The sequence below is a fragment of the Eptesicus fuscus genome, chromosome 19 (genome assembly GCF_027574615.1).
Source record: "Eptesicus fuscus isolate TK198812 chromosome 19, DD_ASM_mEF_20220401, whole genome shotgun sequence".
Classification (NCBI taxonomy): Eukaryota; Metazoa; Chordata; class Mammalia; order Chiroptera; family Vespertilionidae; genus Eptesicus; species Eptesicus fuscus.
This window is the reverse complement of record NC_072491.1, coordinates 2,225,879-2,369,069: the sequence shown is the minus strand read 5'-3', so window position 1 is coordinate 2,369,069 and position 143,191 is coordinate 2,225,879. Positions and strand designations below refer to the sequence as shown.

At 53.5% G+C, this 143,191-nt stretch overlaps 1 protein-coding gene across 1 annotated transcript; it reads right to left on the bottom strand.

Annotated features, from left to right (window-relative positions):
- Positions 1-88,990: 88,990 nt before the first annotated feature.
- FAM135B (family with sequence similarity 135 member B) lies at positions 88,991-139,829 on the bottom strand. Its single transcript, XM_054708470.1, has 19 exons — positions 139,753-139,829; positions 130,544-130,623; positions 123,261-123,400; positions 118,042-118,112; positions 116,781-116,954; positions 113,646-113,772; positions 106,590-106,743; positions 105,375-105,424; positions 104,805-104,960; positions 104,053-104,126; positions 103,168-103,322; positions 98,827-100,843; positions 96,761-96,927; positions 95,631-95,722; positions 94,927-95,024; positions 93,141-93,292; positions 91,389-91,499; positions 90,526-90,639; positions 88,991-89,584 (listed from the first exon to the last, which is right to left on the bottom strand). Exons 1-19 carry the CDS (start codon positions 139,827-139,829, stop codon positions 89,379-89,381), a joined length of 4,215 nt encoding a protein of 1,404 aa, XP_054564445.1. The 3' UTR covers positions 88,991-89,378.
- Between the last annotated feature and the right edge of the window lie 3,362 nt (positions 139,830-143,191).

The window sequence follows — 143,191 nt, the reverse complement described above, 5'->3', positions numbered from 1 at the left end:
TTATAGTCACAGCACATCTATAATTTTTAAAAGATTATTTTTTTACTGATTTCAGAGAGGGAGGGAGAGGGAGAGAGAGAGAGAAACATCAATGATGAGAGAGAATCATGGATCAGCTGCCTCCTGCACAGCTCACACTGGGGATCGAGCCAGCAACCTGGGCATGTACCCTGAGCAGAAATCAAACCGTGAGTGACCTCCTGGTTCATAGCTCAACACTCAAACACTCAGCCATGCCAGCTGGACACACATCTATAAATTTATTGTTAACACTATTATGTGCACTTCATCAAGGAGAAATCAGATGCAAAAGACGAAGACTTTCCCATTATCATGTTGTTGATTTCATGCCAGAGCTGGGACTTGAACTCAAGTCTCATGAAGCACAAGCAACTCTTGATTTTTCTGGGTGCTTTTGTGGTCTCTTTCCAAAATCTCTTCTTCATAACTCATGTTATCCAACCACTGATTTTATCATTTTAATCCTCTTCCCCTCCTTTTTCCCCCCTTCCTCCTTCTCTTCCTTTCTCCCTCCCTCTTATCCTTCCTTCCTTCCTTCCTTCCTTCCTTCCTTCCTTCCTTCCTTCCTTCCTGCCTCTCTCCCTCCTTCCCTTCTAACCTTCTTTCCTTCATTCCCCCCTTCTAGAATATTAACTGAGCACCTACTTTGTTGCAGGACCTCTGTTAGATATTCCAAAACCATTCAACGGTTCAATGGTTGTTGAGAGTTAATAGGAATACCGCTGGCCACCAATCATATACACACAAAATATAATATAAATTCAGAGGAAGTTAGAAAGCTATTTATTTCCCAGAATATTAAAGTATAGAGAATATAAAGCAGCAGATTGGGGGCAAAAAAAAATTATGATTAAAAAATGCTTTTCATTCAAAACGTTAGCGCCCAAAGAAGATGCTCCTGGGAAAGGAGCCTGCTCCGGTGCGTCTCATTTTGAAAATAATAAGCGATGATATGGAAGTTCCGATGTTTTCACTTTGTTGTCTGAGAAAAATAATGAGCTGGTATGAAAAGGCAATATCAGTTCTCTGCTAGCTTTGTGGGACTTTTATACAAAAAAATTATTAGTTTTTTGTTTTCCTACTCACAAATAATGCTACATGTAATTTTTAGAAATTTAGGGAAAAATGGAAAAAGTATAAAGAAGGGAACAAAGCTTTCTCTTTCCAGAGAACAACAATAACTCCTGATCATGCCCTGGCCTCCACCCTCGGGCCATTTATCTGTGCACTGCAGGGCGTTATGTCTATTATTATAGTCTACAAGGTTAGTGTCATGTTCTACAGCATCTGCAAATCACTAAATACTACGTTTCCTTCTAAATGCTGTATTTTTAAATTTATTAAATATTGTGTTTTAAAACTGTACACACACACACACACACATAGTATTTAGTATACAATGAGTGGCCAGATTATTATGATCTCTGAATGCATAATAATCTGGCCACTCAGTGTATATCATATATAATAAAAGGCTAATATGCAAATTGTCCCCTCGACCAGGAGTTCGACCAGCAGGCAGGCCGGCCAACCGTCCATGTCCCCTCCCTCTGGCCAGGCTGGCCGGACCCCACTCATGCACAAATTCATGCACTGGGCCTCTAATACACACACACACACACACACACACACACACACACACACACACTGAGTGGCCAGATTATTATGCATTCAGAGATCATAATAATCTGGCTACTCAATGTATATATCCTGTATATTTAAGAAAATGAAGCTTTGGAATATTGTCCACTTTGCTGCAAGGAGCCGGCTCTAGAGGGCTCTGGTCTTCAGTTCTAGAAACCCATGATGGGGTCCCCCAAGATCGGGGGTGCTCTGGACTAAGGAGGGAAATGCAGGCAGCAAAGAAGGCAGCCATCCCAAGGTCCTATGCAGCCATTCTCCCCCTGGCTCCCCGCTGGGATCAGGGGGCCAGTGTCTGCTTAACCGGGGGACTCACCACAACATCCTTCAATCCATGCACATTTTTACTCTCACCCCAACACAGCTCTTTATTATGCAAATGGGCATTTCAGACTTCCACTTGTTTGTGTTTGGACTAATGAAAGACTCCTTTGGCAGGCGATGCATCCTTCCAGCAGTCACAAGCTGCTGATTAATCGCACATCATGGATGAGTGGGAGGGGAGGGGGGGGGGGCACACAGCAATTTTGTAGCTATCACGACCCATTATTTAAGATCATCTTGACACATGGCCTCATTCTGTTATTATGCCTTAGGGATGGGAGGGGAAGCTAGAGAAAAAGATGGAAGGGAAAGAGAGAGGGGCAGAGGAGGAAGAGGGAGGAGGAAGAGGGGGGAGGAGGAGGAGGGAGACAGAAAACAATCCGAAGTTATAAGAACAGGGAGAAATGAGAAGCAAGGTTACATGAATCTGGAGAATTTGGTAACCCAATGGAGCCTTCATGCATTCAGTTCACTAGCGCCCCCCTGTGGAGGTGCGTGTAGTTCTGTAAAGCCCCCAACAAAACGCATCATAGACCCAATGGAGGAGACAAGTGAGAATGATGCACTGGGGAAAGGAATGAGACCCTTGGGAGCGGAGAAGGGAGGGAGTGCCTTTCTCTGAGGACACAGCGTGCGGGGACATTTGAAACACGTATTTGCACAAAGAACCCCCCCCCCTTGGCTGACGAAGGACACTAGCACTCTACACCGACTGCACCGGGCGCTTGGCTCGCTCGAGGACACACCGCGAGTCTAAGGAACTTCTCCAGAGTCACACAGCTTCTGTCCCCGAGTGACAGGGGCCATCCAGGCTGGATGACTGCCCAAAGCAGGATTTGGTCCAAGTCCTTCCTAGGTCTTCTCCGGTTTAGAACTTTCCTGAGAAGCCAGCTGAGGGGCCGGTGCTTCTTAACTTCAAGCCCCAGACGCTGGGCGAGCCGGGCCGTGTGGGCCAGTGCAACAGGCAATGACAGCGCGTGACCTCTGCCCTCCCCATTATGCCCCCCGGGCTTGGCTCCCCACCATCCACGCTTCACAGCATCGCTGCCACCGCCCCAGACGCTCCTTCAAACCCTGTCCCTCACCTCAGAAGCACCCGAGCCTTGGAAGGGGTTGGGGGGTTGGTGATGGCTGGTGAGGGAGGGTTCCTGGGTGACAGCTGAGACCCTGGGAACCCGCTTTCACAGTGTGTCTCCCTCTCTTTGCTCCCCGTCCCTGCACCCCCTCTTCACTCCAGCCACTTGAAAGTCCCTGGAGGTCCCCATCGCTGAGCGCACAGGCCCGGCTGTTCCCCTTCCCTCTCTCTCGCCAGTGACGGTTGCCTCCTCTTTCAGCCTCAATGCTTCTTCCTCCTGGAGGCTTTTCACAAACTCTTGAGTTAGGGTGGTGCCTGGCCAGAGCAGAGGTGGACATGGAGGGAGGGGAGGGGAGGGGAGGGGAGGGGAGTGGAGGAGGGGGGGGCGGCGGAGGGGGTATGGGAATCAGTTCCCCGCATTAGGAAAGGCATTGCTCTCCATGAGCTCTGGGCTCCGCGGGCCATGCACCCCGAGCTCCGCGGCAGGGAGGCCTCCGCCTCTCCCAGTTCCTCAGCGTCCGGACCGCCGCCTCCTGGTCCCGCTGAGGAACAGTATGGCTCGCTGTTTATCTGCCTTTGCTTTTCTGTTCTGGCGATCCTATGGTGCTTTGTTTTCCACAAACACATCAGGGTGTCTGTCCAGCCACAAAACCCGCATTAACGCCAGTCTATCTTGAAGATCTCTGGCGAACCATGTAAGAACAGGAATAAATATGTTTTCTTTCAACTTAGTGCACAAAAGCCTTGTACTTTCTATATGCGAAAAAATCACACATTTTCTATGAAATTAAGTACCAGACTTTCTGTTCTTCGGATGGGAGATGTCTCGCTCATTTAAATAAGAATTGGATTGTGTTTCTCGCAAACTTCCTCACATTTTGGAAGGACGTGAAGGTCATTGTCTGTCATCCACTAAAATAGCTAAGTTCAAGGTGCTCCGAATTTCTTGCCCAATTTGAGTATAATTTTCTTCATCTGATGGAAAGCCAGGCTTACGATATGAATAATTCTCTTTTACAGCCCCACGGTTTTAATCAGTAATTAAACCTTCATTAAGAATCTGTAACACCCTGACGGTGGATTTTACGTGGCTTCTGCTTAATGGAGGTCTACTCATTTTCACTGTCCTCAATTTCTTAAAAATGTAATGGGAGTGCTCTGAGGACCTTATTTTTCTTTTAACCATTAATTTTTCTTTTCTTTGGCATATCTATTTTTATCTCGAACAAAACTGTCCTCATTATTAATTATCTAGGGATCAAAAAAATAAAATGTAGTTCTATTGAAAGGGTATAGATTTGAACATATTTGCATTAAAAATTAAATAGAATTCAAAATGTAAATTTAAATGTATATTTCCAAAATGAGAGAAGCATAGATGTGAGAGAAATACGGATCAGTTGCCTCAAGTCAGCGCCCCAACTGGGATGAAACCTGCGACCTCCTGGTGTGGGGGTGATGCTCCGGCCCAGGGAGCCCAGTGGCCGGGAGGGCCAGAGACTTACAAAGCGGGGGGTGGGGGGGGTGGGGGGGTGCGGGGAGGGGGCACTGGAGCCTTCCTTCACAGAGACAGGGAGCAGGCTGCGGGAGAGGCGGGCAGCCACGTGGGGACGTGAGTCAGTCCACGGGGAAGGGCTGGCCAGTTGCCACATTGAGTCACAGCAACTCCAGGCTGAAGGCTGCCCCTCGCCACACGCTCTCCACGCCGTCCTTCCTGTGCGCTCTCCTCCTTCCCAGGTTGGTGTATAAACGGCGGGGGATTAAAAGGAGAATCCTGGACCCGCCATCCCAGCTCAGCTCTTTCTCTTTTTCTCCTCTCTCACCTTCCCCCCCTCCTACTCCCCCTAAATCAGAACCCTTTCCTTCAATCTACGGGATTGGGAATCACTCTATCCACTGAGCCACACCGGCCAGGGCTCGCTGATTACTCCATTCACTTCCTCATTTAGTAAGTTGTTAGTGAGATAGAATTTGAAGCTTAGAAATGCAGTCAATTACCACGCTCACACCCAGAAGGAATTCTTTCAAGAAAAGGGGGCGAATGGGCCCGTGCCTCTAGGTCCTGCCCAGTGCTCTGTGAGGCTGAGGACGTCGGGACCACATTCGGGCCACCGTCCCGTCCCAGCTTCTCCGGGAGGAACGCGTGCGCAGCAAGAAGGAAGTGCAGGAGCCTCGAGAAACTCCTGCTCCGTAGGCTCTCCCGGACCCGGACGGACAGCTCTGGTGACGAACACACGGAGGCCGTTCACCTCGACCAGCCGCCTGTCTTCTCCTGGCGCCCCCGGGACCCTGGGCCCGAGAGGTACCCCAATACCTGACACAGAGAGGACACATGTGGGTCCAGAACGAAAGGCAATCATTGGCTTGGCGGGGGATGCGCTCCACCTGGATTCACTCAGTTTAACTTTTCCTTTTACTTATTGTCAAACCGAGACCCACAGTGAGCGTGTGACTGCGCTACAGGCTTGTCACTCCAGATTCTGGAAGCGGCGCCTCTTCTTCCTGCTCCCGGAGGCCACGCCCCCTTTCAGATCCACCTGCTCAGACTGCTGTCCTTCCTGCTCCCCTTTACCACCTATCCGTTCAGAACCTTGGCTCATCTACACTGCACCCCCCTCGCTTACATATGCTTCCACAGCCTTACATACATGTTTGCTGACTTCAGTATCCTACTGTGAACATATCCGCGGCGGAGTCAGCTCGTGCACTATTAGCAAATTCCTCCTCCTCTCTCACAGCATTCCCACTGTCTCTGCAGGTGAGAATCCCTTTTCTTTTTCATCTTCGATTTTTTTGGATGTCTGCCTTCTTACACTCCCTAAAAATTTATAAAACATCTCTCCAATCCATGTTTTATCCACTCTACACTGTCATAGGATTTAAAGTCCCATTTCTCCCCCATGTACGTCATTTCCAGAACCTTCCAGCCTGTCTAGACTGGTTGGTCTCAGGATCTGTTTTGCTCGACTGGAAAATGGAAGGGACCTGGGTGCCCGCTTGGCCCTAACGTTCTGGAACGTAAATCCCTTTCCCAGGACCAGGTCAACGCAGGGGTCTCTGTCTTTAGAAACCTGAACACGACTCCTAGGTCTGCGCTTGGGACCTCTTTGAAATGCAGCCAGCGGGGACAGCACTCCAACCTTCTGGCACCTCGGGGCTCCATCTTGGGGCCTCCTCAGGCTGAAACGGCAGCGGCAGTTAGAGGGACACGAGCAGAGCAAGGACGGTGGGCCAGGCACAGAAGGTCACCAGGGCGGAGAGCTCCAGGTGCCTAGCAACGCCCCTCATCCCACATCCTCTTGTTAACGGGTTCTCGCACCCCCCTCCAGGCTACACTAATTAATATCTTTGTTACAGTCACTTTCCCTCACCCTTTGCAGGTCTTCCCTCCTGTATGACGTTTATCCTGACACGTTTCCCAGATCCTCTCGCGACCTTCTCACTGTCCTCAGGATGCACTTCTCTGGGTCCAAGTCCTTTCTGAAGTGAAACCCTCTGAATCGGATCCAAGGGCTTTTGTGTTCAGATAAGGAGCTGGCTTTTCCGCTCAGCAGCGATGGAGACGTGGCCTGGGAGTACGATAGGCGGGTCTGCATCGGATAGGTCACTTTCACAGCACAGTGGAGAGCGAGCTGGCGGGGCCCAGCCAGTGCCCGAAAGGGAAGGCTTGATGTCCCTGCATCGACGAGGAGGAGGGATGGCGGGAACTCAACTGAAGGCCTAGGCACTGGAGACGTCTCCTCTGTTCAATGGACCCGCATCTACTCACTCTGAGGATCTTAGACTACTTTCCACTTTTTGATAACGAAGGCCTAATTCATTCTTGGTATTTTTCCGATACATGCCTGGGTCTTTTCTTTAATCTGAACAAAGGGGTTTACAACCCGACACGAGAAAGGGAGTCATGGAATGAAATTGCCCAAGGCCGTGGGCGATGCCATTGGGGAGCGATGGGTCTAATGTCTCTGATAAGATGCCTCCATCCTGCTGCTATTCAACCCAGATGACGGCCATGTTGTTTCCGGAAGGAAAAGAAACCTCAGACTGTAACAATGCTACTCTGGGAGGAAGGGGTTCTTCCAGTCTACGTAAATCCTGGTCGCAGATTCTCAGCTTTGAGATATGTTCTGGGTCCTGCTCTGCCTGTTACAACAGGGGTCCCAAGGATAAAGAGGAAGCTTTAATTCTGCCTTTGTAGAGGGCAACACAAATTTGACTCACACTCTCATGCTGGTATATGTTTTAATTAATCTACTTTTCCCCCCTCTCTTTGAGAAATAGTCACTGTAGTACACGTGTGCAAAGGATCCTGGGTAATCTGGATTCTTTTGGAGTCCCATTGAGGGTGGGTTGCTTACTTTCCCTCTCCCCGTCTTTCCCCAGGTCTTAGTAAGAGGCGATTTGGTATTCAGGGTAGGAAATTCCAAGGGACATACATTTTAAACCACTAATTTCATTTCCTTAGACCCCGACCCCTTAGTTGAAGTAAGATTCACGCATGTATCCTCCTTGCTCTTTTAATAAACGCCCGTATTTTTAAAGGTAGACATACGAGAGCGTAAGAGAGTAATCGCCCCTCTTTGCGGTGAAGTAGACTCACAGGATGGTAAATGCCGCCTGGGCGCTGAGCCCATCTGTTCCGCGTGTCTCTCTGCAGCAGCTGAGGAATCTATCACAACAGCCTCTTCCTTCGTGGGTGTCGAAGAACGGAGACCATTTACTAAACCCAACCACTGCCGCAGACCAGCGACACTTCTGAGATGGTAACTGACTCCCGTCCACCGAAGACCAAAGTAAGGGAACACTGAGGTTTCCAGACGGCTGTCCTTCGAGGAGTATCTATATCAGGCGTCCTCAAACTACGGCCCGCGGGCCACATGCGGGTGTTTTTGCCATTTTGTTTTTTTACTTCAAAATAAGATATGTGCAGTGTGCATAGGAATTTGTTCATAGTTTTTTTTTAAACTATAGTCCAGCCCTCCAACGGTCTGAGGGACAGTGAACTGGCCCCCTGTTTAAAAAGTTTGAGGACCCCTGGTCTATATCATAAAAGGCCTGTGGTTGTGAAGCCGTCACGGCGTCACGACCAACAATAGACTCACCAGGAGGTACACTGATGGGTCCCGCGGCCGGTGGGACTTCGGGGACCCGCAGCGGTCGCGGCAGTGGGGGGCTTCTGGAGCATCGCAGGCCGCTGGCAGTGTCCGCAGAGCGTGCGAGGCTTCACGGGGTGGCGGACATGGCCCTGAGGGCAGGTTAGGCCTAGGGGACCCTACATGTGCACGATTTAATCGTGCAATGGGCCTCTAGCACCTTTTATAACAGTGATAAAAAGTAATCAAATTTCGTGGTTTGCCTGAATTCATTAGATACCACCGAGTTATAAACCTGTGACGTGACAGGGGATTTTTATCTCTGACTAAAGCACTGGCAACATGAAACATGAAGCAGGTTTAAAATGCAAGAACCTGAAAGAAAAAGGAGGGAAGGTTTACCGGTCCCTGAAGATATAAAACCTCCCAAAGAGGCAACTAACTGAGCTCTCTGTCATCTAAGACAGGCAACCGGGTGACGTCGATGCCACGTAACCAGCTGGCATTCTTCCAGAACCTGCAAGGCTCTTGGTCAGTGGACAGTGATCTCATTCTCTCACTCACTGACCGTCCCCGTGCGACCTCCCGGTCCATCCTCTAAAAGTCGCCTCTTTGGCTTCAAACGGCATCATCGCTGCCTTCATCAGGAGGAGGACAGCGATTGTAAGAAAATGGAAAACCCTTCAAGTCTGACCTCATGCCCTTGTGAATTTCTTAGAACAATTGTCCCCATATTTTTATTGATTTCAGAGAGGAAGAGAGAGAGAGAGAGAGAAACATCAATGATGAGAGAGAATCACTGATTGGCTGCCTCCTACACGCCCCACACTGGGGATCCAGCCCATAACCCAGGCATGTGCCCTTGACCGGAATCGAACCTGGGACCATTCAGTCCGCAGGCTGACGCTCTATCCGCTGAGCCAAACTGGCTAGGGCTCTTAGGACACTTTTACTGGAGAAAGCCATTTGGCTGAAAGAGAAAAATGGAGTCACAAAATGATGAGGTGTTGGGAAAAGGAAATGGAAGCGATTATATTTTCTATGCCCTTAGCGTCATCCCAGCATTTACAGCCCCCCTGGCTTCAAAAACGGGGTCCTGCCCTGACCAGTTTGGCTCAGTGGATAGAGCGTCGGCCTGCGGACTGAAGGGTCCCAGGTTCGACTCCAGTCAAGGGCATGTACCTTGGTTGCAGGCACATCCCCAGTAGGAGATGTGCAGGAGGCAGCTGATCGATGTTTCTCTCTCATCGATGTTTCTATCTCGCTATCCCTCTCCCTTCCTCTCTGTAAAAAATCAATAAAACATATTCAAAAACGGGGTCCTGTTAATTTCTCACGCTCATTGCTATGCCAGCCCTTCCCTGTCAATCATGGGTACTGGAGAAGGAACCTTGAGAGCTCTTTCTAATCAGCCTTCACAGCAATGTTTTTGTAGACACTGATTTAATTCACCCCCCCTGTCCTCGGTCGCTGCGGGGTTTGCATTTTGGGCGGAAAGCGGGAAATCAGCACACATTGCCCGCTCCTCCTCAGTGCCGCGCCACCTGTGGTCTCAGCATTGCTTGGATTTGCCAGTCTGTTTCATCCCCATTTCCCGGGGCTCTGGATTTATGGGTTCCCTCACCAGCACGCCTGCCTTAAAATGCATTGCGTATCTCATCTGTGGACTACCGCATAGTATTTCAACATTTGTTCTGCTATATTCTGACCATAAATGTAAGAAAAATAAGTTTTGGAGATTCAGAAAATGAGGATTTAATGAAGGGAGAAAAATAAGGCAGGGAAAGAACGAGAAAGAATTAACCTTAAAGAATTAACCTTGAGATGAAATGACCGGTAAGATCAGAGCGATGTGCTCAGACTTGTATAAAAAGGCGGCCCATTTACACATCTCTACGTCTCTAACGTCACGGACCACGCTAACAAACGGACGATGCAGTGCGTTTCCCGCCTCTCGGACAGATCTAGCTAAATAAGGACCCGGAAGTTCAGATCAAACAGTAAAATCCCGGGGTCCTGGGCGTTTCTCACCTTCGCAAGCAGCACAGTGCCCCCTTTCTCTGACCCCCACTACGGCCCGTCCCTCAGGGGGTCACACACGCGTGTCCCCATTTAACACAGTCCAGCCAGCACATCTCAGTCGTGTTCAGACTCCAAAGCAGCGGCCCCGGCCCACACTGTGTGGTGCGCGTTATCCTGTCAGGACGGATGCGAGGAGGAGGCTAGAGCCACTGAGGCGGGGCCGTCACGGGTGTCTGGTAACATTGTCGGGGGGCAGGGGGTCTCCAGGTGGCCACACCCCTTTGCTTCACAGACACCTTTGTGGACGAGGTGACGTCTGCGGAAGCCCAGGGCAGGGTCCCTCGTTCGGAGGACCGACGCTGTCACGATGGCGGCGGGAGCGCTGTCTTCCAGGTTCCCAGGCCCACATCACCCTAAGCGGTGATAACACGACGGCAGGTGAGAAAAACGCAAAACGCAACGGAGCTAGACACTTAGAGTCTTAAGAGTCTGTCCAAGGGACGGTGCAGGAATGGGCCGTGGCGGCTAAGCTGGGCGCAAAAGAAGACAGCGTGTTAGTAAAAAGAAAGCAAAGATTAGAAATGGAGCGAATGACTAAGGGATTTCAACATTTTTAAAAAGTTTTTTATTGATTTTGAGAGAGAGAGAGAGAGAGAGGAACGTCGATGTGAGAGAGAGACACTGAGACATCGATTGGCTGCCTCCCACATGCTCCCCACCCCAACCTCTGGGCACATGCCCCGACCCGGAGGCGAATCGGCGACCTTTGCATGCACAGGACGCCGCCACACCAGCTGAGCCACCCCGGCCAAGGCACCACTTTCAGACTGCGGTCTGAAGCAATCCTGCCACACCTGTTTCTTTCTCCCGCCGAGGGTCTGTCTCCCACAGCATCCTTTCCCACCTCCCCTGGCATCCCCTGCCCTCTTCAGAGCTCCGTGACGCTCTCCATCATTTTATAAAATCCCCTATGCCCTCAGCCCGGAGGTGAGTTCTCTCCGGAGGACCACGACCCAGCGCCGCCCCACAGAGCGGACGCGAGTCCCCCTCTGCTCCGGGTAAGTCACCCGCGGGAGCCCTTGGTCTCCGACAACAGCAGACAATGGCCCAGGTGCCGCTTTACTGCCATCCCCGCAGACAAAGGCTCTGTTTAGAGAAGAGGAAGAATGTTGTGCAGTTAAACGGCTGTCCCACAAAGGAGCTGACTGGTCTCTATTAGCTCCCAGCCCCTGGGAACCGAGCCACCGCCGCCGTCATTGAGCCGCGCGTGTGGATTTGGTTCACGCCCTCATCCTCCCCGCCGCGGCTCGTCCCCCCGCATGCCTAGTCCTTGAGCGTGGATTTCAAGCCGGCTCCCAACCCTGCCGTGCGGGGCCGGCCCACAGCGCAGTAAATCACAGGGGTGTTTCCATGCAGTATTGATTTCCTATTGCCGGTGCTACTTCATTATGTGTAGGGAGCTTATTATTTATAATCGCGGCCAAGCCGCTCAACGCGGTGGCCGCAAATCAGCCCACTGCCTCTCCAACCGGCGGCCGCTTCTTTACGGCCCGTTGGGAGTTCACCAGACCCCACGGCGTTCCCAACGTCATTCCCAAGAGCACCACAGACAGGCTCCCGCAACGTCACGCTGAACACAAGGCCTCCCGGCGCCCGGTAATGCGCTATGAAATGACAGGCACCAGGACTCTGTTCTCCAGGTGATGCTCCGAGAAGGCCTGAGATTATTTCACGCTCCGTGTTCTAGAAGCGGGGACACAGCCTGTCTTGTTGAGAATAAAGTCTTGGGAATTCTCTCAAGCAACCACTACGGGGTCAGGAAAGAGACCGCCCGATGACTTCTGTATGGTGGCCTTCCAAAAACACCGCTCTCCCTGTCATTCCCGTAACAGGCGAGCGCCCCCGACGGGGATTGCCTTCCTCGTGCCTGGAGACACGCCCACCCAGTAGCAGTGACAATGTGTAGCAGACCCTCCACAGCGTTTCTTGAGTAAATAAATCCCCTTCAAAAGACCTTTAAGCCCGGCCGGCGTGCCTCAGGGGTTGAGTGTCTACCTATGAACCAGGAGGTCACAATTCGATTCCTGGTCAGGGCACATGCCCGGGTTGTGGGCTCCATCCCCAGTGTGGGGCGTGCAGGAGGCAACCGATCGATGATTCTCTCTCAGCATTGATGTTTCTCTCTCTCTCCCCCTCTCCTTTCCTCTCTGAAATCAGTAAAAATATATTTTTCAAAACCCCTTTTTAAGTGGGACAAAGCCAAGGCCAAGTAGCCTAGCACGTGAGGTGCTTTGGAGTCAGCCTCCAACTAACTGGACAGCAATGGGCTGGCTTTCGCAGCCTGGGACAGAGGGCCCAGGGCCGGTTTGCAAATGGCTGGCTCTGTGACTTGACTTCGGTCAGAGAAATCCTCGAGCTCAGCCCCCTATTTACACCCCATCAGCGGCAACCCTCCTGGCCCCGCGCTGACTGTGTGGAATGGGCCTGGCCGGGAGGTTTTAGGGGCTGCCAGACGAGGAGAAGGCGCTACTTGGAAAGACCGCGTGTTGGTTGAAGAAAGGAGAAGGAAGGCGCGGCCCATAAATACCGCCGCACAGTCCCCTGGGAGCCCAGGGGAGCTTAGCGCCGAGCAAGAAAAAGTGTGTTCTGCCCTCACTCCTTTTCCCTTTCCCTTCGATTCTTTCTTTTCCGTTTTCTTCATTCACGTTAATAGACATCCCGCACGCGTGTGGCAAGACGCGATGCTCACCGCTGGGAAAATCGACCCGGGACGCCACGCAGGCAGCTCTTCCCTGCTCTTCCTCACTGATGTCAGTTCCTACTCAGGCCTCGTGGAATATGCCGCGGCAGGTTCTGCTGACCGTGGGCTTTCCGCGTGGCCGTGCGCAGGCACAGGTCCCCACGGCCACCCAGAGGCCCCGCTGCCAGCGATGACAGATGTCCCTCCCTGGTCCTTCCGAAGAGCCCAGCGCCTCTGCGTCTCTTTTCTTGCCCAAGGTCTGTTCCTGGCGAGGAGGCGTGGGGGTCGGAGATTTCTTGATTTATCGTGTGCTTCCTCTTACCATTCTTTTATTTCTGACACTCGCTGGCGGTGCAGAAATATGCTGTGTCATTCTGACATCAACATCTGAGATTGTGAAAATCAACCATCTGCCGGCAGCGAGAGAGAACAAGCAATTAGGGGGGCAGGGTGCCGCTGCTGCACTTCGATGTTTCCATAACAAGGGAGCGAGGTCACCCGTCCGATCTGTTCCCTCCGTGGTAGACGCCACGTGGTGTTTCGGGGAACACGGGACGGCCACACGCCAGAGCTGCCGGCAATCAGTCTTCTCCCGGCTAGCACGCTCTGCGATGAGCAAAGACTCCTCACGCTCCAGCATGCTGCTTGGACACGCAGCCTGACTTTTGGAAAAGCCGGTCAGTGCGGGAGCTTACGGAGACGGGCCGAGGCGATGCACGCGGCAACCCGGGGGCGCTGACTGGCCCGGGAAGTCCGGGAGCTCTGCGCTCCCTGCGCCCATGCACTGACCACACGCTCTGGGCATCACTCATCTTTGGAAGATACGTCTTTTATCATCCGTGGGCCACCCGTGTCTGCTAGCCGGCCCTCTGCCCTCCCACCTGGGGTGACAGTCATCCGCTGCGGCTCAGCGTTAACTACCACGTCCATCCCGGAGACGCCCCGGCCACGCCTCGCACTCCATCATCTACTGCGGCTCAGCGTTAACTACCACGTCCATCCCGGAGACGCCCCGGCCACGCCTCGCACTCACATCGAGCCGGCCCCTGCGGTCACCGCCTGACCGGCTCTCACCTGCCACTCCTCACCCGGCCGGGGAATGCGGAGCCCGTGTGGACATGAGGGTGTGGTGAGGGGGGGGCAGCGGCCAGAACTGAATCGAGAGCACCTTGCAGCCTAACAGTTTTACACACGTTTGGAAACAACTCAGTCTGACATAAAGGAGCGGTTGGCGTTTATATCGGCTTCAGGGGTGTGTTTTCTGGTGCGTCCAGAGAGAACACTGTGTAAAACGTGAGCCTTCTCAGAGCAGCCAGATGCTGCGTCCGCATGAGATTCTGTGGGTCAGGAAGTACCCCAGACCCCAGACCTGGGGAGTGTCTGGTGGAATGGAAACGCTACCTCTTCTTACCATAGAGCAGAAGGCAGCTGGCTTCTTCTCTTTCCCTATTGTATTAGTCAAATAGCAACATATCAATGTATATGTATGAGCGAGAGAGAGCGAGAGAGAAGAAAAAGGAGGAGGAGAAAGGCAAGAACAGAGAAGGTGGATGTATGGAATGACATGCAGGGGTGGGCAAAAGCAAGCTTACAGTTGTGAGTACGCGGAGCACAGAGTTTATGCTTGTATTATTATTTGTTCACTAGAGGCCCGGTGCATGAAATTCGTGCACTCAGGGCGGGGGGGGGGGGGTCCTTCAGCCCAGCCTGCACCCTCTCACAGTCCGGGAGCCCCGCAATTGATCACCCCAAAAAGGGAGGCCCCGCCCACCACTGCCAGCCAGGTAGCCTGGGCCTCCCTCTGCGGGGCAATCATGGGGCAATGGCAGGGCCCCCTGACCAATCGCATCGCACCCGCCTTGGCAGCGGCCAGGACCCAGGAGGGACCTAGAGGTCAGCAGTTCAGCCCCCTCACCAGTCCCCGCCCACCCGAGCCTGCTGCACGTGCCGCCTGGCGTTTGGTCATCCGTTCGGTCGCTTTGGACGTTACCGACCCTGGCTCTTTATGTATTAGGATCATTGTATTACCTCTTTGCGTTACCACGGTAAGCCCACTTTAACTTCTACGCACCCCTGTGTTTGGGGATGTGCAAATAACGAGTGTACCCTTTCCATTACACCGCTTTCCATTTCAAAAGGCCACAACAAGAGGGCTGACATCTGGACCATTTAGAAAATGTTCCAGCAGCTCCGGACTCTAATTCTGCCTGGTGTCCTTTGGAAATCGTAAAATCAAAAGGCAGACGCAGCATTTACTCATTTAAAAAGCCACCCAAGACATTTTGATATGGATTTAGAAGAGATGCTAGATAAATACTGTGTTCACTAAGAATCATTTTATTTAATTACAGATTTGTATTTTACCATCCACTTTTAATTAACAGCTGCTCCAAAATCAATAGAGAAGGAGGAACGATTATTGAATGGAGGAGGAGAACGGGAGACGCACGGATGCTAATATTGGACAGACCTTCCGAGCCCCCCGCGCTCTCTGTACGTGCACAGGCCCCTTCCATGTGAAGGGGAACGGTGCCCCGCGGGGGCTTCCTGTGTTAGACGCCTGAGAAAGTGGACCGGCCGAGGATGCACGAAGAGGGGTCATCTCTGCACGTGAGGGATGGCCGTTCATTCTGAAGAAAACGTGTGTGATTTGCAGCATGGCCGTGCCTGTATCCCAGGGATGAAACATCCCGTCCGATCACAATGAAAAGCACTCCGGAGACTCATCCTGGGGACGGCCCCAGCCGAGGGGCCAACGGGCAGCCTGCCCGCAGGGCCAGGAGGATGACCCTCGGCCCCTGCGGTGTGGCGACCATCGCAGGACCCAGCTGTCCCAGTCGATCTCGTAAAGGGACCCAGTTCTCTGAGAACGACACCCTCACCCCTACATCGGGACATTCAGGCGGCCTCAATTCAAATCGTTCCTCCTTCTCTATTGATTTTGGAGCAGCTGTTAATTAAAAGTGGATGGTAAAATTCACGTGATCTCAGGACTAACAAAACCCAACGGGACACACGTGCGGGAGGGAGACCGGAAGCGCTGTCTTCCCCGCCGCGTACCACGAATCGTGCGCAACAACGTGTGTTTTCTGTCGAAAGCGGGATGGGAGCTGTTTGTCCAGATCAGCAACACCGGCTCTGCCGAGGGCTTCTTCCCCCTCCGGCCCCGCCCTGCCCGACGCAAACACTGATCATTTCAGAGGAGCAGAGAGGACCCGGCAATTCACACACGCCGTGCAGACCTGGGATTTACTGGAAGCCCCACGTTTTATTCCGGAATTTTTATGTCACTGTCTTTTTTTTTTATTTATTTTTTTTTGCTATACCTTGGAAGTCTCCATTTTAGGAGACACTCAAAACGGCAATGCAGCGGGTGATCTACAGCGGGTCTGGCTCGGGGACAGAAGACGGGGCTGCGGGAGATGCACTTTGAGACGTGTCCATAAAATAAGATCGCCTTCGGCTCCGTCTCTCTCTCTCTGATATCGAGGAAGTCAGTTCTGCCGTATTTTATTATTCCACATTTCCCCGGCCTGACACATTTTACAGTGTTAATTGTAATTCAAGGAGAGGTTCCCACAGAACTCTTGCCGCTCCCCGAAAGGCATGTCCTGTTCTCGCCCACAGAGGCTGCTGGTGAAATTGACATGGTGACCAGCAAATTAAATCTTCACTGTGACAGTTCCGTCTACCCTTCAGGCCTCATTAAAATAGTTCCCAGCTTCGTAAGGAGACCAGAAGTAGCTTGATTCGAACACATTTGTACCCATCGTTTTAAATAACTGTGATTGAAATGCAAAACAAAATTGTTATAATTTGAGCTTGGCAAGTTTTAAACACAAGACGCAGTTTCCACAACAAGAAACAAAGAACTGCTTAGCTGGTGTGGCTCAGTGGTTGAGCGTCGACCCAGGAACCAAGAGGTCACTGGTTCGATTCCTGTCAGGGCACATGCCCAGGTTGTAGGCTCGATCCCCAGTGTGGGGCGTGCCGGAGGCAGCCGATCCATGATTCTCTCTCATCACGGATGTTTCTATCTCTCTCCCTCTTCCTTCCTCTCTCTGAAATCAATAAAAACTTATTTAAAAAAAAGAAATAGAGCTGTTTTCTAGACCCGGAATTAAAATCTTCCTGGTAGTGTAGCTAGAAGGAAGTACAGTTATAATGAATTATAGGGTGGGAGCTGCGTGGGCCAGTGTTCCCACGTTGTCCTGGAACTGCCCACACGGTGACTTGGGTGCAGCCTGAAGGACACGTGACCTCACACGGGAACTTGCACCACCTCAGCTCCTGCGTCTGCATCACTCAAGAGTCTGTTAACCTGGGTCCCAGGCCCACGAACGGGACGCAGACCAGGGCGCTTCTGTCGTGACTGTGATTGCTGGTGTGTGCGTGTGTTTCTAATGTCCATGATGGCTTTCAGAAAGAGAGAAATGGTCTGATGCAATATACACCCTTTCTGCAGCACCAAATAAAAGCTCTGCGTGTGTGTGTGTGTGCGTGTGTGTGTGCGTGTGTGTGTGTGTGTGTGTGTGTGTGTCTTCATGCCTGAAAGAAGCCGTGTACAATTACTGAGCCAGTCTTTCACTAGGAAAAAATGGAAGGACTTTCCCAGGAAACAATAACAATTGATGATGGCTTCATAATGGCTCAGGTATTTTTTGAAGAGGAAAGAGGTTTACATTTTAAAAGAGGGAGAAAGTCGATGTTCCAATTAGAAAAAAAAACACACACGTTCATGAACATCCCTAATGTGTGTCTTTGCTTCAGATGACAGATATGCCAGTAAATGTAGAGAAAAAGCATTGGGAAGACGCTGTCCGGAGACTTTTCATTCTCTAGATGTGGACACCAAGCGTCAGAAAGATGAGGTGACCCACGTCCCGTGATGAGGGTGAGCCGAGGCCAGAATCCCGGGCTCGGGGTGCTGCGCTCCCCACCGACACTGAACGAAGCCGGGAGCTAGGGAGATGTGCCAAAGGATGTTCCGAGACAGAGTGGACCGAGTGCGAGTTGAGTTCGGTGTTGAAGTAAATACATTTCTGTTAATACAGTAACTGTGTCACTTCACGCCCATCCACGCCTGTTCCCGGACGTGCCCCCTAGACTGTGTGGCCCACCCAGCTCGGCGTAGAGAGAAGCCTGACTCGGAAAGAGTGTCCTCCCCGAGACACGGGTGGGCTCCTGGCCGAGTCGCCCCCTCCCCGCCGCGCCCCTGTCCAGTTCATTCCTGTCTGCGAGTCAGGGCTCTCCCCCACGTCGCGTGAGTGAAACATCTCGGCTTAATCACCTCTGGTCAATGTATTTTAAATAACGGATGTGTTCTGGTACATCCTTTATGCCTTCCATTCGAACTTGTGAGTGAAGGAAGTGCTATCCCTGCCGTTAATTTTCGTCGACAAATGTTTGCTGAAGGGACAACCGGAGAGAGAGACTGGCCCCCGCCCCGAAGGCTCACTGTTCTCCCCACGAGCAGAGCCGACAGAACCCGTGCCGCTGCGTAAACAGCGCCCTCGGAGCATGCGCTGCCCCAGAGGGATGGCTGTGCGGAGCCGTTTGTTTTGGAGTTTTAATGGTTCGATTAGAACAGCCGTTTCCAAGATGGATCGCCGTCATTACCGCGAAAGGTACGGCATAAACCGCAGGCTGTGATGGCTCCCAGACCTTCCTGAGACAATGATCCGTCCACGGCGTATCCGAGCGTTCTGCTGACAGAGCAAACGGGAGGAAAGATGGTCACGAACCTAAAAGGAACGATGGAACGAGCGAGAAAGCCTCCTGAAAGAACAGATACTCCCGTTCACGCCGAGTGAAACTTAAACTGAATCAGAATGAAGGATGGAAAACGGAATGCTCACCCTCCACTCACGCTCTCTGCTGTCTCTTGCCCTGGGTCTTGGGGGTGTAGTGCAAGATGATGTTTAACATTGCTTAGGAGAATCCGTTTTAAATGTGATTAGGACTATAGAATGCTCCCCAACGAATTATCTATAGTCTCTGTTTAAAACATATATTAAAAATGAATTTTTGACCAGCCCGTGTGGTTCAGTGGTTGAGCGTCAATCCATGAACCAAGAGGTTACCGGTTCGATTCCGGGTCAAGGCACCTGCCCGGGCTGCACGCTCCATTCCCAGTAGGAGGCATGCAGGAGGCAGGCGATCGAGGATGTTTCTCTCGCATGGATGTTTCTGTCTCTCGCTCCCTTTCACTTCCTCTCTCTCTAAAGATCAATAAAAACATATTTTTTAAAATGGATTTTTATTCGGTTGAATCGACAGTGAAGGTTTCATAATGTTTGTCCAGATATCCAGTCCCTCTCCCCCGTCCCTTCGATTGGCTGTGCCCAAGTCACCCATGAACCGTGAATAAAACCCACAAAACACAGCTCTGTTCTACTCCTTCAGTCACACAACCGAGAATATCAAAGCCAGAGGAAGTCCGTGAACCCCCTACGCCTCAGACCCACTTCGCGCAGCGCGGAGACGGAAGACGGGTGTCCTGAATGTGGAACAGGAAATATTCTGTCACGCTGCCTCCTGTCCCAGATTCCCGAACCCTCCCCCTGGGCTCCTCTCAGAGGCCGCCACCCCCTGCAGGGGTGAAGGTCCCGGGCCCTCAGCCCTCCTTTCCTGGTCCCAGCACAGGTTCTTCTTCTGAAAGGGGACACCCTGTTTAAAATGCAATCACTTCCCACTACAGATTCTCTCGCCCTGCCCCCTCAAGCTCTACTGGTTCTTTATGGCTTCCTCAGTTACCATGGAGATAGATGAATTTTTAGCAATCACCATTCGGGGGGCCAAGGGATAGACAAGAAGAGGTGGGAATTGCCTGGGACACCCTGTGCAATTAGCATCTAATGAATCCGTCCTCGACACAGACCGCCTGCAACCCCGTTGGCCCAGAGAGGCAGCGCTCGCCTCCTGCAATGAGCTGTGGAGGGGGAACCGCAGGACCGGAGGGGCTTCTGGGAGACAAGGTTCACTCGCCCCGCAGTCTGCTCACGAGAGAGAGGGGCCCAACTGCGTTTCCTGTTTCAATGAGGGAGAATGTTTTCCTCCGGAAGGGGCTGCGTTCGGGTCTGCAGGCATGTCCCAGGTCCTCTGTGCAGAGGGGTGGGGTCTGAGTACGGTGGTAAGATTTCACGTGGGGTGCCTGGGTCGGAGTGTGCCTGTCTCTCCACTTCCATGACCACTTACAGGACTTCTTTTAAAATCTGTTTTTTAATATTTGTTTTGGTTTCAGAGAGGAAGGGAGAGAGATAGAAACATCAGTGATGAGAGAGAATCATGGATGGGGATCGAGCCCACAACCCGGGCATGTGCCCTGACCGGGAATCGAACCGTGACCTCCTGGTTCATTGGTCAATGCTCACCCACTGAGCCACCCGGCCGGGCTACAGGACTTCCTCTTCGCTCCAGCTGGGCAGGGTCTATAAAAGTCTCCCACGTGCAGAGGCTCCGAGAGGACAGGGCAGACCAAGGTCACGGTGCTAGCAAGTGGCAGGTTGAACCTAAATCTCCGGTATCCGATTCCTGACACTCCGCAAGGTACACCCGACAGGTGACACACTTGGAGAGAATGACCCGCCATGACGACTAGCCACCTCCACCGAAAAGGAACAAAAACGTCCGGGCCCCTCGCGCAGGAAGCGGAAATTATAGCAGAGCCCGCGGCCAAAGAGGAACATCAAACCTGATCGCCCTCCGTCCTCATCTCAAACAAACAAAAGCATCCTGGTTCCCCATGTTTCCTCTGCTGTTTCCCCAAATGGCGACCCGACCTTAAGACTCACCTCCAAGTGCGGTGATGGCCCACAAGGCACGCTTCTTTGGGCAGAACCGGCATGGCCCTGGCGGGGTGCGGTGCAGATTTCATACCCTGACGTCCCGGGCCCGCCTGTCCCATCTGGCCAGTGTGGTCCCAGCCAGCGCGCACAGGTGTCCTCGGACAGTGCTGGGCCGGACACACCGTGTCTGCCGTGCCAGCCTGTGCCCCCCGGCAGTGGGCAGCACGGGGATATCATCGCTGGGCTGTCACCGACAAGGGCATGGGGTTGGCCCAGCAAATGCCTCCTCCGCCCTCCCTCACTCCCCGGGTCATTCCGAGCCACGTTCTAGAGACTCCCAGTGGCATTCAGCATCGGTGGCCTGACAGTGTGTGGCCTTACACAGTAACAGCTCAACTATCAGCCTTGGCTTGGTGTTTCTGGCAATCTTCTTCCATTCTTCCCAGAGCACCCACGTCTAGCCCACGGATTTACTTTACTTTCCAAAATAAACTACCCGCATGCGTGTGCCTGCATACACTCTGTTCGAGAAGGACCCGCGCTAAGACGTAGGGCTATTGCGTGTATACTTAGTAGGTGTATTAGTCAGGTTATTCGGAGAAACAGAGCTGACAGGGGCGGGCGGGGAGGAGAAGGACGTTCCCAGTGTCAGAACGATTTCCTTAAACCAAAGGTCCTCAAACTTTCTAAACAGGGGCCAGTTCACTGTCCCTCAGACCGTTGGAGGGCCGGACTATAGTTTTAAAAAAAACTATGAACAAATTCCTACGCACACTGCACATATCTTACTTTGAAGTAAAAAAACTAAACGGCAAAAACACCCGCATGTGGCCCGCGGGCCGTAGTTTGAGGACACCTGCCTTAAACACTCAAGCAAAAACCTGAGCTGCCCTGGCCGGGGGCGGGGGGATGGAGGGGGGAGCTCAGTGGGTTGGAGTGCCGTCCCCGGCACCAAGCGTTTGCAGGCTCAGTTCCTGGTCAGGGCGTGTACGGGAGACAACGAATGGGTGCCCCTCTCTCACATTGATGTTTCTCTCTCGCCCCGCCTCTCTCTAAAATCCATAAAAACAAAGCTTTGGGTGAGGATTAAAAAAACAAAGACCCCCGCATTGTCCAGGTGCTTCCCTCACTTCCTTCTCCCTCTGAAAGGTCCTTCTTATTTGCATCCCTACTTTGTAGCTTCTCTCTCTGAGGACAAGGTAGTGACTCCCAGGGGCCTCCCACTTCTGGCAGGAGTCTGGGTGGAGCAGGGGCAGCGGGTGTCTGCCATGTAAAGGAGTCTGCGTTGCGCACACACAGCTTGGCACAGGAAGCACCTGCGGGCTAACCGCGAAGGAAACGTTCATCGGGGCCGCCAAAGGGACAGACCGACAGCGGGACACTCAGGAGGAAGGGCTGAAGCAACCACTCATCCCACCCAGGGGTGACGTTTACGACAGAAATCCTAAAATGGGTCATGTCCCTTCCCTCCTCCCGGGAATGATGTGAGCAGAGCCAAGTGCGAAGAGAGTGTGTTTTCTCCCAAAGGGCTTGAGTGGAGACCTTAATGACTTCTTTAATTCCCGTAATTCCACCTGGAGGCTGATCTTGTCACGTCCCCTTCACAGCACAGTGAGTGCCCGGAAACGCATTCCCTGGTGTCACTAATGCGTTCAACGCACTCAGACTCGAGAACAGAAGTGAGACACCGGGAATGCTCCACTACACCGAAGAACTCCACCATGCGTTACCTTCCAGACGCATGACGATGTGTTTTTATTAACGTTTACAATTACTTTACTGAACAATGACTGACATACAAAAAGCTATATGTAGTGTTAATGTATAATATTGGGTAAGTCTGAAGATAAGTATACATCCATGAAACCATCATCACAATCTATGCCATAACCTAACCATCACCTCCAAGAGATTCCTCCCACCTGCTTTATCTGTTATTAGAGGCCTGATGCACAAAATTCGTGCAAGAGTAGGCCTTCCTTCCCCCAGCTGCCGGCACCGGCATCCCTCTGGCACCCGGGACCCAGGCTGGCTTCCCCCAGGCACCCGAAACCCGGGCTTGCCTCTGGCCCTGGCTTCGTCCAGAAGGACTTCCAGAAGGACGCCTGGTCTAATTAGCATAATACCCTTTTATTATTATAGATTATTCCATGTGTGTGTTTGTGATAAGGTTGCTGAACAGGAGGTCTGCCCTCTTAGCACATGTTTAAGTATACAATACAGCATTATCTGCTACAAGGACTGTGCTGTACCTTAGATCTCTAGGACTTATCCATCCTGCATGACCGAATCTGTACTCTTGGACTAATATCTCTTGCTTCTTCCCCCAGGCTGGCTAATCGTCCATTGCATGCATGCACTTTTTTAATTCACTCATTAGCTGTTGGGCATTTAGGTTGTTTCCATGTTGTGGCTACTGTGAATGATGCTGCGACGAACATGGGAGAGCAAATATACTAGTATCTCTGAGGTCGCTTAGCAGCCTAAAATAGTGGTCGCCAACTGATGGTCAATGGACCACTGGTGGCCCATGAAGTCCAAAAGGTTGGTGACTGCTGGACTAAAGGGTATTTTAAAATACCAATCTGTTTAGGCCACTCTCCTGCTTAACTTCCTTCAAGGAATAAGTCAACATGTCACACTCTCATACTCAATTCCCAAACCCTTACATGACCCATTGCACCCACACAGCCTGTACCCTGACGATTTTCCAATCACCCACTATCTGGCTTTCTGTCTATGATTCAGCACATATGCTGGTAGATGTAAAACTATCTACACTAATAAAAGAGAAATATGCAAATTGACTGTACCACTGCAACACCCATCAGCCAATCAGGAGTGAGTATGCAAATTAACCCAACAAAGATGGGCGGGGCAGGATTCCTGCTATGAGGGGGAGGGCAGGGGCAGAGGGAGCTACAGGAGTGGCGCTCCGGCCAGGAACGAGGACTTGCAGGCTCCCAGGCGGCCAGGAGTGAGGACTTGCAGGCTCCCAGGTGGCTGGGAGTGAAGCCAGGGGAAGGACGGCCTATTCTTGCATGAATCTTTGTGCAACGGGCCTCTAGTATACCTATAATTCCAGTTTGAGGGTCATGCTGTATTTGCTAACTCTGGAAACCCTAAACCAGAAGATACAGAGGCTAAGGATTGGACTAAGATTCTAGACAGGCCTTCAACTTAGAAAAGCAGAGCCACACATTTCCTCCCAATGCTCTTCGGACTGCGACATGGGGAGCATCCCTGCGACTCGCACCTGGGCCCACACAGGTCACCAGAGCACACTCCATAACAGAGCATTCATGTTGGGACACACAGGGTGGGGCAAAGGTAGCTTTACAGCTTCAAGACACAGAACGTATTCTTGTATTACCATTTATTCATTATTGCATTCTTCTCCATATGAGCACTGGAAACCTACTGGTGCCCCACCCTGTATGTCCGTCCGCAGTTGCTGTCAGGAGTTACTGCACGCGGCTGCAGCCAAGGAGAAACAGGCAAGCCCAGAAGGAATGGATTTTATTGGGTGTTGCCCCATTTGTTGTTTCTCAAATGGAGTGGGTTTCCTTTTCAAATTAAAAGTCTCACACCTCTATAAAGCTGCCGTGGTCGCTCCAATTAGAGAGTTTGTAACCCAATGGGGCCCCAAGTCCATCTACAAAAAGTAACACCCGCCCCCCGACACGGTGGGGTTTCCCAGCCACCTCTGGGTCATGACTCAGCCCCTTTGGTAAAACAGAGCCTATTGCAGACTTGCCCTGAGAGCTAATGATAGGGATGCACTTTTAATCTCACAGAACGCCTGGTGGCGGGAGTTCACCCCAGGGATTTAAATTATATCCATTTCTTAATGGATCACTGATGTTTCTTTTTTTTTTCCCCATTTCTTATTGGAATGTAAAAATATTTGGCTTTTACACAATCTCCTTTTAGCTGCTTTTCCCCACAGTATGACTTCTCCCAATAAAGTTATCAGGTAAGAACCATTAACAATTAATGGGCTGAAGTGATTGGACTCCTGGGTGTTTGAACAGATATGCAACAGTAACACCGAAGAGAAAAGGGGAGGGAGAAGGGCTTGGCCTTGGTGACAGCGTGGTAACACGGTGCTTTGTCCCCTCTGGTCATGAGACCACCCAGCGAGACACGTATGAGAACTCGAGGCCCAGTGGGGAGACATGGGGACTCACAGCACAGGGCTTGTCGGGCCATTAGTTGTGGTCACAGTAAAAATGGAGGAAAGACAAAGAAAGATTGTAAATGAATTCATTTAGCTATGGCCTACATATGGGGGGGGGGGAGAGAGAGAGAGAGAGAGAGAGAGAGAGAGAGAGACAGAGAGAGAGAGAGGCCCTTCAACTATCTGTGGACAGCTCCTGGTCCCCAGCCTGGAGTCTTGAGGTTCCCAGTCCGGAGTTCTTTTCCTGAACTCAGACCACTCACCAGGGAAATATTTCCGTCCTCGGGAGCATCCGTGGTTTGCATGGGGTGCTAGAAGCAGTATCCAGTTTCCTTGACTAAAATGTGCTCGGGCTTTGCCAGGTCAAAGTGATTACAGAGAACGAGGGGCCTCAGAACAGGGCATGAGGGAGCCCGGATGCCTGGAAGCCAAGGCATGTCAGGCAATCACACCTCCCACTTGCGGGTGCCTCCAGAGGGGGGTACTGGCTGCAGACAATTATTTCTCCCTCTTTTGACATCTGTCTCATCTCTCAGGAAAATGCTCTGCTGAGCTCGCCAGCTGGCTTTCAGGTGGGATATGCCACCACTCAGGTGGTCCCGTTCAGCAGAAAAATAAATAAACCAACCAAGCAGTAAACAGGACAACCTGTCCATCTCCCCACCGAGAGCCCCAGCGTCCGAGCGGCTGTCTGCGGGAACCCCCCGTCGCCGGGATTCTCACCACAGCCCTCCCACCACGGGCGCCGTGAAACGTTAAATAAACGGACGGGAACATCTCATTTATATCCCTTACCGGCATGATGGCTGGTTTTCTTAATATGTCAGGGAAATTGCCCATACTACACCTGTCACAGGTGAAAAATCTGCATAGGCATGCATAATTCATGACTCTCCGATCCCGACGAGAAAATGGCAAAGACTGGTTATTGCTCAAATGCCAGTTGTTACGGTGCCACCGCGGATGTAATGGAAGACCCTGGGAAAGGCAGCTGGTAGGTTAGGATTTCCACTCCTCAGTATCCAAGACTGCCGGCCCTGACCAGGCAGCCCACTTCTCCGTTTCCCTTCCCCCCACCTTGGCATTCTCCGCAGCAGGTGCTTCCCCGACTTGAGCATGCAGATGGGAGGCCATCTGGCAAAAGGTGATGGGGAGGGGGAGGGAGGGAGGGGGGAGATGGGAATTCATTAATGGCACAGGAGTCATTTCCAGACACAAGGAAGATAGTTTTTGTATTTGTATTACAGGCTCTGCTCCTGTGAAGAAGAGTTTGGATTAAGCAATAGGATGAGCTTTGACCTTTTTTCTTACAACGTTCTCACGGTCTGGAATGTTCTCTCACTCCCCTCTGAGCATCCTGAACTCAGGCCCCTTTGTTACTTTGCTCTCATTAGCGAAAAGACCATTGTAACGTGCAAGAAAGTATTCTCACTGTGGAACTTTTTAAATCGACGGGAATACATACATTTTCCTCCTTTGAGCTAAACTCTAACCCTTAGATGTGTGTGTATGCTTTGTATCCATGCTGTTAAACTGTCAGGTGCGTATACTTTTGAGCCCTTTTCTATGCACTCGTATATGATAAGTACAAATATTTCTACCACATAAATTAGGTCATTATTCTTCACATTGCTTTTTTATTTAAACCAAGTCTTTATTTAGGAAGAGTTTTAGATTTACAGAGAACGTTTCGGGGATAACGGAGTCTGATGCGCCCCAGCCCCCGTTTCCCAAATGAAGTTGTCACACCGGTCACGCGGATGAGCCCGTCTCAGATACGCGCGCTAGCTGAAGTCTACTGCACTCCGGCGTCCTCCATTTCCTCTAATGTCCTCTCCACCCCAGCGGGAAGCCAGAGGCCTGGGTTCTCATGTTAGAATCCTGAGAGCATCCCTGTCACTGATTCATATTTGTCACCAGCAAAATACTCAAATAATCGCATCACTCTATAGGGTTGATGTGAGGCTTAAAGTGAACATGTGAGTGCGTGTGTTTATTGCTTCCAACCGGCCCCGGCATTCATTGAAAGCTGAGTATAAATACATTATTGAGCAACCATAATTTCCTTCAATAAGCTCTGTGTCCTTGAGAGGGAAGCCTTCACTTTTACTTTCACATAAAACGTGGCACATACAACGCACAGCACCGGCCTGCACAGAGCAAGCGGGACACAGAGCCGGCTCCCTGGACTTCGCGAGCGTAAAACTCTCTCAGAATTAGATCAACACTGAGATGTTTGTGTAAAATCAAAAGAGGGAGGAAACGTGTGCTTTTCTATAGTGTCACGTTATATGAAATAGGTCCACACACCAAGAAGCGCCGTGTGCTGGGAAAAGCCGCTTTGGAGTTTCTAGGAATTAAATTCTGCTCCCACAGCTGCGGGCTGGGACACGTCAGGCAGGCGTGTCACTTTCTTCTCCCTGCGAAACGGAAGGAACCAGACCTGCTGGCCTGGACGGTGATGTGAAAGGAACGGTGTTCTAACTCCCCGCTCGCAGCAGGTGCTCCATTCGCCTCTGAATTACGTCTTCCCGCCACACCAGCTGGTAGACCGTTTTCTATGGGCCTGTCTACCTCTGACCTACTTTACTACTTAGCATGCGATTCCTACATTTCCTACCCGAGATCTTGTGTGTACTGGTCACCGGAGCGTGACGGATGCAGGGACTTGATGTGCCATAAATAATGAAAGCTTAAAAAATGAAGTTATCAGGGCTTAAATAGCTCTTAAGCACCGACAAACTCCTCAGTAACATTTTATTTCCATATTGCTGCTCGGGCCGGTGAGCTACAGTTCCACCTGGAGTGTACGAATGATACACTGAGATCGAGGCAGGTGCGACCTGGTGCAGAGGACCCAGTGAGGAAGAAATGGAAGGTCACTCGGAACTCGGTCCCTACTCCAGTGCGTGCACGCGGCCTCAGATTCGGGGTTGAGCTCAAACTTGGCCATGGCCATAGAAGAGAGCCACCCCAAGTTCAGCCCCTGCCTGTGACTAAGCACGCGTTCCTTCAGAAGGCGGGTGGGAGTCGCCTACGTGGGGAGGTTTGCCGTCACTAATGGGTTAACCTCCAGGGACAGCGCTGGGCTCCCCACTTGCAATGGGGCCTGGCCAGGCGCCTCTGAAGGGCACCGCGCAGGGAGAGAGAACTGGAGGGCCGCTCGGCGTGATGTTGTCGGAGGCTCATGCATGTTTCATCAGGCCTCCTCGGAGCAGAGGGAGATAAAGCCTCTCCCCATGACCTCTTCTGATCGTCTCTAATGGGGAGATTATAAAGCCAGATGGAACAGCAGGCCGGAACGAAGGCCTGCCTCTGGACGCCCTGGAAAGGCCTTGTCGGAACCCATTTGCTCCTATCTGATCCGAGCCCCTCTGGCTGCGGAGAAGGAAGGTTATCAGATTGTCCCGGCAAGGGCAGCCCGAGTCCCCGGAGGAAAGCCGCACGCCCGGGCTGCCGGCTCAGCTGCTGAGCCCCGCCCTTCCTGGAGAGGGACCCCAGGGGCTGAGCCCCCCTCCGTTACGGCCTGGGAGGGGGCCCTTCAGTGCCCACCCACTCCCTCTGCGGCGGCAGGAGCTCAGTGCCAACCGAACGGAGTGGAAGCTCCCCTGGGGTGCACGGTGTGGATGCTACACACGTGAAGTACATGCGTGTGCTCCCACTCTGCATGCCACGCGCGGCTATGGAACAGCTGCTTACAAATCGCAGTTCCCTATTTATTTCATGCATATCAATTTCATGGTAGAGATAGAAAGTAAGGATCTTGAGAATATCATGCTAAGCAAAACCAGTCAGAAAACGTCAAGAACCGTGTGACTTCGCACATGGGGGGGACATAAAACTTGAAAGCAAAAAATGAACAACAAGAAAAACAACGAAACTAAAACTCACAGACACAGACCACGGGATGGCGGTTACCAGAGGGGAGGGGTGGGGGAGGGGAGGGTAAGGGGTCAAGTATGTGGTGACAGAAGGAGACTTGCCTCTGGGTGGGGGGCACACAATGCAATATGTAGTTGATGTATCTCAGACGTGTCCACGTGAAACCCATGTAATCTCGTTAACCGATGTCAGCCCAATACATTTAATTTAAAATAAATAAATGAAAGTAAAAAAATAGATAGAAAACACACACAAGCCAAAGGAAAACCAAAGGTATCATTTACTCAAGAAGCAAACACAGGCTCTCGTGTGTTATGAGGAAGAATCCTCCCAAAATACGACATTGGGGGGGGGGGAGGTAGGGAGGGCAGGTGACCTTTCTCCCCAAAACTCTTTCCTGTGCTGCCTTTGAAATCCAGGTGTTGATTTACCCAAAATCCAGCTGTGAGTTACCTGGCCACACACCCCATACAAAACTCAACGACAGACCAGACCCAGCAGCAGCTGATACATCCTTGCTGCTTGCAAGCACTTCTTCAGGGGTTTCGATGTCGGTGAGAATGGTGACTTCTATTCCTTTCCTAAGGACTCGTGCACGCTTCTTGCAGAAAGAGGAGGGGCTTACCACATGTTGGGGGCTCCCGGAGACAGTCAAACACTTTTGAAAATGTGACTCCCTCTTTCATGTTCCTGGCCAGAAATGTCAAGTGCTTTATTAGCATTTTATCCAATTAGTCACCCGGAAAAGGCAGCGGAGATGACCTGTGACACCTCCTCCAGGCGGAACCTCTTCTCCAGCCTCCGCCCCCCACATCTCTGGGGGACAACCAGTACACACGGGGAGCTCGCCCTGGCATTTCCACCGGCCGCGTCCACACCCACAGGGGCCGCACTCCTGTCCCGTGTGGGTACCTGAGAAGCCAGGCTGCCCCGTTTCACCTAAATCCCCCCACGCCGCCTGAGAGAAACGACACGTAATCATGTAAGCATCCACAGCACAGTAGCTCCACGGGGACATGAGAGAAACGACATGTAATCATGTAAGCATCCACAGCACAGTAGCTCCACGGGGACATGGAAGGTGTGCAGAGGTCGCAGGTGGCCGAGGTCGCAGCGGCCTGGCCCGCGGCGAGGTGGCGGTCCCTGTACGCGCTCCCTGCTCACTGGGTTCAACGTCACAGCCGGGGAAGGTAGTCACCTGTCTCCCCAGTTTGCAGACAAGGAAGCCAAGCCAGGGCGAGATGGTGTGAACACGTGCTGATGGTCGGTAAGTTTTCTCCACGTGGCAGACTCGGCGCCACGTGGTTTCTGAATAGAACAGTTCACTCCTCACCTGTGGCCGCACCCTCGGAGTGACCAAGGAATCTGGTCGGTGCCCCTCAGGGACACTGCTTAGGGTATATGGCAGGTGCTGATTGGTGGTTCAATGTACAGTCCATATAAGGTGCTCAGGAATGTCCGGCTGCAGGTGGAGTTTACGTCATGCTCCGTCCATCAGTTGGGGGAAGGGAGGATCTATCAACCAGCAGTCGATGGAATCGCCCCGTACCCACATCCGTGTCAGAACCATTCCTTCCCCGGGCCGGCAGCTCTCTCAATTATCCGAAATGGTTCCATGCCACCGTCAACACCAGACAAGAGTTGCAGTAACAATAAAGCTAACCAGCGTCCGGGCTGCTTTCTGACTCTGAGGAGCCATCGTGTTCTTCAGTATTCAGGTGAGGCCGATCACAAGAGGACATTAACATGTCAGCATCCTCACACAACAGCACGAAGGAGCCCAGCTAATTGGTGTCCTCGGGAGCATCACGTGTGCCAGCGAGGGATCCCAGCAAGGCGGCGGGCGGTGAGAATTCCTCAGAGGAGCGGCAGCCAGCATCCATGGCAGTGACTCAGCACCTCAGACTAATGGGGTAACCAGGAAGGGCTGAAGGAGACCTTGAGGCATTCCCCTTTAACAGGGAGTGCAGACTGCAATTTCTGCACCATCGCCATCATTTTTAACAGGAATTCTTTTTTTCCCTTCCGAGAAAACTAGAAACCCTTTCAATCTTTTCCTTTTCTTCTTCGTAGCTCTTTCTCCCAATAAGAATGAGGGGGAGAGGGAGGGCAGAGTGGAGATAAACATCCACATGGTTGGCAGCGGTAGCTATTATTATGGAAATAAATTTAAGGGTCAAAAGATAAGCATATCTTGAATTTAAACAACGCTGCCCCATTGTTTTCTAAAAGCACTTCTGAAAATTGTACTCCTATCTTCACGTGTTAATGAACCTATTTCACCACCCAAGAGTAACTGTGTTAATATTTTTATTTATAGTTTTAAATTCCTCACCTAACGAGTTAAAAAAGATGATAGCTGTTTTCATTTATGTCTCCTTGACCTCTAGTGCATTCTTCACCATCAAGTGTCTGCCATTCATATTTCTATAAATCACTGGCTCCCATCATAGCAATTCTTTCATGGAGTGTTCTCCCCATTAACGTAGAAGCTAGAAGGTCATGTGTCGCACAACCACATTCTGGTCAACAGATCACAGGAGTCTACTGGATCTGAAAAGTCCTGTCTTCACACCACAGCATATCCATCACTGACATGTTTGTGGGGACACCGTGTATCAAACCTACTGCTCCGCCAACCGCATAAAAGGACAGCCTCTCCCTCCCCCGCCCCCCGCACCCCCCACGCCCCCCGGGCCAGTCTGAAGGCTCTAAACCCAAACCTGGGTTCAATCTGCTGCCTTCTCTCCTGGAGGAATCAGCGGCGTCCCAACTGGCCTTTCTGGTTCCAGCCCTCCTGCCCACAATGCCTGACGGCCCAGAGGGATCTTCCATAAACAAAACGTGTGTCTCGGTATTGTTCTGGTTAGAACTCTCCAGTGGCTTTCTTTTCCGCTCAGAATGGGATCCAGACTCCTCCCCATGCGCAGAGGCCCCATCTGGACCAGCCCTGAAGCTCCTGAGGACTCGCCCCTCGCTTCCTTCCTGCTCCTCGAAGGCACACGGTCAGTCCTCTCTCGGGGACACTGTGGTTGTCCCCGTGGCCTGAGGTTCTCCTGTGTTGGCTCATCACGTGGCTGGCCGTCTCATTTTTCAAGTATCAACTCAAACGTCACCTTGACCCAGCCACTCTCTTTGGATGAAGTAACGCGAGCACACATACACACGCGCATCTATTTCCTTCTTGAAATGGAGTGTCACCTGGAATTCTCGTTTGTGAATCTGCCGTCTCCTCGCCCCCCCACCCCCTTCTAAGATGGATGAGAACAGCGATGCTGTCTGGCTTGTGTACCGCGGCGGCCGCACTGCCAAGATGGTCCCGCGTCCGGGGTAGGCAGGTCTCCATAATGTGTGTGAAACGAATACACAGACGAACGAGAGGACAAATGCAACATGAAGCTCGGCTCGCTTCCACCTGCCTCCGCTCTCGTTAGCTTCGGAGCGGAGATGGGAGCTGGCGGCGCGGTGGTTACTATTCATGAGTGAACGCCGGTGAAAGGCAGGGCGCAGGGTGGTTCGGTGACGGGATGCCGCTTCTTGCTTATGCAGCATCAAGAAAAGTATTTGTTTCTAAATGCAGGCGGCCCTCTAAGAACCGGGGCAGGAGGCAGTGAACATCAGGACAGAGCAATTCCGATGAACGAAGCGTGAGGCCGCCACGTAAATAGGAAGAAATCACAGTTGATTCTGAGAAAGGAAGTTAGTGTCGGGCTGAGTGACCTTGAGAAAAAACAGTCTTCCCATTTCCCACCTGAAAGTGGGTTGTATTCAATCTCACTTGAAGTCCTCTGTAGACTCCCATTCCACGCGCGGTGGTTGAGTGTCCGGGGAGACCTCCGGGGAGGAAACCTGTGGGCGCTGGCTGTCTGATGTGGGAATACCCCCAGTGGACAGGAGGGATAGGCAGTGTCTATACCCACACCTGTATCCCATGTCCATCACATACACCTACATCCGTAGCTATTTCCTGGGGGAGATGGCACATGAAATATGAGCTCTGTGTGGCTGTGGCCTGTGTATCCTGAAGCGTGTTGTTTGCTTTCGTGGCCTTGGTTACTTCACTTCAAGAGGAAATGAATAATAACATCGCACTAAGTGGCTCTGATAAACGAACTGCCTACGAAAGTCTCCACAAACTGCAAAATCACCTGTAAATACTCATCTCTTGCTGTTTGGCACTTTTACAGAAAAGATGAAAGAAACGTTGTTTAAATAAAATTCAGAGGGACATAACAGGATACCCCAAAACATGTATGCACATTTTTTTCTAATAGCTCAATTGATGTTGCTCTCTTGTCAGATTTAACCACCGGAATTAATAACTATTCAGAGTGTGTAGGTATTTTGGGGGGACACCCTGTATATGTGTATAGTGCTGGGCGCTCAATGAGCATAGCAGCTGTATGTTCCAGGAAGTCTAATTTCAATCCACTCTGCCTGGTCTTGATGAAGTCTAATCTTTCACTGTCTCCTGAAGGGAAGACATGTATTAACGAGGAACACTTTTCCAAACTCACACCTTTTCCTGTTGAAAACAGGCTGCTCTCCCCAGCATGACCCTCGGCACCTACCTCTCCACCCCTTACGCTGAGCGGTTTCTCAGGACCCCTGTGCTCATCCATTCCTCTGCACCCTGGTGTCCATTCCCTACTTTACATCCCCATCGTGTCCCCAGTAGAAATCTCAAAATAAATCAGGTAGGAATGCTTTTAGCTTCAAGGCAGCAGAATCGTGAACTAAAAATACATGAAATTTCAGAGTTCATGCACCAAGTCAGTGCCACGCAATTCAAGGCTGGAGATGCCGAAGACATAAGACAGTTAACTTGACATCAATCAAAGAAGTTGAGCCTCAGTGGTTGAGCATTGACCTATGAACCAGGAGGTCACGGTTCAATCCCCGGTCAGGGCACATGCCCGGTTGTGGGCCCGATCCCCAGTGTGGGGCCTGCAGGAGGCAGCCGATCAGTGATGCTCTCTCATCACTGACGTTTCTGTCTCTCTCCCCATCTCTCTTCCTCTCTGAAATCCATAAAAATATATATTTAAAAAACCAAACAAAGAAGTTGAGTTCCTAGATTCCAACAAGAAATGATACAGAGGGAATCCTCACAGTGAGTGGAAGAAGAGTCCAAACTCCGTGATATGGGATCTGTTGGTCGCGGTATCACACTGCCCACTGCATGCAATCTATAAAACTAGTCATTGCAGCTGTTGCAGAAAAGAGCGCTCAGGTGTCCTACGGTGGAAAGACAGCCGAAGAGCAGCAGCAGCAGGAGGGAGATGGGTTACAAATATTTCCCACTGGTGCAGGTGAGGGGTGAGGGGTCACAGGAAGTAGAGACATTCACACGTCATCAGATGGGCCCCGACGCCCCCGCCTTCTTGGGATTGATAGGAACGTCACCCTAACTTTTGAAGATCAACTCAGTCTGACCTCCTTTTTCCAGGTGCTGGGAAGATGAACGACCTAGTTGTGAAGTTCTTTAAAGACAGAGAGTCTATTCCATGTTTATTTTTCATGTGTACTTCCCGGCATCAATGGTAACACCTGCCCATGAGGAGTCAGTACTTCATCTCCGCAACTTCCACCAACAACATGATGCCACAGTCATTTGCGGTGCATTTCAGAAACATGTCATCCATTCAGGTAAATCTTCCCTAAACTCATTTTCATTTAATTGTATTGATGAATGTGGAGGCTAATCACGTGGAATTGATTTCTATTGATCTGTGTCTAACTGAATTCAATTAGGCCCCAGTGACTTGCTCTGAACAAATTAAATTGCACAGACTAGCTGGATGGGAGGCACTCCACTGAGGCCGAGAGCATCCTCAGGGATGAGCTCACGGTGACGGGACTTTAAGACAGGCGCCCAGGGTGACAGCTATTGAAAAGTTATTAAGATTTAGCAAATGTCTCAATGATTACGAACACCTTTTATAGAAAGATGAAATACATAGGTCTTGTCAGTCATGGGACTCTTTGGCTCCAGAAATAAACAGTTCAAGATTGGTTCTAAGTGCTCCCCCTCTTTTTTAAAAATATATTTTTATTGATTTCAGAGAGGAAGAGAGGGAGAGACAGATAGAAACATCAATGATGAGAGAGAATCATTGATCGGCTGCCTCCTGCATGCCCCACACTGGGGATCGAGCCCGCAACCCGGGCATGTGCCCTGACCGGGAATCAAACCATGACCTCCTAATTCATATGTGGATGCTCAACCACTGAGCAATACTAGCCAGGCTAAATGCTCCTCTTCTAATGGAGTTCGAGCTTAACTGTACAAGATGGAAAATGTCTACATAGATAAGAAAAGGTAGAGAAGGGACTACCTTTGTTTTTGAACATCAATACTCAGAATAAACCTGCAAAGAGGTGCTTGCATTGATTCCACCTGGTTTAACACTTTAAATTCTCCCCACATTGCCTGTCCCTATTGCAGCCACCTGCAGGGTCATCCTGCCGGTGCCCCGCCTCCGACCCCTGCCAGTCTCACTTCTCTCCTGGGCTTCCCTGTTGACTCCTGACGTCACAGGAATCCACGGGGAGCTCATCCGCATGCACGCTGGAGATGCAGGGGTAACACTCCAACGAGTGAAACGGAGCAAGGATGAATGGGAGCTGCTATGAACTGAATGTTTGTGTTCCCCCAAAATGCATTTGTCAAAGCCCTAAGCCCCAATGTGGTGGTATCGAGGGGTGAACACTTTAGAAGTGATTACATGTAGATGAGAGCATGAGGGTGGGGCCCTCATGATGAAATGTGTGGCCTTATAAAAAGAGACAAGAGCCCAGCTGGTGTGGCTCAGTGGTTGAATGTGGACCTATGAACCAGGAGGTCAGGATTCAATTCCCGGTTGCGGGCTCCATCCTCAGTAGGGGGCATGCAGGAGGCAGCCGATCAATGATTCTCTCTCATCGTTGATGTTTCTATGTCTCTCTCCCTCTCCCTTCCTCTCTGAAATCAATTAAAATGTATTAAAATAAATCTATATATATAAAAGGCTAAGCGACCATCGAATCCAAAACAACCGAACAGGCTGCATGGGGCAACCAGGCCAGCGGGGCTGGGGCGGGGGGGGGGGGGGGCAATTGGGGTCGACTACACCTGCAGCAGGGGCAGTTGGGGGTGACCAGGCCATCAGGTGGGGCAGTTAGGTGCAACCAGGCAGGCAGGCAGGTGAGCAGTTAGGAGCCAGTGGTCCCAGATTGTGAGAGGGATCCCGGATTGGAGAGGGTGCAGGCTGGGCTAAGGGGACCCCCCCCCCATGCATGAATTTTGTGCACCAGGCCTCTAGTAAATAAATAAAATAATTTTAAAAAAAGAAACTTGCAAAACCTGATATTGTAACAATGAAGTGAGACTTGTTTCTCATGACACATTCACAAAGCACTCCTGTGCCTATGACTCTATCAGACCCGCATAAACTCCACGGGAAATGCTCAGAGCAGACTTGTCAAGCCCCAAACCTCCTCCCTTCTTTCTCACAGTCATTAGGAGCCTGTGAGGACCACTGGCAATCCCCGCAGCATCTTGTCTTCCTGTCTTCACACCGACCAGGCTGCACTCTGCTGATGACCCCCTTCCATGGCAACCCGGAGCTCCTGGGAGTGAAACTCATGTGTTATGAACCTGTGTCACCCCAGCCTCTGGCGTGGAGCTGACCACATAGCAGGCAGTCCCAAGGGTTCGTTATCTGAGCTGAACACCTTCCTGAGACTTCTGGAGAAGGCTATGCTGGTGGAACTGTTTCCCTGAGAGCATGCTGGTCCATTTCTTTTTCCCACTCAGTGTTCGCTTCTGCCACTGAAATGGGAGGAATCCGAGGACAGACGGTGCAGAGAACATTTCGCAAAGCTTTTAAGAAATTGTGATCCAAATGGTTTGCCTGACGAGGCCCCGAGACATCTGGGAAGGCCTGGGTAGCGAGCCTGTTGTGCCCGGAACCCGAGGAGGCCACGCTCGTGCCAGCAGGTCAGACGCCCGCCCATATGCTCTCCCGTTTCAGGAGCAGCTGGGCGTCTGCCTTCCACTCCCAGGACATCAGAATCCGGAAGGGGCTCAAGAGCATCTGTTCCGGAACCACAGTCCACGTTCCGGAGATCTGGACCCAACGTGGACTTGAGAACGTGCCCAAGACCCCAGCAGAGTCCAATGGGGACCGGAGACCATCATTCTGCAGTTAACAGCCTCTTGCTGCCTCGTTTTAAGTTCATAACCCTTATCACATTCCCTCCCATCCTCTTGCTAAAGAGAACAACAGGAAATCACAAAACGAAGCGAAACAGTCCTGGTGTCGGACCAAAGTAGGTCTTTTTTTAAAAATATGTTTGTATTGATTTCAGAGAGGAAGGGAGAGGGAGAGAGAGCGAGGAGCATCCATAATGAGAGAGAATCACTGATCGGCTCCCTCCTGCAAGCCCCCTACACGTGCCCCGACCAGGAATTACACCGTGACCTCCTGGCTCATAGGTCAGCGCTCAACCACTGAGCCACGCCGGCCGGGCCCAAAGTCAGTCTTATCCCTTCTGCTTCCCATTGTGGGTACATGGCTGCGTCCCAACTTACACTTCCAGCCAGACACCCACAAGGTCAGGAAGCTCCGGCAATCTGGAGTTTTGAAGTTTTCCACTACGAAGCAGGGTGAGGACTGAATCCCAGATGCCACTTGCTCTGCACTGAGCCCGTTCCAACCCAGGGCACCTCACCTCCAGGTCCTGCAGATGCCGAGGGAGGCGTCCAAAGGCCACACCGGGGTCCCCTGGCCCCGGACAGGCATGCGAGGGCAGAGGACACGTCCCGATGGGCTTCACAAGCTTTGTCCTGCCTCAATCTGCTCCGCGACCAGATCCCACCTGTCTGCTCCCCGGCTCGGCTCTCCGACCCCCACCCCTCACCGACCTCCCTTCCCTTCACACCACTGTGTTTCCTGCGTTTTCACATCCCCGGTACTAGATGTAGAGTCTGGGACAGAGTCTCAGCACAATGGCTGCCCACACCCTTTCCTGACCTTATTCATTCTTTAATAGAATATATAAAAATGGGCCGGATCAACTTAAAAAAAATGCTTCAGCGATTTGAATAATTACGTGGCATGGGTGTAAATATTTCTAAAGCTAAGCCCGCAGTTATATATTGGGTGACGCCGACAGGGACCATTTGCAAGTATAAAGCCCAGATTGTACATTTTTCTATGGGTGGAAATGAATTGAGCCGAATAGTACAGTATTTCTTTCCTCTCTTTAGTGGTTATTTAACTCTATCCATCTTATTTCCAGTTCAATTATGAAACCAAAATGCCACACATACTAGACATCCAAAAACAAATTCAGTCTTCTGAATATTAATTAACATTGTTTCAAAGTGATGGCCGCTGTTTATCATGGATTTAAATTAAATATTGAGGAGGAAATTAAAGAGATTTTTATTTCATTTATTCAGGAGCCACATTACAATTTATACAAATGAAGGCATAATTAAACAGCCTGCCATTAAATTACAGTCTGCATCTCATGTCAGCAAACACATTAAAGCCGAAAACGCTTGTCGTGAATGTGAAACCAGCTTGCGGGAATGAGAATGACTCTAATGTGGGAGGCACATCGTAGCAACTGCTCTGCTTCTCTTCCAAAAGCTCTGTGGCTCTTGGATAGGATCGGACTTATAAGTTGTGTTACTTTTATGACTCATAGTTGATGAAAAAAATAATAATTCTAATATTACTAATAATAGCTAATACTGTGGTAATCCCCAGTAAGCACTTAACTCATATCCACTAATTTAATAAACTAATTAATGAGAACAGTACCATAATGATCTATGTAAGGACTGTCACTTTTTATTGTTTGTTTATTTGATTGTTTTGTTCTTTTTTTTATTGATTTCAGAGAGGAAGGGAGAAGGAGAGAGAGACAGAAACATCACTGAGAGAGAATCATTGATCGGCTGCCTCCTGTACACCTCCTCCAGGGATGGAGCCCGCAGTCTGGGCCTGTCCCCTGACCGGGAATTTAACCGTGACCTCCGGGTTCAGAGGTTGATGCTCAACCACTGAACCACACTGGCCAGGCTGTTCTGTTCTATTCTAGGAATGGAGAAAGAGAAGTCATTAAAAGCATCCAGGGGGAGGAAGGCAGGCACAAACAGCCCTCCACACCTGGGTGGGTATCTATATATATAAAAGCCTAAGCAACCATTACTACCAGTCGACCCAACGGCCAGTCAACCGGTCACTGTAATGCGCACTGACCACCAGGGGGCAGACGCTCAAGGCAGGAACTGCCCCCTGGCGGTCAGTGTGCTCCCCCAGCCAACCTACAACGGCCAGCCAACCTCCCGCGGTCCCTCCCCGTGGCTGGCCCCGATCAGCCCCGATTACTGGCCAGGCCGAGGGACCCCACCTGTGCACGAATCCGTGCACCGGGCCCCTAGTAGAGTATAAAAGAAGAAACAGAATACTTGGAATGATGACACAAGGAATTCAATTCTGAGAACCAGGTTACAGTTAGAGCAAGAAGGGGAAGGAACCCAATAGAAGGTTCTAGGATGAGCTTAGCTCTGGAATCGCTCGGTGGAAGGGGTGTACTCAGTTCTGTGCTGGCCTGCAGTAGGTAGATGGAGTTCAATATAAGCTCTAATGACTCAGGAAGAGAGCACGCCCTTGTATTAGCTCAGCGATCTTAAACTGATCACTGAGCCTCTGTCTTCACTCGCTCATCTGCCAAGAGAAGATAATGTTCTCGAGCCTCCCCAACCCCCAAGATGAAGGTCACAGGTAATAGATGGTGGCTAGTATCTGCTAGGTCCTCAAGAGACTTTCATGCCTGGCCGGGGTGGCCCAGTGGTTGAGCGTCAACCCATGAACCAGGAGATCACAGTTCGATTCCAGGTCAGGGCACAGGCCCAGGTTGTAGGCTCCATCCCCAGTAAGGGGCGTGCAGGGAAGCAGCCCATTGATGATTCTCTCTCATCGTTGCTGTTTCCATCTCGCTCTCCCTCTTCCTTCCTCTCTCTGAAATCAATAAAAACACACATTGTTTTTTTTTTAAAAAAGGGACATTCATGAAATGCTTGAAAATTCAAAGTACAACTTGAAAGCGGCTTGCAAGAGAAAAGTGCCATCTCGACCATGAACCAAGGAACAGCTGAGATTCGGGGGGAAAAATGGGATCGTGGAAAATTTCACATCAATTACCTCATCTCTGTTCCCCCTCCCCTAGTCCCGCCCCCTTGGTATCTGGTAGGATGTTTGGCCATCAGAATGGTTCCTATTGATCATGTCCTCCAGAGATGCTGACCGAGGTAAAAACACATGAAGCAGTGAATGAATATACGCACAAATAAATAAATAAAAGCAAGCCAGTGCGGTTAGTCGCAGCCGTTCTAGGAATCGCCAGATGGTTACTGCAAAAGGACGGATGTGGTGTGCGCTGCATTGATCTGACCCAGCAACGCTGGATGCAGAAGCAATACACTGAACACGAGAAGGAATTTAGTGGTGGGGATGCATCTCAGAAATGAACGTGAAACTTGTGACCAGACGGGTCAGCTCTTGGACAAGGCCTGGGGTCGGGGGTTGGGGCGGGCGAGAAGGGGTCAATGGAGGGATAGAGGGGACATATGTATACTTTCGACAGTAAAGATTAAAAAAAAAAAATCCAAGGTCTTCCCCTGGGGTGGGTTGGGTGCTGACTGGAGAGCGAGGCGCCCTCCACCAGGTGAGCGGAGGGTCGGGCCTGCTTCGGGCCCAGGCAAGGTAACCATGGCCCTGAACGTCCTGGTTTCCAAGCATCTGCCCGGGGCTGGCGTGCGGTTAGAGGAGCATTTGAAAGCACCGCTTGGAGCCTACATCTTCTCCTCTCCCTGACCCACCACAACGTCTTACCGCCTGGAGATTTATGCCATGTGTTTCTGTAGAACAACAGAAGAACAGAAGAGTTATTGATAGAACGCTTCTACCTCAACTGTGAGGAATATCGGTCCAAGAATTTAACATCCTCTCCGCTCCCTCTCTTTCACCACCGCCTCCCCCGCCCCCCCCCCCCCCATTGTCTTAGCTATGGATCCATGAAGCCATGGGGGGAGTTTCCATCAGAAACACTGTAGGCTCTACTTATTTTCCTCCTTAATTCAACTGAACTAAATGGATCAACTTCAGGCTTTCCAGGAGCTTCTGGAAGCTTCCTTTCAAACATAAAATTTTGACTTTCTTTTCTAGCAGATTCTAATGGGACACTCCGAACTGCATCTACCGTCCCCATTCACATCTCTACCTCCTGTCTTCAGTACGACCCATTCTGTTTTGATTTAACTCTCTTTTTTTTAAGTATTTTTATTGATTTTTAGTGAGGGAGGCAGAGAGAGCGAAACATCAATCGGCTGCCTCCCGCACGCCCTCTACTGGAGACTGAGCCTGTAACTGGGAATTGAGCAGGCGACTCTTAGGTACAAGGGACGATGCCCAACTGAGCCACACAGGCCAGGGCTCCCTTCACTCCCTCTAACGACTCCTGCCTGCCTTTCCCAGGGATGAAGAGCACTTCCTTCAGCCAACACACTCCTTCCCTCAGCCAGCCCCGCCTCACTCTCCTTAGACCATGTCCATACCTCCAGCCCCTCCATATGTCCATACCTCCAGCCCCTCCATATGTCCATACCTCCAGCTGGCCACTTCAGAATCACGCCTGGTGAGAAGCCAAAGGGAACCAAGACCCAGGTCCCCTCCCTCATAAGCCAGGGTCCTGTCCGTGACCCCGTGTATCAGCCTGATCATCCTTCCTCATAACTTTCCTTTCTCACGACCAGGAGCCGCTTCATCCATTTCGACGTCTATCTAGCCTTGGCCCAGAGGTGGCCATTTTCGTCAACAGAAAACCTTCCATCAACGTAAACCTAGCTGTCAGACGGCCGATGCCGTGGGACGTTCTAGCCGACGGTTACTGATGGGACGTGGCGGTCGTGGTGAGATCAGGAATGACCTCTCAGGGCCATGTCCCTGAAAGCGGTTTTCTTGATTGTTTCCCTTCATTTCTCCCCAAACGAACAGCGACGGCAATGGCCGCCAATTGGCTGTGATTCCTCCCGATATGATCGGTAGTTACAAAGAAAAATCATTAGCGTGATGCAAAATTAATTAGCAAAGCCTGCTGCAGCTTATAAATATGCATATGTGGCTGAGCACAGGGGAGGATGCGGGCCTCGCGGGGGGCCCGGAGGGGTGTGGGCGAGCTGGCAGCGCACCGGGCAGGGCCCGATCAGACTGGCTCTGCCATACGCGGCAGCCGTTTACTTGGCCCTAATTGGGCTCCGGGACGTTATTAAAGCATATTTTTGGAGTTTGTTCAAATTAATTATTGTGAAGCAAATGGATTTCTAGGCAAGCTACTTTCTCCAAACATTCCCCCTGAACCAGCTGGACCTTGTTCGAACACATGGAAATGTGAGGAACAGAGCAAACGGAATGGGCTATCGGAGGTGGAAAGAGGGCGGTGGGCCTCGGGTTCGGGGCAGAGGCCGGGACGTTGTCAGAAAAGACAGAGGTGTTTCCACACCCAGGGGCTCTCAGGACCCAGTTCGCGGACCATTTCGCAGCATTTGTACCAGAAGAAACACACTGACTGAGAGGAGAAAGCACCCACCATCCAGGTGACCTTAGACACAAAGATTCATTTTATCTTATTTATTTTATATTTCTATTGATTTCAGAGAGGAAGGGAGCAGGACGGAGAGATAGAAACATCAACGAGAGAGAATCATGGATCGGCTGCCTCCTGCACACCCCACACCGGGGATCAAGCCCGCAACCCAGGCGTGTGCCCTAAGAATCCAATCCTGACCCCCTAGTTCATAGGTGGGCGCTCAGCCACTGAGCCATGCCGGCTGGGCAGGATGTGTACTTTTGATGAACACAGTAGGTCCTCGGGTTACGTCGGAGATCCGTTCCTATGGCAACGTAACGCGATTTTCACCGTAAGTCGGAACCCGCCTACATAAGCACCTACGTCACTCACATGGAGCAGTAATGAAGTGACACAGTAAAAAAAAAAAAAAACAAAAAAAAACTTAAAAGAAAGATAACAATTCCTGACCTTTACTTGTGAATAAAAAACATAAAGCACATTATGTACAGACGTCGAAATGATTGGACTTTTTTTTTTTCTTCTAAATAAATCGGAGATGGCGACGTAATCACAAAACGACCTACGCCAAGTCCGACGTAACCCGAGGACTGCCTGCACATGTCCGTTCCCAGTTTCCTGTTTATACAGCACGTCAGTATCAGCAACCCTTTCTCCTTACCCCCCGTTCCTGCCATTCTCTCCCTCCCTCTCGCCCCGGCGTGGTTTTCTTTCCAAGATCAGCCCTCCCCGGGCCACCTCCACGCGGCCCGCCTTCTCCAGTCCATCAGAAACGCACCCAACGCGTTCCCAGCCGCAGCCTCTCCAGCTCGGCGGCGTGGAAAGGAGGCCGCCGCTGTGACACGGGGCACCACGGTACACTTTCAAAGTCACAGATGATTTCAAATAAAAACAATTATTTTCCTTTGAAAGGAGATTTGGGCAACAAGGGCCTCAACCCCTGACCGGGTGGTGAGGAAGGACACGCCGCCTACCTGCGGGAGTGGCCTCTGGGAGCACAGCTCGGATCTCCGGCCCCGATTGGAAGCCTCAGGCTGCAGAGGTGGATGGTCTCCTGGGGGGAGAGAGAGAGAGACACCCCGTGTGAAGCACAATCATTACTGATTCCTTAGCTCCGTGGTCGGCAAACTGCGGCTCACGAGCCACATGCGGCTCTTTGGCCCCTTGAGTGTGGCTCTTCCACAAAATACCACGGTCTGGGCGAGTCTATGTTGAAGAAGTGGCGTTAGAAGAAGTTTAAGTTTAAAAAATGTGACTCTCAAAAGAAATTTCCATCGTTGTCCTGTTGATATTTGGCTCTGTGGACGAATGAGTTTGCCGACCACTGCCCTAGCTCTATTTTGACTTTCAAAACAAAGCAGTGGGCCATTCGAGGACAAAGGCGGGAAGGACAGACACACTGTGTGAGGAGAGCCCTGACGGAAGGCCATGCCCGGGAGAGGAAGCACCCGGGCCACTGTGGGGGCTGGTCCCACCACTGCCACCAGAGGCAGCTGCAGGAGCTGGGGTAGGGACAATGCAATGTTCCCATGATCCTCTGAGGCAGCAAAGACCAGGGCCCCACCTCACTTCCTCCTTCCAACCTCATGCAAAACTGTGCCCGACCTGGTTCTAGTTTGAATTGTTAACCGTCGTCTTCTGCTGCCGGGTGTGTTCAGCCAGCGGGGGTGCACCTGGGGAGCCTCAGGGGTGCTGCTGCTGATGTGAGGGCGTGGGGAGCAGAAGAGAGTTAACGCGCATTAAAGCGGGGCTGAGTATGTAGGAAAAGCTTCCATCTAATCGCTGTCTTAGGAACAGAAAGCGGAACGACACGTGTAACTTCTGAAGTGATGGCTGATCATTTCTTCGACCTTCGAAAACCACGAGCCCGTATCTGTAAGGACCAAGGAGACGCGGGGGGGGGGGGGGGTAGGGGACGGGGGACCCCGCTGTGTCCAGGCGCTTTCAGAGCCTGGGGGGTGAATGTCTCACGGTTGAGCAGCTAAATAAATGGCGCCGTGAGGCAAGCCTGGCCCAGGTGGTCTTGGGCCTTTGCGTGTGCCCTTCCTCCTGTCACCCGGCCTCCCACGCCCGACTGGCAGGGACTCACGGGGAAGGAGCCGGTGGAATGCGTGTTAGGGACCCGGTGCCTGGGACAGACGGTGCTGGAGCACAGAGGCCCGGCCTGAAGAATGAATAAATGAATGAAGGAGCGAATGAATGAACAAGCAAGTCAGACCGGATAGCCCCCTGGGAAAACGAACGAACTGAAGAAACAGACAGGGATTCCAGGCGTCCGTCCCTGGGGTCATTCATTAACCCTGCGGACTTCAGAGGGCTCAGACCTGCTGTGATTATCCGCTTTCCCAGGAACACGGCCCTCTGCTGCCCTCTGGTGGCTCCGTCGGCAAGAGCGCGTGCAAACCCTCCCAGGTGCTGTGTGTCATCTCCAAGGGCACTGATTGCCCCCTCCGGGCACTCACGAGTGAGCATAGAGTAACTTAGGACGTCCCTGCAGGGGTGAGGACGCCGGTTCTGAGCCTGACTGTGACCGTGCTACCAATCCTGCTCTGTGGACTCTGGTTGTTCGGAACCTGAGCTGTGCTATTCTGCTCACTTTCTGGATGGCACACTAACTAGGCGTTGAGTGTCGTGTTCTTGAAAATGTGCGGGTGCCACATCGCAGATGCTGGCTGGCACGTCCTCCCTGTGGGCATCGGTATGAAGGGCAAAGGCCTACTCTCTCTGTGCCACGCCTGTATGGCCTTCCACACTCGCCCCCACGCCCCCTCCCCTCACTTCCCTGCGATGCTGGTTAGTGAACACGGAACCCCCCTCTTCTCACGGCACACACTCTCCGTGTTCTTTACAGCACCCTCCCCAGAACAGATGAGAAGGCGGCCGTCAGCCTGGATACCCTAGCCGCCTTCCAGAGCGTGCGAACACGGGCTGCGCCTTCATAGGGCCACAGTCAAGGCGTGGCGAGGGGCTGAGAGCCTGGATTTCTAGAGGGGAGTCGTGAAGGGCACAGCGGCAGAGTCCAAAGCTCCCCTCAGCCAGATCCTGCGCTTCAGGACCCCGGCTGAGCAGCATGGTGGCGGGGGCGGGGGGCAGAGCGCTGTCCTGACACACCAGGGCTGTGGTTCAATCACCCGCGAGGCAGAGAGGAGCATCAACCAGCGAATGCATAAACACGTAGAAAAAGAAGTCAAGGTTCCCCCCCGCCCGCCCCGCTCAAATCAATAAATAAAACTAAAAGATACATATTGCTCTTCAGTTCCCAGCCCCGAGGACTCAGGAACACGGAGGGCAGAAGGGAATTTGCAGCAGGTGTGGGCATCGAGGCAGCCAGCAGTTACCACTCAATTTGGCACCAACCGAGCGGTCTTTCGGAATAACTCCTTTCGCCTGTCCTAAGAACCCGGCATGCAGCTCTGTGCTGCAGGGCGTGTCACCAATACAATCACGACGGCTTGTTTCTCCCCAGGAACGTGCCGGGCCGCCCTCCCCTCCGGAGCAAGCACAATTAGGACTATAATCAGTTGTGACTTTTTTTGAAATGTTTCTATTTAATTATTTTTTGCTACAAACAGGAATCGCTTTCTTTTTTTCTTTTTTGAGAAGACAAATCACCATAACGACTCCAGGGAAAAGGACAAAGAGAAGTGACATTCATGCAAGAAGGCAGAGCGGTGCGGGCCGCGGGCTGGCGGCTCCGGGGGCAGAGGGAGGTGTGGCGCCTTAGCGGAACCTGGCCACCAGCACCACCAAGAGTGACGAAGTGATGGAGTGGGTCTCCCCAGGTCTCTGCTCTTCTCCCCACACCACCTTCGCGGGGAGGCAGGGGACACACTGGTCTGAACAGAGGGGAGTGCAGCCTCCAGGGTCAGGAATAGTGGGGAGCCGTCGGCTCACCCAGCGCGTTCAACCACGTGACCTGGGCGGGCGTTTCCCAACTGCTTTCTGGGAATAACCGTCAGCCCCAAGGTTCCCCGCGCTGCTTGGAGGATTTGTTGATTTAATATAAAGAGGCCCTCAGGCATCAGGTTGCTGTTCTTTTCCTTACAAACATGGGGGCTCTGGAATCAAACTGCCTTGATTTAAATTAGATCTCTGCCACTTTTTAGCTGTGCTAACTTAGATTAAAAATAACAATGACATAGGCCCTCCTCTTTGCCAGACACTATTAATATCTGTTAGTCCCTTATCCTTGCTCACTTAAATAGAAAATAGCATTATTCCCCACCCTTACAAATATATATTTTTATTGATTTCAGAGAGGGAGAGGGAAAGAGCAAGAAAAACAGCAATGATGAGAGAGAATCATTGATCAGCTGCCTCCTGCACGCCTCCTACTGGGGATCGAGCCCACAACCCGGGCCTGTGCCCTGACCGGGAATCGAACTGTGACCTCCTGGTTCATAGGTCAACGCTCAATCACTGAGGCACACCACCGTTTACGCGGTCACTAAGAACAGGCAAAAAACCTGGTGAAGTGTCCGTCACCCCGTCTGTGGGTGGGCAGCAGGGACGCAGGCAGGTGGCTGGTGGTGGGACGAGGATGACGAGCAGCATTTCTGTCCCGGGACCTGCGTGGGCTGAGACAGCGGGAGCGGACAGGTCGTGAGTCCCAACGTCCAGGACTCAGTCGCCACTGCCGAGGCCCACGCTGCGCCATGGAAAAGACGCCCTCACACCCTTCAACAGAGCCCCAAGTTCTTAGAGGGAAGGGGGCATTAGTCAAAACCCCTTCGGTTATGGGAAGCAGAAACCCCGTTTAGCGTCTTAAATTCAAAGTGGATAGTTCAGTGCACGGGAGGCTGGGTAAGTGCGTGAGCAGGTCACACGGCCTCCTTCCCTGGGTGCTCCCTCCTTCCCCAGATCCTCCCTCCCTCCCTCCCTCCTTGGATCCCCCCTCCTTTCTGGATCTCCCCTCCTCCCCGGGTCCCCTCTTCTCCCTGGTCCTCCTCCCTCCCAGGCACAGATGGCGCCAAGCTCCTTCCCAAGCCGCCCTGCGCTCCTGGCCGGCACCCTCCCCTCCAGGCTCTAACCTGCTCACCGTCATGGCGTCGTTTGTTCTGCTTTCTCATCAGAGCACGTGTTTACTCAAGAACGACACCCTGACATTAGCGGGGCGCCTGGCCGTTCCGTCTGTGAAATCAGCGTCTCTACCACAGCATCACGGCCTCCTCAACATGATCCCCTTTCACAGCTGGGAAGTCGCATGTGCACGGGGGCGATCCACACAGGCCCCTGTGGCCAGGAAGCCACGCAGCCCGCACCCCGACCAGAATCGTCGGCCTCCCAGGCGGTCCTGCTTCCAGGGCCCCAGGCGGCCTGTCTGCCGGCAGCAACCTCAGCAGCAATCAGAGGACCAAGCCTCCAGCAGACAGATGAGGGAGGAGCGTTCGTCTGGAGTGAGTGGCGCAGAGCTGGGACCCGGAGTGGCGTCTCCGTGCCTATCCTGCGGGATCAACACCGCAGACTCCCCGAAGGGCCCAGGCCAGGCCGTCCTTCTCCCCTTGGCCTCCGGCTAACGGGTGTCACCGGTTTCCTTCAGATGGAGGCTCAGCCGAGACCCAATGAAAGGTGTCCTCTGGTGGAGGAGACAGCATATAATCTCCAACGTCCTTCCCCTTCCCTGCTGGCCGGCACGCCCTGAGCTTCCTGCTGGGATGGCCCGGCCACTCCTCCACAGACCCTCCACCCGAAAGCAGCTGACAGAGCCTTTCCCTCTCTCTCCCCACCCCCACTCCCCCTGGCACAGGTCTTTATTAGCACTTATCCTTTGACACTGAAAGCATTTATTTTTTATATTTTGTATATGTTTTTATTGATTTCAGAGAGAGGAAGGGAGAGACAGAAGCGGGGGTGGGGGGGGACCTCAATGATAAGAGAGAATCACTGATCAGCTGCCTCCTGCACGCCCCACACTGGGGATGGAGCTGGCAACCCAGGCATGTGTCCTGACAGGGAATCGAACCCTGACCTCCGGGTTCATAGGTTGACGCTCAACCACTGAGCCACGCCAGCTCAGCTGAAAACATGTATTTAATCTCTATCTTCACGTGACATCAGGCTTTTGGAGGAAGAGGCCATTCTGCCTCATCTCTTCCCTTCATATGTAACACTAGAGGCGGGTGCACAAAGAGATCCATGCAATAGGCCTTCCTTCCCCTGGCTTCCAGCACGTTTTCCTCCGGCACCCGGGACCCAGGCCTTCGCTCCATCCAGAGTCTGCAGTCTTCGTCTTTGCTGCCGCTGGAGTGCCGCTCCTGTAGATCCCTTCACCCCTCGCCCTCTCTCTCATAGCAGGCGTCCTGCCTCGCCCGGCCACGGCGCCTGGAGCAGCTTTGCAGCTGACATCTTTGTCCTCCTAATTTGCATATTCCCTCCTGATTGGCTGGTGGGCATAGCAGAGTGATGGTCAATTTGCATGTTTCTCTTTTATTAGTGTAGATTATCAATAACTTTGCATCTACTATTGATAATCAGGAGTTGAAGTGACTCAGATGAGCCAAACCTGAGAATCCACCCCTCATCCATAACCCCAATAGGACCCCTCCCTCCCTGTCCCCCTGCCCAGGCAGTCAGGACCCAGTGCATTTGCCTGATTTGCCTCAATCCATTGTCTGAGGTAAAATATCGTGAGCTCTGACCCGCAGGCACGGACTCAGTGGCTGAGCATGGACCTGTGAACCAGGAGGTCATGGTTTGCTTCCAGGTCTAGGCTCATGACCCAGTTGCAGGCTCAATCCCACATGCAGGAGGCATCGGATCAGTGATTCTCATCACTGATGTTTCCTTCCTTCCTTCCTTCCTTCCTTCCTTCCTTCCTTCCTTCCTTCCTCTCTCTCTCTCTCACTCTCTCTCTCTCTCCCTTCATCGCCCTTCCTGTCTGAAATCAATAAAAATATATTTTTAAGTAAATATGGTGAGCTCCTTTCTGTCTAACTCAAGTTTGGGCAAAGACCATGCCTGCTTTCAATGATGAAGGGTAACACCCAGGCCAGCACTGCTCACTACTGCCCCAGGTCCGGCTGGGATTCTTCTCGTTCATCCGAAGGACTGATAAAAGAGAACACGTGCCCGGTCCACCTTACAGTATTCCCACCAGCGCCTACGGTATCACCCTTTCATTTCAACTTCTCTTTCCTTCCTCTGAATCTGTCTCCAAGACAGGAAGCCGGTGGGCATCTGCCACACCCCTTCCTCCAGGGGAGAGAATGAGGGCACAGATCAGGACCAGTTCCGAGGATGGAGGGGGGGAGGGGGACTTTCTTCCTTCACTCCTCCGTGCCCTGTGCCCTGGTGTGGGAGCGACTCCTGGCTGAGCAATTAACATTTCAGACTCATTTTCTCAACGTCATAAAGCCGTTCATTTCTGATCTCTTATTTGGGTCATGCTTTACTTTTCCTAATACCCTTTTTCATAATTTATCATTCATTTACATTTCAATTAAGGACCCTGGCTGTTTGTAAAAGCTGCCCTGGTGGGGGAGAGAGGAATAAATGATGGAAGTTGCTCTAATCTGCATTTCCATTACCACCTCATTTACCCTAATGACACAGAGAAGATCCCGCCCTCCATGGAGCTCATCCCTGTAATAGGAATTCCCACTGGAGTCCCACCCATGGAGGCGGTAGATATTTGCATGTGGTGCTCAATATGCTAATGAGGCTCTTGCTGGCTGGCCTTCACCCTGGGAGTCCGGGTCCAGGAGAGCCTCAAATAGAAACTAAGCTGTGTCCAGGGCCCCAAGTCCATGCCCACGGGCTTGAGTGATGCAGATAACGAGAACGCCATCGGATCCCCGTCGCCATCAGAATTCTTCCTTGGCACCCGCCTCGCACACACAACTTTGTTTTCAGCGGGAGAGAGGGTGCACGAGAAGACACCCCGTGCATCCGGCCCCAGCTGTGCAACAGACCCCTTCTGAGCACCGCTGCATGCCGTCCCCCAAGAGTTCCTAAGCCACCCCCCACATCACACGGAGTTGAGAAGTCTCTTTGGTATCCAAGTGGCGATCTGTACCCCCAAAGACAAAAACTATTTAGAAAGTAATGTAAATGTGTGTTCTCATGTCCTTTGTGGAAGAACTGAACCAGGTTTATCACAGCTACACGACACACTCCCCACCTGTGTGGCTCACTGCAGCTGTTCGAGGCTCCGGCTCAGAGTCCCTCCCCCAGCCTCAGGGCTGGCACTCCCAGTGGGCGCTGTGGGCGCAGGTGCCTTGGCACCATCCCCTAGTCCGTGTCCCTCAACTTCCCCAGTTCCCAGCACTCCGATACATTTCCCTCTTCCAGTCTTTCTGCCTCCTTTATATTACACAACACTCTCTTTCTGACTAGACGTTGACCCTCTGGGCACCCCTCCTCCCGCCTCAGCAACCCCAGGACCCCCTTCCCGACACCAGCTCAGAGATCACACGTGGATTCTATTTCCTGCTCTGAGCATGGCTCTGGGATTACAACTCCTTCCTGATCAGACACTGTCTCACCAACCTCTTACCATGTGCCCATTCCTCACTCACTCACTCACTCACTCACTCATTCAAAAAGTAATGTGGATCCTGCTGACAGGTGCTGCCCTACTCAGATAATCTGTGATGACCGGGCCGCTGGGTCTCCATCACTCCGTCGTTCCAGGCGTCGGGTGGGCAGAACTCCTGCTCGCAGTTGAAGGACCGATCCCTAAAGTTCCGCTAAAGGAAGGCACGGCGTCAGAAAGCTGCTCCGGAGACAGAACCCGCCTCGCCTTCCGTGCACGGAGGTAGGCTGCCGGCACGCACTTTAGGGAAGAGCGTTTTGCCTGTGATTTGTATACCTGACGTTCCCAGCGGGGTTCCCTCACCGCCCCCCGGCGCACCCCCGCCCCCCATCCAAATGGCAACATTGCCTCTTTTACAGGAAGTAAATCAGCGGTACAGGCAGAAGACAAGGCGCTCTGGGCAGACGGCTGGCTCCTCAGCTGTGTCGCTGCCGATCTAGGGGACTGGCATCTGCACACCCCCAGCTACGCATCCAATTCTGTGTAAAGGGACTCGGAGCCCATCGGCGGCAGCAGACTCTCAGACACAAAGTGAACTGCTTTCTTCTCTGTCGTTCTTCTTGGCGACGAAGGCACTGACGGTAAGCGTTTGCCGTTTCACAGACAAGGGCCTGGCTAATCAGCCTGGAACCACAGCTCAGGCGGCGAGGCGCTGGAGCAAAAGCCACGGGCACTGTCTGCGGGGCCGGACTGCAGGACGAACGTACCCGATGAGGGGAGCTGAAAACGGGCTCCAGTCCACAAAGCCCTCATTAATTTATACACAACGTCTTTTTAATATATTTTTATTGATTTCAGAGAGGAAGAAACAGGGAGAGAGAGATAGAAGCATCAATGATGAGAGTCATTGATCAGCTGCCTCCTGCACGCCCCACACTGGGGATCGAGCCCGCAACCCAGGCCTGTGCCCTGACCGGGAATGGAACCGTGACCTCCCGGTTCATAGGTCGACGCTCAACCACGGAGCCACACTAGCCGGGCTCAACGGTTTCTTCTCATCCTTTAGGGCTTAGGTATTCCCTAAGTCCACCAAACCCACTTTCCCCGAGTCCTCAAGGCTGCATTATGTCCCGGGCACTGACCGCATCCCAGGAGAGGCGGAGCGTCGCAGGGATAAGCACAGACTTCGAGCAGGACACGGGGTGTGTTGCTAGCTCTACCACTCCCTCGCTGTGTGACCTTGGGCAAGTCATTCTCCCTCTGTGCCTCAGCTTTCCCATCTGTAAAATGGAAGTAATAACAGTCCCTACTTCACAGAGTGATGGTAATGTGCTCAGGAAGTGTGAGTGTGGCCACTGTTCCTAGCTGTAGCACAACAGCATCTCGTGGGCTCGTCCATGTAAACCTGACATGTGGTGGGCGCCGTCCATGCTTCCCCAGGCGTGTGGGCCTGGATTGGGAGACGCGCTTAGTAAGACCAAGCTGCAGAGACCCAGGACCCATGGAGACGGGGAGGAACCGTCACAAGTTCTCATTCTTAAAGATGTACCCTCGCTATTTCCATCAAGAACAAAACATTCCACTTATGGTCACTTAGGAAAGAAACTTAAATGTTAACAAAGGAACAGTAAACTTTAAAATCAGGAAATAAAAATATGACTTGGTTGATTCTATTTTTTTATCCTAATTATAACCCGATAAGTGACGCAAATATGTATGGCTGGTGTTGGCTGTGCAGAGCAGAAGGTCATGTGATGGGAGGAGGAGCGGAGGGGAGCGTTGGGGCAGGAGAACCGGGCTGAAGGTGCACAGAACCGGACCGTAGATTTTCTGACTTGAAGTCACACACACTCGTCATGGGCCCGCCCTCCAAGGCCGGGCGGAGACCAGGGGAGGAGGGACAGCAGGGCGAAGAGGAGCAGGCGGGCTTCGTTAAGTTCCCGTCAGCACCGGGTTGGAGGCTGGAGAGCACCGAGCAAGGGTGTGTTCAAGGACGCAGAGCCGGGTTCAGAAGGAGAACTGGACACCTACTAAGTGCCAGGTACTGGGAGTTCAGTGTTGAACCAAACAATGAAGGCTCTGGCCCTGAGCTCACACCCTCCTGGTTTTCACGAGTCCGCGATGAAGGGAAGTGGGCATGTTCTCTAAAGAGGGAAAGAAAAGCCTTAATCGCCGAATGGGGACGCTCTGTTCATCTTTATCGAAGGACAAATGCAGAGTGGGGGCCAGAGTGCCCACATGCTAAGTCTTGGGGTTTCTAACTTCTTGAGTGGGTTTCACTGACTAAAATAAGAAGGGTACAGACAAAAACTCGTCTTCTACCCATTGGGTTGGATTTCTTCCTTTTCTCAAAAATGAGGCCCCACATATTCCAAGAGAAGAAGACAGCTGGTGGAGCTGAAGAAAAGGAAGGGACGTGATTGTAAATGTGAGTTCTCATTCACTATGACTCAAGGTCCCCACGGACATCCAACAGCTGCATCATTTCTCCACGTGGAAGGAACGTGAAGAAAACTCAAAGACTCCTGATTCTTAACCTGGAATGTGGGTCCTGTGGCCTGACCACCCACTGTGGCCCCAGCTGTCTGTCCCTTGGCCCTAGCCCTGGTCTTGCCCTTTGTTTTGCTGGCGTCTGATGACGCCCAGAGTCAGACATCCTCCTCCTGAGTACAAGGGAGATAAGAGAGAGAGCGCCCCATACAGAATCCAATGAATACTGAATGAATGAATGAATGAATGAATGAGGGGGAGAAATGAATTAACAGGTAAAAGGTCGCAAAAATATCAGCAACCAACTGAGATTTGCCTCCATAAAGAATCCACCAAACTGAAAAAGTGTTGAGAAAGGACAAGCGCTGTCAAAGCCATTTTGTGTCTAAAAGGAATGACTTACAATGATATTGATTTATTGGAGCTCCACTGCTCCACTAGAGATGGTGTGAGGGGCGACAGGTGCGGTGAGAATAATGCAGACATTCTGAGCTTCACAAATGAGCTCTGCATTCTCCCAGGGGATGGAAAGCCAGCCCAAGGGTCATGCAGCGTAGGGGTCAGCTGTTCACACTTTTCCCTTTTCGCCCTCTGCTGCGGCCTCTCTCTCCAAAGAAGGTGGAGGCGGAAATCCATGCCACCCAAACAGTGGGGGAAACAGGCCGTTCCTGAGCAAAGGGAACAGGCCGCCCCCTCACCTGCCCAGTCCCCGCCCCCCCGGCCCGCTTTAGTCTCATACTCTCTGTTTTCACGGGCCCATGATGGGCGTGTGTGGGAATAACATCTAAAGGAGAAAAGAAAATCCTAACTGCAGAGTGACTATGCGTTACAATGTGTAACCAGGGTGCTTAGGACCCAGTGGAAGCTCAAAGAAGGCAGGCATGGGAGAATCAGTGCCAAGAGGCCGAGGGTCCTGGGACATGGCCGGCTCCCACACCTCCATTCCTAAGGAACTCTGTTTCCCTTCCTTTCCACGGAGAGGCGTTGGCAGCGTTCGCCATTGAGCCACAGACTCTTTGGCAAATATGACCAAAAGCACAAACCCCGTCACTCCCCCAGGAAAATGCGCACACATTCAATTAAAAACACACAGATTCACTGAGGTGTAAGGAATTCACAAAAACTGCATATATTTCATGTATTCAATTTGGCGAGTTTGAACAAATGCATACACCTGTGAAACCCTCACCACAGTCAAGGGAGCAAACAGACCCCTCACCTCTCGAAGTTTCCTTGTCTCTTCATTTTACCACTTCTCAGTGTTTTTTTGTGTGTGTGTGTGTTTTTTTTTAATATTTTTATTGATTTCAGAGAGGAAAAGAGAGGGAGAGAGAGAGAGAAACATCAATGATGAGAGAGAATCATTGATCGGCTGCCTCCTGCGCACCACCTGCCCCTCACTGGGGATCAAGCCTGCAACCCGGGCTTGTGCCCCTGACCGGAATCGAACCTGGGACCCTTCAGTCCGCAGGCCAACGCTCTCTATCCACTGAGCCAAACCAGCTAGGGCCCCGTTTCTCAGTTTTGTGGTAAAATGAATGGGATCCCACCAGCACTGAGCTACACCACTGCCTTGTGTAAAGGAACCCGGAAAGAGACCATCACGTCTAGGGGCTAAGGTCCACAGACAGTCAATCACTAGGCACTTTGACATTTGTTAATCGTGCTCATTTTCATTCTGCAGCGGCAAGTCTCCCAGTTCTAAGTAATATGTCATTTTCTTAAGAAGCTTTAAAAGCCTACAGTACCCTTAATGAATGAGACACAATTACATGCAGTTCTGATAGCTTTTTTAAATGTGATGTGTTTACTGGTTATACTTTTAAGAATATTTTTATTGAACTGCTGGGGGGGGGGAACTCATTTAGATATATTACCAGCCCCAGCACCAACCGCTTTACCGAGTCCTTGGGGGGAAGAACCCGTGTGACTGACGGCTGTACACCCAACAGCACTCACTCAGTGTTTCGTGCCTACAGGGATGCCGGAGTGAGTGAATCCATGAGCCGCCCTCCACGTCTGAACGTCATTGGCTGCTGCTGCTGGAGAATGCTTTCCGTACCCCACAGGTGGTCACAAGGAAACCGTGACCATTCCTTTGTGGGGGCAGGTGGGTGATGGAAGAATAGCTAGGAAATCAACGGGAAACTAACATGCATGGAGCAGCTATCCCATTGAGCACCTGACCCTAAGCTGGTCATCGACATGCACTGTCTGCCAGAACTGTCACAGTAAAGTTAGTAAGATGTTACTTCTCTCATCATTTCATAGACAAAGAAAGTTGGGCCCCAAAGAAGCTGCATCATTTGCCCAGAAACACGTAGGATTAATGCGCACCACCCAAGACTGAAGGAAGGCAGAGTACTGGTGTTGGAATCCTAGATAATAAAAGGCTAATGTGCAAATCGACCGAACTGCAGAACGACGGGTCACTATGATGCGCACTGACCACCAGGGGCAGATGCTCAATGCAGGAGCTGCCCCCTGGTGGTGAGTGTGCTCCCACAGGGGGAGCGCCACTCAGCCAGAAGCCAGGCTCATGGCTGGCGAGTGCAGCGGTGGTGGAGGGAGCCTCTCCCGCCTCTGCGGCAGTGCTAAGGACCCCTCTGGGGATGTCCGCCTGCCGGCTTAGGCCCATTCCCCCTAGGCTGGCAGTCGGACGTCCTGAGAAGGCACAGGCTGGGCTGAGGGACCCCCCCAGCTCCCCCCAGGGCACAAACGTCATGCACTATGCCTCTAGTATGTGAATAATAAGTTTAATTCTTTCTTTCTTTTCTCATTTTATTTCACTTCCCTTCCCTTCCCTCTTTCTTATTCAGGGAAAGAAAGGCTATTGTAGTCATTGAGACATTGAAGCATGCCACACACTGACATATTGCAAAGGAAAAAGGGGCGGGGGCAGGAAGAGATTAACCGAAGAACTTATATGCATAACAAGACTCCGAGCTGTCACCATATGTCAGCTCGCCGAACCCCTGCAGCCGGCTTCTTCAGACACTGGACACACCCCCTACTTTCCTGAAGGAAGGACCCAGAAAGGGGCAAAATGCACAGACAAGTTACCTCCAGTGGCTCAGCCTGAAGACCTAGTGAGCTGCACCATCCCATCCGGACGCAGCCCCCTCCTGGGGCAGGTGTGTGTGCGCACGCTCACGTCCAACATCACCGAGGCCCCTGAATCATCGCTGCTCAGATGCTCAGCCTCCATTGGGGCCACGTCCCCCAGGGGCAGATGGCTCTACCTCGACTTACTCCCCTGACTCTCCCCAGGCTTCGCACAATGTTCCACAGCATGGACACTTTGCTACACATTCCCGGCCCTTGCCAGGATTATTAATTCAACCACCCATCCATTTATTATAAAAATAGCGAACATTTATGGAATATTCACCATCTGCAGGCACCGTGCTAAATGCTCTGCATATGGTAAATTATTTAATCCTCCCAAGAGTGCTCTAAGGTGCATGCTATTATTACTGCCGTCATGTCCTTATTTTTAAATTGCCTTCTTTTGGGTCCTTTTCTTTCTGTCCTGATTTTCTCTCGTATACCTTTCCCTCTTATTCTTACTACTAGAGGCTCAATGCACGGATTCATGCACCTGTGGGGTCCCTCGGCCTGGCCTGAACCCTCTCGCAATCCAGGACCCCTTGGGGGATGTTGGAGAGCCGGTTTCGGTCCAATCCCCACAGGCCAGGCAGAGGGACCCCACCGGTGCACAAATCCGAGCACTGGGCCTCTAGTGTGCATATAAGGTCTTTGGTTATGCTCTTCCCGCCCTCCCTCCTCCCGCTTCCCTCTGAGACTCATCAGTCTGTTCCATGTTTCCATGCCTGTGCACTGAGCATCTGCTCCCTGGTGGTCAGTGTGCATCATAGCTACCGGTCGAACGGTCAAACAGTCGCTTAGGCTTTTATATATATAGATTCCTCCTCCTTTTCTCTCATCCTTCCTGAATACAGGCTTGGATATGTCAAGTGCGTCTGTAGGTGCACTGATTGTAACAAAGGTACTGCTCTAGTGTGGGATGTTGACAGTAGGCAAGGCTGTGTGTATTTGGGGTCAGGAGATAGGGAAGAAATCTCTACTTTCTGCTCAATTTTGCTGTGACTTAAAACAACTCTAAAAATAAAGTCTATTAAAAAGAAAAAAAGAATGAGGGTCGAGGGCTGATGCACTGAGAAGATGCGACTGTGTCCAAGTCACATGGCAAATGAGCCCCCTGCCCTGACGCTGACGCGGACACACAGCCCGCGGCCTGGTTACAGAGCCATGTCCCCGGCCACCCTGCAGGAGGCCACTCCTCTAGCCAACCTGACGCACACCGGGACCAGTACCTTGAGGAACCCACTACGGGAACACGGTGATAACTGCCAGCTAGACGTGAGTTCAGAGAGTCAGTTCTAGCAACCAGAGGGGGTGCCCTTTCCAGCCCGAGAAGAATGGTGAGAACAGAGGTCATCGTGGGAGGTCCAAAGCTTGGCCTCAACAGGCTGGCAGCCTCCTGCTGGCTCCCGGGCTGTCCCAAGACCGTCCTGAGGAGGAGTCAGAGCCATCCTGATGGAGAGGCAGGGGGAAGGAGACAGAGGTACAACAGCTAGCACAAACCCCCAGATATGAGGTGAGGCCATCTTGGACCATGTGGTCCCCGTTTCGTCACCTACAATCAATGAGTGATCGCAGGCGCGGCCGGGGCACCCAGCCCAAACTGCTAAGCTGATGTTGAACAAGTTAAATGGCTATCGTGGTAAGGCATTACGTTTTGGGGTGGTTTATTATACAGCATCAGAAAACCAAGTCACTAGCCCAGCTGATGTGGCTCAGTGGTTGAGCGTCGACCTATGACCCAGGAGAACACGGTTCCATTCCTGGTCACAGTACCTGCCCCGCTGCAGTTTCGGGCTCCATCCCCAGCAGGGGGCGTGCAGAAAGCAATCAATCAATGATTCTCATCATTGATGTAGCTCTCTCTTCCTTCCTCTCTGAAATTAATAAAAATATATTTAAAAACAAACCCCAAGACACTAAAGCACATTTTCTTATGCAACTTCCCAATAATTGGAAAAACACTAAGGGTATTTATTATTTATTAAACTGTAAATAGTTTCTTATATGACCTCGCAATGATAAGGTTCATATCAATCTCCAGGATTTTTCTGGTTCATTTCATATATGAACATGGAATAAAAGCAATTATGTACCTGGATATCAAAACTCCTAAAAATGTGTGTTTTTTGCGTTACTGAATGTTGCTGTGTCCATTCAATTCAAGAGTACAGTTACAGGGCGAAGTACGGGTCATGTTGCTGCCATACCTGATTTCCCAGGGGTTAAAGGTTATATGAGCTATACCTACAGTAGATGCAGTACCTGAAACACGGTGGCTGTATAATGCATGTTGGTTCATTGCCTTCAGGCCATCATGTCCCAGGACCCCTGGCTCTCAGCACTTCCCATCTACCTAGAACTTCCATTGACGACTTCCTGTCTGACTTTGCATTGAGGCCGTTTGCGCTGTCTGCCGCCAGTGCTGCCACCGTGGTCTGTTTCATTGGTATGAACGCCGTGACCCCGCACGACCAAGCGTGAACGTTAATGACAATGGCTTTTCATTAGAGAAGCCAAGGTTACTCTTGTTACTTCCATGGGTGATTTCCATTCTTAAGTTCATTAAACTCGTAAAAGTAAAAAGGTCAATAGTGATTTATTCCCGTGACAGCAAACTCAATACAACCCCGCACAAACAGCCCTCGCGGCTCGACCTGTGCGAGACCAATAGCTAATGAGGGGACTTCCCCAGGGGCCAGCTGCCTACTCGCATCGTCTTTAAAAGCCCCGTGCGACACACAAAGGGGCCGTTCCCAAGGCCGCCATGGGGTGAGGGAGGCGGGAGGTGGGAGGTTAGAGCCCCCGCGGCCTGGGTCCCTCCATGTCCCCAGATCTGGACCAAGGCTGGCTTAACGTGCTAAACACATGTGCATGTGTAGACCGGGCTGGCTTAACGTGCTAAACACATGTGCATGTGTAGACCGGGCTGGCTCAATGTGCTAAACACATGTGCATGTGTAGACCGGGCTGGCTCAATGTGCTAAACACATGTGCATGTGTAGACCGGGCTGGCTTAACATGCTAAACACATGTGCATGTGTAGATCAGGCTGGCTCAATGTGCTAAACACATGTGCATGTGTAGACCGGGCTGGCTTAACATGCTAAACACATGTGCATGTGTAGATCAGGCTGGCTCAATGTGCTAAACACATGTGCATGTGTAGACCGGGCTGGCTTAACGTGCTAAACACATGTGCATGTGTAGACCGGGCTTTCCTCAGAGTATTATGTCATGTTGCCAAAAATAAAGTAAAAAATAGAAGAGCACGCCGGACAGACATGGCTCAGTGGTTGAGCCTCAACCTATGGACCAGGAGGTCCTGGTTCGATCCCTGGTCAGGGCACAGGCCCGGGTTGTGGGCTCCATCCCCAGTGTGGGGTGTGCAGGAGGCAGCCGATCAGTGATTCTCTCTCATCACTGGTGTTTTCATCCCTCTCTCCCTCTCCTTTCCTCTCTGAAACCAATAGAAATATATTTTTAAAAATAGAAACACACGAATGTTGGCCCTGAGAGGACTCAGGTGAGGAGAGATGGGTGGCAGCACAGAAGCAAGCCATCTCCGAGGTGCAGCTCCAGGACCGCGGGGGCTCCCAGACCCCGTGCAGCCACGTGGCGGCACCAGCCTCGCTGCCAGTGGTGGGAGCAGGTGGGCACTGGGAAAGCTCCTTCCAGAGCCCGGTGTGCCCGCCCACCTCCGTGCGCGAAGGCCGGGATGGTCACGGCCAGGCAGGGTCTGTGAGGACAGGCTCGCTTCAAGCGCAGATGCTCACCGCCCGGGACCTGAGCTGAGGAAGCAAATACCCCTCACTGCAGGCTTCCTCCTCCCACCTGAGTCTCCCACCGGAACCAGCAGGGGAGCAAAAACCACCCATCCGCACCGGGCCTGGAAACGAGCCACTCTCTTCTCTTCCCCTCCCCCGTCTTCATCTTAAATGGAGGCTTCTCCCTCCTCTTCTCCCTCCTCTTCTTCCTCCCTCCCCTCTTCCTGCCAGTCTCTCCTCCTGTCTCCTTTCCTCCACCTCTTCTTCCTCCTCCCCCTTCTCCCTTATTCCTCCTCCTCCTCCCCCTTCCTCCTCCTCCTCCTCCTTTTTCTTCCTCCTCCCTGCCCTCCTCCCCGCCTTCTCTCTTCCTCCTCCTCCTTCTTCTTCCTCTCTCCCTCACCTTGCTGTTAATAGGGGCTCAAACGTAATTATGGCAACTCTCTAAGATACACATTTGTGTTTTTCTCCGAGGACTTCTCCGCGTCTAATAGACTATTATGAGCAGAATATGTTGAGGGCACTTTAACAAAAGATTTCTAAATCACCACAGAGGCCCTAATGGAACACAAACATCACTGGCCATTGCTTCCCGGCCCGAACTGCCAGAGTGCCGTGATGGGTCCCAGCATCATCTCCTCACCTCATTAGCGCCTAATTGAATTAAAGCTAAGTGTGTATTGATGCCGCCTAATGGGGAATCGCAGGTAAGGGACAGGAGCACTCTCATCACTGGCCATCTGTTTATGGAGCTGCAGCAACAGCGAAATTCCCAGGAATGCTGCGGGGACGCACCACACGGGCACGTCCGAGCTGACGGATGGCCCTTGTTTAGAGCGAGACGAGGCTCGGAGATTAAGAACTCACAGCGCTAGTTAGCAGCAGACCTGAACCCCATTTCCTCAGCCGCCTTCCTGGACATTTCTTTCTAGAACCGTTGCTTCCCCAGTGTCCAAACAGACGCCTGTCCACTGGGCGGGTGTGGGGCGCGGCTACAGCGTCTGGACAGGTTCAAGCCTCGGGCTGATGAGAGGGCACGGTCCTCTCGTGGCAAAGCCACGTGCAAGTCCCAGCGTGGAGGGCAGAGCCTCCCAGCACCGTTACAGCCAACAGCTGTGGTTGTGAGCTTGAACCTCTGGTCCGAACACGTGGCCCCACGTGCCTGAGTGATGTGGGCTTGACAGAGTTCAGGTGCGTGTAACTGAGTGGGATTGAAACCCATGAGAATGTTGTGAACATCTTGACCCGCCCTCACTGTGCCCCGTGGCATCGGCTGTAAAATAAAGACCCGGCTTGTCGTCCGTGGCGCTGTCGCTCGCTCTCTCCATCGGAGAGGACAGCGTCCCACCGAGACCCAGCGTTCATCCTCTGTCTGTCTGTTCCCAATCCTTCACCGCCCCCTCAGGCTCACCGAACCTGGCTGAGCTGGCGGCACGTAAGGCGCCCACCGTGGGCTGAGGATGCCAGGGCCGTGCCGGCTCCCCACAGGCAGGTTCAGTGAATGACTGACAGGTGAGTGAGCGCCCAGCATCCTGAACACATGGCCCTGGGACGGAGGAGGGGGGGCCGTTTTCGAGGGCACACAGAAATGGAGGAGCACACGGTCTCCACAGAGACCCTGGGGGTTAGGAAACGGGACCTGGCGGAGGGAGGGTGGGCGGGCTCAGCAGGCGACGGGAGTGAAAGAAATCAAGGCACAGGGATGGGAAAGGCGGCTGGCGAGGTGCCGACAGACCCACAAGGCCGGTTCCAACGGAACATGCATCTAATGAGGTGAGATGGCGTCTGGGAGGGAGGTCGGGGACAGGAGAGAGTCTCCAGGTAACCCAAGGAACAGCCCAGGCTACCAGGGCTTCTGGAACGTTCTTCTCCCCCCTGCACCCCTTCCTCCCAGCGAGGGCAGCTGGCTGGAGGGAGATGGGGTGCGGGGCCCGCATCTCGCTGTCATGATGCCTCGATGCGGTCTCCCAGCAGGGTGAGGACGTGGGAGTGTCAGAGGGCACCCCCCCCCGGGGGGGATTTATGTTGCATAGCGAACCATCATGTCTGTCCCTCTCTTCCCGGTAATCGTAGCTCACACCCAAGCGGGCTTTTTATTTCCAACATCTGGACGGCCTTCTGGCGGGTGCGGGTAAGGTGCTGCGCGCAGGCAACGGCGCAGCCATAAAGGCTGCCGAGCAACACAGCTCCCGCGGCACGTTCCGCCTTTGCTGAGAAATCCCCGCCCCCCCCAGGCACTGAGCCCCGTTCCACTCCATCTCCAGGTACCGCTTTCCTCCCTCAAATACTCAGTGGCATTTAAGGGGCCGTTACGGCAGGGAAGGAGGAGATATTAGCATAAAAAGCACATTGCAGGGAGGGACGCACGGCTTCTCCCCACGCAGGGCCTCCCCCACCTCTGGCGTGCTCTGTTTTCTAACAGCGGCCTTTCCCGTGCGGGCGGTGGTATTTTAGCGAGAGAATAACTGTCTACACTGTCACCAATGGGCAAAAGGCCTGGAGCTCAGGGGTGGGAGAGACCATGAAGAACAACCAAGTGGTCCTACTGGCATTTAAAATGCACACAGAGCCCTAACCGGTGTGGCTCAGTGGATAGAGCGTCGGCCTGCAGACTGAAAAGTCCCAGGTTCGATTCCGGTCAAGGGCATGTACCTTGGTTGCGGGCACATCCCCAGTCGGAGGTGTGCAGGAGGCAGCTGATCGATGTTTCTCTCTCATCGATGTTTCTAACTCTCTATCCCTCTCTCTTCCTCTCTGTAAAAAATCAATAAAATATATATTTTTTAAATAAAATAAAATAAAATGCACACAGTTGTTCAGTGCATAGATGCTGTCTTTTCTCTTTCTTCTCGAAGGTTCCCAGGGTTTCTCATCGCCCTAACGCGGCGGAGATGTTCCGATGTGCCTAAGGCCTTCGTCAACTCTGGGCCATGGCAGCGGCTGGGCCGCCTGCTGGACTCCCGCCCCCCAGCCTGGCAAAAGGCATCTTTTCAGGCTCCAAGATGCAGCTCAACTGTGTTCCAGAGCCCAGCCTGCCTGGACCCACGGAACCGAGCTGGGAGCCCTCTCCTCTTGAGCTCCCATAACACCACAGGCATCTCTCTGGCTTTGCCTTTGCATTTACAAGCCTAGAGCCCCTGCTGGGCTCCGAGCAGCCAGCTGGGCTGGGGGTGGCGGGTGGGACCCCTGAATTCTTCCCCACTGCACCCTAAGCATTCCTAGCACAGTCAGACCTGCACCATATTTCCGTGTATTTATTTCCTGCTGCTGCCTGAGCAGTGATCACAAACACTGCAGGCTAAAATAACACCCATCACCGCACAGTTTCTGTGGGTCAGGGGTCCAGGCAGGGCCCTCTGCTTTGGGTCTCCCCAAGGATCACCTGGGGCTGCGGTCTCATCAGAGGCTCAACTGGGGAAGGCCCCGCTTCCGGGCTCCCTTGGGCTGCAGGACGCAGGAAGCTGTCCTCCTCGGCGAGGACACGGCTCCAGCAAGCGCCTGGTAACAATCAGTCCCCGGTGATATAACAGAGCCACAGGGCGGGGCTCTGTCCGTCACCTTCACATCCGTTTGGATGGAGGCAAGTCACAAGCTCCCCTCCAGGAGGGGGTCATACAAAGGCACGAGTCTCCTTGAAGAGTGTTAGGCTTGAGCGGTCTCCCCACCAACGGACAAGCTTCTTGAGGGTAGAGCATCCTCCTTAGGAGTCTTAATATCCTCCGTGGCAGCAATGTTCAGCACGGGAAGGAATTCCACAATTGATTGGTGCATACATTATCGACTGCCAATTATCAGGACAGGATGACCCACTGACACACGATTTGTGAAAGGGGTCCGAGGTGCCACTGCGGTGGACAGCTAAGGTTTTATCTCCCCAGGGCCTCCCTGTTGCTTGGCACCACCCCGTCACCAGCCACACAGTTCCTACAGAGCTAGTGTCAGTGACACGTGGCCCCACCTTGGTCACCCTTGATATACCCAGGGATGTGCACATGACACGGCGAGGTCTTCTTTTTCTTTTCTCCGTAGTTTTGAAACTAAAACAGAGGAGGATCCATTCATGGGCGCCTGAAGCTGTACCATATAAAACTCAGGTACTTGCCTGGCTGGCGTGGCTCAGTGGTTGAGCATCGACCTATGACCCAGGAGGATGAGGCTTGATCCCCACTCGGGGCACATACCCAGGTTGTGGGCTCGATCCCCAGTGGAGAACATGCAGGAGGCAGCCGATCCATGATTCTCTCTCGTCATTGATGTTTCTCTCTCTCTCTCCTTCTCCCTTCCTCTCTGAAATCAATAAAAATGTATTTTAAAAAACTCAGGTACTGTTTATGATCACGATTATCCAAAATGGATTTGAAACGTGGAGGAAGCTGCTCCGGAGAGAGAGGTGACAGGGAGTGCCAGGAGGAAGAGGGAGAAGGAAGGAAGAGGAAGCTTTGAAAGGATTCACGTCTCCAGTTCCAACCCGTCCGGAAACCCGCCTGCACTCCCTCTCCTGGGTCCTAGGCAAGCGCTGAGCACCTTTCTGGCGCTTTCTGGCTTAAGCTGGTTCATGCTGTGTCCCGTGCTAAAAAGCAAGGGTATCAACCAGTACTGGCATTTACCCCTGACAGTTATTTCAATCAGGAACATCTCCCCCGTTTTTGAGAATGTGAAATAGAAAGTATGTAAGAAACCATGCAGGCCCGGCAGTCAGAGGGTACAGAGCGTGGGGAGAAGGGAAAGGCCCCTTATTTTCGGGACTCCGCACATTTCACTGCGGCCTGGTCTCCTGCTCGGCAGGCGGGCTCAGCTCAGCGCACGCAGACGCAGCAATGACCCACGCGGCGCGGACGTGCATCATCCCATTACATGGTCCATTGTCTCATCACTCACCCCATGCGGCTGCCCCTGCCGCCACGCCTGCTCGCTCCACCTCTACTTGCTGAGCCCCCGCACACGGCAGTCGGACCTGCTCCCAGCCTCCTCCGCATCCTGCCAGTCTCGGTAAATAATACGCTTCGTTCAATCACACCTTTAAAACAGGATTCTCCATTCCCTCTGCCCACTGTGGGCGATGTTGCACTGTGGACCTAGGGCGAAACAAGAAAGCAGGAATTTCAGGGCTCCAAGTTCAAGTGGCTTCTGTCCTCTGCTCTTTGAGGCGTGAAGTCACACACACCTACACCCCTACACTTCAATACACAGACACAACACATCCCCCCACATGTATGCACACACACCCCTGCACCTCAATACACACACACAACACATCCCCCCACATGTATGCACACACACACCTGCACCTCAATACACTCACACAACACATCCCCCCACATGTATGCACACACACACCTGCACCTCAATACACACACACAACACATCCCCCCACAAGTATGCACACACACACCCCCGCACCTCAATACACACACACAACACATCCCCCCACATGTATGCACACACACACACCCCTGCACCTCAATACACACACACAACACATCCCCCCACATGTATGCACACACACACCCCTGCACCTCAATACACACACACACACCCCTGCACCTCAATACACACACACAACACATCCCCCCACATGTATGCACACACACACCTGCACCTCAATACACTCACACAACACATCCCCCCACATGTATGCGCGCACACACACACACACACACACACACACACCCCTGCATGCACAGCAGGAGAGCCCGGCACTTGGCCAGAGACGTTAATTAACGTAACCCATTTGTTGAGGCGTGTCACTTTTTAGTTTGGGAAATTAATCAAATAGTATGTGCGCGGTGCTCTCAGACGTGGGGGGGGATGTAATCTGATGCCTGCCTTCAGGAGAACTGAACTGTGGCAGGTAAAGATCATCTACTCAGGGAGAGAGTTTCCCCACAGCTAGGGAGAAGGCAAGGATGGGCCAGGCGAACAAACAGAGATTCCATTAGCAAGTTTGAAAGAAATGATTTTCCGCAAGGCATCAGTTAAATCAACGTTAACGTGGGCTTTGTACGCTCGGATTCCAAAGTACGTGGGTCAGGGGTCAGGCAGCCCAGGAGGGGTGCACGTGGCTACGGCCCATTTCCCCCCCACTTTATTTCGGCCAGCCCCGAAGCAACGCACACAGCTTGGCGTGCAGGGCGGACCTGGGTGTCTCACAAGACAGGACGGAGGGCCGGCCGCTGATTTCCCGTAAAGCGTCCGCCAGTGACTATTCCAGGCGCCGTCGGCCGGGTGGGCTCTGTCCCGGCCGCGCGGCCCCCAGGGCAGCACAGAAACAGGCACATGGCCGCCTGCCCATCTCACCGTTGGTTTTCACAGGCCCCGGACCAGCTTGCCTCCTGCCTCAGCTGCAACCGCGCAGGAGGGCGCGAAGCACTCTGACCTCCCTCCCGGCCGGCCACGGGCGGCTGGCCGTAGGGTCTGGTCTGCGGGGGTCAGCTCGGGCACCTCGCGCCTCGCTGGCAGGGGGGATGGATGTGACTCGGGAAGGCGGGCAGCGCCGTTCTCTGCACGGCCAGGAGGGCGGGGAGCTGTGGGAGGAAGGAGGTGCGTGTGAGACACTCACGCCTTAGGAGCTGATGGCCTGGACGTGAGGGGGGGCGCTACCCACATCCCCACCCCCAATCGCCCAGCAAGACCCCCACATCCCTCCTCACGACTCCTCCATAGCCTCCCCCCCTCCCCCACACCAGCTCGTCTCATTAATTGGCCAAAACTCCAGGTCGGAAATCATCCTTTTCCTTGAGTTAACATTTTTGAGCCGGATCTGTCTGTGCCAATCAAGGTAAGCGTGGACATGAGAGAAATCCGAGAGGACAGAAGAGAAATACCCAGACCCTCACCGACAAGACACCGCTGACCAATGCACACATGACCTCCCAGCAAACACCAGGAGCATCTGCACAAATGCCCGGGAAGGAGATTACACTGGGGGGGGGGGGGAACGGGCTGTGGCCACGTGCGCCCCTCCTGGGCTGCCTGACCCCTGACCCACGTACTGGAATCCGAGCGTACCAAGCCCATACTTCCCATCGCTGCCGTTCACACCCATCTAGGGCCACGGTGGCTGCCACATCGCCCTTCACCTGCCCCCGCCCACCCACCTGTCCCCAAAATTAGGTAAAGCAAGAGGGACACTGACCCTAACAATGAAGAAGGATATAGCCAAACAAAGGAATCTATTTCTCAAAAATAAAGAAGGGCTCTCCCTCCCTGGAGCTCACCCTGCCTTTCCCTTACCGACCCCTCCCCCACCCTCGGGCTCCAGACACCTCACCATCACCTTCCTCACTCCCAAGCTCCACGGGACCTTCCTTACCTCCATAACTTGTTTCCTCGGCCCATTTCTTCTAGGAATCACTTCTTTACTTCTGTAACTTACCTAATAAATGTTCTCTTACAAGAAGAAGAATATATATATGCCTAATATGCAAATTGTCCCCTCTGGAGTTTGACCAGGAGACGGGGAGTTCGATCGCTCACTATGACGTGCGCTGACCAGCAGGGGGCGGCGCAGAATGAAGGAAGGCCCCAGCCGGCAGCTGGGAGGCCCCGATTGGCCCTGATCGCCGGCTAGAACTAGGAACCCTGCCCGTGCACAAATTTCATGCACCAGGCCTCCAGTAACAAAATAAAGAGGGATGCAGTCATTAAGGGCGGATGGGCTCTGGGGCCAGGCTGTGCGGTCTAGACCCTGTTGCTGCTGCTCCCAGCCAGGACGCCTGAGTGGGGTGGACGGCAGGATTCCTGTCCATCAGTGTCTTCAACTGCAGAGGAGCAGAGCAGTAACAGCATCTGGTCCCTGGGTTAACTGCTGTGAGTGCCTAACGCAGAACCTGGTTCACCGCCAACACTTCACACGCGTGACTGGCTCCAGCGCCCGTTACGAAAGCCAGGGGTGACTTCCTACGACTCAGCAGACAGACAGACCCAGGGTCCGGGCCGCGTGAACCACACTGCATTTCTCAATAGTCTGCAGACACTCCATGCCCATGGGAATGCGTTTGTACCCACTCTTTTCTCTGCCTCAGAAGCTATCCCTGCTCCTGTCTAAAATCCCAACGCAGCCCTTAAAATCCAGCACGAATGTTGGCTGACTCTGGACACCTCCTCTGCCTCCAGAAAGTGTTTCACTCCTTGCTCCACGAGGTCCTCTCAGCTCAGCTTTCCCCGCCTGCCTGCCCGCTGACGGTGACACGGGCCTCGGGAGGCTGGCTTTCAGGCACCCCCGTTGCCGGCTGGGAATGCCCCCGCGCCAGGGGAGGGCATGGGAAGCACCTAGAACAAGTGCCCTGATGGGTTTATTTGCCTGCATTTCCTGTAATGCCGACTCCAAAATAATTAAATGCTTTTTACCTGAATGCATGCTCCATTAAAGTAGAGGCGACAAAGAACAAACAGACATAATTGGAATCGGCCAGGTAAACAGAAGCCTGGCCTGCAGATCGGAGACATGGCAACTCCTCATTGCCATTGAACCCGCTCACCCACGTGCATCCAAACAAGCACGGTTGCAAATAGCAAATATTTGAGTGTGTTGTCAATAAAAGCTCCTTTTCCTATTTAAGAAAACACTTTCCAGGGATTCCCAAATGCTTGAGATACAATACAATTTTAAAGAGGGCGTATGTTATAAATTATTTCATGTAGCACCATGCTGAATTCTGGCTCTTATCCTGTTCCCAATGACTCTCAGGGGCCAGATGTCTCTCTTCCAATCCTGGGAGTTTTCTTCCCCAAACGTAAAGTGGGGGCGGGCACATCCTTTTCAGCTTGACGGGCTCCTGAGCACGGACAGCTGGTCGACCCGAACAGTGCATCTGAGTGTCCCAAGCGCAGTGTGACCCCGTGGGAAAACACCAACACACACGTCATCGCAGGAGCGTGGACGTGGGCACCAGGTGGCCTTCACGCGAAAGCCCTGCTGGGAAAACGAGGGGTGCGTCACCCGGCCGGCAGGGCTCAGCGGCTGAGCGTCAGCCTGCGAACCGGGAGGTCACGGTTCCAGTCCCGGTCAGCGCACAGGCCCGAGCTGCTAGCTCGATCCCCGTGGGGGGCGTGCAGGAGGCAGATCCATGATTCTCTCTCATCATGGATGTTTCTCTCTCTCTCCCGCCCTTCCTCTCTGAAATTTAAGAAGAAAAAAAAGCCCACAGGGGATGCTTCATTCAGCTCCGTATTCATGGAAATCATTCATTCTTCAGAGCTGGTCTCAGCGACCTCATCTCTAACTCCTGCCGCCTCCGGGGGTCCACACACCTGGTGCCGCTGGTCAGAATCCCGAGACTCCCCGGGGGCGGCGGGATGGGCTTCTGGAGGGGAAGGCTGCCTCCCGAGGACAAAGCAAACAGCACCCTCTCTGTGTCCGTTCCCCTGAAAGCCTAGGGCCCAGTCCAACAAGAACGCCCTCGGGGCACCTGCCTGTCCTTTGAATACGGAAATCGATGGTAAAGTCGGACCTACTTTACCACAAGGCGCTGGCCTCTCAGAGCCACAAACTCGGCGTTCTTTCCGTGTTTCCTACACAGTCAGGCTCCGTGAGAGGCACGTTCTCTGCGTCGCCTCTATTTTTGGCTCCAATTGCATCATAAGCTACTGAAAGCCAGAGGCTCACCCATTCGTTCTCGGCGTCCTCCGCTGTGGAACCTCCCGCATTAACTGCATTAACCTGGCTAACCTGCGGTAAATACTGATTGAATCAGATTAAATGGGAAGGCGGCCCCTTTCTGCGTGCGATTTCAGAGCGGCAAACACAGTGTCTGAGTGCTGAGCCGCGGGCGTGTTTCCAGCTGTGGTTTGAGAGCGGCGAGCCTTCTCCTCGGGAGTTCGGCTCTGGAATAGCTCCCCCCGCCCGCTGCAAGCGAGGGATGGCCGCACGGGAAAGCCGCGTCCCCCTGCTGGGCTCTGGAGCAGCGTGAGGGCGGGTTCCGAGTGGACGTGGCTGTGATGTGAGCTGGGATGCGATGGAGACCTGGGCACCGCCACATGGCGAGACAACGCCGTGTCTACCTCAGTATGTTCCAGGCCTACCCTGTCATCTGTCCCCCCACACCCCGCCCCCCAATGACACCTGTCTCTCTAACTGGACAGACAATGGGTCCGGCTGCCTGTCACTACCTGAGCCGATGAAGCGGAGACAGGGTTGAATCCTAGACGAGCGTTTATTCCAGTCCTGCCAGGAGCGTGGGAGCAGCAGTCCCCCCCAGACATCCGCTTATCCTGGGCAGATCCCATGGGGAAGCGGGCATGCAAAAGGGCTGGGGCCTCCAAAGGGCTGAGTGATAGGCAAGGGCTGGGGATAGGAGGCGCATAAAGCACTTAGACTGATGTCTGTCACAGGATGTCCTGAAATTGTGGTCCGTTTTGAGTTTAAGAAAAATCAAAGCATGGCCCCATCCAGGAGGAGAGAGGCTTGCGGGCCAGCCTGACTTGTCTGGGAAGTCAAAGAATTAGAATTCTGAGTCGTAAGTGATCGGCCCGGGGCATCTGGTAAACGAGGGAGGACAGGAGAGCAGAGACACAGTCCCTCACCCTCCGCACGGCCTCTTTCCAGCCGCAGGAGGAGCTGGGAAAACACGCGAGAGAGGAGAGGGCAGCCGCTTCCTCACGTGCGCAGGGGCCACGTGGACCATAAGCTGGTGACGGCGCCACGGCAACCTCCACAGGAAGAGCTGCAGGTGATGGCCGTGTGCGGGAGCGCTAGATGGCACCGGGCGGCCGATCCATGGTGGGCAGTCCCCGTGGGCGCAGGGCCCCTTGCTAGGGAGAGGACACCCACACAGATGTGGATGGCCACCCCCCAAGCTCAGGCCGTTGTTCTCTGAGGAGGGGGGGCACTGGGAAGGGCACGCCCACAGGGGTGACAGCTGGCAGGAGCCACACTGGCATCTGGAGGTGGCACCTAGGAGAGCGTCCCGGGTGAGCCAGCTCTCACCCTCTGGAGTCCTGGCTCGGCTCCTGATGAAGCAGGGACCCCAATCAGGCTGTGCGGAGTGATCGTCAGGATGTGTTCATCCGGGCACCCATGAAAGGAAGGACATGCATGCATGGGACCTCACACTGCCCGTGTCCCATACAAAGGTTCTGACCCGGCCCCTTGTAAATGCTTCCCTGATGCCTGGAAAGAGCTGGATGAACACGTGCTGCGTGAGCAATGGCTTGTCCATGTGCTGTGTGAGTTCCGAGAACCCGCTCCCCGGGCCCCCAAGGAGATGGGCTGGTGCCGGCTTCCTTGAGGGGCCTCAGTCTGGCTCCCCCTCCGCTCCTGGGAGCCCCTGTTCCTGGTGAGTGTGGACTCACAGCGCCCTCTCATGGGCATCTGTAGTGACCGCTGCAAAGACCAGAGTTTCAAATAAGAATGTATTTACAGAAGCTGGAGGTTAGGACTTGGACACATCTCCTGTGTGTGTGTGTGTGGGGGGGGGGGGGGGGCTGAGGGGCGCACTATTCAACCCACTACTGAGGCAGTGTTTCGTCACCTTTCAACAGCTGGGGGTTTGCAGCGCCACACCCGATGTCACCGGCGTCTGTGCCTTTCTGCCTTTGTCAGTCCTGACAGAGATGCGGGAGGGGGAGGAGAACCATTCTGAAATACGCAGCGCACGGTGCGCTCTGAACAAGCCTGCCCTCAGGAGAAGCGGGTTAACCGGAGCCTCTCTGGTGTGGGGTGAGGGGCACACCCACGCCAAGCGGGTCTGGCCTGGCACATGGGAAAAGGAAGATACCCAACTCCCACTCGAGACACTCCGTCCCACCCGGGGGGGAGGAATAGCAAGAAACACGGCAAGGCCCACAGTCTGGAGACACAGGCTCACGGAGGGGCTGAGACTCAATCACAGGACTAGAGCTGCTTCCCCTCCCCCACCCCACCCCACACCCCACCCCACCAACTTCCAAAGACACGGTACAGCAGGTCCTATCGCCCAGGACATCCTGTCCTGCTAAAAAACAAAACAAAAAATTACAACGGCTACTAAGAGGCACAAGCACAATATGACGAGACAGAGCAAACATCAGAGCCAGGCATGGCAGGGATATTGGAGTTATTGGACCAGAAATGTAAGTCAATTATCACTAATATGCTCAAGGCTCTAATGCAGGGGTGGGGAACGCCTGGCCCGCGGGCCCTTTAAGGCCTGCGAAATCACGTGGTCTGGCCCTGCCAAGGCATGAGGGGTGAGTTAATTAAATGTTTGACCAAAGAGAGCAGGCCGATGTTTAAGCTGATAATTCGGTATGGCCCGAGAATGATGTTATAAACATCCAAATCGCCCTTGGCAGAAAAACGGCTCCTCCCCTGCTCTAATGGAAAAGGCAGGCCGTGTGCAAGAACAGATGGGCAATGTGAGCAGAGGGGTGAAAATCCTGAAAAAGAGACAAAAGCGATGCTGGAGAGCAAAGCGCTGTCACAGACAGGAAGAATGCCCTTGGTGGCCTGACCAGTGACTGGACACAGCTGGGGAAAGAACCCTGAGCTTGAGGAAGTCTCAAAAAAAAAAAAAACACCCTCCAAAATGGAAAACCAGAGAGAACTATAATGACTGAAAATAACGGAACAGAGTATCTGAGGGCTGTGGGACGACTACAAGAGGTATAACATACGCATAATGGGACTAACAGAAGAAAGAGGGAAGAAACAGAATGTTTCCAACAATAATGAGTGAGGATTTTCCCCAATTAATACTCAGCATCAGACACAAGACTATAGATCCAGGAAGCTCGGGGAACACTCAGCAGTACGAATGCCAAGACCAACCAACCAGGAGCAAAGGCCATCCTACACATAGGCACATCATTCCCCCAAACACCTTCTGCGCAGAGAAACCAAGGCAAGACTGACATCCAACCTCACCTCAGAGGCCAGGTAAGCAAGAAGAGAGTGAAGCGAAATATTGGAAGTGCTGAGAGAGAAAAACCATGCACTCAGAATTCTGCACCCTGCAGAATGATCCTTCAGAAGCGAGGGAAAATCAAAGGCTTCCTCAGACAAACAAAAATCGAGAGAACCTGTTTCTAGTAGATTGTCTTGCACGAAATAGTAGAAGAAATTTTTCACAGAAAACGATTTTGCTCAGAATCTCAGACCTAAAGGAAGAACATCAAAGACGGAAGACCGAAGGGAAACTAGTTCCTATTTTTGTTGTATTAACAACAGGGCATTTGGTTACAGGCTTATTCATGAGTGAAATGAATGACAGCAACCACACCAGGAGTGGGAGGGAGGAAACACTCCCTTATCTTAAGGTGGTCACACTACTCATAATGGTCAAGTGTTATCTGAAAGCGGACCTGGATTAGCTGTAAATGGATATTGCAAACTCCAGGACAAAAACTAAAAAAGAAAAACCCACGTACAAGTGGTATGCTAAGAAAAGAGAGAAAACAGAATTATATAAATACTCAATCAAAATCACACAAAGAAGAAAAAGTGTGGACGACAAAAAACAGGAAAAAAGAACAAGCTCAACAAATAGAAAACTGTAATAAATATGGTAGCTATTGATCCAACTATATCAATAATCACTTTGAACATCAATGGTCTAAATACACCAATTAAAATATTGTCAGAGTGAATAAAAAAATAAGGCCAACTATATGTTGTCTACAAGAAACCTACTTGAAATGTAAAGACATAAGATTAAAGATCAATGGAGAAAATACAGCATGCTAACACTCACTTTTAAACACTGGAGTAATATTAACCGGAGACACAGCAGGCTTCAAAGCAAAGAAGGGATTTTACAAGGACGAAGGGGGCAGGTCTCCAAGAAGACACGAAAACCCCCCAGGCCTGTGTACCTCACAGCCCAGCAGGAGACTACGCAGGGCAAGAGGTAACGGAATGCACAGAAAAACCAACGAGCCCACAACCCTGGCTGGAGACGTCAGCCCTCTGCCAGCCTGGACAGGGCAGCAGGCAGGAAATCGGCAAGGACATCGCCGAACGCAGCGGCACCTTCAACCAACCGGATGTGATGGCGCCCGGGGAACAGCAGAGCATTCCTCTCCTGCCCGCCTGCAGCATTCGCCAAGATGGCCCCAATCCGGGCCACGATCACACCTTAGCACGTGCAAAAGAACAGAAATGATGCCATGACTGCTCTTGGGCCACTACGGAATGAAACTGAAAATTAGTGACAATGATAACTGGAAAATCCCCAAATCCAAGGGATTAAACAGTACTCCTGTAACACGTGTCAAAGGAAGAAATCTGAAAAGAAAAAAAAATGTCTTGGGCTCAATTCCTGGGGGGGTGGGGGGGAGAGGGGTGTGCAGGAGGCAGCCAATCCGTGTTTCCTTCTACATTGATGTTTCTCTCTCCCTCACTCTCCCTCTCTTTAAAATTCAGTTTTTAAAAAGTCTTTCAAAAAAGCACGCTGCTATGGCAGCATTCATATCATACGTAGAAGACTTGAGAACAAGGAATGTCCCTGAGTATAACGTGAGGCACGACAGTTACCAACCTACTTGATCTAGTAGATTCCTAGAACACCCAGAAAAAGGAAAAAAAAAACAGAATTTTTTCTCGTGTACAAGACGCATTCACCAAAATAGATCATATTATGGGCGGTTTGGGGGAGATCTAAGTTGCATGTGCTTTGGCCGCATGGATTTAAACCAGAAACTGATAACAGAAAGGTATTTGGGAGAAAATAAACCTCAAATATTTGGAAATTAAACAGCACTCTTATAAACAATTCGAGGATCAAATAGAGAAGGATTTTCAATGGAATGGGAAGTGAAATAGGACAGTAATCCATGTAGATGGAATACAGATGGGCCTAAAGAGGCAGCATCAAGTGTTTATATTACAAAGGAAGGAAGTTATTATATCAGTGATCCAAGTTTACACCTTAAGAAACTCGGGGGGGGGGGGCAAATGAAACCAAAACAAGCAAAAGAAAGAAAATAAATAAAAAGCAAAAAATCAATGAAATTGCAGAGGAGAAAAAAGAAAATCAATGGGAAAAAATGGTTCTTTGAAAAGATCGATAAAAATGATAAACGGCTAGCCAGACGGAATAAGGTCAACGCAGAGAAGACACAAATTGCCGATATCAAGCGACAGAGGGGACTTGGCCATGGAGCCCCCGGCACTGGCAGCCTCGGAGGAAGTAGGGACAAAGTTACACCCCTACATTCCGCACTCTTAGTGAAGCAGACAACTTACTTAAAGGATGGACACGCAACAGCTCCACCGAAAAGAACCAGATGACTGAGCAGCCCTTTACCTGTGAATGACACTCCCCGTCAAACGTGCCCATACAACAGGAGGGCAGAAATCGTCATCTAAATATGTGTGCAGAGTCCAGGGGAAAGAACAGTGGGTTAGACCCAAAGAAAATGGGCAAAAGGAAAGGCCAACGTAAGAAAACAATTTAATGAAACAGAGAACACTGCGAGGTTTGTGTATGAATGCACAAGAGCAACAGTAAAACTCTGCACACGAACAGGCTTACCATCCCCGGTCCGGCGCCCGTCACTGCTCCAGGTCTCCCCTCTCTAAAAGGCCTGCAGATGGCGGGAGAGGTGGGCCCCGCTGAAGTGTGGGGAGCCGGGCCAACAGGAACTAACCATTGCAATTAGAGGAATTTGCTCACGGCGCCTCTGGGTCCCATCACCCCGTTTCCCCGGGAGTGTCTTCAGCCGTTTTCAATCTGCACCTCATTAGCTGGCTGCCAGCACGTGCGTCCGAGGGAGCCGCTGGGAAAATGAGCTGTGCAAAAAGGGGTCCTCCCCCCACAACCTCTCCACTCGGCAGGTGTCTGTCCTGCAGATGCTGCGGGTCGCCAACGGCTGCCTGGGGACAGACACCTCCCACCTCGGAGCCACCCCGCAAACTTTCTCTCTCAGTCTACATGTGAGCGACGTCACGGGAGGCGTCTGCTGTCGCGTCAGGCCATACACGACGTGGCTCTAGGCGTCCCTCACTTCCCAGCACTCAGGGGGTCCCAGCCCTTACGTGCTTCGGCCAAGGACCATCGCTTTCCTCCTGACAGAGGGGACACGGGGAGTCGATCCCAGAACTACCCACAAGGCCTTGGGGTAACCGCCTAACCGCCACAGGCCTCGGTGTACTTTCCTAGAAAATGGATAAAACGGAAATGGTTATCCGGCCAGTTCTGAGGACTGAATGGAACCCCGAGCCATCGTCAAATTTGCGTTTCTACTTCTTCACGGACCCAAGGCATTTCCTCCACGAAAACACCGCCCCCAGCCCCCAGGACCCTCCCAACACGAACCCTCCTCCTCTGCGCTCAGGACTTTGACCAACACGTGACCCCGTCCAGATGTGCCCGGGGGGGCTAACGTGTGGCTTTCTAGGTCAAGTGCGAGCCTGTCTTCTTATCCCAGTTAGAATTAACCTGGCGGAACCCAGGGGCTCTCAACCCACGTGGTTCCCAGCTCGTCTCCGGGGACACTGAGCGCCATCTGCAGGCAGCTCTGGTTGGCACGACGGGCATGTCACCTGTGGGTAGAGGCCACTGCTTCTGCTCAAGTCCCTACAAGGCGGAGGGCAGTCAGCACAGCAGAGAACACCCACCCCAATGTCAGCAGAGCTGGGGGTGGGAAGCCTGCCTGGGGGACCCTGTTGTCTGTGACCTAATCAGAGACCTCAGGGTGGCCTTCCCTGCACAGAGTGGCTTCCCCGTGGGTGCTTCTCAGCCGCGAGGAGGGAGTTCCCAGAGGAAGGAAGAAGCTCTGCGCTGGAGCAGCGAAGTCTGGGAGGTCACGGGAGGCTGGCTGAGCGGGAGTCGCCATCCATCTGCCCAGGTGACTGAGGACGCGAGCACGATGGGGGCCGCCAACGGAAAGTTACAGGACGTCAAGTGAGTAGTTCAGCCGACGGGCATTCGCTGAGAGCAGGGAGCAAAAAGCCTCCCCCCCGCCCCCCAAAGTCCCATCAATAACTCATCAGGCCCTGAAGGAAGCGTGAAAGCCATGAGCCATTTCGCGCCATTTAAAGACAGCTGCGTCCCAGCCCTGCAGGCCGGTGCTCTGTTTTGCCTTTTGTGGAGAGACAGCCCTCCTGACGGGTGATCGCTGTGGCTTCTAACCGTCTTTGAAAGCGTCACGGAGCGGGAGAGCTCAGAAGGTCCCAGGAGGATGCCCGCAAAGACTACCCACTCTGCACCGCTCCTGCATTCCCCGTCTCACCCGTGAAATGCCACCCAACGGCATGAAGGCCTGCCACCCACAGGCCTGGACCTCCCGTTCCACCCTCACACAGGCCGCTAATGGAGCAAATCCCCGCTGCAGAAACTCACACAGCATCTCAGATTAGCCCCCTTCCAAGAGAACGTGAGCAAAGGGCTCGGTCCCGGCTTAGGGCAGCTCAACGGCCTTCCTGTGGGTCTGCTCTCGGCTGTGTCCTGTCCTGAATGCCTTGCACAGAGACGAACCAAGCAGACATGACCCTGGCCCTCAGGAAATGTATATTCTAGTTGGACGAGAGAGACGGTGAACAACGTTTTTTAAAAATCCATATTAAAAAAACCGGGCACAACCCAGAAGGGACCATGCTCCCCAAGAAGACATATAAACGGCCCACAGGCCAAGAAAAGGCGCCCGACGTCACCATCATCAGGGAAATGCACATCGAGACCAAGAGGAGGTGTCGCCTCCCAGCTGTGAGCACGGCTCCGTGGCCCCTGAGAGAGAAGAGAGAACCCGAGAAGGAACTTACCTGCTGGGAGGGCTCCCCACGGCCCCCCGAGGCTCCAAACTCTAGAAACAGTGAGACCCCAGCCGCTGCCGCCACTGCCAGGCCACCCGGGTACTCCCGGTGCCTCGGGGCGGAACTCCAGGTTCCCCGCGTGCCTGCTGGCCCGGCATTTCCGGAACCCCTTTCAACCAATCGGCTGAGACCTGCCCCGTCCAATCAGAATTGCTCCCTGACAACCAGCCAGGAAGTGGTAGTACCGACCAATCAGAGCTGTGCGATTCAGACCAATCAGAACCGTGGGAATTGGGGCACCTTGTTTACATACAAGTCCCTAGTTAGGAGCCTGGGAGGAACTCTCTGTATAAAACAAGTCCTCCCCTGTGGGGGGAGCACCCTTGCTTTCGGGGTTTCTTTTTGCCAGAAGCTGCTTTTCTCGGGTTTGCAAACTGTTTGCCTCAATAAAGGCTCTCCTTTGTCTTTTCAATGCCTTTTGGATTTATTTACGGCTGTTATAAAATAAAAATAAGAAGAGAGAGAGAGGTAACAAGTGTTGGCTGTGATGTGGAGCAAAAGGAACCCTCATCCACTTTGGGTGGGATTGTGAATTAGTGCAGCCACCACTGGGAGAAAAACCGTATGGAGTTTCCTCAAAAAAAAAAAAATTAAAATGTAGCTTAAGAAATTAAAAATACAACTTCCATATGAGCTAACAATTCCACCTCTGGAAATACATGAAAAGGAAACAAAATTATTACCTCAAAGAGACACCTGCCTTCCATTTCACTGCGGCATTGTTCCCGAGAGCTAAGGTATGGAAGCAACACAAGTGTCTCTGAGGGATGGAGGAACAAAGAAAACTTGACTATATTTATGTGAGGCGATATCTCCTTTTAGTTTTGATTTGCATATATATTGGAGTATTTTTCAACCTTTATAAAAAAGAAAATCCTGTCATTTGCCACAACATGGGTGAACCTGAAGGGCATTATGCTATTATGCTAAATTCTAAGTGAAATACGCCAGACAGAGCAAGACAAATATTGCATGTTATCACTTAGATGTGGAATAAGGAGGGGGAGGAAGAAGCAGTCAAATTCAGAAACAGAAAGCAGAAAGTGGCAGCCAGGGGGAGGGGGGAGGGGGAAGCAGGGGGATGTTGGTAAAAGTGAACAAACCTGCCGTTATAGGAAAATTATAGGAAAAGAAGGTCTAGCATCTAAAGTCAACATTGTAGCTAAAGTTGGTAACACTATTGTGTCATTGCAGTTTGTAAGAGAGTGGAACTTAAATGGTCTCACCATCAAAAATAAATAAACATGTGAGATGATAAGATCATTCATTAGATGGGGCAATACTTGCACAGTGTATGTGTATATCAAGTCATCATAGTGCGCGCTTTGAATATCTTATGATTTAGTCCATGATACCTCAGTAATTCAGTGCTGGCAGAGAATCATCATAGGGGGTCGAGGCTGACTGTGGGGTGAGTGGTCAAGGAGGCTTCTCTGAGGGGTGCAGCTAAGCCCTTCGGGGCTTTATTCCAGCTGAAACGGAGAGCCATTGGAGGCTGTTAAGGAGGGGAGTGTGTTCGTGCCGTCTCAGCCTATAGAAAACCAGGGTAAGGCCGGACCGGCCCCTATGTTTCTGACTGCAAGACGCACCTCAGCAATAACCATCAGGAAACTGAAAAATATTTTTTTTTTTTAAAAAAGGGTTTATTGCTCACAGGTCCTGGAAAGCACATGGCACACCTGGGGCCACACAGTGAAGTTGGGGTAGAGAGGACACGGGCTGGGGTTCTGCCTTTATTGGGGTGAGGATGGGGGCCTAGTGTATCGAGGTCTCACTCTTTATTGGTGATTAAACTTAAGAGCAGGAATTTAAAAGGCAGAAAGAAAAAAATCAAGTTGTCCAAATAGTTATTGAAATCAACCGAGATCTCCAAAACAAAGGCACCTGGGGGTGGGTAGTGGGGGGGGGGGGGCGGCAACCTGGCTCCTCACGGGGTCCTGCTGACAGTGTGTGTATCCCTCACAGCATCTTGAAGTGGGCGCCTCAGTGATCAGCCTGGGCACCGGCGTCACAAAAACCAAACAGACAGAAACCATCTGTGGGGGGGGGCGGCCCGGGTGCCAGGGCCTCGCTTTGGAGAAGAGCTCCTGGCGGCTCCGAAGGACTGAGGCGGGAACAGTGGTGGGTGAGGACAGTGCATCCAGCTGTGCTGCCCTGGACACGTCCCCAGCCTCTCGGGGTTTTATTTCCTCCAACGATCAAATGTGGCCACGGGGCCACAGTGTGAAGCTCCCACAGGTGTGAGAAGAGACCCCCCAGCTGTGAGACGCCTGGTGAGTCAGGAAGTCCCTGAGGCAAAGCACACGCAGCCCCCATCTTGGCGGCCCTTCTGTGAGCTGTGCCTCTCCGGGTGGCAGATGCTGGTGAAATAAAAGAAGGAATGGTTTTGCCCACCTCCGAGGATTCCCTTTGCTCTGCGGGCAGCAAGCGCGTTTGTTCCTTTGAAAGGATCTAGGGAGTCCTGTCCTCCACAGGGGGTCCAGGCAGCCCTTTCTGGGAAAGCAAATGTCGAACTGATGACTGAGTAACACGTGGCCTCAGCTAAGGAGAGCGGCCTTCCTTCTCCTGCATAAGCCCTTCTCCCAGCCCTGCGCTCTGCAGGCCACACCTCAGTCGGGGCTTGAGGCTTGAATGGGAATAAATTCTTTTTTTTTAAATATGTTTTATTGATTTTTTACAGAGAGGAAGGGAGAGGGATAGAGAGTTAGAAACATCGATGAGAGAGAAACATCGATCAGCCGCCTCCTGCACACCCCCTACTGGGGATGTACCTGCAACCAAGGTACATGCCCTTGACTGGGAATCGAACCTGGGACCCTTGAGTCCGCAGGCCGACGCTCTATCCACTGAGCCAAACCAGCCAGGGCTGAATGGGAATAAATTCTTTCTTCAAGTTCATCCCAGCTGGAGATCCTAAAAAGTCAGGCCGCCCTTCCCTAATTCTACCTTCTTGACTTCAGTGTTTCTCTTCTTGTTTCCAAAAACCAATTCCATCTTTATTTTCTCCTGCGCAGATTCCAAGCACTTTTAGAGGCAGGGACGGAACCGCCCAGCTTGAGGTAGCACGTTGCTATTTGACAGGCTTTGAGCGCCCTCTACAGGCCACGGGAATTTCTGCCACAGGCACTGCCCCAGGCCAGCAACCCAGGGCGGGGTCTCCCCTGGGAGGGTTGCCCCAAGCTCATTCCCTCAGTCACAGGCTGCATTGTCTGTGTGGCAGGTGGAGGGGCCCTGTCCTTGGGCAGAGCGGTTAAGGACGCCCCGGGAGGAAGCCTGCTGCAGCGGAAAGGCTTCTAGCTTAGGAATTTGTTGAGATCCATTTAGCACCTGCTGTGAATCGATCCTTCATTCCTTCATCCATTCCTCACATTTTTATTTAAGTTCTACGTGTGTTAGGGCACATGACATTCCCTCCTGGGGTCCAGGTTGAGTTCCCTCTCTCCTCTGCTCAGCCACCTGGGACACCCAGGTGCCCCCACAGCAGTGAGCATCCCAGAAATCACCCCACCCTCCAACGCCCTCTGGGCAAGCGCAGGAGGGATCCCTTCAGCCCCACCTGCACTCCTCCAGAGCGGTTCCTGTGCGCTTCACAACACAAAGCCCCGGGAAAGAGTCAAAGGGCTTTTATTCCGATGGCTGCTGTCACTCACATACATCACGAGCTGCACAAAACGCCAACCGAAGAGCCAGGGTGGGAAACGGGAGAATCGTATCGGCAGGAATGACGTGGCTGTTCCTGGTGTTGGCGTGCTACAGAGAGGGTACCAGGGAGTGTGGGAGGCGGTCATTACCGTGTACGGACACGGTCGCCGGGATGAAGACGCGTCAGGAATCCACAGGGGCCTCAAGCTCTACACTCGGGTTCTTTCTCAGAGAACGGGCCCAGGCCCGAGACCTGCCTCTTCCCTTCCACCCTGCAGCAGGCCCCATCTGAACATGGAAGTCACCTAAAATTATCATGATAACACGAAATAACAAACTATGAGTAACATATAGATAAAATAAAATGTAAGTAAAATAAACCCCAGAGCCCTGCACTGTGTGAGCGATAAGCACAAGCCACAGCCTCGTCTGCGGGCCCAGCCCGCGGTGGCCACGCTCACGGACACCCATGGTGTGCCTGGTTCCATGACCTACTTCGGTCTGTTCATCTGAGAAGTAGACAGACGAGCACAGAGCAGCCGCGGGCTCTGTGCTGTGAGCAGGTGCACGCCGCTCAGGAGGCGGGGCTGCTGGACAGGCCACTCAGCTTCCGCTTCTCCTTTGCAAGTTCCTAATGGGACGCTGGCCTGGGATGAGCCTCCGGAAGCCAGAAGTCCCACCTGCGTGGTGTGGCTGTTACCCGTGTGGCACCTGACCGGGGCAGTCTCCTGCTCCAGGCCCTGGCGGGAGGCCACACCCCTCACCAGGAGGGTGGCTTTAAAAGCGTTCCGGGACGATGCCACCCTCAGTGCTTCCCACCTGCTCTCTCGCCCCATTATGCCACCCGTGTGGACACCCTCCTGTTCCGATGGGCGTCCGCTCCATTAGATGACAAATTCCGGAAGGGCTGGGTCCCACCTGATTCACGTCTGCAGCCACCAGCGCTTAGCACAGAAGAGGCAGAGACTAAACAGTTTTTAAAAGAAATGCCTTCCAGCGTAAGGTCTGGGGGGAGCGTGATGGCAAAAGCACAGACTTCGTATGACGTTCCTCACGGAGCTGTCCCCTGCTTCCGTCCCATAGTGCGTGGGGCAGAACGCAGCGCTCTCCTCAAAGGACACAGCAGAGAACTGGCAAAGACATACGCACAGGCGAATGGACGCACCTGACTCACTGCCCACCCTCCTCACAGCCAGCCATCAGGACGCAGGGCATTTTGTCCCGGGGAGTAAGTTGAACCCCTTCAGCCCGCGCGGCCAAGGCTTTTCGGTTGGTAGCAGTAAAAAGGTGCTGACGCACACCTACAGGATTCAGACTTGCAGCCCCCTCACCTCAGCTGTCCTGCTGCTCTCAGCTGTGTGACCAGGTTTAGCCCTTCCTCAACTCTCACCTTAACAATGGCTGACACTGTGCTCTGGGCGGGAAATGGTTTCATCACATAGATCGTCCAGTTGGGCACTAAACTGGCTGAAAAACTTTAGTCTGGGGGCTCCTGAAGTCATAATAAGATGCTCTGAGCGCGGAAGGTGAAGCCTAAAGTTTCAAAGAGGCGACCCCCTCAGAGCCACCATGTACCAGTCACTTTGAGGCTGTGTAGCCTTTTCTTTTCTTTCTTTCTTTCTTTCTTTCTTTCTTCCTTTCTTTCTTTCTTTCTTTCTTTCTTTCTTTCTTTCTTTCTTCCTTTTCTTTCTTTTCTTTCTTTCTTTCTTTCTTTCTTTCTTTCTTTCTTTCTTTCTTCTTTCTTTCTTTCTTTCTTTTCTTTTCTTTCTTTCTTTCTTTCTTTTAATATATTTTTATTGATTTCAAAAAGGAAGGGACAGGGATTGGGGGATAGAAACATCAATGGTGAGAGAGAATCATTGATTGGCTGCCTCCTGCACACCCCACACTGGGGATCCAGCCCAAACCTGGACATGTGCCCTGACTGGGAATCAAACAGTGACCTCCTGGTTCAGCGCTCAACCACTGAGCCATGCCGGCTGGGCAAGCTTTTCTTCTTTAAGGATTGAAATGTATGTATGTATGGATGTATGGATGGATGGATGGATGGATGGATGGATTTTTCATTGACTTTATTGAATTTTTTCTTAATTCATTATAAAGAAAATTTCCTATAGCTAACCTCTCGTTACAAATATTCCTAGGGTACCTCTCCAAATTTTAGCACACCTCCTCCACCCCCCCCCCCTTGTAGGCACCATTCCAGACACGTTGTTCCCTCTTCTCACCCACATGCCCCAACTGCCTTTCAAGGAAGATATTTTCAAACCTATAATATAGACAGGGAAACCTGGCCCACCCTCTGGCTGGGAAGCAAGCCCAGAGGAAGCCTGGCGCTGCCTGCCCAGAGACCTGCCGCCTGCCGCCAGAATGTCTTATCGCAGAAACGACTCTCCTCTTGCAAATTCCAAAGCTTAGCGGGTCAACCTGAGCCACAGTCAAGCCTTTTCTGCAACAGAGTCCATTGCTGTGGGCTGGCTGAGCGGCTAGAGAAGAAACCAGGACCGTCCTCAGCAAATGCCCACTGACCCCCACAGGCACACTCGGAGAACTTCCACCTGTTCCAGCTCTGGAGAAGGCAAACCCATATGGGGAGACCGACAGGGCACAGATGAAGACACTGACGGGGAATGAGAAAGGAGTGAGTCCCTCCACACTCGCCCGGCACAGCTCTCCAGCTGATTCCAACCTGCCACTAAGGGTTAGGGTTAGGGTCAGGGGTCAGGGTTAGGGCTAGGGTTAGAGTTAGGGCTTGGGTTAGGGTTAGGGCTTGGGTTAGGGCTAGGGCTAGGGTTAGGGTTAGGGCTGGGGCTATGCTTAGGGTTAGGGTTAGGGCTAGGTTTAGGTTTAGGGTTATTGTTAGGGCTAGGGTTAGGGCTAGTGCTAGGCTTAGGGTTAGGGCTAGGGTTAGGGTTAGGGTTAGGGCCAAGGTAGGGTTATGATTAGGTTTATAGTTAAGGGTCAAGGAGCTCAGCCTCTTGGCAGAGGAGCTCAGTGATGGCCTAGCATTGTGTGTGTTTGTGGGGGGGGGAGCAGGGGGGAATTCTGGTGAAGAGGGTAAAGGCTGTAACTGTTTTGAGGGGGCATAGCCTGGGGTCAGGTATGCCTCACCTGGGGGAATCTGGTCCCCATTTGGTGGCTTGACTCCAAGCTGACCTCTGGAGATGAGGGGTAGTGCCCTATAAGTATTTTTTTAACACCTATCCAGGTTGTTATGAGGTAGGTGAGGAAGAAATCACAGGGAATCATTGAAAACATCTGTGCCTGGGAAGGATTAGGATTAGGGTGAGGGTGAGGGTTCTGATTAGGGCTAGGGCTAGGGCTGGGCTATGGCTAGTGTTAAGACTAGAGCTAGGGTTAGGGTTCGGGTAAGGCTAGGGTTAGGGTTAGGGCTAGGTTTGGTGCTAGGTTTAGTGTTAGATTTAATTTTAGGGTTAGGGCTAGTGTTAGGTTTAGGCCTAGGTTTAAGGTTAGGGCTAGGGTTAGGTTTAGTGTTAGGGTTAGCATTAGGGCTAGGGCTAGGTCTAGGGTTAAGGCTAGGATACGGTTAGGGCTTGTTTTATAGTTAGGGTTAGGGTTAGGGTCAAGGTCAGGGTTAAGGCTAGGTTACGGTTAGGGTTAGTTTTATAGTTAAGTCTCAAGGAGCTCAGCCTCTGGGCAGAGGATCTCAGAGATGGCCCAGCATAGGGGTGCTGGTGAAGAGGGTAATGGCTATAACTGTTTTGAGGGGGCTAAGACTGGGTTCAGCTTAGCCTGACCTGGGGGAATCTGGTCCCAATTTGGTGGCTTGGCTCCATGCTGACCTCTGGAGATAATATGTGGTGCCTAGAAGTGTTTTTTTAAACCTACCCAGGTAGTTAAGAGGTAGGTGAGGAGATCACAGGGAATCACTGAAAACACCTGTACCTGGGAAGGAGCAGGATTAGTATTAGGGTTAGGGTTAGGGCTAGGATTCAGGCTAGGTTTAGGGTTAGGGTTAGCATTATGGTTAGTTCTAGGGTTAGGGCTAGGGTTAGTTCTAGGGTTAGGGCTAGGGTTAGGGCTAGGACTAGGGTTTGGGCTAGGGCTAGGGCTAGGGTCAGTGTCAGGGTGTTAGGGCTAGGGCTTGGTTTAGGGCTAGGGTTATGGTTTGGGCTAGGGCTAGGGCTAGGATTAGGTTTAAATTTAGGGTTAGCGTTAAGGCTAGGGCTAGAATTAGGGCCGTGGTCAGCAAACTGCGGCTCACGAGCCACATGCAGCTCTTTTGGCCCCTTGAGTGTGGCTCTTCCACAAAATACCACGGCCTGGGCGAGTCTATTTTGAAGAAGTGACGTTAGAAGAAGTTTAAGTTTTAAAAATTTGGCTCTCAAAAGAAATTTCAATCGTTGTACTGTTGATATTTGGCTCTGTTGACTAATGCGTTTGCCGACCACTGAGCTAGGGTTAGGGTTAAAGTTAGGGCTAGGGCTAGGGTTAGGGTTAGAGTTAGGGCTAGGGTTACGGCTATTCCTAGGGCTTGGCACCATGCTTACCTCAGGCATATCGGGGGTCGTGCCCTAGAAAGTATGTTTTAAACACCTACCCAGGTGTTTATGTAGAGGAGGAGGTCACGGTGAATCATTGAAAACACCTGTGCCATGGAAGGCTGGTGCGGGTGGGGTAGGGTTAGGATTAGAGCTATGGTTCGGGCTAGGGCTATGGTTCGGGCTAGGGCTAGGGCCAGTGTTACGGTTAGAGTTAGGGCTAGGTTTAGGGCTAAGGCTAAGGTTAGGCTTAGGGCTAGGGCTAGGGTCAGGGTTCGGGTTTGGATTAGGGTTAGGTATAGTGTTAGGTCTATGGTTAGAGCTAATGTTAGGTGGAGGGCTAGGGCTAGGGTCAGGGTCAGGGTTAAGGCTAGGGCTAGGTCTTGGCTCCTTGTTACCTCAGGCATATCACGGAGGTGCCCTAGAAGGTGTGTTTTAAACACCCACCCAGGTGGTTCTGAGGTAGGTGAGGAGGTGGTCACCAGGAATCATTTAAAACACCGGGCCGTGGAAGGCTGTTGTAGGTGGGGAGGGTTATGGTTAATGTTATGGTTAATGTTAGGGTTAGAATTAGGACTAGGGGTAAGGTTAGGGGTAGGGCTATGGCCAGGATAAGGGCTAGGGCTAGTGCTAGGTTTAGGTTTAGGATTAGGGCTAGGGTTCGGGCGAGGGTTAGGGTTAGGGCGAAGGGTAGGGCACAGGTTAGGTTTAAGGTTAGGGTCTAAGGCTAGGGTTAGCTTCCCCCCAGGTAACTGTAGGTCCACATCTGCTTCTCTGATTGTGTCTGGCTCCCCAACAGCAGATTCCAATGAATCTCAGTATCAGTAATTGTTATGTCTCAGAAGTTCTGGCAAAGGTACCAAATCATAAAGCCAACCAACCAACAAAAAAGAAAAACAAAAATGATGCTGAGAATGACAACAGACTAGACCGTTATCTTGGCAGGCATTTTGTTTATAATTTTTATCATCAATAATAGAATGTCCCTGTTTACATTATATATTTATATATTATATGTGTGTGTATATATGTATATACATATACATATTAGATATCTATACTTCAATAGAAAGAGACATAAAAAACCCTTTCAAATGAGGCAAGCAGGTGACATTTGGCACTCTCATTTACATACAGAGATGGACTTTCTACAGTTGGAATGGATGCTCAGAGGCCAGAGCGGGGTTACAGACAGCGAGGCACCCCCGTAAAAGAGAGGTGCCCCATGCGGCTGGACGTTTATTGCCACGAGTTCTCGCGAGGTCCAGGCAGCATATTGTAGGTAAAGATGGCGTCTGGTTTGGGGAAAGGACAGTAGTCATCAGAGTCACCCTGACCACCGGCGACGCGGTCGGTCTTCCGACGACCAGGGAATGACACGGTGCGGGTGGAAGTGGGGGCCCACAGTGACGCACGGACTCCTCCTCCGGCCGGAAAGGACAAGTGGCTACAAACCTGGGGTCCTGCCCCGGCCCAGGCGCCAGTCCAGGCAGGGTGGCCAGCAGCACGCGCTACGCTGCGGAACCGAATCCTTCCTTTGGAGGCGGGCACTGCTCGTGGGGAGCTGAATCTACGCTCATCGGGAACTTAACGCCCAGAGGGTAAGTGCCCAGAGGACCCCTGCCCCTATGTAGAAAGAACAGACGATGCGAGTTTGGAGGCCCCGAGAGAAGCCCTCGCCCGTGGGTGGAATCGGCCTTCGCAGATCACCCATCGCCTGCCCGTCTCGTTCTTTCTCAAGAGGCCCACACTCTGTTCTCCTGCAAAGTCGGCTCTCTGGACGCGTCTCCCAGCCTCTGCGCTGGGTTTCCAAAGCCACATGTGACCATGGGAGGGACTTAACTGCTCAGCGAGCCCAGGTTTGCGTGGCTTCATTACCAGGGCATTGGTGCCGAGGTCAGGGCCCAGGTTTCCGCACTTGGAGGGGATGTGGCAGAAGCAGGAAGGTTCTGGGATGAAGACATTCGCAGCGTTCAGCGTCTGCTCACGCTCCAGCAGAAGGGTCCCCGTGTTAGTCATCCCCGCGTCCTTGGTCATGGTTCTCTGGGCTTCCTTTAGCCTGAAGGGTGCACTCAGTCTTGGGGACCCTACTAAACATCCTGGTAAGTTTCAAAACTACCCCTTAGGCCACTTACCAGTCACGCAGGTAGAACCCTCCCCCTAACCTTTGACCTCTCTGATCTCACTATTGCTCCTGCTGTCCTGGAGGTTTTTTGTTTAGTTTTTAAATCCATGGTGACCTTCCTTAGCCCTTTAGTTCCCTAAGGCAAGAAGACGTTGCTATTGAAAGACACCCAGCACCTTCCTGGAGCTCCCCTGAGGTGGAACCCAGCTTTCCTCCACTTAGATGCTTTCTCCCTCCACGGACAGAGGAGCCGCTGGCCACGCTCATGGGTTTAATTTTTTGCAATTGCGCCCAGAGCTGACCTAGCATTTCTTCGGAAGTACACCACCGAGCGCCACAAACGTGAGCATCAGTCTCGGCGCCCCCTTCTGCCAGCTTCAGTCCAAGTCCATTTTCAGGACCACGGACGGAGACGTGGGCCGTGGCAAGAACAATGCATGGAGCGGGGCTGTGCATACAAAGGTCTGCAGGAGCAGGTGAGGCGGCTGGCGGGCCAGTTCTCTCTGGGTTCCTCTATAGCATCACTTCCACCCCCATCCCTGCAATCACCCGCCCACCGCCGGGAGGCCGTGAACTTGGGGATTCTAAAGCATTCCTTCGCCCCTCGCTGAGGAAACAGGAGAGGGAGCAAGGCCTCGCATGTTCTTGAACAAGGGGCACATGGAGTCTATGGAGGGTCCTATTTACACCAGTATGTCCACTCTGCACAGAGCTTAACCTGAGTTCTGAAATGCTTGTGTGCACTTAATTTAATTTGAAAAACGATAAAGCTATGGGCTAGCCACCCGCTGGGCACGCCTGGTTACGGTGGAGCGCACCTGCCCCTGCCAACGGCTGCGGGTGACAAAGGCGGGCTCCCCAGCTCCAAGTTCTGTGGCTTTATTTTCTCTAGAGAGCATCTCGGATGGAGGAGCCTCCAGGTGGCCAGACAGGTTGGGGCAAAGCCTGTTGTTTCGATCCCTGTAGGTTCAGCGTTCCCAAACCTCCCAAATGGAAGTACCCGGGTTCCGGGTCCGCCCCTCCTGTGTCCCTCAGGCCTCCTCTTGGCTCCAGGCTTGAAGGGCGGAGCTCGACAAAAGGGCGACTGGGCCAAGCTCCCCGGGTGGGCCTTGGGCGGGCCGGGCGGCCCCGCAGCCGCTACTTGAAGTAGTTGAGTCCCACCACCAGGAAGAACTTCTCCAGGAACAGCTCCGAGTCCAGCACCGCGATGTGCGCCGCGCGCCCGATCAGGGTGTTGGCGGTGTTGGGCAGCGCGTGGAACACGTTGTGCCTGATCAGCGTGCAGTCCTTGGCTTCCACCAGGGGGCGCAAGAGGTTGTTGATCATTTCTGCATAAACAGGCCCTGTGGGGAGGGAGCAAGCCGGGGTGCAGGCTGAACTTAGGGGGACAATGTTCACTGGGTGAACGTAGGGGTCAGGCAGACCTAGGGGAACTCACAGAGGAACCTGGAGACACACTGCGTGCGGGCGGGTTCCTATCCCTGGGCGGAACGTCTGATGGGCCCCACTACGCAGAGTTTTAATTTCATGAATGCACGTCTGCTTTTATTATTTTTTTAAAATCTGTATTTTTATTCAGGGAGGAAGGGAGAGGGAAAGAAAGCTAGAAACATCACTGATGAGAGAGCATCATTGATCGGCTGCCTTCTGCGTGCCCTTTACTGGGGATCGAGCCTGCCACCCAGGCCTGCGCCCTTGACTGGAATTGAACCAGAGACCCTTCCATCCGCAGGCCGACACCCTGTCCACGGAGCCAAACCAGCTAGGGCTTTATTGATATTTTTTTAATCCTCACCGGAGGATATGTTTTCAATTATTTTTTTAGAGAGAGAGAAACATCGATGTGAGAGAGAAACCTCAATATGAGAAACATCGATGGCTTGCCTCCTGTATGGGCCCAGATTGGGGATTGGACCCGCAACCATTTGGTGTATGGGATGACACTCCAATCAACTGAGTTACCTGGCCAGGACTGAATGTTTGCTTTGTAATTTTTTTATTTATTGATTTATTGACTTGAGAGAGGGAGAGGAGAGGAGAGAAGAGCAGAGGAGAGGAGAGGAGAGGAGAGGAGAGGAGAGGAGAGGAGAGGAGAGGAGAGGAGAGGAGAGCAGAGGAGAGAGAAACATCGATTGGTTGTTGCACTATCCGTGCATTCATTGGTTAATTCTTGTATGTTCCCTGCCCTGGGATGGAACCTGCCACCTGGTGCAGTGGGACCAACTGAGCCACCCGGCCAGGGCTGCGTCCGCTTTTCCAATCGTGAGAATGAAACTCGGCTTACCCGTGTGCCTGTCCTTGAGGGCGGTTTTGCACATTTCGATCCTGGCTGAGTGAAATGGCACGTAGCGATCTTGGGGTGAAGCCACCAGCACGACGTTTTTAAAATACTGCAGGCCTGCAACGAGCCGGGGGTGCTCTTTACCTGGGCGTTTCAGGGTGCGTCCTCTGGTCACACAGCCTGTGCACCCTGCCCTGAGAGGGCGAGCGAGCGAGCAGACGGTGACACACGGGTGTGTGGGTGCATACGGGACTCCGGTCTGAAAGGCTGAGCACAGCATCTGCCGCGGGAGCTTTTGTGCCACAGGAAGATGGGGATGTGCTCATCGGGCGGGAAACGAAGGCACACAGAGCAAGCGCCCCACAGGGGACGTCAGGCCAGCCTCTGCTCCTCCTCACCCACTGCTGCCCTCTGCCCCTCAGGCCGGGGAGGAGGGGGGGCGGTCTGCACTGCTGGGCCCCCCTCATGGTGGAGGGGCTGCAGGAAGGTGCCCTCGGGCTGCCTGGGAAGGACCCGCCTCCACTGTCAACATTAAGGGACCATGTCTGTCTGCCCTTTTGTACGTGGACCTGCACCTGGGCAAGGGGCTGTGCGTGGCCCCAGACCCTGAGCCTGTGCGGTTAGGCGAGGGAAGGGTCTGTGTGAACGAGGCGCGGGCTCTCCTGTAGAGACACACCCACATGCACACCTGGGCTCCGGTGTGTGATGCCTTCCACCCGCCATGGGGACGCTGAGTTCTCGGGGGGCTCACGGCCTCCTGGGAGTGCAGAGGCTGTGCCTCCGCTCAGATGCTTCTCTGAGTGAATCAGCCTCGCGTGGCGGAAGCCAGCCGGCTCAGACCCCACCGCGTGGGGGAAGCCCCTCACCTGTCTTCTGGCTGAGTTGGTAGAGGAAACACTTGCGCAGATCGGCGTTGTCCCTGAAGGTGAGCTGCAGGAGGGAGCCAGACTTCTTCAGTTTCTGCATGAGCCACAAGCCTGGGAACCAAACCAAACCAAGCTCACACACACACTTACGGGGGGCAGGAATAACGGGGGCGAGAGCAACAGTCAACTGCGCTTTTTCGTCAACATAAACAGAGGAGGGCAGCGGGCATTTAGCGCACGCGTGGGAAGTGAGAGGGATGTCTGTACCCTTACACCCTGGGGACAGACACAAAATCGCCTGCGAAACAGCATGGCGACAGGCTGCGGAGTCCTGACACTCCCACCCTCTCCGATCTGCTCGTCCCCGCCCCTAAATGCAGGCTAAGGAATCCACCCTAAATACAAGCACGCATGAGGAGTGCTCCTTACAGACCCAGCTCGGGGCTAAAAGAGCGAAAGGCAGCCTCGCATCTCAGAGTCCCTCCACTTCCCGTGGCTGTGCCGACACTGACACGGATGAGGATGAGAATCATGTCACCACCGCCGTTTTTTTATAAAAATGCAAGGAAGTAAACAAGATACACTGTGCACATATGTGATCATTACTGCCATGTAAACATGTATCATATGTGTATGTCATATATGTGGTGTGTGCTTAGAGACATGCATACACACATACTCATGTATCTGTCATACATGTAACCATACATATATACACACATTTGGTCCATTTTAAAACTAAGGAAACACAGCAGCACAGAGATTAAAGGTCTGGGCCAGAGTCCTCACTAAGTGTCTGGGTTCAAACTTGACTGCAGGCTTGTCATGGGAGTGATATGATTGAAAGCCCTTGCTATAGACTCTGCCCCCACAGACATCTGGCTGAGTCTGCCTCTGGCTTCCCCTCTGCCACAACCGAATGTTTGTATCCTCCCAAGTTCATATGTTGAAAATGAACCCCTCAATGTGATGGCATTTGGAGGTGGGACCTGTGGGAGTGCTTGGGCCTTGAGGGTGGGGCCCTCCTGAGTGGGGTTAGTGCCCTCATCAAAGAGACCCAGAGAGCTCCCTCCCTGCCACTGAGAACACAGCAAGAAGAGGGCCATCCGTGAACCAGGAGCCTGGCCCTCACTAGACAGTGAAGCTGGGGTGCCTAGACCTCGACTCCTGGCCTCCAGCTCTGTGAGGCATCAGCGTCTGCTGGTGGCCAGCCCCCGTCCTTGGTGACCATGAGAGCAGCCCCAACGGACTGAGACTCCCACGCTCTCTCCTCTTCACCTTTAGCTTCTTGAACCTTTTCCAGCTGGCACCCCAGGGACATCACCTCCTTGTTCCCAGGAAACTGGAAGCAGAAGAGGTGCTGGGTCCACCCAGTCCAACCTCACTCAACACAAACCGAAGGCCGCCTTTCTCAGCCCAGCCCTCTCTCCGCCGTCCACGCTGGAAGAGGCTCCAAACTCACAGGGTTCCATCAAGAACAGCGTCTGGCCCAGCTGGCCTGGCCCAGTGGCTGAGCATTGACCCATGACCCAGGAGGTCACGGTTCGATCCCCGGTCAGGACACGTTCCCCGGGTTTCAGGCTCCATCCCAGGGTGGGGTGTGCAGGAGGCAGTGGACCAATGATTCTCTCTCATCACTTACGTTTCTCTCTCCCTCTCGCTCTCCCTTCCTCTCTGAAATCAATAAACATATATTTTTAAAAAGGGCTGCCCTGGATGAACTCTGGGCAATGCCCGGCGTGGGAGTCTCACCTGTACTGACCAGGGTGCTGTTGTTGTACAGGGTCCCCAGGTGCGGCCCGGACAGCGACAGGAAGGTGTGCAGCTTGCTGAGGTAATAGCGGAACCGGGGCCTCGTGAGGACCGAGCGGATGATGATGTTGCCGAGAGAATGGCCGATGAAGCTGATTGGAGAGAAAGCAGGTCAGTGAGTGAGACTGCAGGCCCCCCGCCTCAGGGTCCTGCTCAGGGAGCGCCGGGGTCAGCGCCCTGCACCTCCCACCGATCTGGGGCCCTAATCCATCCCCATCAGGTGTCCAAACTCTGGCCGGGTGAGCGCCAGCGGGTCTTCGTGAGTGGAACCTCCTGGTCCGGAGAGACGTGTGGGCATCTTGCCCAGCCCCCATCCCCGTCCTATGTCTTCTCTCGTCCACCTGGGTGTCCTTTCTGAGCACTGAACCGCCCTGGTCATCCACAGAATACAATCCCACCTCCCCTAAGGTCCCTCCCCCGTCATTCATTCCTCATTCACTCCCCCGCTAGGCATTCATCTCCGCCTGCTCCCTGCCCACGTGGGTGGACACCACTCCTACACGCTCCAGTCCTGTTCCCACAGACCACGGATCCACCACAGCATTATTTTCAAATTAAATGATTACTAGGCTCTAGCAGGTGTGGCTCAGTGGATAGAGCGTCGGCCTGCAGATCAAAGGGTCCTGGTTCGATTCTGGTCAAGGGCACGTACTTTGGTTGCAGACTCCTCCCTGGCCTTGGTCCTGGTTGGGGCTCGTGCAGGAAGCAACCAATCGATGTGTTTCTCTCACATCGATATTTCCCTCTCTCTTCCACTCCCCCTAAAAATCAATGGAAAAATATCCTCAAGTGAGGATTAAAAAAATAACAACAACAACCACCACTATGGGAACCCTGTCACATGAGAGGGACACCTCCGACCTCTTCCCAGCATGCTTTGTGATTGCCCCCTGACCCTGGAGGCCTCTGCGCCCTCACTTGTGAGAGGAGGAGGGCCTGAGACTTTATCTCTGAGGACTAAACGGGCTGATGCACATCAAGGACTCGCCCCTCTGCCCCACACCCCAAGCGCAGGTGTTAGCTACCCCCTTCCTCGTGTCAGGCTTGGAGCAAGTCATCTGCTACGGAGGAGGCACACAACTGGTCACAGACTGGCATCCCTTCCTGGCAGGGGACCCGCCCAGCGCTGCCACACCTCAGCTCAGCGCTGGTCCCGCTCCACGGACAGAGGCGCAGGGACGGAAACGCCTGAAGAGGTTCCGTGGTGGAGTCGGGAGTCGGACTCCTGGGCGTGAGGAGTACCAACATTCAAACTCAGGAATGTCTGACCAAGTCCAAGTCTCTTCCTACGGAGCTACAGACGTTTCTTCTCCTGCACACACTATGGTGGACGTGGGTGTGTCACCTCCGCTCTCAACGCCATCTACGCCATTATTATTTTTTACGTTTTTTTAAAATATATTTTTATTGATTTCAGAGAGGAAGGGAGAGGGAGAGAGAGATAAACATCAATGATGAGAGAGAATCATCGATTGGCTGCCTCCTACACACCCCACACTGGGGATCGATCCTGCAACCCGAGCATGTGCCCTGACCGGGAATCGAACTGTGACCTCCTGGGTCATAGGCCAATGATTAACCACTGAGCCACACAGCCGGGCCATCTACGCCATTAAAGTCACCGTCAGCTCATCCCAGGGGTGTACAGAAGGCATCGCGTGGATCCTGTGCACAGCCAACACTCAGAGGCACCCCCGCCCCCAGCCTGCTCCCTGCGCTCCCTCACCTGATCCGGGCGATGGAGAGGCTGTACAGCTGGATGTGCTGGATGATCTCATCCAGCAGCCGGTCCGTCATGGTGTCAAAGTCCGCAAACGTGTCCATCTGGAAGAGGAGAGGACATGGGTGGGCGGGGCCAGCAAGGCCGGGCTCCTCCATCCACACCGTGGTGCATGCTGGGAGCGGGCCTCAGCCTGATGCTGGGGTCACAGACTGGAACTCCACATCGAGGGTTCACAGATTGGGACCCCAGTGAAGAGACTCGGGGACACCAGAGCCTCCTCAGTTAGGGGGTGACGGACAGGAGGAGGAAGGGACGAGGTGGAGAGCAGCACACTGCAGTCCCCTGGGATAGCTGTCCCGTGTGACAGAGGAGGAAGTACGTGCCGAGAAGTCACACGGACACCAGGGACAGGGACAGCCCTCAGGGCGGACCCACAGACGCCCAAGGCATGGGTGCTCCGAGCTGTCACCCTCCCTGATGCCCAGCGGGTCAGAAGGCCCCAGGCACCTGACTCCCATGCCCCCACTTCTTCCCTCCTTGCCCTCCCAAAGGAGAAGTGAGTCCTTTCTCTCGGACCATAAGCGCCTGCCCGTGTTCTTCGGCAAAGCCCCCTCTTATCTGCGCGTCCACAAACTGTCTGGTGACTTTCAGGGGCTCATGTGAGGCCTGACCCGGGGACCCCCGCTCTGAGGTTTGTGTCCTCATACCTGGTTCTTCTCAGACATCAGGAAGTCCAGTTTGCCTCCAGGGAGCCCCAGTTCTATGAAGGTCTTTACCAGACGGAGGTCTGCACTGTTCCCTAAAACGACGGACAAACCCACCCAAAGTTAGTAACACGAAAGCGGACACACAGGGACTTAGCTCTCCTCCTTCCATTCCCACATGCACCTTGGTGTTTTGTTGAGCAGATGACATAAACAACAGAAACAAGTCCAACCCCCCTTACCCCCGCCCCCTGCCCAAACACACACACAGGGTCAGGGCCTTTCGGAAGTCCCCTCCATGGAATTCCTCCCTGCCCCATAGACACATGGCTGTGGACATTCCCCACAGGACCAGCAGGAGGCGCACTGCCTCCCCTTCTTCCACAGCCAGTTCTGTTTACTCAGGGCTTTCTGCGAGTGACACCACTCAACGGCTGACATGACACAACGTGCCATCTACAAGCCCCCTCTTCAGTGTCTTATTTAATACAAAGCTTGTCTAGTTCTGCCCCTGCCAGGTAGTCAGCGAGGCCCCCACGTCGGCCAGGCAGGGCAGTTATCTACACTAGAGTAGCAGTCGCCTTTGGAGACCGTCATGAAGGTGTAAGGGCCACGGATGCCACCTGCTCCATAGGGACTGTCGGGGGCAGGGAATGAGACCGCTGCTGATCATGGAGGAGCAAAGAACACACTCCATTCCTTCCTCCACTTCACTTCCCCATTCCTTCCTTCCTTCCATCACTCCATTCCTTCCTCCACTTCACTTCCCCATTCCTTCCTTCCTTCCATCACTCCATTCCTTCCTTCACTTCACTTCCCCATTCCTTCCTTCCTTCCACTTATCCATTCCTTCCTTCCACTTATCCATTCCTTCCTCATCCCATTTATCCATTCATTTACTCTATTCATTCATTCATTCATTCCATTTATCCATTACTTCCTTCATTCCATTTATTTATTCATTAATTTCAGTAATCCATTCATTCCATTTATCCATACATTCCTTCATTCCATTTATCCATTCCTGCCTTCATTCCATTTACCCACTCATTCCTTCAGCCCATTCACTCATTCATTCTTGTACTTCATTTTCCCACAAGTCTGCCTGCCAGGCAGCTTCCTCTGGAACTCACCGTCCAGGCCATGGACACAGACTACCAGGTGAATCCCGTCCTGCAGGCTCTCCTCCTCTTCCTCTGGTGGGAAATACGGCATGTCAGAAGCTAGTACCGATAAGTCACTGTACAGAAATCCATCAATCTTCAGGTCTTTTTTAAATTTCTCTTTGGCCTGATAGAAACTGGAGAATACACTAATTAATCGCACGCCACGCCCTGCATGGCCCGTTGAGCGGGAGATGAGTTGACTGGGATGCAGGAGTGATGACCATCTACAGGGAAGAATTTGCCGAGTGGCAGAGGCTGGATGTGCGGCCTCCAGGGATGCCAGGGAGGGAGCTTTGTTTGAACAAGGAGCAGGAAAGCGCCCGGGAAAACCAAAGGCTGCCGTGGTTTGGGTTCTGCACGTTCTATGTGGTCCCTGCACTGAGCAGAACGTGTAAGGTTCCGCCCAGCTCCAAGAGGCCACACAATCTTTACAAAGACCCCCCAGCGTGACCTCGCCCACAGGCCTTCTGAACCTCGCCCACAGGGGCTCCAAGGCTGGGCTCCCACCTCCTCCTCCAGCACCATCTGGGCCCCAGGCTCCAAACGAACACATTTCCTACAATTCCCTGCATGAGTGCCGGTGCTTGGTCTCCGTGCCTTTGCGCACTCGGGTCTGTCTGTCTGCAATGCCCCGCCCCCTGGTTATTGTGTCCTCTGCGTGGTTATCTGACAAGGTGGTGGTTAGGAGCGCGGACTCGGGAGCCACACTGCCAAGGTCAGATCTCAGCTTTGACGTTTCCTGGCTGTGGGCCAATCACTTAACCCCTTTGCATTCCAGTTCTTCCTGTGCACAAGGGGACTGACATCACTTCTAATTAGTAAAGCTGGCTTGTGTATGACGTGATATGATCTTTGCAAAATGCTTAGAACACACTTGAAACAGATTAATAAATGTCTCTATTACTAGCCATATCATCATCATCATCATCATCATCACCATCACCATCATCACCATCACCATCACCATCAGCTGAGGTCTCACCTTCAAAAAGCTTCTCCTGGCCACCATCTCTATTCATGCTCAGCGTCCCCAGCCTGGGTAGGTCCTGCCCCCACCCTGGCTCAGTGACGCACCCACAAACCATCCCATTTACCCAGCTGCCCTTGATTCATTCTCTCACCTCCCTTCCCCCCTGTGATACCACAAGCACAATCACAGCCAGGGCTACCCTGGCCATGGCCTGGAGAGCACGCCTGCCGTGTGTGTGTGTTAAATTGATGACATGGGCTCATAATAGACATTTAATATCTTTATAAAACAGCAATCCAAAGTCTACCTGCCTGTGCAATTTCTTTTGGAAATATCATGAGTAGGTAACTCCTCAGCATTTTACAACAGAAAGATGTTTTGATACTGAACACAGTTTGTAGATGAGGCAGCCACGGGGATACAAACCCCACACACGGATGAGGGATGGATTTGGACGTTGCAACAGAAATGACCAACTCAGGAACTGCACAAAAGGGGCTCGGGAGGCCAAGCTGATAAAGTCATCCTACTCCCTGAAGGGTTAAAGGACCGCCCGTTCAAAATATGCAAATGTAGAGGTGCGATGGCCATCATGAGAGAGGTGGCTACCACAATAAACAGTGAAAAGGACACTAAGATGCCCATTTCTTCAGGATTTTGTGAATAAATCATAGTACATCCATACAACCGAGTGTGGTTTAAACATTAAATGCTCATGCAAAAATAGATGTATCAGCATAGATTGTTTCTAGTATATTAGGCTGAAGAGCCTTAATTCATAAAGAATTATCCCGTTTGGGTTTTTTTTACATAAAATAATATGTAGATATAGATGCAGATAGAAAAGGTGTGGAGGAACTTACCTAGGGGCTATATGTGAGCAATGGATACTTTCTACTCCTTTACACCACTCTAGTTTCTGATGTGCAGGGTATGAATAGATGACGTTATTTAGATGAGAAAATGACTGAGATCTTGATTGGGAAGAGGACGCAGGAGACTGAGAAGCAGACGGGAGTATCTAGGAGACGGTGTGGGGCAGGGGAGACACTGGCCAGCTCACCTGAACATCCTCTCGCCGACGCCTTCCTCCAGCGCGCTCGGATGGGTAGGAACAGCCTCGAAGGACCCCAGAGGCTGGTGTGTGATGGGGAGAGGGGGCTGTCTGGAAGAGAAGCCAGCCCTGGCAGGGGTCTCCTTGGGCACCGACGAGAACGGGAGACACGTGGCAGTGCAGGACACAGACAAGTTGACGACCTCCACAGCTTTCAGGCTGTCGGGCGAGAAGGCCTCTGCGGGGGTCAGGGGGGACCCCATGGCCGAAGTGCCCGCCCTGGGCTCCTGGGGTCCCAGGACTTGGGAGTGAATGGAGTGAGTCACAGTGGGGCACGCGGCGCTTGCCTGGTGTCCCCACTCCACGGTGTGAGCTCCTCTCCCAAACGCCACATCCTTCACTACGTGAGGGGAGCCCCTCCGCTGGCCTGTTGACCCCAGGTCGGCGGCATCCACAGCTGGCGGGCAACTCAGTGCAGGCACCTCGTGGTCAGGGAGGCTCGCCAGGTCCGACCTGCCGCCGTGGGACCACACGCCACTCCCCACACCTGCGTCTGCAGGCATGCGCTTCGGGGCCTCCGTCTGTACTCCAGGAAAAGCTCTGTCCCTGGGGCTTGCCCGTGCTGAGCCACGTGGTATTTCTAAGTGAACACCTTTGGTTCCAACACCTGGAGGGTTCTCAGTCCTGCCATCAAGTCTGCGGGGTCCTGGAGGGTCAACGTGAGCCCCTTTATCCTGGGGGATGTCGAGGTAACCCGTGCCCTGCTGGTCAGCATCTGGAGCCACCTCAAGGGAAGGGCCACCCCCGGTGTCTTGGATACTGGATCCACCATCACTGGGTGGACGGCCGTGTCCTGGGGCTTCTGTGCTGTTGACCAGCTGGCCCGGAGTTTCAGCAGGACCTGAGCCTGGCCGCACGGCACCCGCGTCTTCAGCAGCCTCCTCTGGGCTACTGATCTGGGGCGCCGACGCCGACTTGGTCAGCTTGGTGAGCAGGGCCAGCTCCCGCTCCTCCTCCTCAAAAGGCAGTGAGCTGATGGAGGTGAGGGACGCCTGGATCCCGCTGGGCAAGCTCAGGCTGCTCTCCGTGTGCCCGCCCTCCAGGGAGTTCCTGTGCGGGGCCTGTCTGCGGAGCAGTGGGTGTGACACTTCCCGGTCACTGGGCACCTCCAGCGCCCGGCCCCGGGCCTCGGACCAGGCCACGGAGCTCGGCTCGCTCTCAATGCCCGAATCCGAGATGAGGGAGGAAGATCTCTTGATGACCCCAGACAGCACGGAACCTTCCTCTGGCTCCTCGGGGGGAGGGTCCCTTGGGGGAGCCCTGGCCTCCGGGGGATCCCTCAGAGTGGAGCTCAGTGGCCCGCAAGGCTCCCTGGGGAAGGGCTTCAGACTCAGCAGCAGCGTCTTGGCCTCCTGGTCAGCTCCCTTCCCGGGAGTCCTTGACTCCGGGAGCGGGGTTTTCACCCATGAGACGGCAGGGTGGCGACTCCCGCCTGCCGGCGCTTTGCTTGGCAGAGTGCTGTCCAGGTCACGGTTCTCTCGGAAGCGCCCACCCCCGTGCTGGTCACTCATGGCCACTGTGGGTTCAGCTCGGCCTGGATGCTTATTGCTGGACTTGACCTCGAGGTAGGCCAGCGTCGGGCCCCAGCCATCCTCTGGGCCTGGACTCCCTCCGGGCGGGTTGTCATCTGCCAGTGGATCCATCCCAACATCAGCCCTCTGGCCAGTGCGCCCTTCACCTGCAGGCACAGCTGCTCTGTCTGGGGACTCCCCAATCGTCAGATACACCTGAGACTCAGAGAGCACGTCCTCAGGGTTTGGGGTGTCCACCTCCTCCTCTGACGCCGGCCCACGAAGCACCTCTTCATCGCAGTCCATTTGGGGTGGTTCTGGGGTGGGCAGGATGAGGTTTTCCCGAAAAGATGATTTTCTGTTTATAAGAGGGTCCTCTTCTCGGTCTTTCAGACTCATTGTGGCAGGACTTGTGGCTGGAACATTGAAATTAGGGCAGACACTCAAACTCTGCCCTACAAAAAGAAAGAAAAACAGCAGCAGCACACCGTAATTTAGGAATCTGTGTTCACCGCGTTCACACGCCGGACTGTACCAGAAGGAATGAGGCTGGGCTCTGTGCCTAGTGCCTGGGAGGTCACCTCTGATTCCGTAGCATTTCCCAAGCAAGGGGGGTGTCTTTGTTTCATGGGCCCTGATACTATGGTAACCAGGTGACTGGAGGTGAGTCCTCTGACAGTTTATGCCAAAGCGATGGCTCTGGTCGGGGCTGGGAGTGCCAGGAAGGCCAACCCTGAGGTTAGCTGGGTGGGGCTTTGTGCCAGGCGACACCACGCCAGCCTCTGATGGGGGAAGGGGGGCTGAGGGGGGCTGGTCTTCTATTTTCTTTAAAAAGCTTAAATCCTCCTGATGGTTTTAGTAGATGTTAAAGGACTGTAATCACCACAGATCATGGAGTGACCCAGTGAGACACTCCCATAGAAACTGCACGGGACTTTAGGCATCCTCACCGCACCCCCCATGTGAAATGCATGCTGGGTCAGGATTGGGACGCAGATCATAGAGAAATGGGTCTCTTGCTTCCCTCGACACATTCTTTGCGTCTTGAGAGGCTAAGCGAACTTCCCTTCCCCCGGGGGCCGTCCCACAGGCCACAGCAAGTCAGACATCCTCACTGCCTATCCCCGGCACCCCTCTGCACACACTATAGTAACATGCCTACCCCCATGCTATAACCCACATGTAACGTAACACGTCTACCCCTATGCTATAATCCCATGTACTGTAACACGCCTACCCCATGCTATAACCCACATGTAATGTAACATGCCTACCCCCATGATGTAACTCACATGTAATGTAACATGCCTACCCCCATGCTGTAACCCACATGTAATGTAACACTCCTACCACCATACTGTAACCCATGGTGCATTTCTTGTTCCCACTGGAGAGAAGAGCCTGTATTTTAGGAATATCTATATCCCCAAGGCCAGCACCATGGCTGCCACGTGGTCATAGAATCAGATTCATAAAATGACTTGAAGAGAACCGAGATGCAGCTTAACCAGGCAATGAGTCTCAGGAACTGTTTGCACTGGTTTGAAAAAAATGCACCTTCAACCTCATTTAGTCCCCCATGGTGCACGCACTGTCCTACAGGCAAAGCCCTATACTTGGCCATGGCTTAGGGAGAGGGGAAGTGAGGACACGTCATAGTAGTGAGCCAGTCTCTGCTTTCATGGCTTTTAAGAAATAGTAAGGCCTGGATAGCATGGCTCAGTGGTTGAGCATCGACCTATGAGGAGGTCACAGTTGGATTCCCAGTCAGGGCACATGCACAAGTTGCAAGCTCGACCCCCAGTAGGCAGCGTGCAGGAGGCAGCTGATCAGTGATTCTCTCTTATCACTGATGTTTCTCTCTCTCTCCCCCTTCCCTTCCTCTCTGAAATCAGTAAAATGTATTTAAAAAAAATACTGAGAAACATATGCAGCAGCGGTGGCTGGTCTCCTGCCAAAGGAAATGTGGGCTGCACCCTGCAGATTGTGACTCCGCCGTTGTGCAGGAAGAAGATGAGTCTGCCAGGAAGGGGGCGGCGTGGGCACAGGCCCAGGCGGCTGGGCGCACGGTCTGGTCAGGCTGACCAGAGGGAGCAGGGTGAGGTTAGATGGATGAACTTGGATGCCCGTGTAAATGTGGAGTCTGGGCTTCCTAGCACAGGAGGCAGATGATTGGAGGGTCCTTGGACAGCAGTAGAAGATTTATCAGGTTTATCCTGGACGGTTGAGACGGGACTCAGGGAGACCAGTGAGGAAGCCCGGTGCTGCCCAAAGAGCAATGTTCTGCTTTCACTTCTATGACTGAGGAACCTGGGAGTAGCAGAGGGTCTCCGCAGAGCGGATGTAGTCAGTCACCTCTAGAGCCGCATTTCAGCCGTCATACACGGCGTGGACACTAGGTGGCAGGGTTCACCTGAGAGCCAAATGCATCCTCCTTCCGAGGCTGCACTGCCCTGGAAGTCGCCTGGACTTTTCAAACACGGGACAAATCTCAGCTTGCAGCCGCTCTGAAACATGGACATGCGAGCGACACAGGGACTGGCTGCCTCCTGCATGCACCCTGACCAGGCCGGGGATCGAGCCTGCAACATGCCCTTGACCAGAATGGAACCGGGACCCATCAGTCCGCGGGCTGACGTGCTATCCACTGAGCCAAACCGACTAGGGCTTAAGAAACTCCTTCCCTCACCCGGTCCCATTGCCGTTGGGATGTGAACAGAACAATGGACAGGGGCCCACTGGTAAGCGCTGTTCTTGAGTCTCCAAAACCAAGACACACCTGGCGCGGGGCAGTCCACGTATCTGTCCTCGAAGATGACGGGCAGGGTGCTGCCGTCGCCGTCGATGTCCAGGCACTCGGCGGGCAGCGGGGGCATGGTGCTCAGGTACTCCGAGTTGCGCAGGTCCAGGGACAGCTGGCTGTGGGACTGCACCCTGGGGGGCACGGCCCGGGGACATCCCAAAGTTACAGGCTTTCCACTGGCCGCCCGCCCCCTGCTCCCAGGAAGACCTTCAGGAATGTTCAGCACACTCGGGCCTCGCCATCAGTCCGCCCCCCTTCCCCTCTCCCACCCCCAAGGCCCTCGTGGGACTTGTGTGGCAAAGGCCAACACGTCTTGGGGGACGCTGGTTCTGCTCGCCAGGGAACCGGAGAGGGGAGGACCCCGTCTGTCACCCTCTGACTTTTCTGAGTAGGTTTAAATTTTTTCTTTAATTTTGGAGAAAGCGGGACTTAAACATTCACCAGTCCCCTCCATGAGGGAGTTCCGCCTTAAATCTTAAGCTAAAGGCATTTCACAGCCACGGCCAAGTCCCTGGCGAATTCTGAGTCTTGTCTCACATACTTGTGGTCACAGCCACACCATCTGTTTCTAACTGCCTTGTGCAGAGGACTCGCCGCAGGCGCCTCCGGGGACCTGGGAGCCCCGCTCTGTCTGTAGAGCCATAGTGACACCCAGCACGAGGCCGCAGGGCTGGGACCCTGCCCCGCCAGCCCTGCCCCTGCGGTTCGCCTGCCTCCCCCCTGCACAGAGCACGCAGCCCGGCGGGCAGAGGCGGGAAGACCCCGCTCTCCACGGCTGGCGGCCACGGGCGGCGGCGCTTTGAACAACGCCGTCTCGAGTGCCGACTCCTAGGGTGCGGCGTGGGCAGGAGGGCTACTCACAGGTTCTCCTGGAAGGTCAGGATGGCGAGCTTGTGGTGCTCCATGTAGAAGAAGGCCTCGGAGAACCTCCGCACCTGAGGGGAGTCACGCGAACCGTTCCACTCATGGGCAGCTGTCCCCCGGCTTTTGTAAGTCATCGAGGTCCCGGGAGGTCGGCCCTAAAGGGAGGCTCTGAGCCCACCCCCCAGTTCTGGAACAGCCTTTCTCTTCCCCCATGGGGCCTCTGTCACTCACAGCTCTCGCCCCAGCGTGGCTTATGGAAGAGCTGAACGCACGTTTAGGAAGCTGTTCTTACGTCGCTTTCTGTCATGTTTCTATTTGGGGCTGATTTCTCCAACCAGAGTATAAGACACGTGAACACGGGGACCATGAGTGCATGCAGACGAAACAGAATGTGCAAAGGCAGCCACACACGGGTGTCCCCAAGCCCCTGCAGACTCAGCCCCGGGGTCCTCTCGCTGTGCGTGAGGAGACGGCACATCTAAGCTCGCAGCAAAAAAACACGCCAAGAAGGATGCTTACATTTGAAAAGACTTTCCAAAACACGTGTGATACCCCTCGCAATGGACTCTGCCATCATCTGGTGGCCGAGGGAGGGATGTCATGAAGGCAGAGCCAAGGTGTGAGAGGCCAAGTTCAAAGACATCTCAGGCCTGTGCAAGGGGTAGCAGATCCACCCCTGCCCCACCCCCCATCTACAGTCAACCCCAATTCGTATTCTGCCCAGTACACCCACTGCTGTGGTCCCTCACCCGCAGGGTGTGATGCTCCTGCGTGAGGTAAGAGGTCACGTGGGAGTGCAGCGTCACCGTGTCCAGGAAATGGGTCCAGAGGGCCATCAGGTGGGAGGCCAGCCAGGCGAGGTCCTTACTGATCTGCTCGGCTATCTTCTCCGGGCTGTTCAGCATCTGAGAGGGCAGAGCGGCGGCGGTAAAGGCCCCCTCCTCCAGGAGGCGACTGCAGCCTCCTCCCTGGTGTCTTTACTGACTTCCCCAGTGTGTGTGTGTGCGTGTGTGTGTGTGTGTGTGTGTTTCTTTATCATTTTCAGAGAGGAAGGAAGGAGAGAGAGATAGAAACATCAGTGAGGAGAGAGAATCATGGATGGGCTGCCTCCTGCACGCCCCACACTGGGGATGGAGGCCACAACCCCAGGCACCTGCCCTGACCAGGAATCAAACTGTGACCTCCTGGTTCATAGGTCGACGCTCACCCACTGAGCCACACTGGCTGGGCTCAGCTCTGATTTCTTTACCAAGCGAGAAACCATGTCCACCCAGCATAACCCCAGCTGTTCAGACAGGAGGGGATGGTTCTCCCATTACCTGTAGCTCCAAGCACAGTCGATTCAGCGTTTCTTCAACAGCAAGGGACTCTGGGAAAAGAAAGGACAGCGCAGTGAAACGGACACGCCCTGGCATTCAGCCACTGCTCACTGCAGGGACGAAGCCCGGCGTCGTGTGAGCGTTAAAATCACAGAAAGGAACGCGAAGGCCGAGGACTCTCCTTCCGTCCGTCCCTACTGCCTTCTGGCGCCGGGTGGCCCAGGGGGTGAACGTGACTTGGAGCCTGTGATGTCAGCCTCCACGAGGCCACAAGGGCTCTTGGCACAAGTTCGAAGTGACTCCCCCTTCTTTGGTGCCTTTGCAGGTACATGCGTGTATGCACACACACTTACACGCATTATGTGTCACACACGTGGGACACAGGTTTGCATCTCCATTGCACTGATGAATGATCGGCAGTCCCGCTAGGAGGAGCCACAGAGCCGAGAGAAGCTGAGGGACCCAGCGGGTTTCTCTTGTTGACCTTGAACCCCAGGCTAAGGACCTGGCTTCTGGTCTAGGAGCACAGGGGCCTCATTAGAGGACTTTGAACAGAACCTCAACATTCCACTCGCTGTGAGTGAGTGTGGCATGAAGCCAGGACCCTACCCTGGGCATCTCTGCAGGACCCCTGCACTCCTGGCATGGTGCGGCCACACGCTGCTCTGTGACCCTGAGCCATCGTTTCACTTCTCTGAGCTTCAGTTCCACCATCTGTCAATCAAGAGGATTCAGTTCCAATGGTCTCCACACTGTCTGGTAATGGCAGGAAGCAATTCATCCCCAGAAAACCATTGTGAGGCCGCTGAGGTCTCTGTGTTCATCCATGTTAAAGGGTATATTTGCATTTATTTCTTATTATTTCTTTATGTATTTATTTCTTGTGCACTCTTGTAATTTGCAATGCCATAATTACCACCTAATTAAGACAAGGCTATAAACTAGCATTATGTTCCAACAGTGTCAGGTATATAGTAGGTGGTCAATAAATGCTCGTTGGGTGAATGAGTGCATGCATGCACGCTTCTTGAATTGCTTGCGTCTTTTCTTCCTGCACTTGCACATCTAAGATCCTCTCCTAGAAGGATGCACAGAACAGAAATACCGACCTGAGTAACCTCGTTACTCGGAGGGTTACCGAAGCGTGCGAACTTGCTCGTGCCCCAGCAGACAGAGAGAGGGCTGTGGGATGGTGTCCCCCGGCCCGGCTCTTACCCAGCTCCACGTGTGGCAGCTCCGGGACATCCCTCATGATGAGCAGGAAGTAGGCGCGGAGCCCCCGGTAGGCGTGCAGGAGCAGCAGGCACAGCCCCCGGTGCCACTTGTGAGCGCGCTGCATGCAGTTCTCCGAGGGCACGTAGAAGCTGCCCTGCTGGGACAGAAACCACAGCTGAGGACCGGCGCACGGCCTGGGCCTGAGAAAAGTGCAAAAGGCTGAGTCTCTTCCCCATCGCTGTGCGGGAACAACCCCGCCACGTGCCGAGCCTCTGGCTCACCACCTTCCCGGGAAGATGGTAACAGTAAGTCACACTACCAACAGCAGAGGGGAGGACGGAGGTGACGGTGACGGCGGCACCGGCCTCACAGGTTTGTGAGAGGTGAATGCACCGGCACAGGCCGCTCCCTGTGCCCCAGAAGAGGCCATGGGGACAGACAGAGGGAGACTCCTTCCCCAGGGAGATGAGGAATTTAGCAAGGCCCTCGTGGCAAGGGGGGAGTAGTGCCTCCTGCTGAGAAGGAGAAACACGCGTTAGGAAGAAGTTGGGAGGTGACATAACCGGGCAAACATTCTGTGCGCGGCTCTGAGTGTGAACACACAGGGCCGTGCGCAAACCTGGTTTCCCGTTCTGAGGTCCCTTCTGGTTTGAACCCAAGCGACACATTCCTCAGGGACTGGAATCAAAAGACATTCCCATTTCATGAACAAAAATTTCCATCTCTCGGACGTCTGTGCTCACAGGCGCTTGGGTGACCCACACCCTCCCACTCCCCCCTCCCAGTGTGTTCAGACCGGACATCAGCACGGCTGTAGAAAAGCTAACGGAGCGTGTGAGCAGGTGCGTGTCGGACTCCCCGGGTCTCTGGAGCAAGAGGAACCCACTGCTGACAAGGCATCTAGAGAGTCCTACCATCTGCTTCATCTCATTGGATCGTCAACATGCACCACATAAGGCAATTCTGATTTTCAAAATGAAGAGAAATATGTAAACATCTCGGTATTACCGAGGACACACAACTTGGAGTGCCTCATTCCCCAGAACCCACTCATTCCTTATGGATCCTTCTAGAATGTGTCCATATGCCTATGTGCACACATGGGTGCATGTGCACTTCATATGTGCAGGTGTGTCCTGAAAGCACACACACGTACCCACAATTTGGCAAACGCTCTGGACATTTCTGTTCCTTGCTTTGATCACATCTCATGCCTTGGAGTTCTTTCTTATCAGACCAAATAATGAATAATCCAGCCCTAGCCGGTTTGTTCTGTGGATACAGCGTCAGCCTACGGATCGAAAGGTCCTGGGTTCGATTCCAGTCAAGGGCACGTACCTCGGTTGCAGGTTCGTTCCCAGCCCAGGCCCTAGTCAGGGGGTGTACAGGAGGCAACCAATAGATGTGTTTCTCTTACATCGATGTTTCTCTCTGTCTTTCCCTCTCTCTAAAAGAAAATCAATGGAAAAATATCCTCGGGTGAGGATTAAAATAAAATGAATAATACAAACTCCTATTTCCATTTCCCAGGTCAGAAGACTGGGGCTCGAAGAGCCTAATGACTTATTGGCGGCCACTCGGCTCTGCCCGCAGGGAAACGCTCCCCGAGCTGAGTGCTAGCAGGGGAAGGCCTTTCTCGGTGTGCGGCCTGGGCCTCCGGAATCCGTGCCCCGCTGCGGCCAGGTGCCCGGCCGGGTCTGTGCGCACTGACGGAGGCATGCATTTAGTCCCGCAGTGCCTCCGTCAGCGGTGACTCAGCAGAAATAAAAGCCGACAGCGGGTACATAAAGCTGTCGGCTCCAGGGGGGATGGGTCCGAGCCCCGTTTCCGGCCCTGCTCTCTGCTCACAATGGCCCCTTCCTACCGCTCCTCAGGAGCAAGTCCTCCCTCATCGGTGTTCGTCCTCACCACCCTTTGAGAGTTCAACGCTCCGTCCGGTGCGGAGGACAAGCGCACACTGTGTGGCTGAGAACCAGGCCCGGCAATCCTTGTTGCTCACTGTTTTCCTTCCTGACTCCTCAACGTGGCTTCCTTTCCTCTCTGTGTATATGCCTGTTTTAAGCAGCGATTTTTAAAATATACTTTTCTGACTCAGCTTGCTCCCAAGTCACTGTAAGGTCAGTTTTATTGACTCCATTTTATGAAGCAAAGCAACAGAGTGCCCTACAATTCAGTGGGCTTGGAATTACAGGAATAGCCTGGGGTCAGGGGGTCAAGTTCACCTCCTCCCAACCCTCATCAGCTTCAGCACCTTGGACAGGGCCTTCGCTGCCCTCCTTGGGCAAGCAAGAGTGAGAAGAAAACTTCCCATAAGCAGCACAAAGGCAGGGCCCATGAGTCTTAGGGTTATTATCAGTAGGAATTCCATGTAAACCCTTCCATACGTGATGGCATTTTCTTTAGTGAATCGCTCGATTCCTACATCCCCGAGAGAGCCAGGCCGATTTAAACCTTTAAAAGCAAGACCTCACTAGTAATTAGATAAGTTGACATATTAACCCTGAATAATTCACAACCCTCCTGTGAGTTACCTTAGTGCCGATGGATGATGCATCTTGGGTAAACGCATCCGTCGTCACTATTGATCTACTTGACTACAAGTATGATTGGGAGTCCCACTGGGTTTCTCTCTATTCTCCAGCAAGGCCCAGGGCCAGTTCCTTCCATTCATCATCATGATCCTAACTGCTCTAAACTTGGTGCTTCCTGTCTGCTAAACATGGGAGCTCCAGAGATTAATACGCACTGCCCCCCCACCCCCCTCACACCCCACTCCCTGGGGGAAACGACTCTTTTTTTTTTCTTTTAAAACCCTCACCCAAGGATATTTTTCCATTGATCTTTAGAGAGAATGGAAGGGAGAGGGAAAGACAGAGAAAAATATTGATGTGAGAGAAACACATCAATTTGGTTGCCTCTTGCACATGCCCCAACCAGGGCCCAGGCTGGGGAGGAGCCTGCAACTGAGGTACGTACCCTTGACCGGAATCAAATCCAGGACCCTTTGGTCCACAGGCCAATGCTCTATCCACTGAGCCATACCGGCTAGGGCAGGAAAACTATTCTTAAGTTGGAGGAGCCAGGGACACAAATACCCAGGTGCGAAATGTGGAGTCCCATTAGGAGAAGCCTTAGGATGCTAGGAGCATGTGGTGGGATGGGCAGGGCAGGCTTCCTGGAAGAGGTGATGCTGCTGAGCCTTCGGATGACATGCACAGGCCACTACCCAGCTGCGCCTGGGTCTGCAGACAGCGGGTCCTCAGCCAAGGCAACCACCATTGCACAGAAAACCCTGAGCACTGCGCGTGTGAAAATGCTGAGCCATCTGTGCAGACATGCAGTGTCAGCACTTTCACTGCTCCTATTTCATCTCCATGTGCTCCTTGTTAAAAGTTACTCCCCAAACGGCGTGCGGCGTTCAGCATTTCCGTGAGCCGCAGGCACGTGGCATTCTTCATATTTAATTAAAAACATTCCACTACTCACTCCGATCAGGCAAATCTAGTTTTCAGGGCACCACTGAACCCCACTCTTTTCTGAAGAATGTCTTTGTTTTTATGGTCTAATTTGAAGGCAGGCTCTGATGTAAGGAAAAGCGGTACTCTTCTCCAATTCAATCAGGTGTGCGTGTTTCAAAAAATCACCACGTAGTGGCTACGTGTGATGTTTTAAAAACACGAGGGATTGTGTGTCAGGGTCACCCCGGATTCTAACACTGCTTTGCAAATTGCAATTTTTGTGTGCACATGAGCAAAACAGGGACTCATTCTACTTCTATTACTTCTAATTGTAACTGCACTAAAGGAAATGAGAACAGTAAAAACAGGAGCAGGAAAATTAATTCCGTATTGGCCACACGCGGGCCACTCTAAATACATCAACCATGAGAACAAGTGTGGGGCGAGCTCATGTTAGTGCAAATACACGCAAGAGAACAATCACTCCAGAGTTATCTAGAGCTGGGTTTGAATTTTGGTTCAAACAACTACCATTAGGAAGGATGCCTGGCCTCTCAGCCTTAGTTTGCTCACCTGTAGAATGGGTCTCCTACTTAGAAACGTTTGTGGACGTCAGAAGACTCGAAGGAGATCATCGTGCTTGCAAAAAGTGAGCACTGTGGGCAGCACATAGTCGTTGCTCAGTAAGTATCCCTGTGCCTTCTGTTTCCTGGGTGCTGGATTTCTTGCCTCCTGAGGTGTCCTATAGCCACTGAGTCTACACCCCAGAGATCCCGGTGAACCCGTTCAATGACCTGCCTCCCCAAAACACACACACACAGAGGACAGACTGAGCAACACAGCCAGGAAACTGCTTACCGGACACTGGCAACATGCCTTCCGAAAAATCGAACAGAACCAAACCAGCAAATAAAAACCATTTGTAAAATCCCCACAATAAACATAAGTCGCAATGAGCTGCACGCACGGCAGGTGATGATAAACACCCGGGTGCGCACTTACCGAGCCAACCCAACACGCGGCTGTGGGCAAATGCCATTCATAACCACCCCGCCGAACGTGAGCACCGTGGTTGCCATGGGAACCGAAGGTAATGTTACACCACTGGTGCTCTGATGGATCTCTTATTATTTCAATATTTGTAAAGTGATTTTTCAGGGTGATCGGAACTATCAAATACATTCAATTATGCAGAACACTGGAGGCAGCCAGCGTGGGGCTGGGAAGATTCCGCGGGCCCTGCTCATTTTTCAGGGAAAACAGGCTGTGGATCGGGAGGACAGGCTGATATTTTTGGGGAGAGGATGACAACAGTCAGTTCTCTGTTGGCTTCTAGAATCGCTAAGCCTGGAACCTGCCCCCAGCAGCTTACGTCACAGGGGTGTGCACTGACCCGCCTGTCGACACCCCAAGTATTGCTGTTACTTTACTGACGGGGGAAGGTGAGTGAGTCGCGGACGGCTCACTGACTAGACTCCAGGACCAAGGCTAGGAAGGGGCAGAGTCCCACTTAAGTGTGGGTTTCTTTACTGCAAGGCCAGGGCAGGGAGGAACACTGTTCTGTGCAGGAACCCCGGCAGTCGGAACTGCTCGGCGAACAGCTGGGCGACGTTATGGTTTGTATTTGCTCAGCCGGAGCAGTTAGGAGCCCAGATGACGCAGGGAGCGTTCCCGCTGCATTTCAGAGGAAGAAACATCCTGTTCGAGGCGCAGAATGGGGGAGGCGGGGGATGGACAGGCTGTGGCGGCGTGGGAGGTTGGTGGTGGGAACACAGGCCTCTCTCCCGCCCCCCACCTGCCGCTCTACTCTCCCGGGGCCAGCGCAGATCTGAGACCCAGGGCAGACAGGCAGGGAGGGGCCTCGGGGCCCGGGAGCACCCGTCCGATAGTCTGCTGATTAGATTGCACGCAGAGCCCAGCGACTTTGTGAGGATGCTGTCTCTCCTGCAGACAGAGATTTCACAGTAGAAATCGCACAGAGGCCTCCAGGGCGATCTCATCCAATCTCCCTTCCATGGGACACGGAGACCCAGAGAGGGCAAGCGTCTGACTCAGGGTCACACAGCAGGTTAGTGCTGAAGCCAAGAACAGAACTCCATAATCGAAGTCCCTCATCCAGTGTCCTGCCCACGAGACCACACTGGGGCTCCTGGAGTCACATCCGATTTAATTATGATCCAGTTTAATGATGTGGATCAACTAAAAGGAATATAATGCCAGCCCGGGGATTTCCGGAGCACTGCTATGCCAGGCTGGAAGCTCAAGGCTTTTATAAGCTTATTCATTTAATCTCAGCAACCCCACGAGGCAGGCATTCCAACCCATTTTGACAGATAAGCCGGGAGCTGGAGAGAAAATAATTCCGCAGGCAGAGCTGCGGGCTTGCGATGGGGAGGAGAGCGAGCCTCCCTTCGGCCCTCAATCTGAAGCTGTCAGAAGGGGCTGAGGACAAAGGGACACACACGGCACAACAACCCTCCCCTCCTGAGCTGGGTCTTGCCACGAGCCCCTGTGCCAAGGCCTCTGCAAGGAGCCGGTGTGGGAGGGAGCTCCTGCTCCCTGATCCCTGGGGCTGCAGTCTGTGAGGCTGGTTCCCTAAGGCACCTGCTTCTTAGGGATTTGGAGGCACAGCCCCAGGGGCGGGGGTGAGCTTCATTCTTTGCCCGCAGCCCCTGCCAGGTGGGCAGGCAGCTGTGGGCACAGCGCTGAGCCAGCAGGTTTGAACGGGCCCAGATGGACGATGCACGGAAGAGAATCAGGTCCTGAAAACCACCCATGGAGCGGCGCCCCGAGAGCAAGCTCACAGCTGCACCACAAATACGCGTTCTGTCTGACTCCGGGGGAAACCAGGATGTCTTCTCTGACACACATCCCCCAGAATAGCCAAGAAAGAAGAATTTTTAAAAAAGGATGCCATGTCACATGCCTGCTAGGAGTCTATTTCTGTACTGTTTTGACACGTGAACTCTGAAACCCTCTCTAAAATACAGAGTCACCCCATGTTAGGGTCGAGGAACCTGAGTTTCCACAGAGATGAAGAACCCCCCACCCCCACCCCCAAGCCACCTCGTACTTAGCACGGCAGGTGCCTGAGGCCAGACTTCTCTCTCTCCCGTCACCACGGCTCAGCAGTGGAGAGGGGGCCGGGTCACCCTGACCTCCTTGGATGCAACAGAATCAGATGGGCTGAGTGAGCCACAGGGACCCCCCACACCAGACCTAGGGTTTCTGAAGTCTCCCAGGGCAGACAGACCCCTTGGCGCTCCCATGCCACCTCGGGGAGCCCCACACAACATGCCCCATGGCCCCCAGAGAACCACATCCTTCGAGGAACCAGGTCAAAGGTGCCACACGCAGACCGGACCCTCAGCGCCTGCCCAGGCCTGGCAGCTGGAACATGTCTGCGGGAAGTAGCAGCAAATAAAACAAGGGATGGAGGGACAGATGACAGGGAGGGACGCCCAGAGCAACGACGCTCTAAGTGGGACCTCTGAAGCAGCTGGCACTTGACTAACCGCCCCCCTCCCCTCCCCGCCACACACACACAAAGCGAAGGTTGCTGATCTCAGAGCCACTGCCCAGCCCCTCGCTGACGTACCTCGGAGGAAGTCGGCTTGCAGTACCCAGCTCCGAAGACCAGGTTCTCCAGAGAAAGGCTGGACTGCTCCGGGCCCGCGTCCGGGCCGCCCTTACCAAGCCAGGAGCCTCTTCCCGGGCGAGTAAAACTGAAGAGGAGAGAAGTGAAGAGGGAGAAAGAGGATGTAGAGAAAGATGATTCCACCAAGTCAGCTCCTAGGGGAACGGCTGGGGAGCCCACAAGACAAGTCCTACAGAAGGGGCGTCCTAGTAGGATCGTGGCTGTCAGACTGCTGACGATGAAGCCCACAAGGTCAATGCCGGTCGGAGATGTTGTAATCTGTTCCATGGACAACTGTACAGACCCCGCCAGCTCGGCAAGTCAACAGGAAGACCAGCTGACGGGCGTGAAGGCGACCGTCACAGGCAGAATCGGAGGGGATTCGGAAGCCGATACAATCACTTGGGTTTCTCCTATTTGGGTTCATGGCTACGTCCTTTATCTTTGTGATTTCCCTCCACTGACAGAGTGACACAGTCTGCGTGTTCTCACGGCCTCTCTCTCCCCATCTCTTTTACTAATTATCCTAACAGTCAATCGTCTTCCATTGTAAGACTATTTTATGGGCATGTCTTCTTCCCTCAGCGAGATTCCAAGTCTCTGATGGCAACGAGGCCCTGAGGATAACTAGCCTCAGGTGACACCATAAAGCCAGGTGCTCAGGAAGGACCCTGCAAGGTGTTAATCCAAGAGACCCGTGTCTGCTTAAGACGCTGGCGGGGAAATGAAGCGAGCATCGTATTTCCGCTTCGTTCACGTAGTCAGGTATTCACTGGGCTCCTGCCACGTGCCGGGCTGTGAGTCAGGGTTAAGGTAGCGATGTGATTAAGGCATGGCCCTCACGGTAGACACACTTTGGTCTAGAGCAGCGGTTCCCAGCCTTTTCTTGGCCACGCCCCACCTAAGCACCTCTAACATCCTGATGCCCCTTGTGACATAGAATTCCTACCATTCCCAAAGTGAACTATTCACGTGGAGGAAGCTGAAAAGGCCATTAACTTGGTCTAAACAAGCTTCCAAAGAACATGGCACCCATGAAAGAGAAAAATGAAAGGTTAGCTGAAGTACTGAGGAAAAAATCACTTAGAAATTGTTTAAAAAATAATATGAAGTGATATGAAGAAATAGCAAGTAAAGTTTCAAAACATATAATAGAGACCTGAAATGCATAAATATGTTACAACGTATGTTTATATGCTGTAGATGAGGCCCCTAGAACCATAAGAAATGCAAAATGCACTGTTAATAACTCATTCTCGAATTTCCCTCCTTAAAAATCAAATTGTCTCTCCTCCCTCTCCCCCTCCCCCCAGTGAGGCATGTGCACCAGACTGGGAATCACTGGGCTAGAGCGAGGCAGACGGAATACGAGAGAGGTGAACTCAGGCCAGTGAGTGTACAGCAGTTTATAAGCCACACTGGGCAGAAGGATGAGGAGTGAGGGATGTCGCCCAAGTAGAGTGTGGACAAGTATTAAGAGGCAGCCAGTGTGCCCAGGCGGCCAGGGTTCGACCCCAGCAGCGCCTATCAGCTCTGTGACGTGGGAGTAGGTTTATTTTTTTGTTAATCCTCACCTAAGGATATTTTTTCCATTGCTTTTTCAGAGAGAGGGAGAGGGGCTGGGAGCGAACCTGCAACCAAGGCATATGCCCTTGACCAGGAATTGAACCTGTGACCTTTTGGTTCAAAAAAAGCACAGGCTGACACTCTAACCACTGAGCCATGCCGGCCAGGGCTGTGAATAGTTTTTAAACATCCTGGGGCCTGTTTCTGGGGGTTATTGTGAGGGTTTCATGAGGCCAGACAAGTGCAGCTTTGAGTGCTGTGGCTGACGAATAGCGACGACTCCATACAGGCTGGTAGCTATTGCCAGTCACACCACAAAGGCAATAAGATCTAACGTGGTCACTATTGTGGTTCTATAGCTATTGCTGATGACACCACAAATTCAATCAAGGGTAATATATAATATACTCTTCAGGCTGATTTGCTTCTAACTGAGATTTAAAGTAAGTGTCCAGCTTGCTGGGAAGGAACATTCCAGAAGAAATATAGCATATATTTGAGTAAGGAGACGCGTGGCACATTCGGGGGACAGACTACAAATCAATAACTCATTGCCCGGTTGGCGTGGCTCAGTGGTTGAGCGTCAACCTGTGAACCAGGAGGTCACAGTACGATTCCTGGTCAGGGCACATGCCCGGGGTGCAGGCTCGATCCCCAGTGGGGGTCATGCAGGAGGCAACCGATCCAGGATTCTCTCTCATCCTTGATGCTTCTATCTCTCTCCCCCTTCTTCTCTGAAATCAATAGAAATATATTTTTATAAAATGCCTCATTATCTGATGAAAGTGCGTGGATCTGAATCCCTCCTGACACCCCATGGCCCCGTGAGGGTGAAGCTGGGTCTTCCCTCTGTCTGCCTCAGGAAGGGATGGGTCTTTCTAAGCTGAGCTTTAATCTCACACCTGCTTTCCTCTGATTGGATTTGCCTGACGCCTTGGAAATGGCTTTTCTAGAAAAGCCAGGGCTTGCCCTATGTGACAGGCATTTCCCATGACATCCAAGGGCCGTCTTTGTTCCCTGACACTGTGAGCGAACAAACAGAAACCCTTCCTGCAGGTCTATGTTGCCCCGGCCTGGAGGAGCCGAGCCCGTGGGTTTCCATCCAGCTCCTCTCCCGCAAGTGGGGAGGCATTGGAGCCCCGCCCTGCCCGGCCACTGCCGCCGTGAGAGTCATGAAACCTCGACGGACAGGACCCGTTCCTGTTAGAGAGGAAGATCAGGAGTCTCAGGGCCGACACGTGACTTCTCAAATAGGCCCACTGAGGCAAAGCCAAGCCAGGTGTAGCAGCCAAGTCTTCGGGTCGGGTCTGTACTCTGTTATCAGACCCGGGCCTGTGCCCCCGGGGCTCCTGGTGCCCTCAGCTGCCCCGCCCACCTCTCCCTGCCCGGCAGTCCGCTCTGCGCCCCACCGGCAGCCTGGGAGGAGCATCTCTGGTCAGTGCTGACCGTCGCGGCCACCTCCGTGTCCCTCACGCCTCCTCCACGGTGGTGTGACCAGCAGGTGCCCGCCCTGTGCCTCGGGCGACGTACCTGATCAGGGGCTGCTGCAGGGCCACCAGGGCGGCGTGGACCGTCACCGAGATCACCGACAGGTGGAAATAGTCGAACATGACGGGCACCTGGTGGTGCAGGCCTTGGCGGGGGTGGAAGTGTAAGCCGAGCGTCCGGCTGCTGATCGCGGGGGCCCCCGCTGCGTCCCGCAGCCTGCAAGGCAAGCGAGTGGGCGAGGTGAGTGACGGCACCATCGCTGCCTCCGTCCAGGCAGATCTGCGTGACAGCCTCGCCCGGCCGCCCGCCGCCATGCCTCAGCCATCCCAGCCCTGCGAAGACCGTCTGGTAGAAGCTGTCTTTCCCGTGACGGGCAGATGAGGAAACTGAGGCTCAGAGGAGGGGAGAGAGACATCCCGCTGTTTCCTGGCAGATCTGGGATGTGCGCTCTGCTGTCAGTACCTCCAAGCCCACCGCCAAGGATGGAAGGACAGCCAGACTCTGTCCGAGGCTCATCTCAGGGGGCACCCTGCCTGGCCCCCCATCCACACTCGCTTTATTTTCCGACAGATGCCAGCACTGAGCTGCCTCTGTGAGTCTGCATTTTCCACTAGACCCCACCTCTTAAGACCAGGAGATGTGAGAGATTCACCTTCATACCCCAACACCTAGCACAGTCCATGGCAAACTGTAGGAGTTGATCAAATGTTGGCTTATTGAAAGGAGCAAGGGAAAGGATGTATGCACCCCTACGTTCATGGCAGCCCTCATTTCCAATAGCCAAGATATGGAAGCCACTCAAGTCAGTAGGCGAGAGGAGTAAAAAGCCGTGGTGCGTATATACAGTGGAATATTACTCAGCCATAAGAAAGAGCAAAGCCTGCCCGGCCAGCGGGGCTCAGGGGTTGAGTGTTGACCTATGAACCAGGAGGTCATGGTTCCATTCCCGGTCAGGGCACATGCCCGGGTTGTGGGCTCCATCCCCAGTGTGGGGCATGTAGGAGGCAGCTGATCGATGATTCTCTCTCATCATTGATGTTCCCATCTCTCCCTCCCTCTCCCTTCCTCTCTGAAATCACAAAACATATTTTTTAGAAAATTTTTAAAAAATTAAAAAGAGCAAAATCTTACCCTTTGTGACAACACGTATGGACCTAGGAGGTATTATGCTAAGTGAATAAGTCAGTCAGAGAAAGGCATCTCTAAAGATGTTCTGAGGTTCATGGCCATGAGGCTGCCCTGGGTGGGGAAGGGCTGGGGGAGGGAATTTGGTGCCAGGATTCACAAGTTCAAGGGCACTCACTGCTGCTCACTGTCCGTGAAGTGCAGGTCCACCTTGAGCTGAAAGTCAACTTCACTCAGGGCCTCTTCCACCTGCGGGAGAAACAAAGCTTGAGGGAGTTCCGGGGTCAGGTGTGGGCCAATGACAACTCCGGCCAGTCTCTGTTTCAAAACCTAGAAGAGGAATCTCACCAGGAAGCGATGATGTGAGTTCACACTGGTCCATGTATGCGCCACGGAACTCTGGTGGGTGGGACAGGGTGTCTGTGAGCATTGCATGGAAAACGGGAGGGATTTATGCAGTCAAATTTGGGGAAGAATCCCATTGGTCAAAGAAATGCTAGTTAAACCATTTTTCTACATTGCAGGACCTCAAGAACCTCGTTCCCCAAACAGATTTGACATGAAATTATTATTATTTTTTATTGATTTCAGAGAGGAAGGGAGAGAGAGAGAAACATCATGATGAGAGAGAATCTTTGATCAGCTGCCTCCTGCATGCCCCCTACTGGGGATCGTGCCTGCAACCTGGGCATGTGCCCTGACTGGGAATGGAACTGTGACCTCGTGGTTCATAGATGGAAGCTCAACCACTGAGCCACGCCGGCTGGGTTGATGTGGAGTCATTTTAAGCAGGAGTACCGTGTCCCAGCCCAGTGCCTGCTGGGGGAGTGGGGAAACCCGCCTGGCTAGCGGTGGGTAACATTGGAGGTGTTGTCACCTCTGCCCTCGGGCACCCTCGCCTGGCGGGCACCCTGTCCTGGTGTACAGGGAGACCAACGCTAGGGCAGTGACGTCATTTCCCGAGGCGGCTCAGCATCCGGAGGAAGCCCATCCTTTGCCGTGAGGCCCAGCCCATGTCACCATTTATGCTTTAAGACGCCTCAGCATTTTATGTCCTAGTCATGGCTGCGCCCCTTCTGAGCTTGCCAAAGCTCTGTTGGCATTAATTTGCACCTGTGTCTATCTGTCCTTCCTGCCCGATGCTCACACACATCTAAGGAAGGCACCCGCCCCCTTCTTTTCCCACAGGAAACACTGTCACCCCACCCCCTCAAAGGGAGTTGCTTGCTCAATACCAGACCTCACCACTGGCCCTACTCAGCGGGGATCCCCGTTCACGACTCCCGGGCTGCACGGAGCCCTGCTCCCCCATAACCACCAACACCCTGTTCTGTCTCATCTTCGCATTCAAGGCTTCCCATTACATTTGTTAGTTTTGGGTTTATAGCCGGAAGCCTGTGAGCCAAATTCCATCTGAAGACATACTTGGTTTTGTCCTCAGAAAGTTGCAAGCATTTCAAATCAGGCAATTGCACTTTTCTATTATAGATTTCAGCTCATGAGAGAAGGAAGGAAGGAAGGAAGGAAGGAAGGAAGGAAGGAAGGAAAAAAGGAAGGAAGGAAAAAAGGAAGGAAGGAAGGAAAGAAGGAAGGGAGGGAGGAAAGAAGGGAGGGAGGGAGGGAGGGAAGGAGGGAGGGAGGGAAGGAAAAGGAAGGAAGGAAGGAAGGAAGGAAGGAAAAAAGGAAGGAAGGAAGGAAGGAAGGAAGGAAGGAAGGAAGGAAGGAAGGAAAGAAGGGAGGGAGGGAAGAAAAAGGAAGGAAGGAAGGAAGGAAGGAAGGAAGGGAGGGAGGGAGGGAGGGAGGGAGGGAGGGAGGGAGGGAGGGAGGGAGGGAAGAAAAAGGAAGGAAGGAAGGAAGGAAGGAAGGAAGGAAGGAAAGAAGGGAGGGAGGGAAAGAAGGAAGGAAGGAAGGAAGGAAGGAAGGAAGGAAGGAAGGAAGGGAGGGAGGGAGGGAGGGAGGGAGGGAGGGAAGAAAAAGGAAGGAAGGAAGGAAGGAAGGAAGGAAGGAAGGAAGGAAGGAAGGAAAGAAGGGAGGGAGGGAGAAGGAAGGAAGGAAGGAAGGAAGGAAGGAAGGAAGGAAGGAAGGAAGGAAGGAAGCCCTGATCAGGCCATGCAGCTGGAAGCTCCGCTTGGCTCAGGCTCCCCCAGTCACTGACAGCGCCTCTGCCTGTGGCTGAGCCCCGGCAGCTAACCCCGCCCATTTCTTGCCCAGCATCCCGTCGTCTGGCATCATGAAGGGACAGTGTCACCTAGATTCCTTCTGGACCTGGCGCAGGAACAGAGCCGCCACAGGAAACACTAATGCATCTTGAGGAATAAATAAAGCTCATCCCCACCCCACCGCTTTTGGGCTTCGTTCCTTTGCCAGAATGTTCTCATCCTGCAGGGACGGCACTGTCTCACCTCTTCGGAAATATATTCCTGGTGAAGCATAACTCAGGCTGAGACAGATGGGTGGAATTTATCTTTAGGCCCCTGGTGTTTTAAAATTTGTTGTAAAAAAAAAAGCCTTTAAAAGTTAACATTTTGCTGGATCCAAGGGCTATGAATAACTCCATCTCCTCGCTCTGTTTTGCATAATCAGGAACCTCGCTGTGTACACACAGCCCAAGCGTCGCAACCTCCTGCGCAGCCCCAGGAAGCGAGCCTGGCACGGCGAGCCCCCAACCACCTTCTGGGCGTGCATTGGCCCGGGAACGAAGATTCACGGTGCGCTCCAGATCCAGGCGCGCTGCCGTTCCTCTGGGCTTGGAGGGAGGCCCGGGCCGGGATGAGCGGGGCTGGACTGAGCCCAGCTATGACGTCACCGATGTCTCCAAAATATTTCATTGCAAGGTGCTCCGGATGAAGTCACCGCCTTCTCTCACCATGCATTTCATCGCTGCCTGTTGGCTTCCTGCCCTGCCCTCCAAACACACACACGCTCGCACTTGCACACTCACACACACATGCACACTCACACATGCACACATGATCACACACACATGCACACACATTCACATGCACATGTACTGGTCCTTCCATGGCTCTGCCTTTTCTTGGTTAATGCCATCGCCTCCCTTCAAGGGCCCTTTCCTCCCTCCTTCCTTCCCTTCGGTTCTTTCCTTCCTGCGCCAGGAAGCACTTTGCGCACACAGCGGTGGGTGGTGCAAACACAGCAGCTAGTGCTCACTGCGGACTCACTCAGTGCAGGCGGGGAGCTCCCCTCTCCGCACACTATCTGCTCAACATGGACAAGGCTATTGTGCTGAGCAAAAGGAGCCAGTCAGAGAACGACAAACATCTCATGATCTCCCTTACATGTGGAATCTAATGAACAAAATCAACACGAGCAAAGCAGGTCCAGAGACACGGATGCATGGCACAGACTGACAGAGGTGGGGGGGGGGGGGGCGGGGAGGGACAGGAAGGGACTAACCGAAGAACTTATATGCGTATATGCACAGCCCATGGGCACAAACTAAAGCCATGCCACTGCGCCCCTCTGGCAAGATCGGAGGCCTCGCTGCCTCCCTCCCCGTGGCCTTCGGAGCGCGGGACGTCTGGCCCACCGGCCTCTCCAACACCACCTCCTGCTCGCTTCTCCGCACTCACCGTGCAGGTCACCGTGGCCGTTGCTCTTCCCGGAACCCCACCCTCCTCCTGCCGCGGGGCCTGTCCCCCAGAGCTCTGGGTGCCCAGGCTCCGCCTCAGCACTGGGGTCTCCGCTTGGTGCTGGCTCCCAGGAAGGCCCCCCATCTGTCACCTGTCCTGTGGGGAACCGGTGCCGGGCTGAGCTCTGGGCCATCCCACGGTCCATCATCGGAGGGTTTCTCCTGAGGCAGCAGCGAGACTTGCCCAATGGGCCCGCCAGGCACTCGCTCCCACTTTGGGTGGGTCCCATGGAGCTCACAGGATCCATCAAGAGCAAGGCCTCCTGTTGACACCCTTATAAATGCACGTCACGGCCGGGTGAGCAGAGCACGCGGCCGTGGCAAGGCTCAGGGACCCAGCGTACCTGGTTTATTTATCTGGTTACATTGGGACGCATGGATCGAACATGAAAATATAAGCCCCAAGGCACCAGGGATGTTTTCTCCCTCGCCATTTTATCTTTGGCCCGTCAGGGTGTGGTTAACGGGGGGCAGAAATCCTGGATGGGAGGGTGGGTTCATGAGCGAAGAATGAGTGGGAACGTTTCACTTCCAGCCACGCAGGGGAATGTGGTCACCACCTGGACCAGGAAGGGTGGGGACAGAAAACCACGGGATGGGGGCCGGGGCGAGGGGGATGCCAGGGGGCCTCAGACACAGCACCTGGGACTGAGTAGCAGGCGGGCCTCTTGGTCTGCGTTCCCAGCTGGGAGTACACTGCCCTCATTCAAGGAGGCCCCGCAGGAAGTGCTCTGTGGGAACGCGGCCATGGGGACTGAGGGGTCTGGGGGTGGCAGAGGTGGTTTCTACTCCGCGTGTTCCTCTGACGTGTGCTAATCTGATGCACAGGGCATCTGTGTAATTGTGTTGTTGTTGTTAATCCTCACCCGAGGATGTTTTTCCATTGATTTTTAGAGAGAGTGGAAGAGAGGGGTAGAGACAGATAGAGAAACACTGATGTGAGAGGGACACATCGACTGGTTGTCTCCTGCACGCAAGCCTGCAACCGAGGTACATGCCCCTGAACAGACTCGAACCCAGGACCCTTCAGTCCGAGGGCTGATGCTCTCTATCCACTGAGCCAGTCCGGCCAGGGTGGGACGGGGCATCTGCAACCACGTTTCCGGCAAACAGAACAAGGCTCCCGGGCCTCTGAGCTTTTACTCATGCTGCTCCCCCAGAGACGCCCTTCCTCTTCCTCTTACCCTGAGGACCGCCTGGCGTGTGCACCCCAAAGCCGGCTCCCCTGAGAACCACCGGCGTCCTCCCCGAGCCCAGCTCCCCGTCCTGGTTCACTGTTGCTCACTGGCACACACAGCTGGTGCAGTGGATCATCCATCAGGTGCTGCTTCATGGACCGTTTCCCTGATGAGCTAGCAGTCACTTGAGGGCAGAGGACCTGCGGCCTTCGTCGGGGTCGCCCCTCATCCAGAGGCCGGGCCCAGAGCCCTGGACGAAGCAGACGCTCACAGACTCCCACGGGCTCAGCCACAGGCCCAATGGGCAAAGGAAAGGTGGCTGAGACAGTCCGCACGTCAGTCTCCGGCAACGCCTTGGGCTGGGAAACGAGCGAGTGTAGGAATGAAAGAACGAGCAACTAAGTGAGTAAGAGCAGGGAGGTCGGGAAATCTCGCATCTGTGAGACGCCAGAGCAGACCTACAGCTGCCCGGACCGCTCACCCCTTGGTGGACACAGAAGGCGCCGGGCGGGCACCGCGCGTCCGGGCAGGAACTGCAGCGCGGCCGCCGGCGGATCCCTGACTCACCCGTTCACCGTCCAACAGCAGGTGAGCCCGGAAGACGGCGGCGTCGCCGATGGGCACCTCCTCGTTCCTGTAGGAGATCTGGAAGACGCGGCTGTGCACGGCGCTCTCGTGGACGCAGGCCGCGTGCAGGCTGCCGCCCTCTGCAAAACAGGAGGCCGAGGGGCCCGTGAACCCCAGGACCCCGGACCCCAGCCTCCTCGGTGTCTGTCCGGCCCGAGGAGAGCAATGCCCAAACCCCGTTCCCCTTCCTGCCGTGTGGCCTTGGTCAGGCCACGAAATCGGAGCGTAAACGAGGGAGAATCCTGGCCGCTCACTTCTCATAATGGACGTGCGGCTCCCCTGAGAGGAGGGGGAGGAGTGTGTGAACTGTGCAAATCTCCCCATGAGCAGACCCCCTGGCGCGCCGAAGGTGGTCCCAGGACGAGTCTACACCAGATCGCTTCCTGGGCATTTCTGGGAACAGGGACAGCGGAGCCACCTGGGAGCCAGCTGGCGAGGTTTCCGGGGAGCGGGTGGGAGAGAAAGCCACCTGCAGGAGACGTCCACTGGGCTTTTCCAGGAAACGAGCGGCGCGACTTTTCCCAGCACCTGAGTGCTTTCTGAAGGTCGGGCCGGGGGCGCTCGCTGCGGGGTACAGAGATATGACCTTCTATGAGGCCACGGAAGCTGCCCCGCTCCCCGGATTCCCTGTCGCCACCAGCAGGGACACTGCAGGAGAAAGAGGCCCCCAGGGAGAAGGGCCCTGCAGCCTGGTGACCTTGTGTGGAGTGTGGAAGGTGGGGAGCCTGTGGGACTGGGACAGGCTCCGCCCAGCAAGGAGGTAGGTCTATACTGTATGTAACCGGCAAGGACACCTATTTCCAGAAATAAGGGTGCCTCCACAAAAGCTGGGGCCCGGGGATGACTCTGGGGGCTCACACAGGCCCACGGGGTCATGGGTCAGAGGTCAGCTGGGCCACCCTGTGACCTGGGCCAGCTCACCAGGCACAGGTCGAGATCTGAAGACCAAGGTGGATATGTGAATGTTGCTAAGGGGTTATGACCTGGGGTCCAAGTTGTGGGCCCTTGAGGCCATGCATACCCCGGGCCCAGCAAGGAACTCGCTCTGGAGGGTACAGTCGCCCCCTCATCTGTGGGGCGTATGACCCCCATGGATGCTGAGACCTGATAGTACCCGGTCCTGCACAGGGTGGGCACCAGCAGGTCTGCAGCGGTCCGTGTGGAAAAGACACGCAGGTCGTGATGACGACAACGGCTTTATTGACTCAAAGAACGTCACCCTGCACCTGTCCACCCACTGCTGCCCACGCCTGTACATTGCGCTGTCTCCTGTGTGCACACACCTGTGCCAGTTACCTCACCAGCCAGGCACGGCGAGTGAAGAATGAAGGTGCACTGTAATAAAAGGCATGGGAGTGTGACGGTGGTTGAGCTGGCCCTACATGACCCGTGTGGAAGCCCCAGTCCAGGGGAGGGCTTACCACAGACCCGGCCCCCCATGGTGCCCAGGTCGGGCAAATATTTACAGAACGCACGACTGACCAAGCTCCCCACACCCGGCCCCAGGACTTGGCAGAGGCGTTGGATGAGCACAGTGGGAGGGAGCTGGGTCTGGGCCCGGGCAGCCAGCCCACAGCGGCTGCCTCTATTTCCCCTGCGTCCCTGCGGGGACCAGCGCCCTCCCCCCCGCCCCGCCCCGGTCCTGTGCTGCCTGCCTGCACTGAACCCACCTGAGCACAGGGCGGGCTTTCTGCGAAGAGCAGAACCCAGGCCCCATCTTCTCTCCTGAAACCCACTCTGTTCTCAGGCCATCAGGAGACCCGCCCTGGGAGGCTAAGGCCCTGCTATGTGACCCAGCGTTCCTGCACCATCTGCTGGGCCATCTGCTGCCCAGAGCCGCGTGCAGCCAGCATCGCACGCAGCGCATCTGATGTTTGTAAGAGCGGCAGCGCCCCTCCCAGCTGTGTCCCCTGTGGTTCCAAGGAGCACAGAGCCGCTCTCCGGCCCACGGAGACCATGGGAGGTAGGGGCCAGCGGGGACCTGCTACAGAAATAGTACGGAGCCGAGAGTCACTGCTGAGCGGGCGAGCCCCGGTGATCGCTCTGCGTCTGTCTCTGCAGGGACGGAAGGTCCCTCCGAGGGCCAGTCCCACTGCCCAGGGCTGAGCCACACCTGACCAGCCAGAGAGATCAGCAGCCTCAGCCCCCAACTCGGCTGCCCCCCCAGCTCCAGCTATGAATGAGTGGCACTCCCCATTCACTGGGTATTCTCGTTGCACCCTCTCCTCTATGCCTCACCTTCCCCTATGGACTCCTCCACCTGGTCCATTACCTGGGGCAGATCTGCAGTCAAGAAAGGAGGCAGAACCTTGCAAATTGGTTAGCCCAGGAACCAACCAATCAGAGAGCAGCATCCTGTAGGCCACCTGCTAGGCCAGCCTAAGTCCTTGATTCAGGGACTGAAGGGAGTGTGAGGCCCTGGGTCAGGGCCAGGCTAACTGGCCAGTGTTGGGGAGGTTAGGAAAGGTCAGGGCAGTGATTTCTCTCTCTCTCTTTCCCTCCTCACTCCCTTCCACTCTCTCTAAAAATCAATGGAAAATATATCCTCAGGTGAGGGTTAAAAAATAAAATTATTAAAATCTTAAAAAAAAATAATTTCCTTTTGCCTGGCTGGCATAGCTCAGTGGTTGAGCATTAAACTATGAACCAGGAGGTCACGGTTCGATTCCCGGTCGGGGCACATGCCCAGGTTGTGGGCTTGATCCCGTGTAGGGTGTGCAGGAGGCAGTTGATCAATGATACTCTCTCATCACTGGTGTCTCTATCTCCCTTTCCCTTCCTCTCTGAAAATCAATAAAAATATATTTAAAATATAATAATAATTTCCTTGTTATTTGACTATTACAAAAAATCATAAAAAATGTAGAGAAGGCTAGTTGTGCACACTTGATTAAACAAAATTAACAACCAAGCTCCAGCAATGACCCACAAACCCCGCCTCCGTCTCTCTCCTCATTTATAAACTCTCTGAGATGGAAAAATAAACCAGACGCTTCCTCCCAGCCCCAGGCCAGGTGCGCTCACTCCCCTGCAGGATCAATAGCCATTCATTAGCGCCAAGGCTGCCGATCGGAAAATATGGGCCAGCCAATAACACCCACCTCAGCCGGCGGGGGAAAAGCACATTTACTTCAGGGAAGAAAAACAAGGACATTCATTTTCAGGACTCGTGACTTCTATTGTGCGTGAAACTTGAACAGTATCCACCTGACCTCCTCCTCTAGGCTAAAGTGACCAAGCCTGGGACGTGTGCTCACGGGCAGCCTTCGGGCAGGAAGGCAGAGGGGCCGGAAATGAGGTCAGGAAGTGAAGTTGCTGTCACTCTCCCTCCATCCGGCCACTGACTCAGCACAGCGGCCCTAGCAGCCCTGAGGGCGAAGGCGGGATACCACTCGGTTGAGCTATAGAGTTTCTCTCCTCATAGGATTTATATGAAAGTAAGAGGGGAAAAAAGAAACCTTCAAGTAATCATTCCTGTGATGTCATAAATGCTACAAAAATATTAACTGGCCCTAGCTGGTTTGGCTCAGTGGATAGAGTGTCGGCCTGTGGACTGACTGAAGGGTCCCAGGTTCGATTCCTGGTCAGGGCACATGCCTGGGTTGTGGGCTCAACCCCCTGTGTGAGGCATGCAGGAGGCAGCTGATCAATGATTCTCTCTCATCATTGATGTTTCTATCTCTCCTTTCCCCTCTGAAATCAATCAATCAATCAGTAAATATATATAAAAGAAAAAGGAAAACTGAAGGAAACGGAAATATGGAGTCCTTAACTTGGGGGGTGGGGTGTCAGCTGCTGGTCTGGAGGTGACAACCACCATTCTTACGGGTTATTAACATTGAAGCTTGGCAGGGGCCGCAGCAGACCCTGCAGACCAATGAGAAAAGCCAGGCGCAGGCAGGGCTTCCAGAGGGAGCGGCTGCAGCCCGCAGCTCTCAGAGCCCCTGGGATGAAGGCCACAGAGCAGAGGCACCCCTGCTTCCAGCCAGGCCGGGAGACTTCCTGGAGGAAGTGGCCTGTGAGCAAAGTTCTGGAGGAGGAGGAGGAAGTGGGGGAGGGAAGACGGAGGGAGAAACATACAAATGCATGTTCATGGGAACGCTCACCCACGTGCAACACGGATGGATGTTGGTCGGCAGGAAGGTCATAGGCGATGGGCGCATAGCACATCATGGAAAGATGACAAGAAGCAAAATGCTTCCCACGTGGAGGGTAATCGTGGGGAGAGGAAGTGAGCGGGGGGCTGGAGGGAGGGTCACGGTGTGGACATACAGGTGTGAAGGAGGAGACACGGGGAGAAGCACATCCCGTGGGTGTCACACAGTGAGGGAAGGCCCTTCACGTCCCGAGGGAAGAGGAAGCGGTCCAGGCCCAGCCAGGCACGTGGGGGGTGGAGACCTGAAAAGTCTTATTTCAAAGACCTCGAAGACAAAGCTCAGAAATTTGCCAGGGACGATGCTTTTAGGCCACGTGGCAGCCCGCCTGTACCCCTGGCCCCGTCTCGCTGAGACCGCCCCTTTGAAAAACATCCCATCCCGAATTCCTCAGTTCTGGGGCCGATCCTCCCTCAGGAAGCTCAGAAGCCTCTACGCTGCCCGCCACTGCTGTTCACCGAGCCCGGAGGTCGCTGGCGGCCGCCCCTTCACACCCCCGAGGTCTCCAGGGGGCACCCAGGCTCAGTGCTGCCTTCAGCCTGGGGCTCCGCTGGGGCCTCATGGATGAGCTCCGCCCAGACCCTCCCTGGAACCACTCTGTCCCCGCGCTGGGCCGAGGGTGCCTTTTGTCCGAACTAATCGTAGTGGAACTCACGTCTGTAAAACGTCAGGGGTCACTTCTCTCAGTATTTCCAGTGCAGGACCTTTGCTGAAGGAAATCAATAAAAGCTGGTGGCGATTCTGAGGACGCGGTACACTGAACATTTACAATCATCGCTTTCCTGTTTGTGCTCCCGTGCACCCCCACATCGTTTTGGGGTTCTGTTTCTTATTTTAATGCCTCCTCCACTATGTTCACTATTTGCTCTGATATTACTCAAGAATTCAAAAAGGAAAGTTTCAATAAAGAACAAAGGTTTCTGCGAAGGGGACCAGCCTGATCCTGAGGGGGACTTTGGGGTGTGCGACATCTCAAGCTCGGGCCCCCCAAGACCAGGAGCTGGGCTCCCATATTCCTGTGTAACAACCACTGGGTCACAGCGGGAGTTGGGGGTGCAGACAGGGACATGGACAAGCTTCTGTCTTGGGCAAAGTGCTCCCCAGAGCCCGGGGCGATCCTCCCCAGCGGGCCCAGGCGCCCATGACCCACAGCGGCACTGAGGTGGGTGGCCTGGGAGGGGCGTTGCTGGGTGCAAGCAGGTAGTGAGGAGGAGCTCAGAATTAGTCAGAAGTTAGCAACCAGACAGGCTGGGACTGCCCTGCAGAACCTGCATACATCCCTTCTGCTGGTCCAGGGGACTCGAGGGGCGAAAGGGCTAGGCCTTCGACATGGAAGGAACAGCAAAACCTGGAAAGCCCAGAGCCTGGGGCCCTCACACCACTGAATTCTGCTTCTCTCTTTTTAAAAATATGTTTTTATTGATTTTTTGAGAGAGAAAGGGACAGGGATAGACAGAAACATTGATCGGCTGCCTGCTGCATGCCCCCTACTGGGGATGGAGCCCACAACCTGGGCGTGTGCCCCATTAGGGAACCAAACGTGTGACCTCCTGGTCCATGGGTTGATGCTCAACCACTGAGCCACCTGGCCGGGCTGGAGTCTGCCTCTCTAGACACCACAGCCAGCTTCGTCTATTTTCATTTTAGACCTGAGTAGAGCAAAAAAGCCAAGTGAAATCATTCGTCCCAACAAGACCGCTGAATGAATGAGTGTCAAAGACGCCAGCCGATCCCACGTGTTTGGATTCTTTCTGGCTCTTTGTCAGTCCATCCTCCCTCACTGTCTAATCGTCTATACTTTTCTTTCTTTCAACTCGGAAATGCATGCAGGTAGCAGAACATCTGTCTGGATGATCGCAGGCCAGGGGGACTGCCCAAGCGCCCTCCCACGGCTGAACACACAGAGGGGGTGCAGGGGGCCCGCGCTGGCATCAGACATGTGGGTGGACACATCTCAGAGGCTCGCTCCTCCGCCGAGATCTCAGCAGGAAGCAGCACGTGAGTGCCTGGCCGAGCCACCCGCCCCCCTAAATCCCCCGCAACTCAAACCCTCAAGAATCCATCACTGTTTTAAGCCATTAAGGTTTGGAGTCCCTTAGAATACAGCAATATCCAACTGGAAATAGTCTAACTGGAGAACTCACTCTGAGGAAGAAATCCGAAATGCTCTCCGCTCCTCCCCAGGTGACCTGTGGTTACTGCTGGCCTCTGGGCGCCCTCTGTGCTAAATATTATGCTCGTGTACGATGCAAGGGCACACCAAATGCTCCGTGATTACCCCGTGTCAACGAGACCAAGAAAGAAAATGCTTTTCTCTGCCAATTGCATGCCATTTTTCTTTCCTTTGTCTCTGCATGACCCCATCCTAGTCTTATTTTTTCCAAGCCACTCGCTGGGCTCTGCCAGCTGTGGGGGCCCTGCAGTCTGGTCCTCGTGGGGGGGGATGTCCGCTCCCAGAGGCGGCTCAGCCAGAGAGGAAACCCAGCTCTCGCTCTGCAGTCACAGGAGAATCGGAGGCCTGGTCCACCTGGGGGTGGCTACCCTCAGGTCAGCGGGCCTCAGTCCCACCTGACTTCCAGGCATCACCCCTGGGACTGGGTCCTATCAGGGAACACAAGACCCACCAGCCTTGAAGCCCTGACCACAGGACCCCTCACAGGTCAGGCGGATGGGCCCTGACCTTGGGCAAGTCCCTGCCCTGGCCCTGTCCAGGTGTCCCCTCTGTGGGATGCCCCTCTGCACATGGCATCTCTGGGAGATGTACAGCACCCTTTCACGGACCAGCCCTGACAAGGGCCCTGCAGAGGGCGGGTTCCGACCCTCATTTTCGGGCGAGGGAGGGAAGCTCAGAGCTGCCAGTGTCCGGGCCACACAGCCAGTTCATGCCATGGAGGGGCTCACACCCCTCCTCTCAGTCAAGATCACCGACCTCCTTCTGGCAGAAACGCGGTGGGAGGGGGCACAGCACAGGCAACAGTGATGGGGAGCTGCAGACCCAGGGCACCCAGTGCCCGCAGTGATCCGCGAAGGCCTGCCAGTGGGATGAGCCCCCCTCCACCTCCTGCTCACCTGTCTGCCCAACGACGGAGGCGCTCAGTCTGTGGGGGATCCTTGAGGACACCTTCAAGGCCATGCGGATCTGGTAATACCTAAGAAAGAGCAGAGGTCACACTCCTTATTGCTGGCTTCTTCTAGAAACACCTAGACTCAATCCTAAGGGCCCTCGGGAATCAGAAATGTGTCCAGACATGCGTGGTCATCCGACACCAGGGAGGCTCGCTCTGTAGCACGAACAGTGGGAGAGGGACGGGGCGGGACAACTGGAGACAGGAAGCTGAGTTCACCTGAGAATTAAAAACTTGTCGTCTGGCCCTGGCTGGTTTGGCTCAGTGGACAGAGTGTCGGCCTGCGACTGAAGGGTCTTGAGTGTGATTCCGGTCAAGGGCACATGCCTTGGATGCAGGTTCCCTGACCCTGGTCCGGGCGCATGCAGGAGGCAATCAATTGATGTGTCTCTCTCACATTGAGGTTTCTCTCCGTCTCTCCCTCTCCCTTCCACTCCCTCTAAAAATCGATGGAAAAATATCCTCCCGTGAGGATTAACAACAAAAAAACAACCTGTTTTCTAAAAAACACTCCATTAAGAGGATGAAAAAGCAAACCATGGGGCGAGAGAAAACATGTGCAAACCGCATGCCCACGACCCTCCTTATCTAAGGATTCCGTGTCTCACATTTCCCTGCTGGCTTCATTCAGGTATGAACTGTAGTGTGACCGGCCATGAATTCAAGTACACATGATGCCGAGATCCAGCTAAACAGAAACACACCTAAAGCACGGTGAGTACTGATCAGTGGGCAAAAGTGTTGACCCAGAGGCGCCCAGGAACCTGACCCTGCAGGTCCCCTGGGAGCAACGGCTCATTGTCAGAGACACTGACACCATCGTGACAGCCCAGGGAAGTGCTGTCACTCATAGCCATGGACACCGTCATCCGTGGAGGGAGACGGGCAGAGGGGCAGGGGGCGGGGGCGGGGGCGGGGGCGGGGCCCACCCTGTCTGTCGGGGCAGCTGCTTCTCAGCCGTAGCCATGACATTATATTTTATTTTATTTTAAATACGTTTTTATTGATTTCAGAAAGGAAGGGAGAGGGAGAGTTAGAAACATCAATGATGAGAGAGAATCATGGATCAGCTGCCTCCTGCACACCCCCTACTGGGGATTGAGCCCACAACCCGGGCATGTGCCCTGACCAGGAATTGAACCGTGACCTCCTGGTTCATAGGTCGATGCTCAACCACTGAGCCACACGGCTGGGCGGGCCATGGTTGATAAGGAACCACTTATCGATAGCAGGGAGGCTGGCAAAAGGCACCCGGCACTCTCACTCCAGAGATAAGTCTTGTTGCCACACCTTCCAGGAGTCCCATTAGGTGACAGATATCAAAACCCTCTTCCAACCAATTCCCAATCACTTCTGAATTCTCACTCCTTACAAACACTGGAGGCCAAGGAGCCTCCCTCAGGGAGTGACTCATCATTTGGAACTTCAGATGCGTCTACAGAAATATGTTCAAAGAAATATGTTCAAAACCCCATAGAAATGCTACCTTTTCCTTCCTTTGTATCCCTTACAGCTCTTACCACCACACGAAGGAGAGAAAAGAAAAAAAATCTAATAAACAGGCGCTCTCAGTTGATTCTGGAAATCTCCATCATGACAGCTGCTGGAGGAGACAGCCGTGCCCTGTTCATCTCTGTTTCCAGCAACTAACACGGAGCTGGCGCATGGCTGGCACTCACCCCGTGCCAGAGGGATGAATGAATGAATGAATGAATGAACGAACGAACATGTCCCAGGAACAGAGGCTCCCTCAACAAACCCCAGGTTATGCCATCCAACCCCCACATGGCCACCCTGTGAGCCCGAGAATCCACATGCAATTCTCATAAAGCCAACAGAACAGGAGTGCATCCTCTGTGGGAACAGAGCTCTGTGACATTTAGTCGTAATCACTTGCCCATCCAGTCTATTATGAAACAGCCAGTCTGACCCAGGGACACCAGACAGGACCTAAGATACAAATTACTGTTTGTGAAAAGGTCAAAACTGAGACTCCGAAGTCTGAGAGCCGGGTCTCAGAGCCAAGTCGGCAAACTTAACAGCGTTCCTTCGCTGAGCCCCTTTCTCCACGGCTGACAATGCCTGTGTCAGCGCACAGAATTGTCAGGACAGGCGGACGGGCGGACGGGCCAGTGCCCGGCAGCCATTGGCGTGATGCTCAACCCCCATATGTCATTAGAGATAAAATATCGTTATGATTTCCTAAGACCTGTGGGACCCAGACATCGCCCCCCATCCATGATCCCCATCTTCCCTCCGGCCTCCCAGGTGGGGAAGCTGGGACAGGCGAGGGTCTGGGTGGGCGAGATGCCTACAGCACATCGTACCTGACCATACAGAATGGCAGACACAACACTAAGGCTCTCTACAGTCTAGAACAGCGGTCGCCAACCTGTCGGACCTCACAGACCACCGGCGGTCTGTGGGCCACCAGTTGGCGACCGCTGCTCTCTGATGTGGGGGCGCCCCCTGGTGGGAAAAGTTCTCTTTCTTTGAGTCTCCTGAGGCAATACTGCACAGTGGTCAAGGATGTGGACTGCCACTGGCCATGTGACCAGCTTGCCGGTGGAAGAGCAGCTGATCCTGGGTGAAACTCGCTGGCCGAGTAGGGGAGCCGGGGACGTCCTGCCAAGTAAGGGAGGCCTTGGTGTTCAAAACGAATCAGAAAAAGCAGACCCAGGAAGTGGCCGCTATGTTTTTACTATACACTCATCTACTGATCCGGCTGTTCTGACAGTATCCAGCCACCGGGACAAGACTTCACGACATTTTGTGAAATTACTGGCCTTGATAGCAAATAATAAAATACTTGGTCGTGTCTCACTTGGCTGCCATTGTTCGCATTACCTGGTGGTTCCTGCCCAACGAGGCAGCCCAGCTGGGCTTTCTGATCCGCGTGGGCGGCCAGGTGGCCACGCTGCTCTCGGGAAAGGTGCGGCTGCCCGTCTCCCGTCGCCCGGAGAAGCTCCGTTTGCCGATGAAAGGAAGGCTCCTTCCGAGAGCCGATACCCGGCGGGACTCGACCCAAGCACCTGGCACCCGCTGTGCCCACAGGTGGCAGCGCGTCCCCTTTGATTTGAGGGAACGTTGACTTTCCTCGCCTGCGTGTCGCCTGATTAGATGAGCTGCGTGCAGGCCGCTCCCCTGCTTCTGCACAGCTTGCGAGGACACGGGCAATTGGGAACCTCAGACCGGAAAAGCGACAGGGGTCTCGGCAGAGAGAACATTTCTAATTGGCAAGACCGACCCGGCCGCCGGCCCAGCAGTCAGTGCGGGAAGGCTGGGGAAGCAACCCGGCTCCGGTCTTCACGCAGAGGGACGGAGGCAGGGAGTGAGGACCGGCAGCACCCCGCTGCGGCGGTCACCCCACAGGCCCGGGGAGGACACCCGATGGGCCACGTACGGGAGGCGCGTGGCCTGGAGCAATCATTTAGCCTCTGAGCACAGGCTTTCTCCTTTGGAAAATCAACCGCTGACTGACTGCATCTGACGGACAGATGGGCTATGGCACCTGGAAGCCCCTGTGCAGGGCCTGCGATCGTGTGAGCACCAGGTCCTTTTAAAGCTCTCTTTGTGCCCTGGCCAGTGGCTCAGTGGTTAGGACATTGCACCAAAGGGTCGTGGGTTAGATTCACAGTCAAGGGCACCTACCTGGGTTGCGTGTTCGCTGCCCGCCCCCGGTTGGGGCAGGTGCAGGAGGCAACCAGTCGATGTGTCTTTCTCACATCCATGTTTCTCTCTCTCTCTCCCCCCTCTCTCCTTCCCTCTCTTCTTTCCACTCTCTCTGAAAAGCAATGGGAAGAAGATCCTCAAGTGAGGATTACCAAAACCAAAACCAAAAGCTCGTTGTGCTTTTTATCAGCGTGGTGGCTCACCCAGGTGTTGCTGATGGGAGGCAGTGGGCACAGAAAGGGCGGGGAAGACCCCAAAAGCCACCCAGATCGTTGGCACGGTCCCTGCCAGGACACCAGACGGCGACTTTGGACTCGTCCAGTCCACTGTACCGATATAGTGGGATGCACGTAATTCTTGGATATGTATTGCTATTAAGTGCTGAGAAAACACCTTCTACCAACAGATGGCTGAGTTATCTACTGTTACTTTCAGGTACTTCGTCATCATTAACAACACCAATGGCAACATCGAGTAAGAATAAAGGAGGTCACCAGTTCTTACAAGCTGACCTTGAATCCGGCCAGGCGACTTCCTTTCCAACACCCACACGGGGGCCCCTCCCACTTCGCCAAGAACGGAGGGGGTGCCACAGGCGCTTCCCATTGCCGCAGGACTGGACAAGGGTGTTAGTCCACAGCGAGCCTGACAAGGACCTGCCCAACTCGAACTTCGTGGCCGCAGTGACCAGAGCTGGTGCCGAGGCAGGCTGGGCACGTCTGCCCCGCTCGGCTCCAGTCTGGGGCTCCGAATCCCCCTCCGGGTGTCAAGTCTAGGACACCTGGCAGTGCGTGACACACCTGAACACTCTCAGCAAACGAAGCCTCGACTCTGGTCCCACCAGGAGACGTTGGAGAGGACTCAGGGCACCGTTTGGCTTCTGTGGTGTGAGCGGACCGGACGTGGGCAAGGGCAGCGCCGGGGATCGGAGAGGGAAGGTCCCTGTGCAAATCCAGGCTGGCACGGTGGTGGCTTACACCAGGGCCAGGGCGTCAGCAGGGTGAGGCACGTCACAGGCAGGATGTTTTGCCAGGATTTCCGGCTGACTGGGATATGAGGTGTGAGACAGAGAGAAGTCAAGAGTCACCCTAAATCAGTGATGGGGAACCTTTTGAGCTTGGTGTGTCAAACTTCGCCAAAAAACTGAGCATAACTCGGGTAGTGGGTCACTTTGAGGAAAAAACATTATTTCGCAAATGTTTCATCCTCCGCTGAGGCGGCCGCGTGTCATCAGAAATGGCTACGTGTGTCAGTGCTGACACGCGTGTCATAGGTTCGCCATCACTGCCCTAAATGCTGTCCTCGACAACCGGATGGAGTTCCACGAACCGAGATGTGTTGTTGACGGAGAGGTTTGGGAGGGGAGCAGAGAGATGGTCAGTGTGGACATACCGAATTGAGGCGAGGCCTTTTAGATAGCAGGATGGCCACGTGCCGTCGAATGCCTACGGGCAAGTCCCAAAGTCTGGAGGAGGCTGAGCTGATCACACAATCAGGACGCCAGTGGCACGGAGACGGTATTACCCCTGGAACCAGGTGGCCAGGAAGTGAGTGCAGACGGAGGAGCACGGCCAGGTTGGTTGGCTGCAGCCTGAGAAGCTGAATGGGCTGCATTTAGTCAAAGGCAGGGTCACTCTGCCTTCAGTATCCGGACCAGGCCCGGCTGCCAGCTGCAGTGCACGCCTCGTGCTCAGCAAACAGCGCAGCCAGAGGACCAGGCTCCTCCGGGACCGGGGCTCCATCCATCTCCTCTCCCTCCGCTCCCCCTCTCGCTGCCTCTAAGCACTTGAGATTAAAGACTGATCTCAGCTGGGGCTGCGAGAGGCCGGGAGGAATCCCATCTTGGCCTCAGGCCTATGCCTAACCCTCAGTGTTAAACCTGCTTTCTCAGCACCGCGCGTGAAAATAACACGGGCTCTCTTTCCCGGCTATAAACCGAGCACACCACCTCCAGTCACACCGCTCCTCACGGCGCCACGGGAGAGGGAAAGCGGCGGTGGACCTGAGCTTTCCACAGACCCCGCAAACGACGAGTCTGTGGGACTGAACCGCAGCGAGGCAGCTGTCACCCAGCGGAGAGAGCAGACTGTGAGTGCGCCCGCCACACGGACACTCCCACCCACGGTGAGCAGGTGAGGCGATGGGTGCGAGAAGCAACCTTAGCATCTCCTCTCACAATACAGATTCTATCAGATCATCCCGCTACGCACCTTAAACTCCCGCAGTCACATGTCACTTATCTCTCATAAAGCTCGAAAGTAAAACAGAAGCAGAAAGCAGGACTCCCCCATGAGGCCACGAGCGCGAGCATGTGTCCATGAGGTCCGGGTCAGTGGTGATGAGTAAAGCACCTGCTTCAATCCAGGAAGGAACAGCCTCGAGGCCGTCCGCCCCGGCTCTCACCAGCCAAGCTGTGTAGCTCAGCGTCCTAGAGGTGATCGGAGGACAGACAGGCTGTCGCGGGCTCAGGACACCTGGGCAGCAGTGCAAATCCCAGACCCCGATATTGCCCTATGACTTCTTTTTTTTTTTAAATATTTTAAAAATTTATTTCAGAGAAGAAAGGGAGAGGAAGAGAGAGAGAGAAACATCAATGATGAGAATCATGGATCGGCTGCCTCCTGCACGCCCCCTACTGGGGATGGAGCCCACAATCTGGGCATGTGCCCTGACCGGGAATGGAACCATGATCTCCTGGTTCATAGGTCAACACTCAACCCCTGAGCCACGCCAGCCGGGCGACCTCGTGACTTCTAAGAAGGCCCCTGCATAGCAAGTGAAGCAGCGGAGACCTGAGGAGGGGAGTCACTTGCCCCGGGCACCTGGCCAGTGACAGAGAAATGGAATCTGAACCAAGAACTCGGTCCCTCCGGGGACAGATCTATGGGCTGCCCCCACGCAGGCCGTTCAGTGCCCTCGGGAGGCCCGAGGGAGGGCCACTGGGCGTGTGAGCTGGAGGGGCCCCCACCACCCGGCATTCGCTCTGCATGGACTCGACAGGGAGGTAATTGGGCCTGTGGGCGGTTCTGGGCTCAGCGGAGGCACTTCATCTCCGCAGGAATAGAGTCAGCCCCTGAGGCTCCTGTCCTTGCAGACCTGCTGAGTCACCCACAGCCGGGATTCAGAGGGTCAAAGACCTAACGCAGTAATGGGGCTCACGGAGTCCCAGACTCCACAGGAACCAAAAGGAAAAAAATGGGCAGGGTCACTGTGAACAGGAATGTGGATTCGCTAGAATATCATCCCGAGTGCCCATCTCCAGAGGCACCGGGTGACCACCCTCTGCTTGCTGGCAGAGGCAGGATGGTAACGCCGTGCCACGGGGAGGGAAGAACACGTGTCTATGAAAATAAGGATTATGGAATCTGAGAGGAAGAAAGCCTCTTAGAAATCACTGAGCCAACCTCTACCCCTTGTGCCGGCTGGAAAGGCAGGTGGTGACAGTCCTGTCACACTGATTTCAGGAAAAATAAAGAGAGGGAACGGCTTGGTTTGCACCAGGGGAAGTCATGTGACTGAAATCGAGCGTTAGACCAATGGTTTCCGGTGTGAAAGTGCTACCCGCTGGCTATCCATGTGGGGGAGGGGCACTGTCTTTGCAAACAGGTCCCCGTCAAGGCCCTGGCGCTGCCGACCTTTAGGTCCACCTGCTTGCTGACCTCCCCATCCGTCCCTCTGCAAGCTGACCACCCAGCGTGGCCCTCAACCACGTCTGACCCCCACCCCCTCCCACAAGTGGGGTGGGCACAAAGGATCAGCAGACTTGACTAGAAGAAGTGGAAGAATAAAAAGATCATTTCTGACAGAAGCAGACGAATCAATTAATTGATCTCTGGCGAGCCAAGGTAATCGTATTTCAGAGTCTATTAAGGCTGGTCGGGGCTGCTTAGCTAATGTCACAGGGAGCTGGCTGTCCCTGACATGAGGCCGCGATGGCAAACGTCAGGGCACAAACACGGATGGCAGCTTCTTCCGGGAATCACCTGACCTAAACTCACCCTCTCCCCTCTGGTGGAGAAAGGCGGGGGAGTTGCTTCAATGAGGGCTTGATCCTCACGTTTCTATGAGCATCTGACCTTTCGCAGCAGATCTGATCACACCCACCGGAGGGCCTCTGCACAGTGCTCTGTGGACAGGGCCGAGTTGACCCACAAAACCATCGAACACCGCTGAGCGGACAGTCCTCTCCGTGACACTGGAGAGGCAGGAGACGGACTGAACCTCGGCTGAAAAACTTCCCTCAGAAGGGAAATCGGTTCCAGGGAGAGCCTCGTCGGGATTAAGATTGAACATGAAATTGGAATTCATTTTCAAGGACAGATCTCAGTTCCTATTCAGCTACCAATACCAGCAATGAAGGCTCACAGTGCCATAAACAGGCTAAATGAGTTATGAATGTGTTGTGTGTGATGCTGGCTTTAATTGAGCCTAATGCAATACTAGATTTCAGTGCTGAGCCTGGCTACATGAGATGTCCCCCCAAACCCCGTAGATCTGAGAAGAACAATACCCAGGCTGGCTAAGTCCTATTTCTGTCCTTTTCTTTCGGCCTCCTTTGCCGACAGCACCGGGGTCTCCTGGTGTTTTGGACGAGTTGCCTCGAACGTCCTGCTACGTGACGATCTCATACATGCCCTAGGCAGCTCCATCCGCCTGCACCCAGAATCCTGAGCTCCAGCCAAAGCTGGTATCTTCAGCCTCCAAGGTTTAGAGTCACTTGTTACGCAGCAACAACAAACCGACAGGCGCCTACTGCTCTGCTGTGTTAACGTGCGCACCTCACGTGCTCCGTTTCTGTGAACGGACGTTTCCTGGCCTGTGTCACGGGGAAGGAATGCAGGCACGTGAGGACACAGACGGGTCTGCGTTTAGATGCTGCCCCTAACCACTCCGTGTCCTTGCTGTTATATGCAATGACCTTGAGAGGCATACGTCTACGATGAAGATGTATTGAGATCTTGCATGGAAACTGCCAAATTCAGAGTATGCCCTCAAACACTGAGAGCAACTGTATTTTAATTATGTCTTTAAGGAGGATGCTGTAAATCCCTCCACTTTTGAGAGAGCTAGGCACAGGTTTTACAACGCGTGGTTTAAAAGGACACCCTATGAGCACTGAGCCCACAAACACCTTTTTATCAGAACTGCACACGCTTTATTTCCAACGAGTTCACTGTCCTTTAACACGGACCGGCAGCTTCAGTGGACAGATCGACTGCGGAGAGAGGGGGTGGGAGAGAGCGCAGGAGGCGGAGAGAAAGTAGCATTGTCTAGTCTCTCAGTATGCGGTTTATTGTGAAGGACACTAAAGGTTTGGGCTTTCTACTTGGCAGGGAAAATGATGAAAATCCTTTCTCCATTAATCCAGAATGTCTGGAACCTGTCCTCCCTACCTCCACCCCGCCACCCCGCCAGGAGAAAGAAACGCGCCCTTCCCCCCCCCCCCCACCACACACACACCACAGGCAGAGCAACACTCACCCTCTGTGGAACAGGTCCACATTATAGAACTTATGGAGCTCCACAGAAAACTCAACCGTTCCTTGTACTTCAGACATGATCTTCTTGGTTCATCACCTGAAAGGCAAGAGAGAAACGTACAGCGTGAGGTCCCCTCCGCCACACCCAGAGCCGAGCTTCCGGAACAGGAAACCTGCAGCGCTCATGGGGGTGGGTGAGCGTGTCCCACGAACGGGGCCTCGGCGGGTCCATCATCGCTCACCACTCCTTTTCTAGGGAAGGACGGCGAGACGGAGTGGCCTGCCTCCTGTCACACAGCTCACCCCTGGGAGGGCCAGGACTGGCGCCCAGACACCCTAATTCTAAAGCGGGACCCAACGCATCAGGCTTCCCTTCCTCCTTGTGGCGTTCCTAGGGTGCTGGAGGCCCGGACTCCAAGTCCGTTAACAATCAGGAGTTACGTGTGCTTTTCCTTGCAATATTTCTAAAACGTTCAACCCGTTATTTACGCTTTCTAACATGTTTTAGGACATTTTCCGTTGCCTCCGAGGAAAGTTGTTAAAAATATTAAGGACTATTTTAGAGAAACACGACAATCCCAACCCTTCCTGAGATACTGCTTGGCATCCAGTCCTCTGACAAACATGTTTTCCTTCAAAATGTTGTTTTTCTCTTAAAACACCAGCCTTCAAAGTGTGTGGCCTTCAAAAGATGAAATGAAAACCAGGGTGTTGGTCCTCACACGCATCAGCACTCACTTTAGGAAGAGGGCGCGGAGCTACCGTGCTCAAAAGATGACACAGCGAAGGGTTACCACTGGGTGAGTGGGGGGTCCAGGGAGGGGCATCACCAGCAGGTTCTCACCTGGCCCCAGGGCACCAGCCAATCAGAATGCACTGCCTTCGCCAGGCGAGAGAAGCCGCTCACCCAGCAGAGCCCCCCAGAGAGCCCCCGCCTCCCCTGCCCCCGCACACACCCACCTGGCCGGCCCACCTGTCCCCTCCCCAGAGGCGTCCCCAGGCTCACAGGTGAAGGCAGCTTCCTCAGCAAGCCCTTCCTCACTGGTGCTGCCGCAGCCCCTGCACAAGGCCCCCCACGGGTGCACCCCAACAGCCCTGACCACACCCCGTCCTGGAAGCAGGTCAGGAGGCCAGGTCCTGAAAGGAGGGACAGCGCTGGGCTGGACAAAAGCCTGGCCGCGGCGCCTGCAATCACACCCGGGGGATGAGCAGAGGAAGGAGGGAGCACAGACAGCGCAGAGCAAGGCCCGCGGGAGTGAGTGAGTGCTCCTCCTCTCTCCCAGCAAATGCAAAGCCGGCCGCAGCTCTGGGCCTGCCCCGTTCGGGCTGTGAGACTGAAATACCCACGCGGCCCTCAGTTCCATGCCAGCCGGCTCCTCTGTCCTCTGTGTGCGGAGGGAAGGTGGTGAAGGCGGCGCCATCCATCACGCCTGCACGGGATCCCGCAGGGGCCGCGGGAGCTGCTGGGCCGCAGGCGGGAAGGCTCTATTTATCCTCCCCGAGCCGAACCCAGGCCTAAACAGGAGAGGAGGTGAGAGGAAGCCGCCAGATCGCCGCCCAGTGAGTCAGGCTGGCACCAGCCACGCGCTATCTGCTGGTGCCCGGGCCAAGGCGCTTTCTGGCGATCTCGCTCGCATGCATCTGTCATTAACTTCCCAAGTGCCACATGACTCAGCCTGCATCTGTGGTCCCACAGGGACCACCCACAAGGTCTCTGAGCCTGCACTGCCAGCTTCTCCCCCAGGCGTGGGCCACCCACCTCCCAGTGCCCCTCCCACCAGACTGGGAAGCCAAGTAGGAACAAAGAGGGAGGCTGTCTGGGGCCCGGGAGCCCAGAGGAAAGCATGCACCCCTGAGCTGGTTCAGGGGAAGCGGCTGCAGGCTCCTCACCGCTCCTCACCCCCGGGCTGTGTGGGCCTGGGGCCCGGGTCTCCCCGGTGCGCACCTCTCTCTGTTGATGCCCCAGAGCTGTCCTCACTTTCCCTCCTGGTCTCGGCTCAGGGCCATTTCCACAGCAAGCCTCTCACCTCCCTCAGTTCCTTTCCAGCACATCACCCTCTTTATTATTTCTGGACCGTAAGCCACCACATGGGATTATGGCTTAATTTCTGTCTCCCTCCCCCAGTCACCGCCAGGAGGGCAGGCTCCCAAGCACCTGGGCTGCCGTGTCCTTAGGGGCAGCCAACGCCTGGCCCCCACACGTGACTGTTCAATACACTGGCAGTGACCACTGAGCTGAGTCCTGGAGAGAGTGCAGGTTCAGGAGGGAGGGACGACCTGTGTAAAGGGGACAAGACAGGCCTGCAGGGAGGGGACAACCCTTTGGGACAGCTCTCAGACGGGGACCTCATCGTTTTATTTCACTTCATCTTCAGAACCTATCTCAAAACCCAGCCTCACAGAGGGCTGTAAACACGCCCGTGCTTTTGTGGGAGGAAGCGGACGCTAATGGAGGCTGCTGTGGCTCGCTGAGGCCACACGGCTAGTAAATGATGTGGCCGATCCGCAACCGCAGGGACCGCACTGCGTCCTTGGCCGGCAAGGAGGGGGGCGGGGAGGGTGAGCCAGGGCCGTGCTGGGGACCTGGGGATGCGCGAGGGAGTGACAGGGGCAGAAGTAGGATGTTGGGGTCCAGCCAGAATTGTAAGAAATAATAATCATGCTCTGTTAACCATGACTGTTTTGTTCTGATTAAAGAAGGCGCATTCTAACCTGGCTGGGAGTTGCATGTGGGACCTGGGCGCTCACCTGGAGATGCAGCCCACCCTCCCCATGGGGAGCTGCCTGTAATCAGGGACAGATTAACAACCTTGTTGCAGAAACCAGGGCCGCCAGCCCTTTGAAGACCCCCGGCCTTTGCATACCCACAGGCCTTTGCAAATCTGCAGACCTGTTAACTGCCCGTTTGGCATGCCCTTTGCCTACTTCCCATGTAATCTTCATCCTTCTACCCAATGTAAGCAGCTGGCTTATGGGGGGGGCTGCAGAGCAGATTTCTGTGTGTGACCTGCTGCTCCCATGCTGCCGGCAGGACTGGAATAAACGCTCATGTATGATTCCACCCTGTCTCTGCTCAATTGGCTCAAGCAGTGACAGGCAGTGCGGACCCATTGATCGTCCAGTTACAGGAGGGCCCCGGAGGGACAGGACCGTGCAGGGGCTGCAAGGCGAAGGATCGGTGGTCCCTGCAAGTGTCACACGCAGCAACCCTGAAGAAGAAACCCTCAAGCCTTAATCTTTGTGAAATGACAATGAACAACCGAGTTGGGGGCATGAATTAATCATGAGTTCATGCTCTTCATTTTTTAGAATCACTCTTCCCTCTATGACTGTCTCAGCAAAGGCTGCCCAGAGAGCTCTGTGGGCATAATGAGACCACTGGCTCGCTCGATCATTCAGCAAATATTAATATTAACTGGAGGCCGGTCCGTGTCAGCAGC

Excerpts from the sequence above, each read along its gene's own strand:
- FAM135B (XM_054708470.1), bottom strand. The coding sequence starts at position 139,829 with ATGTCTGAAGTACAAGGAACGGTTGAGTTTTCTGTGGAGCTCCATAAG. Across the intron at positions 100,844-103,167 it reads CGTGGACTGCCCCGCGCCAG|GGCAGAGTTTGAGTGTCTGC; the intron begins GTGTGTCTTGGT and ends TTCTTTTTGTAG. Across the intron at positions 95,723-96,760 it reads CTGTGTCCATGGCCTGGACG|GGAACAGTGCAGACCTCCGT; the intron begins GTGAGTTCCAGA and ends CCGTCGTTTTAG.